This window comes from Clupea harengus, chromosome 15, assembly GCF_900700415.2.
Source record: "Clupea harengus chromosome 15, Ch_v2.0.2, whole genome shotgun sequence".
NCBI lineage: Eukaryota > Metazoa > Chordata > Actinopteri > Clupeiformes > Clupeidae > Clupea > Clupea harengus.
The window spans coordinates 7,201,335-7,342,176 of NC_045166.1; the positions used below are offsets into that span (position 1 = coordinate 7,201,335).

Here is a 140,842-nt window from a genome sequence, read left to right on the forward strand (position 1 = left end):
ACAAAATGGAGAGGTCTGGAATAACAGAGCCAGTGTTGCTCTTAAAAGTGTCTTTGTGTTTAAGAATTGAATTTAGTTTACTTTAGTAACATTTCCGGTGAGTCTTTCACTAAAATGTGGGGAATTGAAGAATGTATTTGCAAGGTAAATGAAACGGATGTGTTACAGCTAAGTATTTCTTGATTTTACCTTTTGTGCATTTCCTTTTAACTAGTTATAAAGGAAACTTAAAAGTCTCTCTCTCTCTCTCTCTCTCTCTCTCTCTCTCTCTCTCTCTCTCTCTCACCTCGTCCTTGAGGACTAGCGACCTCTTCCCATGCCTGGCTAAGAAGTGTAGCGGTGAGAGCATGGTGCCCAGGCTGCACAGCTCGGAGAACTTGAGCTGGTCGGTAAGCGTGGTGGCCGAGATCCCGGCCAGTGGGCCCAGGCTGGGGAGGGAGCCGGCCGTCAGCGAGGGGTCAGGGATCTGTCCTGGCATCATGTCAGGTCCGGCCACAGCCACTGCTGTACGTACGAGAGAGAGAGAGAGAGAGAGAGAGAGAGAGAGAGGGAGAAAGAGAGAGAGAGGGCACAAAAACAATATTTGTCCTGTTAGGCAAAGACAACGCAGAATGGAAAATCTGGAAGATCAGGCCTTTCATAATATTTCCTGAATAAAATGGCCACTACAAACTGACAGAAATGTTCGACTGATTAAGTTAACTTCAGTTGCTGGCCTGATTCTTCGGGATATCTCATGACTTAAAACTCCCTCTTAACTCCAGCATTTTACAGTGTTTTCATGGATTGATGGTCATGTCATGATCTTACAGGCTGAGAGAGTAAAATATTTTAGAATGTATAAATGTAGACCTCATAGGCTTGAGCACTTTCCTGGCCTGATGTTTAAGCGTGTCTCGTGACTTATGACTAGCCGTTTACTCCTGACCTATTCAATAGTTTCCAGTGTCCAGTCTCCACAATAGACAGAGACAGCCTTTCAACCACTCCCTGCTGTCACGTCCACCTAAGTGCCACACAGACTGCCAGACATAAAAGACAAAAAAGTCCATAAAAGTCAGACTCAGCAAGTGAGTGACTTTACTGACTGACTGATTGACTGATTGATTGATTGATGGGGATTTCCCCCACATTTCTAAGCCCTAGCAAGCCTGGCCGTGACGATTGGCCGGGATTAGTCGGGTTGGCTTTCGGTGATGAAACTCCACGGCTGTGCTCTCCCAGCCGAGCAGAAAAGCCAGCGCTAAAGCTCGGGGCTTCCAGACAAAGCCTCTGACAGAGGCCAGTCCTGTTTCAGAGAGAGAGAGAGAGAGAGAGAGAGAGAAACAGAGAAACAGAGAGAGAAAGAGAGAGAGTGAGAGAGGGACACAGAGAGAGAGAGAGAAACAGAGACAGGGAGAGGAAGAGAGACACAGAAAGAGAGAAAGAGAGAGACAGACAGACAGACAGAGAGAGGGACATACAGAAAGAGGTGCTTGCTTGCAGGCAGCAGTGGTAGGGTGGGAAGTGGAAAACGCCCGGTTGCCGTCACTTATGAAACACAGACACTCCAGTCGAGCTGGCGCAGTGCCAACACCAGCGGGGCCCACATGCACGTATGTATACATACTTCATCTGTCTTCAGCCAAATGGCTCCATTTCCTGCCCCATTCCTGAGGCCAATTAGAACCTTGAGGGGCAATGGAATTCACATTCAGCTTCTGCTATGAATACCCACCAAGAGGACAGGAGGCCCCACTATTAGCATAGGGTACAGGGAGAGCTGACCAATACTGCATTGTGAAGTGATGAGTGGTATTAATCGTGCAGCAGCATTCGCACACAAAACGGCAACCGTGCCCGGCAAAACATTTAAGAGTTCATTTAGCCGCTCCCCTTTACAGTTAATTTAGTCGCTCCCCTTATGCCTACACTTGAACAGTCATGTCTGTTCGTTCTTTCACCTTTTTCAGATAAAAATTATTTAACTGTTTCATAGTTTTAGAGCGTATGGTTTCACAACACACCGGTGTGTGTGCGTGTGCAAGTGAATAGTCTTCCATGCATGTTGTTAGTGGCCTATATGCATGGCTCAGGAGGGCAAAGCCCCTGGGGTATAGGCTCAGGCTCAGGCTCAGGCTCTCTCTCAGGCTCTCTCTCTCTCTCTCTCTCTATCTCTCTCTCAGGCTCAGGCTCTCCCTCTCTCTCTCTCTCTTTCTCTCTCAGGCTCAGGCTCTCTCTCTCTCTCAGGCTCTCTCTCTCTCTCTCAGGCTCTCTCTCTCAGGCTCAGGCTCTCTCTCTCAGGCTCTCTCGCTCTCTCTCTCTCTCTCAGGCTCTCTCTCTCAGGCTCAGGCTCTCTCTCTCAGGCTCTCTCGCTCTCTCTCTCAGGCTCAGGCTCTCTCTCTCAGGCTCAGGCTCTCTCGCTCTCTCTCAGGCTCTCTCTCTCAGGCTCAGGCTCTCTCTCTCAGGCTCTCTCTCTCAGGCTCAGGCTCTCTCGCTCTCTCTCTCAGGCTCTCTCTCTCAGGCTCAGGCTCTCTCTCTCAGGCTCTCTCTCTCAGGCGCTCTCTCTCTCAGGCTCAGGCTCTCTCGCTCTCTCTCTCAGGCTCTCTCGCTCTCTTTCTCAGGTTCTCTCTCTCTCTCTCTCAGGCTCTCTCTCTCTCTCTCAGGCTCTCTCTCTCTCTCAGGCTCTCTCTGTCAGGCTCTCTCTCAGGCTCAGGCTCTCTCTCTCTCTCAGGCTCAGGCTCTCTCTCTCTCTCAGGCTCAGGCTCAGGCTCTCTCTCTCAGGCCAGGGTGGATGAGCCTTCCTCCCCTGAGCGCAATTAGAGGAATGTTGTGAAAGAGAGGGAGCGGCGTCCAGTGAAGGAATCCAAATGCAGAGTCAGTTTTTTTTGTTCCCCCCTCACTCTCCGCCGTGGAGAACGTTCAGGGACAGACAGATGCACGTAGAACCAGCTCCATAAATCCAGAGGCCTGAGGGTGCTGACAGGGAACAACACGGGCCTGGCCAAGACACGCTCCTCCGCCATGTCCAAATCTGTTCAAGATCGCCTTGTAAGAGCAGCACCACCAAAAAAAGCCAAGGTTGTCTCCGAACTGCAATTTCTCAATTGTCCGAGACGTCGAACATCAACCCCTCAACCCCTCAACATTTCAGTTTAACTCCGAACAACAAAAGAAGAACCAGGGCATTCAGTGGCTCCTGCCATTTTAAGCTCAGAGCACACATGAACAAGGAACACAGAATGAGAGAGAGAGAGAAAGAGACACTATGTTCAAAGCTTTTTTCATTTCTCCCCTTTGAAGCCATTGGCACTGTTACATTCCTCCTCCTGCTCTCTGTAGGACCCAGCAAGTTGCTCTTGACCCAGTTCCTTTCACATTGTAACTATTCACTGACTGCAGTCACTCAGTCCCTCTCCACCAGACAAACACCAAGAGGATAACACTTGACACTGAGTGTGCATTAAAGGTCAACTTCCTCTGCCCCTATAAGTGATAAATAACAGATGCGGTGCATTGTCCAAAACATGGCACAGTACAACTACCACTACTGAGTGGCCTGTATAGCATGTTTACCACTACTGAGTGGCCTGTATAGCGTGTTTAGTTTGTCAGGTAAACCCCTCATATGCCGTGGCATTATGCTCAATTGGCAGGACAAAATGTTCAGGTCAAATCTGGCAAAATTCGATATAATTTTCAGGTGATTTTGGGCCTGATCTACTGAAAGACCCGCATGCAATTTACATAAGTGCTGAGCGGGACTATACAGATGTGTGAAGAATGTTCAGCCAAGATTTCTTCCTCAAGATTTTATATGAAAACCTCATGGTCGCCACCCTCTAGACATAATTCTCAAAACAGGAGCAACACAAAGCAAACTTTGGCAACTGGATACTTCAGATGCACAAACTAACAAACAGAGTTAACAAAAGCCTTTAAAATACTGTCTCTGCTAAAGCAATTAGCAACTAGATTATATAACCTGTTGAAGGACACTTTCACGATGTTTTGCCTTATTACTGCAATCCAACCTCTATGAAATCTTTCTGATGGTTCCGGGAACATTTTAAAATTTCCTTTTTATTGTTCCGGTCTACTGGTCTGTGGCTGTGCTCTGGTAAAAACTTCACAAACAACGAGAAAACACTGAGGAACAGAATACAACTCAAAGGTGAAAGCTTTTAAAACCTCAATGCAAAGTCATGACCACTATGTAATTTGTTTCATGCATTTATCTTGAATATAAATCTGAAGGATTTCATTTCATTTTTGTATATCACCCTTCAAACATTAGGCCTGTTTTAGACTAACATGATACACACATTGCATGATTAAGCTGAAAAAATAAATTGCTTTTGTTTTGGTTTTTGTACATTTTGTAGTTTCAATTCTGTGTCTTCTGGCATAACTAAATCCGGTTGAGAGTGCCAGTTCCTCATTAACCCAGTGAAGGACAGTAACACCTAAAATAAACCCCACGTTCCCGCTCTCGGCCTGTTGACGCACAGTCTCCCCAATAAATCCATTGCGGAATTTTGTCTGTGTGGAAACAATCCCACGTATGGATCAAGAGACTGGCACCAAAAACAAAGGCGACATAAATGCCAACATGCGCCCCAGTGCAAGGGAATGCTTTGGTCTACTATTGCAATGCCCCACTGTACATGTCCCCTTGCATTAATGCAAAACACTGATCTTGTAGGCTATCCTGTCTGCAACAATACATGCCCAACATAATAGGTGTTGCTTAAAGCCTGTCTATGTAATGTTCATTCCACGATATTCCACATGCAATAATTATAACAGGCTGTTCCTAAGGATAGGTCACCTGGCTCGTTATGAACATAACACTTCATGAGAGAATGTCCCTCAGTTAACAAGAAGGTTCCTCTAAAGTTGCTCATTCACACTTGGCTGTGTGTGAAATACTGGCCTTTATAACACTACAAGAAGGAATGTAGAATTTACTGCCATGTGTAATTACAAAAAAAAAAAAAATCACAACACTACGTGCAAAGCGTTAACTAGGCCTGTATCATGTCATGCATGGATCATGTGCAGCTAACTGAATTGTGAATTGTTAACTCGGATAAAGCGCCCCTTTCCTCTGCATCATGGCATCGACATCCTCGCCAAAAATCGGTCACGTTTAGTGTCCAAATGTCCAAATCAAGTGCAGAAATGCCACCTTGTTGCTTGCAACTCCCAGCTGTCGAACCTGAATAGTATCAATAGTTTCTATAATATAAAGGGTTGACATGCATTTTAAACCTATATCACGTAGGCCGTCTAGTGGCCTAGTCTCTCCAGAGCTTAATCAGCGCATTTGAGTTACATAACGAAGCGATTAACACATATAATACCAATATATTGAGGGGCTACATTGGAATCAATAAAACGGGAACAATATTCGACAAATATGTAACAGAATTACATGAGACGTACAGTAGCCAGGCCTTATTATAAATAGGAATACGATTCGCTCTAACTAAAATGAACTGTTGTGGTCCAAAAAATATTCCTCAGCTGTCTCAAACTTTATCGCTAAGTTAGGCTCATATGAGTAACTTCAGCATAAATGTCGGCTGAAATGTGATACATGCTGAAAAACTATCAAAATATCGACAATTAATGCCAGAAATATAAATCAATTGAACTACCTGAGTCTGGTCCGGAATCCGAAAGGACTGTTTGTTTGGGTCACCACTCGATCTAAGATGCCTGTTCGTTGCATCAGCCTGTTTAAATACGGGATCGGTATCAGGGAGGGCTCCGGAATGCGGAACTCTTATGTGCCAGACGTAAGCAAGGATGTATAAATACGAGACCAGCGCTGTATGAAAGAAGACCCGATTGCTCCACCCCTAGCAACCAGAAAACACAACACAGAGAGGAAATTTCTACCATGTTGGAGAAGCCAAGTGCGGTCCACCCACTTCGAGAGATCCCCGTTCCAAATAAACTCTTGTTTATGGTCATGTATTCATCTATGATTTCATCAGCGTCGTTTAAAATTTGACAACATAGTTATTACATGTTAGCTAAGAATAATCGATACGTTAAGTGCGTTAAGTACTGTGTTGTTGGCCTAGTTTACGGGGGGTGGGGGTGAAATTAGGATTTAACAGTTAAGAATGTCCTTTATTGGGCATTTTGGTTCCAGGCTGTTAATAAGTAGGTGTGCTTTTTATGGGTAAGTCAAAGGTTTATGTTTAACTGACCCGATTTATGGCATTAAAAACGTCAATGTCCTGTTGAATGTGACGAATAACACTGAATAGAGAGTAGTGTGTGCTGTCTATTTCCAGATGCACACTCATACACTGCTCGTTTTACATGGCCTGTTGTAGCGTGGAAAGAGGGTTGTGTGCTCCTAGAGTTACGAACGTGTGTTTATGTTTACCTTAATGTTCTACGCTGTGCTTAATGTTCCATTTCGAGTGTTCTAATGTTAACGATTTGATGCCCTGGTGTCGTGTCCTTGAGTATTGGCTCCTGTGTCACCCTTGCCTCGTAACCTGTCTGCTCTCACTTTTGTCATCAATTTCAAGCCTCAGTTCCTGATCGTCAATAGGCGGCAAAGAAGCAAAGAAAACCTTGACTCCTGCGTGCTCGTAACAGGACCTAATGTGTATGTGGGCGAGCGTGAGAATCATCTGTCAAAGAGTACCTCACCAATTCTCACTTCCCTACCCAGACCCTTCCCAGTGTAGAAATAGCCATTTCTAGCATTGGCTTGTGCCATTGAGTCTGTGCTGCTGCAAATCATTCGAGGGGAATATGTCTGCAAAGACGTCTTCCATGAACCTCACAAGAGTAGGAAATGCCATTAACATGTGTAGGCCTATATGCCTAAGTTTCTATTTCACGTCTTTCAGTTTTCCAGGTTTTGTTGGGTCTACTCTACTTCTCCTCTAAATGTATATCCCCCTCTAGTGGTAGAAATTCACACACAGGAAATAGATGCCAGGAGATGTACTGCAGTTCGGTGAGAATGTTTCTCCCAAAACCGTGCAAATAATTCACTCCTCAGAACATTGTATACGAATGTGATTATGAGCTCATAGGGTCCTGATCAAATCAACCTAATGTGCTGCTCATTCATGTAGTATAATTTTTGATTATGTTGAACATACAAAAGTGAAAAAGTGTCTCATGTATGTCAAATTATGCAAAGATTTCCTTGTTCCTGATTAAATGGATAATTTTCAAACAGGTCCATACGTAGGCTTTCTTTCCTTCTTTCGTGAAGACATTTACCATCAACGAAAACAATTACACTTTTGTTTCAGGGATGAGGGGGTGGTAACTTGGCAAAAGCAAAACAATTTTGCTTTTTACTCTACTATGACTTGGGCCTAGGCTGAATTTATGAGCACATGACTTGTACTTCAGAGGCCTACTAAATTATATTATATTTGCCCCTATGTTTGTGTTTGTAATCATAAAACATCTCAACAAAATTAAACCAATTTACACCCAAACCCTTACCTGGCATATTGGGTCTATTTTGGACTGTTTGTTGCACAATTTTCAATCACATTCAGACACGCATTTTCCACTGGCTGGATTAATGGCAAAACCCTCGAAACAGCTGTGGCATCAGTAGTTTCAAAAAGGGTTCAAAAATAACCCACTTCCCTGTGTGTAAAAGATTCTACCAATGTTCTTTTGTGTTATTTTTGTACACTTCCTATGAGGGTCTATGTCTCACTTGTCTTGTTCAATTTAAGCGACACGTTGTGGGAAGCTGGGAAAAGCAGAAGTGATGGGTACCCATTACTCAAGAGGATGTGTGTAAATAAATTCCTGTGTCAAACTAGGATAAAGGAAGACATGGGACATGCACCTGATTGGCCAAATTCCATATGAAACATTGATAGATTAACTAATTCTTGGTTGAAAATTACTCTGCCTCTGAATACAACAAACAAAATATTTTGTTAAAATGTCTTTATCTGATCAACAGGTAATCAATCCCTTGTCACTGTAAATCATGAAAACAAATGTAACAAAATGTGAACGCCTTCCTGGAGCAATTCATACCATACCTGACCCTAGACTTCCACAGAAAGCCTTTCTCCCTTGGATATCCCTCTTACCGGTAATCTCGCCTTAAACACACTATCCTCTCACTCCTCACCATACTCTGCAAACTTTCTCAGCTCCATGAGACATTTAGATAGCACATATAGCAGGTGGACTGGTCATGCTTGCTAATATTTGCTTTGTAAATACATACAGCTTTACTTTCAGGAGCATAGTGACTCGGAAATATCCTGTCATCTTCATGTTTCAATGTAGCACTAACAAAATCATTTTGGATTTGCATAAACGGTCAAATTAAAAATCTTTGTTAAGATAATGAGTAACTGGAACCACAGAGATCATTTAGAGGCTGAAGGCTTAACAGATAATAACAGAGGTCATGACCTCTACAGATAATAACCGAGGACATGACCTCTTTATACCCCATGTCATTATTTACAAGTCTTTTATAGCATCAGACATGCATTCTGTTGCTTTCAACCCCTAGTTAGCTTTTCAAATACATGACAACAAGCTGAAGGATTACAACACTTAGAAGTGCTAGACTTCAACTCTGCCACAAGGCTACCTTGCTGCGTTTCAGTCTAATTGCAGTACAATCCTGTAAAATAATTAATCGTTCCTCTGGTCTCTTTATTCTCATTTTATTAACAATAGAATGATGTGTTTTCACAACAAAATGTAATGTCAATCGGCAATCAGTGTTTATATAAACTGTTATTTTATGTTATTGAACTTCATCCCATACCACCTGAGATATTTTAGTGTTATATAATCACTATTAACTAATCACGGTGTCGCTGTATGATATACAACACAATTAGGTAAAGTCATGCGTAATATACAACAACTACTCCATGCAGACTTGCACAAGTAGGAATCAGTTACGCCAAGTCTGACTTCTGTGGTTCTGACTCAGACGATGTCTGTGAGCTAACCGCAGACATAAGGTGAGCGTTGAATTTGGCCCATTCATAACTTATTTTTGTCATTCAGTTTCCTTGTCCTTCTTCCTTTTAGGGTTGCTGCACATGTCAATCATGCATCACCAAAAGATCGCAGATGGGTGGAAAAATTATGCAGTGCACATCTGGTGTTTATTTTACACATACATACCAAGACAATATGGAAATATATGAGGACATGTATCAGAAATAAAACAAATGTGAGAGCAAAAGTCCTCTGGAGATCATTATAGACAAACACATTTCATAAAATTGCACATGGCTTGCAAGCATGGCACAGATTGTTGAAAAGAGAATAAATGTTCATTCATAGGCCTAACATTACCATGTTGTCCTAATATTAGAATACCGTTTCTTGATTATTAAGGGGACACCTCACTTGGAATAAACAAGTTACAGATTCCACTGTGCAGTCATGCAGAGCTGACACAGACACAAGCTGTCAGTTTTAGACATTCAAATAACCAAAAGCATCTCCAGTGGAATTTCCCTTTGTCTAGTACATCTTGATAAGTGGGTCGTGAATTATATATATAAAGGTAAGCAACATAATGGGTGTCACCTATCCAGGCACAAGAGACCCACAAATAGAGTATATATGACTACCAAACTGATGTAATAATACTATTCTACTAATATGTTATGTACATCATCGTTCTGGCATGATGCACAAGGTGCCTACAAATCAAATTAGGCTGAAACTAAAAAACAATACCATACAACAGGCTGTAATAGCAAATAGGATCACTGAAAATAATCACATTGTATTCATTCATAAAGGCAGCACAGTTTATTTATGTGATAAGCACAGAAAACAAAACTTCTATTTTGAATCAGGAAGTTTTCATGTAACGGCGTTCCTCGTCTGAGCAATCAAAGCAAATGCTGCAATGAGCGGTCAATGCTGCAGTTCAGATATGAAATAGGCTAGCAGCTAGGCTAAGCATTAGCAAAGCCTATAGCCTACTACTAGCTTACTACACCATTGTGATAAGCCATGCCACAGTAGACTCCTTCCATATCTCATTCAACTAAACGACTAAACATAAATAGTTCTAAAATGTAACAAACAATAGCTGCCGTCACTGCTCATTCATTACCACAGACAGACAAACAAGAACATTTAGTTTCGGCAAATGTTCAATGAACTGTTCATAGCCTATGCATGGGCTGCCTAGGTTACTTGGCAGCTTCATACACTTTTCTTTATGTTTTTCTATCGTCTGTTTCCCGTAAAGCATAGCCTATGTAGCCCAACCTAAACTAGGTCTTAATGATTTACGAAAAAACACATTACAATGCGTTGCTATAGACGCCTTACAAAAATCACCCTGATTAGATTCCGGGAAAAATACAGGCTCCGCTTTCTCAGCTCCGCCTGCCATATTTTTCCAGGAAAGTATTCCACCGTGAAATATGATACCATTTCTCCATAGAGACCAAACAGCAAATCACATTGAACTTCCAAATATGGACACGGAAGTGTGACGAAATCGCGTGCTATGCAAATACGTTGTGACGTCCTCTGTACGTCGGTGCGTGCGGGCAGTAACTGACTTGAGGCGCTTTGGCAAAGGTGCATGTGTCCAGGCACGATTCAAAATGTGTAGGATTTGCAGGTCCACTGACTAATTGCTTTTACCTCGTTAACATCAACATTGTCTTGACTGTTCATTTAGACGATTTTTAAAAATGTCAACGTCAAAACAGTACCACAGACAAAAATTAGTTCATTTAGAATTGGTTTATTGAAATGTGATGTCATAACTCATGTATTGATGGTTTGTGCAAGCTCATTGAATTACAACCTAATTTTTGCATAACTGGAAAACCCTTAAAGATGTAGAGGTAAAAAAATAAACTATGTTTTAAATTGTCACATGATAGGCCTAGGCCTTTTCAAGTCAATTATCATAATTTGACACACTGGCACATAATCAGGCCATACAGGACACAAAACAAAACACAGACAAAACAGTACCAAATCTCTATGTGTATTCTAAGTTGATGATGATACATCTCAATTTTCACTTAAGGATCCACAGACCCACACATGACAATAATTGATATATATAATATGCATTTCATGTAAACAGTAGGACTCAGAACAACACAGCGTGTCTGGAAGAGGTCATGTTAAGTGCAGGCACAGTCAAATATAACACTTTCAGAATAATTGACAAGGGGTTACACAACCCTACACATACAAACTGGTAAACAGCCACCCCCCCCCCCCCCTGTTTCCCTGGTCTACCTAAAACTTCTCTGCCGACACTTAAATTCTACAGAGCCAAAAGCGTTGGGGAGTTTAGAATATCTTTAACCATATCCGATCTGCCTTTTATTTGACTGCCACATTCACAGTCATCTGCCAAGCTGTCAAAATCCGGGTATTTGAACTCAAACCCATGAAGGCTACTGCCACAGGTGGGGCTGGAGATTACAATGGGGCTGTTGAGGATCTCCAGGTTGTCTGCCATGGACTTGTAGAGCGTCTCCCAGTCTGAGATGCCGAGGGAGTTGGTGAGGTCAATGTCGGGGACAGCAGGGGCCACATCATGGCCACTGCTCTCTGATTCCGAGTTAAGATCCTTCACAGACTCTTCCTGAACGCCAAGGAAGGCTTCAAACTCGGATGTGGCCCCCAGAGCACTGGAGCATAGCAGGATATTAGAGTTGCCCAAGATCGCAGTGGTCGACAAGATACCGTTGGGATGCATTTCCAGGTCCTGGAGGGAGGGAAGCACCTCAGGGGCCTTGCTGGGGTCAAGGGCGGAGGGCAGGTGCTGAGGCGAGCTCTGGGGCCTCTGCTGCATCTCTTCCTCATCCTTTGTAATTGTGCAGGTAGGCTGGTGGGCTGATAAAACAATCTCAAGCTCTTCTTTCTCTCTCATGAGATTATCTATCTCAGCTTGCAGAGTGGCTTTCTCCTCCTCAAGCTTGTCAGTTTCCTATGGCAAAAACAAAGGGTTAAAATATACATGTGTGTTGCGCTGGATTGGTAGGAGAAATATACATTGTCATAATATATGCTTACTGCTTGTAATGTGTCTGTAAGATCTCTTCTTCTGTTGCGACACTTGGCTGCAGCAATTTTATTTCTTTCTCTCCTGAGCCTCCTCTTCTCATCTTCTTCTGGGGACAACTGAATCATTGACAAGAAATAAAAAATAAAACGAAAAATGTAAATGAAAAATATCTCATCGGCAAAACTTTAAACATATGGCTGATCATTTCGAATAATGCATGAATTTGAAGGTGCGCACTTGAGCTTCTCGCTGTGACAGTCTGTCTTCCAAGATGAATGATGACATTAAAATGATCTAAAGAAAGTCACTAAATCAATGGACATGTGCATGTTAATGCAAACATACTTTATCTTTTTGTCTTTTTCTGCGGGATTTTTCGTTGCTGTCGCTTTCTGAGGAAGACGATTCGGAAAGGCACCGTGCTCTTCTGTGCCTTGTAGCGCCTGATGATGGGGAGACTGCTGTGTTGACGGTCGGTTGGACCATCCGCTGCATGTCCGCTGTGGACATCAACGACGTGACAGCTGGAACAAAAGAAGAACCTGGCACAGTTCTCCCTCTACCCGATTCCTGAAACCCACAAGAAAATATTTTTCAATTTCAAAACAGTTATGACGACTTCGAGGAAGGAATTCGATTTCACGTGTTGACTTCATGACGTGCATTGTGAGAATCCTCTGGTTGATTAATTAACTAACTTGATATGGTTCAAAGTAGACATGTCAATTTACCTTGAAGCTCACGTTTTTGGAGCAGCGAGGTATGGTTGCCAATAGCAGTCACATTTTCGTCATTCGTGCACTTTGAATGATTGCAAAGACTGTCATTCACTCCTACCTGCACATTTTGCATCGAGGACACCGATGCGCGGGAGACAGACTCAGCTGGAGACCGCTGGTGGTTGATCGCGAGAGTGTCTTCAGTGGAGGAGACAGAGGAGCAAGACGCGGAATCGCAGTCAACGTTCAAGTCGCACATCTCTGAAATCTGCAAGAATCTATCTATAAAAATCTGTTCGTGCGTCCTGACTGACTGACTAGATAAATTGTAGCCCTCTGTTGTATAATGTCACCTCGCGGCTTACACATCTGGAAACTGCAGTTTTGTTGTAGGGCTACTCGTTTTATAGTGAGCCTGAATTTTATGAATGAAGTATGTGTGGTGCGACTGTACCATTCAGGAAAGAGGGAGGTCCCTGGAAGCATAAATGTATGCTCTTTTTTTAAACAAGCACAATCTTATAGGTACCTCGAGTAACTAATCATAGTGCATCGCGTTTGCTGAAATAAATACCATCAAACAACACAAAAATATAATACAAATCCCTCACTCCCCCCACGAAATGCAAAATGATAGGCCCACGTGCAACAACATGAATGAACAGACCGACGTCATAAATATATTCTGTCTGCATTACGGTACATTCTTTCACATGTTGTAGCCCAATTCTAGAAAGACTAGAATTAATGTTAATAAATTGATTTTGATTAGGTCTATATAACATGACCATTAATCAGCTGAAACACTGAGTCTTTGGTAAAAAATAGAATTGCCTTCACATTACGCACATAAGCCTGAACAAAATTAAACCGTGGGAATAAAAAGTCATGTTTGTAGACCTTTTGCATTAGAATACACTAATGGAGTGTATTAACATCTTACTAACATGGCTGTTGCTACATTATTGGATCATTGCAATAACCCATGAAGGTAAAATAGGAGATTACATCTTCATGTGCATGTCAATATACGTAACATTTGTACATACGAACCTGCCTCTCACATTTTCTCTTGAGATGTTATTTTAAGGGTGATAATTATGACAAACAGCACAGCAGTCAGGTTGCTAGCCAAGCAGCCAATCGCTGTTATCCTGCTAGAACCATATATGGTATTTCCGGTTCTCACAGCCAAACTGCATTGCAGCCTATCACAGCATATTCTATTGTGGAATATAAACTACTGTAGTAGTGGCCATTCTATTTTAGGTCTATCTCATAAAGAATGCATCTGGTGACATGCGGAGACGCCTATACCATCACCAAAATAGGTTATTTTTACACAAATAATAACAACACAAATAATTCCATATAACACACACAAAATTGTATGTCTATTACATTAAAAGCCTACTTAAAGTAGGTCACACGTGACATAAATCATTTCACGATTTTTAGGGCCTCCTTGCTATAGGCTAGCCAACTATTCTCACAATGACAAGAGACCTCCTTGGTTGAAATCGCCAGGCTATTTATAGCTCACATGAGGTAATACGTCCATTCAGGCGAAGGCGTGAGAGCTGGCCTCTTCAAATGACGGTCAAGTAATTCCCGACAGCCGCGCCCCTGGTCATTTTCTGTTAGACCTCTAAGGGTCAGTTGCCTACTGGGCGGAACATTATAGCTCCGGGATTCCTAAATGTAATTTCAGTTCTTAAAAATATGGGTTCGGTACGACATAAACAGCTCTAAATTTGAAATGTCGACATTTAGCTATTTCTTGCGCATAGAATAGGCTGGCTATATCATCATTTGGAAACCCTAACTCACTCGTGTTTTCCAACTAATCGCATGCATCTTTAACAAATGTTGGAGGCATTGTTGTTGTATTGAGTATAAACGGTTATACTATACTATAAGCTCATATGCACCTGCTTATGTTTGTGTGAAGTGACATTATATCCATCCAGCGAGCAACAACAAAACAAACAGTTGCCTCGGAACAACCCGTGATAGTCTGTTACATTCGGTCTGTTTGCTCTCTGCCGCAACTTTGCTCTGTGCAGCACCATGTGCAGGACTGAACGTCACTGACGCGAAGGGGCGGGGCGTTACCAGGGCAACGCCACATGTCAAACAAAACATGAACTTGGGAAACACTGCAAAGAGAAAATGTGTCTCGGGAACGCTGATAAGACTATTTGACCGTGTTTTTGCGGACATTTTTGGTTGACAGATTAGAAAGTAAATCCAATTGAGGATTAATCGTTCTTAGTTTGAGAATGAGTAAAGTGTAGCTCACAAGAGAAAATAATCAAAAAAGGCCGAAAAAAACGTTCTTTCTTGGGGCTATGCTAGGCCTGTATTATTATAACAGGCTATAACTTCTATTTGAGCACAGATTAAAATGTTCATTAAAAAAAGAAAACAAATATTTCTTTGGTGCAGGCTATAGCCTAGGCTACTTGAAAAGTGGCCTAAATCGTCTTGGCTTAAATAGAAGTTGGACAATATCTCCAGCAAAAGGCACTATATCTGTTTAAAGCAAGATTGGGCTAGAACATGACTAGAAACACCCAATGGAAATCTACCTGACAACATATTCTGTCAATCTTCTAGTTGTAGACACACCCTCTGCCTCCAGGTAGACTAGACAAACGTTGGCAACAAAACAAAACAAAGACACTGTATGTTGCATAATCATAAGGGTCATACCTGCTCAGGTAGTTTTACCTATAGCACTTGTTTGTAGGTCAATACAATTATTTTTAAATTCTATAGCCTATGTAAAGTGGCAGTTAAAGTCAGCTATGTGTTCTTTGCTAATTAAAAGGTCAAGTATGTGTTCTTTGCTTATAAAATTTCCCTACTGAACGAATCATTTCATTGGTGGAAAATAAATGCAAAAAGTAAAGAATGAAAGGGGCTCTGTTAAATCTGAACAAATGCATTGTTTATGTCGTCCATTGAAGTTCACACAACTTCTGTATTGTGCTTACATAACGTCATGTTACTGTCCGCCAATTGTAGTTGCTGTTAGGGGCACAGTCGGCAGAGTGAATTTCCCGTAAGTCCCGCCCTTTCAGGATGCATTCCATATTAGGTAAATGACGTCTTGGGATACCCTGCCATGGAACATTCGGTTCTGCAGTCGTAGAAATCCCGATTGCAGATATTTAGGACAAAGTTTAAAGCTTATAAAAATTAAAGCCATTTTCTACCAATCCCACATATTGACACGTTACCACAGAATTGTTCTGCAGTATTGATTCTGTGTTTATAACCGTAGTTATGACAGTAAGCATAGTCCTTCCTCGAAATGAATCCCGCCCCTTCCTACGTCACCAGCTCAGAAACCATATATTGCCATCGAGGTCGGGAAGTTGACAGTACAAACTTTCAGCCACAGAAGCAGGAGGATCAGCAATACAGTAAAGGACTCTAAAGGGGCAGGGACACCGATCCTGCTACAGAAGAACATCGACAGCTCAATTCTTTAGTGAATCTACTTAATTCTACGAGACGAGCCCTTTCCTCGGATTATTACAATGATGTTCACCACTTTTAACACGGATTGCGATTCTTCCTCTCGCTGTAGCTCCGCTTCTCCAAGTAACGCCGATAACATTGGTTACTACCCGTCGCCTGCTGAATCACAGTCGAGCATCGGCTCACCACTAAGCCAATCTCAGGTATGGTTTCATTCATTTATTGATCCTTTATTTTTCAGGCACATTCTGTGCTGGAATCGACTGTTTATAGGGGTTTAGATACTGAAGAGTTTAGGTTATTCCAGTTATAATTGTAGTTTTCATGTCTTCAAGTTCCTTTGTGCAAGTTTATGCATCAGTAAATTAACTGTTAATATTTAGAGATGAAAATCAAAATGCACAATTCCTGAATGGGTTACTTACATTTAAGACACCACTTTTCCTTACAATTTAACATTGTCCATAAATTAGCCAACCCATTTTATTTTTTTTAGACATTTTAGAGTGAAATGGCTGGTGCTCAGTTTTCTCATGGGCTTGGTTCACTGATGATTTTTTTTATATCTTTACAGGACTTTACAGACCTCAGTGTCACCAGTGCTTCCTTCATCCCAACTGTCACTGCTATATCTTCATGTCCTGACTTGCGGTGGATGGTACAGCCAGTGGTGTCTTCAGTGGCCCCTTCCAATGGCCGGGTACATCCCTACTCCACTTCTGCCTACAATACAACAGGGATGCTGAAGACTGCAGGAGGACGAGGCTCTGGGAGAAGGAGCAAAGTTGAACAGGTAGATACATCAACCTGCATCAAATTCTCCCACAGCCCTAACAGAAAGACAGTCAGAGCTTTGTCTGATCTACTAAATGAAATGCAATTCTAAAATATTTCTTTTTTTCTTATCTTTAATAGCTTTCCCCTGAGGAGCAGCAAAAGAAAAATGTGCGTCGGGAACGCAATAAAATGGCTGCAGCAAAGTGTCGCAACAGAAGAAGAGAACTTACTGATACTCTGCAAGCTGTAAGTATTAAACTTTCAATTGATGAATTGAAACATAGGCTAATATATCATATTGCCATTTCAAACACAGACTCCATACAAATTAAATGATTGTATTTGCTCTCCTAACAGGAAACTGACCAGTTGGAGGATGAGAAATCCACTATTCAAGCAGACATTGCAAATCTGCTGAAAGAGAAGGAAAGACTGGAGTTTATCCTGGCAGCTCACAAGCCAATCTGCAAGATTCCCTCAGACCTGCCAGAGACCTTTCCCCAGTTTGCCGTTTCCTCCTCCCATTCCATGCTGCTTGAGCCAGTCGCCCAGCTTCAGAGCACCCTTGCTGGGTCTTCCAGCTCGACAGAGCACTCCATCACCACTACCTCTTCCGCTTCACTGTTCTCCAGCCCTAGTGTGGTCAGTGACATGATGACAGTCAAGATGGCTGACCTGGACTGTTCCTTGGAGGAATCGCTGGACCTGCTCGTCAAAACCGAGCTGGAGACCGTGCGCTCCGTCCCCGACATGGAGCTCTCCAGCTCCCTCTACACCCAAGACTGGGAGCCTCTCTACACTTCAGCCAACAGCGACCTGGAGCCTCTGTGCACGCCAGTAGTCACCTGCACCCCTGCCTGCACCACGTACACGTCTTCCTTCACGTTTACCTACCCTGAGAGTGAAGCGTTGCCCACCTGTGGACTGGCCCACCGCAGGGGTAGCAGCAGCAATGACCAGTCTTCAGACTCTCTCAGTTCCCCAACCCTGCTGGCCTTGTAATGGCCTTTTACCACATATAAATGTTTATACATTGTAATGCTGTTGATAGATCACAAGGCTATGGAGAAGACGAACAACAAAAAAACTTTATTAGATATATATTGTAGTTACCCTATTTGTCATCCTATCAGCCTCTTAATTATGTAGCAAGCTAAAGCATGGTTTAACCAGTTCTACATAAATATAGTTTGGTTAAATTTGTAGTTATGATATTTTATTGGTGCTAGATAATGGATTTGTTTAGGTGCTACTGACACGAGTTCAGAGCAATAGATAACAAGAGATTTCTTACATGTTGTTGTGTGAGTGAATTTGTTTCCACAAAAGTTTGTCTTACTATGGTCTGAATGGTCTCACTACATGAGTTTTCTGTGAAAACGTTGTGTTTAATTTATGAAACTTAAAGTTATTTTTGTACTTGATACTGAAAGCTGAATGGAGCGAACTTAAATCTTGTCTGCAGAGCTCGTGACAATAAATATTTAAAATTTAAAGTTGGGTGTCATATGTTTCCTTATGCAACAGGCTATTAATGTCGACTTTTCTACAATGAAATATATTTAAGGTGATGGGTAAGTATAGGTTTATATGAAAAGCCATATTTCAACACCCACAAGTTATACCTGCCAATTGTGGAATGATGGGCTAAGAAAATCCAGATCTTTGTCAAATTAACTGGATTCGCGGAGTTTTAGGTATGGCAAAACCCTTCCGTTTCCGCATTCGATACTGACGTCATCGCGTCATTGCGTTCTTTTCCTCATCTCCCCGCACCACGTCAACGGAATCACGTCAGTTTCCGTGTCCTTATATGGAATTTATGGTTGTTCTTTGAGTGTGGAAATTTCTAGAGCCTTTTCTTATAACCACCACATTAGATAATGAACGTTATAATTGAGGCATGACTGTTGCAATTATGCTACCTAAGTATTTTGCAGTTACGGAGAAGATAAGCACATGCCTTTAGATTGTCGGCTTTTTTAAATGTATAGATCACGTCTTGCATAAGCAATATGGAATAGCCAATAGATTATTAATGAGGTATTATTAAGACTATATTGGCTGTAGAACATAAGGACATCGTGATGTTAGGGAGAGTGCCGTCGTGTTCTGGTCGGATCGAATTTATTTATGACAGAACTCTTATGAAAGAAATAGCGAGGACCATTAGTATGAGCTCAAAAAAAAAAAAAAGATGAGTGATCATCAGAAAAATTGTCTTTTTTTTCTTCTGGTACCTCCGCGAGATATTTTCTAGCACAGTAGGCTAATTGGAATAGCCGACGTGACAGCTGATGCCCGCAGTGGGTTGCTATGATGGTAACACCTGAATGAAAATTAGATCTGATTTATGACGCTTCCAACTATGAGGTAACGTAGCCTATGTGTCCTAACGTGCAGTACATGAAATAGCCTACACAAATCATCTTCTTCTGATCGGTCATACACCATAGGCTTATTTGTTTTTTCTTGTATTTAGTTACTATCCACCTCAGTTACTGTCAGCACCTTAGCTGCGAGGGGGTTACTAATTTCCTAAAGAATGAAATAATTTATTTTTAAATCAAAAGAGAAAAGGAACAACATATGGTCTAAAAAAGCAGAGGACTTGCTCTGACAGCAACAGTAAAACCCAGATGAAATACAAAATATAATTTTTCTTTTTCTTTTTAATATTTCCTCGATCTGCCCACTCCCATGATATCAGACAGTGAGATGTCATATGAATTTTACATACAACTTTAGAACAGGGGCAAGCTGACGCCTAGTGTACCTGATTTGGACTCACTAAATCCTAATAATTTCTATTCCCTTCTCTTGTACAATAATGAACTAGGCCTATCGATCGGAAAGCCAAACAGGGATAAAGTAAATGACGTATTTTATTAATGGTGAGTGTTGAAAACAGTCATCTGTTTCATCACTACATCCTTTTATCACAAACTGCTCCCAAGTTCATCCTGTATACTGGCTTCACTGGAACTCTTACTTAATAGAGGAAGATATGTTAGGAGGTGTGGCTGGTGATGCAACAATAGTCAGCTGCAGACACACCCTTTGTGCATTACACTGATAGCCTCACGTGGTGGCCTGCTATCTCGGTTAAGGTGTTTATGGAGGAAATGATTTACCTTCTGAGGTACCTCCCTGAAAAACTGGTCTGCTCCAAAGAATTCCAAACTCACACTATATCATCTAGAAATATAGCTATCTAGCTATGGTTTCTATATAAGGTAATTAATGGGACCCATACTTTATTACCCTGAGTGGAAAATACATGGATAGGAACTTCAGCCAGTGCAATTGCACAATTTCCATCCAAAGTAACACAATGGGTAAGATTTCGTAATTTCTATTAAGTTACTAATAAAAACGCCAAAGCATGGCCTTCCACTGTCTTGCCCCTGATGTGAAATCACACAGCGCGTAATAACTCTCTATTAATACCCTTCGCCAGCCCTGGGGAGCGCATGCAGCAGCAGAAATAGCAGGTACCCACCGCTTCTTTTAACATCAGCATCAACAGTGGTAAAATTAGAACACGGTGACGCCAACCTACGTCGGTGCTCCAGCCCAGGGGAGGAAGCAGCCAGGCAGAGTATGCTTGAGAGGAGAGGGATGGGGGGAACGGCAGAGAAGGAGAGACAGAAGATTCTGCCTGGAAATAATCTTGAGTGCAGTGATGAGAGTGGGAACAGCTTGCTGCAATTCCATAAAAGCAAAAAAATGATTGTTCCTATTTTCAGATCACTTTACACTCATTCGGGTAGCCTCCAGCGTTTTTCTTTCAGAATGTAAAAAAACATGCACATTAGGGATACGGGAATGCTGCCAACAAAACCAGTATCTCTAGTTGAATATGATTATCAAGCGATGCTAGCTAATGTTAACGGGAGGTGAATAATGATCTGTAGGTGTGTGGAAGGTAAGGCTTTCACTGCAAGAGGTAAATAATGATCTGTAGTTGTGTGGAAGGTAAGGCTTTCACTGCAAGAGGTAAATAATGATCTGTAGGTGTGTGGAAGGTAAGGCTTTCACTGCAAGAGGTAAATAATGATCTGTAGGTGTGTGGAAGGTAAGGCTTTCACTGCAAGAGGTGAATAATGATCTGTAGGTGTGTGGAAGGTAAGGCTTTCACTGTAAGAGCTCTCATTCCACATACTGCCTTTACCAAGATGGATCTCCAGCGTAGTCCCCCGTCTCTGTGTTTTTACATCACCAGTGATTTTTTTGGTGATAGTTTTGTTACAATTGTGATAATACTAAAAAACATGTGTCTATGTATGAAAATTATTTCAGACTCGTTACATTTGGGCCACAAGTGGATTTGCTCCACTGATTTGAAAACTGGATATAGTTGGTTCTTATTATTGTTATTGTTTCTAAAAAGAAAAAAATACATAGCTTGGCATCTTATGGATGATTACTAAATTAATGTGTTCCCTAAAAATGCTACATTGAGGACTGATCTAGACTCCTCTGCCTTGTTTTGCACATCACGTTTTTACAGCTCAGTTTACAGAAGTCTTAATCACTGAAAGCGCCTTGTCAAAAAGCATTTTTAAATACCTAATAAAGACTAATGCTGTGCTTATTTATCTTTCATTTCAGTTGTCTTTCTTTCCTTCAAAACCCCATTCTGGATTCCTTCCTCCCACCACTTCACACACACAGGAGAAACGGGCATGTTTATTTTATTGACAGGTGACGTCCTTATTGATAATCCTTCTCAGACTGAATGTATGCCATTTGGATCAGCAAGAGAATGTCTCCCTGGGAACCTGAGAGCTCTGCAAATTATATCTTGGTAATCCCAATACTGCTGATAATAAAATGAGTATTTTTTTTATACAGTTTGATTTGAAGGTGAGCCTATTCTTCTACTGTGCAAATGATTAGGTTGTATTTAGGAAACATAGGATTTCAAAAAATAAAGTGTCAAACACTGAAGATCACAAGGTCATGCATTATATGGTTCTGCTGGGCCTTGATACTGTTGATTTTGTCAAAAGGTGTTCAGGCTATACATAATTTTTTTCTTTCTCTTTCTACCGGTTTAATCGTTTTTCCCTCGTTTCATTAAACTGTGATTGAGTAAATTGACTCGCGCATTCTGAGAGCTACAAACACCTAATCTATGTTATCATACTGCCATCTGATGGATCATTTTGGTATTGCCGTAAAATAAGCTTCCAACGTTACATAAATAAATGCCCCCGAAGTGAGTGAGAGGGCAAGACCCATATGGTTTTAAAATAGATAGGTAGACTAATTAAAATGAGTTATGTATAGGCGATCTTCTCTCAGATGAGAAGTCACTGCATCATTGTCTTGCCTAATTGTCCGGGGGTCACGATAGAAAAAAAAAACAGTTTTGAATACTATTTAAAAGTGAGGGAGAGATTACATTGGAAATCGTGCTAGCAATTAGCCAAGCATGCATGTTTCAAATATTCACCAAAAATCTACTTTTCATCTCACAGTCAACTTCTTTTCAGATTTGTGTACTAAACATTCTCAAGTGTCTTCATATGAACTTGTGATTGAATCAGAGTATCACTTTTTGAATGAAAAATGTGTAAAGCATTCTTTTAGCGTTAGCGATTAATGCAATTTGCTTTATATCAATCATTTTTGAAGATATGAAGTTGCCTTTGCACATGGGGACATGGGGACTGAAAGATTTGCTGAGATATGACTTAACTTCCTGTTTGGCGGCTTTTCTGCTGAATTTGAGTGGCTGTACCGGACAAACGGTTGTGAGGATCAAAATTATGTTGGATACATTTTGTGATGCTTGGTCTGATGATCATCTCTGGTGATTTTGAAGAAGATTTGACAAAAATTGTAGGAGTTGAGGCCTTTCAAAGGTTTTTGATAAAACCGGAAATAGCGGAAAATCTATATAACTGGAAATTGACGCCGTAGGGTCTGTTTAATTCGTCTTGATCCAAGGAATCCAATGGTACCTCATTTTTGAAAATCGGTCAAACGGTTCAAAAGTTGTGTGTGTTAACAAAAGTCCAACTTTGACCCGTTGGTGGCGCTAGAGTGGTCTAGTGGGAGACATGAAACTTGGTGTGAATAAAGAAGGGACTGTCCTTAATGAGTGTGCCTGACGGAGGAACCCTGAAAATAAACTTTAACAACAAATGAAAATACAATGCAAATAATATAATTTCATGATTCTCATCAGAGTCGATACTTTTCTCACCACTGACTACTCCGTGGGTTTCCACATATGCTTTCTCTCCATCACCTTCCAGTTGACACTCCATACAATAGGAGGCAGTATGGTCGAAGCAACATCCGGACCACGTTGGAGAAGAAGTGGAACGTTACGTAGCATTAGCCGATTAGCTCGCTAGTGTGAGAGAATTTCGGCTCTCTTCAGTAGCCCATCGCTTTCCGCCAGTCCTGAAATCCAGGAATTGCTGTGCATTCAGCAGCCATGAATCGGCTCGGTGCGCTGTTGATTTTACCAGTTTTACTGGAATCAGTGGTTTCAATTTCCTTTTTTCTACCGGTCAACACAAGGAAATGTTTACGGGAAGAGATCCACAAAGATGTGCTTGTGACGGGAGAGTATGAAATCAGTGAACAACAGAGCACAAAAACGAACCTGAAGGTGAGTGTTACGCTACGTTAGCTACCTTTAGCTGGACATGTCGGTATTTTAGCACAGATGAATATCAGAACATCTCTCGTGTTCTATTATAAAATGTGAACTATGTGAACGAAATCAATGCTATAAGAATGAGTGTTTTGTCACTGACAGGCCTACTTGAAACCACAACAGTAGCTATGTGGCTAGCTAGCTTGTGTTAACGTCACCAGAATACGATGAAGGCCTACGAACAAGCTAGATAGTTTACAAGCTAACGTCTCTGCAATACCCAGCTAGCTAGTGAGCTGACAGCTTACAGCGGCATCTTCCTGGTTTGTTGGGACTTCGCTAGGTTACTAGTTAGCTCAGGCTCGGTAATCTGCCGACTGTTCGAAGTTCACTTAGTGGTAAATATTGTTGGCGTTAGACATTGAAAAATGCCTGCGTTGCACCCATTCGGTTGCCAGATTATACGTGTCTGTAGTGTGGATCTTGGTAGCTTGCTAACCTTAGCGTGAAGGCCCAGCAAGCTGGCAACCATTTGTATGGTTCATTCAGGATGTTACACGTCAGTCTTATTTGTGCTAATAGCTGACTGGCGGTTATTTATTCCTCGTTTTGAACGAATTTGCCGTACCATGCCCAGATTGACATACGTGAAGAATATATTGATTGGCCAACATACCTGGATGAGGATGGCCTGGGGATGTTACATTTAAAATAAATAAACGAGGCATCAAAGTACACCTAAGTGGAAGTTACATACACCTGTCTGAAACAAATTAACCCTAAATACCCATGTTGCCACAGATCCTGCATACCTGACCGTGTTATTATTGATTATCATTCGAAATATCTTTGTTTATCGTTCGAAATGTTTGTTAACCTATAAAAACTTCTCCCCATTTCTTAGATCACCGATTCCTCAGCCCATATTCTTTATTCTAAAGAAGATGCCTCGAAGGGAAAGTTTGCCTTTACCACAGAGGATTATGACATGTTTGAAGTTTGTTTTGAAAGTAAATCTCCAATGGGTAAGTTTGTTGTTAAGTTGTTTGACTTCAGACATTTTGTAGGGTTGAAAAGTAATTTGTATGACTTTGAAGTGTCTGGAGCTATATTCTAGTGTTTGTCACAAATCCTCGCTCCTGGTGTGTTTTTGGAAAGTTTGCAAACCGTACTGATAAAGCACACTGTCACTCTTCAACATTTCTTCATTAAGCATGCTCTTTGTGTTGTATTATTAGGGACTGGAAGGGTCCCTGATCAGTTGGTCAACTTGGACATGAAGCATGGAGTGGAGGCAAAGAATTATGAGGAGGTTGGTGGCTGCCAGTAGTAAACAATGGTTATTTACGTTCTCTGTCTTAAATGTGTCTTTTAACGTTGGTACAATTGAATGTTGTGCACACACACACACATATAGTACATGTATTAAGAAATTGTATAGCCTGTACTAAATGTCTTTGAACTTCTAATGGGGTATACTATACATACTTTATATATGGGTACATGCTGTATGGAAGTGTTTCTCAATCTTACTGACCTGTAGAACTACATATGGAAGCTGCCTCTAGCTTTAGCCTGCTTTATAATGCCTTATAATGCCTGAACTCATCAGATAAGCTGGACAGCTAATAACAAACAGCTTACATATGGACAGTTCTGTTGAGTTCCCACGTGCAGTGTTGTGAAACACTGCAGAATTTGTGCAAGTGGTCTCAAGTGCATGCTTCTGCACTAACCATGCCTTCTCTGGGAAATGGACCATGTGGTAACCAAGGTTATCTTTTCCCTATCAGATTGCCAAAGTGGAGAAGCTGAAACCTTTGGAGGTGGAGCTGAGGCGACTGGAGGATCTGTCGGAGTCCATTGTCAATGATTTTGCATACATGAAGAAAAGAGAGGAAGAGATGAGGGACACCAATGGTAAGACCATAGAATGGTGCCAGTAGTGGCGCTAACTAAAATGAAACAATGTTATGTGGTAATATAGTTCTGTTTAGACTCCACAAGTAGACACAATTGATGTATGTAAGAAAATCAAAACTCCTTACTGAAATGTATAAAGCTAGTCGTTTCAGTAACGATGCATATGGCTTTTATCTGTTAGTATTTGTGAACTTTTGGCATTAGCCAATCTTACGGCTGCTCCTCACCACCTTCTATATGATTGTTTGTTTTAACCAGAATCCACCAACACCCGCGTCCTGTACTTCAGCATCTTCTCCATGTGCTGCCTGATTGGCCTGGCCACCTGGCAGGTGTTCTACCTGCGCCGCTTTTTCAAGGCCAAGAAGCTCATTGAGTAGAGTGAGACTGGTTTGCTCAGGGGGGTCCAATCATCCCTCCACACCACCACCCCCTATCCCCGGCCCCCAATCCCCTGTGCCTGCTGCACCCCCTCCTGGCTGGAGGGATGTTCCGGCAGTTGAGGGCTGGAGAGAGAGAGAGAGAGAGAGAGAGGGAGAATTCTAGTTCCAGGGGGGACACGAATGCACTATTGGTTGTTCTCCTATTGCGTATTTTGGCGGTCAATTTTTTTTTTTTTTTTTTTTTTTACTTTCTTTTTTTAAACTTTTTTTCTTTTCCTCCTTGCTACATTATTTTGTTGTAGTATGCCCTCAAACATATGTACACACTCATTTTTAAGCTATTGCTATGTCTTTGCTGTCTGTAAAAAGACACTTGGTGCATATTTGGTATAATTGATAAACTTGTTTTGTTTAGACAAGATGTTTTCATCAACCACTGAATGTTTTTGTCTGGCAGCGGGCTAAGGAACTCTTAGGTTTGGATTTGTTTTGATCACTGTAAATGATTTGGGGCTTATGTTGGGTTTCCCCAAGTTATGGAATTGACTTCTGACACAGCAACTTTTACCACAATCAAGTTTGTTTATAGTGAAATTATCCTTGACAAGATGGGTAGATGTTGGTTTTAAGACCCCCCCAATTCAGTACCATGCCACATATTTGTATGTATGGTCATTTTCTCTTTGATAACATGCAGACATCGAGAACATTACCTGTTCTAAAAGTTTACATACCAACATGTATAGGCAGTGAATATGTAAGTGTGAAAAATGGCTATATTTCCAGAGGATTTGTTTCCTTCCTAAAATCTGATGATAACTACACCCTGGCTAAAGTTGGGTTTGAAGACGCACCCATGATGATCTTGCCTGAAGTGTTTTGTTGAGACGTGGATAAACGATAAATGTTACACCGTGAAAACTCCTTTAGTTTTACTTTACAACTAATTCCAGCAATGAAATAGTACATGACAGCATGTTGGTATATGAACAGTTCCCCACAAATTTCTGAATTCTGTAATTATTTACATTTTGAATGTTGCAAATGGGTTTTTCATTCAATAAAAAATAAAATCTTATTTCCATTTCCGTCACCTAACATGTTTCATTTTGGTTGGTTGTGCTGGTTCTGAATCAGCAAACACACAAACCTGTTGTGAAATATGGCAATACTAATGATAATGAGAATAATGATTCTCAGGGAGAAGGCTTTTTTTGGCCACCTGTGCAAACATGATGCATGCCATAAATATGACGATAAATAAGATCTTATATCTTAAAACAGGATACTATTTTTAACAGTTCAGGATACTATTTTTTTTCCTCATGACACTTGAAATACAAAAACAACTCCACAATTCTGATTGTTTAACTGTAACCATTATGATTTTGTGTTATTGAAACGGATCATTATTTGCAATACGGATGCCCCTTGTGTTACCATTCCCCTCAGTTTAATCATTAACTCTTATTAACTTAATCCTGAATGAGTGTTACCGTTCCTCTCTGTTTAATTATTAACTCTTATTAACTTGATCTTATATGAGTGGTACCGTTCCTCTCTGTTTAATTATTAACTCCTTGATCCTGAATCAGTTCTGCTTAATGAGAACTGTACGAGTTGACAAACACCCCTGTTGTAGGCCCCTACCATCTGCCAACTAGGGAGGAATCTTTGCATAATATTATGAATACCTACACCATTTTGTCGATGCAACCTTTAATCCCTTAACGAGTCAATGTGTATTCTCACAATATATGCCCGTACTGTACTGTACTGTACTAGTTATAGGTCATCCTTGAAAGTACTGACTGCAGGCACTACTGAGGCAGCAAAAATCAAATAATCCTCACAACAACAAATGTCATCATGAGCTCTGAATTTGTAACATTTAAACTTAAAATGGATTGAGCTTGTTCCCTCTTAAACCATGCCTTGCATCAAAACGATACTGTAATGACAGAGAGCTACTTTGGCATGTTGTGTCAGAAACAATGTAAAGCATTCGAATACGCAGAACATATTCTGAGCAAAAGCTACATTATGACCATCCTAGGGTCTGCTGTAGGGAACTAAAAACGAAAACAAACTAATAATAAACTACCATATCACTCATATGTTCAAACCGAGGCATCACTGCAGAATTTCCACAGGAGGATGAGACTCGGGGGGGGGGGGGTAACTGAGAGGAGGAGGGCGTATCTGTTTGGCTGCCATCTTTCTTTAATGAGTGTTTGCACCTAATCAGTTGTAACAACAGAATGCCTCAACCTGAGAGAAATATGGTATCCTATAGTCATATTTCTGCATTCTAAAATGAAGAATTTCAGTTTTCTTCTCCATCTCTTGAAAATAAATCGTTTCACCTTGGGGGTCTATCACTGAGCAGGGTGCTGAGCAGTGTCTTTTGTTTTTTGTTTTACTTTTCGAACCGTTTTCACAGAAGACGAATTTTGATGTGAAGTTGCCAACTGTAGCTGCATCTGTTTTTTGCGTAGATTCTTTACAGTATCCTTTAGAATCTTGACTTTCAGTTGCAAACGTCTGGATTTTTGTTGAGCATGTTTCAGTTTTTTTTGTAAAATCGCGATTTTTTCATTGCTGTTGTGAAGTTTTCCAGTCAATTGTTTTGGGGAAGCCTTGATGTGGTACTGATGGTCATCCAATTGTACCTTTGTTGTAGGTGACGCTTGATTGTTTTCTGGAGAATTGTTTTCCAGTTGCTTAGGTTCTTGAACATCCTTCTTTTCACTGACTTTCAAACATGGTGGTTCCCTTGATTTTGTTGCCTAGATGGTTAAACAAAGACATTTTTAACATTCAAAAGCACTTCAAATTCATGCTGACATAATTCAAGAACAAGACTTACAATGTTATGGATAAATAATTATAAAATATAACAATGGTTATGACAAGCTGTACCAACTTTTAAATCAGAACAGAAGTACAGAACTACATAGTTTAGATGAAATAAAAATCATGATTTTGAATAATACTGTGAAGATTGCATATAATTTAACATTTTAATATAATATTTTCAGAATAATTACATTTTCACACTTTAAGAAGGGTTGCATGCTTTTATAAGGGATGTCAAATAAATAAATAAATAATTTAATGAGTCCATGCGGTTGCCTACATTGACCTTACGTCAACATTAACCTTAACCGACCGTCCCATCAGTCAGTTAACCACTCCAGCTCAGACTGAGAGAATCATGGCACACTCCAGCAAAAAGCAATTGGCAAAATTCATACAAATACAAATGCAGCAGGTAAATGGAAAATGTGGATAAAAAATACATGTAAAACATTTCATTTTGGTATACATATCTACTATATACTATATACTCTCTCTCTCTCTCTCTCTCTCTCTCCCCATATATATTTATATTTGTTATATATATTGTAAATTGAGAACTTACCTTTCTCAAATGTTTTGGAAGGTTTTTAAGTCGTGTTGGAATAGCTTCAGTACGTAGCCGGACAACCTGGCCAGTTCTATCGATATCACTTTCTATAAAATGGTCAGAGCAGACACGAGAATGTGAACTAGGCTTCCATTTTTGACGATGGAGATGAACAAGCCAGGATTTCCTTCTGTCTGGATCAATTGGGAAACTGTAAAATGACAAAGATGGATGTGACCCAATCATGTTTGTAGCCTATATTATCAAGAATCTAAATGGTTAAGTTCAGAAGAATAAATTGCTTGTGTGTTTCTTTGTCTTCTGGTATCGTACCTGTGCTAGTTGAACAGTGGGCAAGTTAATAAGTAGGCCTAAAACAACGTTTAATGTTGGCCTAATATAGTGGAGGCCAATTACAATGACCAACTTCACTTCTCTTTAAACAAATGTAAACAAAACAGGCTTAATTTCATTAAGAACCAAAAATATCTTCAATGGCAGACAGAATAAACACCAAACTGAAATCATCACTACTATATACATTCAGCTACGCCCATTAATTCCAAGAAGGCCATGCAGTCTGTTTGCATGTATGTGCGTGTAGGTAGGGGATGTATGCACACCTGTGGACACATATGTGTTCTAAACATATTTTTACCACTTCTTTAGCGATTTGATGGTAATGGTAATGGCCAAGTATTTAACAGATGCTTTCATCCAGAGTGACGTACAGTCATCCACTTACTTTATTTCTATACACTTACACTAGGCTACTTAATTATACCACGATGGATGTTATTGATGTGGGTCATGTTGATCGTTTGTTTTTACTGCCACTAGGTGTTATGGGATGGCATCATCTCCTTCCCTTTCATAAATTCAAAGATTTTACATGGCGGAGCAAGATCCTTCATGGTAATTCATATCATTAAGCCCAAGATCCTTCATGGTAACTCGTGTCATTAAGCCCAAGATCCTTCATGGTAACTCATGTCATTAAGCCCAAGATCCTTCATGGTAACTCGTGTCATTAAGCCCAAGATCCTTCATGGTAACTCGTGTCATTAAGCCCAAGATCCTTCATGGTAACTCGTGTCATTAAGCCTATTCGCCTGAACCTCAGCAGTGCTGCACCTTTTGGCCACGCCTACCTGCTCAGTGGTGGTCAAATGGCCAGGGGACCACCAGCTCTGCCCCCAATGGGCCTATAGCGGTCCTATAGTCATACATAGTGGGCCTATAGTGGCCCACTGGCCTTTTGCCATCTGAGCAGGGGTTGCCAAACTTTTCTTGGCAGTCCCCCCTTTTGACAATGAGAAAAAACCATTCAGAAGCATGGTGCAAAGATTAAGATCCTTATATAGCCTATTGTCTGTTTTTGATCAAATCTAAAATAAATGTCCATCAGCTGTTGCATAACTTTTCTTTAACATTGTTTTTAGATTCGAATAGTTACACATTTTCAATTTCATTTCATCAATCAGTTAAACATTTTCAAAAATTAGATCAGAGCTCTTGTTTAAAACAGATACAATCTGTCTGTATCGTTCCATTCTTTGGATCAGGTGCATGTCAGCTGTATTAATTATTAGGTTAATTATCCCTTCCAACATAGGCTATGGGCAAAATGGTAGTCCCTGACCATATTGTATAAGTACAAAGTAGGCTATAAAGTCATCACCAAATAGGTTTGTTACAGACTACGATGCTCTAAGAGCACTGCCTTAATTTGACCAGTAGTTAATTGTTTAGGGTTCTTGTTCCATTTTCCCGCTCAAACCGCGCCCCATTGCTGTAACTCCACGCAACCCCCTGGGGGGCCTGCCCCCCTCTTTGTAACCTTATTCACATTTCAAGAGTTGGAATACACTACTTAAAATTGTATTACTTTATTTTGAGTTGAAAATAGATACGTCTTCAATTTTTTACATTATTTATACACCAGATTGTGTTCTATATGGGAACTGATGAACAGTGCCCTCCACAATTATTGGCAACCTTAGTGAATAGGAGCAAAACAGGCTATGAAAAAATATGTCTTTGCCGTTTATCCTCTTGGTCTTTCACTCAAAATATTCACAAAAATCTTACCTTTTCATTGAAGTAAAATTATTGAAAGAAAAAAAAAACTGTTGACATTAAATACATATTTTTCCCCAAAACAGGTGTGCCACAATTATTGGGACCCCTTAATTTAATGTTTTGTGCAGCCTCCCTTTGCCAAGATAACAGCTCTGAGTCTTCTCCTATAATGCATGATGAGGTTGGTGAACACATGGCACGGGATCATTCCTACATACAGTATCTCTCCAGATCCTTCAGATTCTGAGGTCAATGTTTGTAGACTTGGCTTAAGCTCATCCCACAGATTTTCTATAGGGTTTAGGTCGGTGGACTGTGATGGCCATGGCAAAACCTTTATTCTGCGGTCGGTGAACCATTTTTGTGTTGATTTTGAGGTGTGCTTCGGATCCTTGTCCTGCTTGAAGGTCCAACCACGGCCCATTTTAAGCTTTCTGGAGGGGGCTGTTAGGTTTTCATTTAATATCTGCTGGTATTTGATGGTATTTCCAGGGCCTTTGGAAGAAAAACAGCCCCACAACATCAAAGATCCGCCACCATACTTCACAGTGGGTATGAGGTGATTTTCTGTATGGCTATCTTTCTGTCTACGCCAAACCCACCTTTGATGTTTGCTGCCAAAAAGCTTTATTTTGGTCTCATCTGACCATATAACTCGGTCCCATTGAAAGTCTGACTTACATTTGGCAAACGGTATGCGCTTTAGTTTGTTGTTGATTGACAGCAGAGGCTTTTTTCTGGCAACCCTCCAAAACAACTTGTGGTGATGTAGGTGGCGTCTGATGGTAGTTTTGGAGACTTTCTGACCCCAAGACTCAACTAACCTCTGCAATTCTCCAGCTGTGATCCTTGGAGATTCTTTTGCCAGTCAAACCATCCTTCTCACGGTGCATGGGGTCAATGTACACACACGTCCTCTTCCAGGCTGATTCTTAACATCTCCTGTCGCTTTGAACTTCTTAATTATTTCCATGAAAGTGGAAATGGGTATTTTCAACTATTTAGAGATTTTCTTGTGTCCATTTATTGATTTGTGCAGCTCAACAACTTTTCGTCGCACATCGTCACTATGTTCTTGGGTCTTTCCCATAGTGATGAATGACTAATGGAATTTGGCCTGTGTCACCTCATATTTGTTTCGCCAGTGGAACAGGAAGTCATGGTTGACCTCTTAAGAGTTCCTAATCAAACAGGTGAACTTAAAAATGTAAAACATGACTGGAAATATACTTCAGTTAGATTTTAATTATAAGATGTTTCTAGGGGTGCCAATAATTGTGGCACACATTTTTTGGGGAAAAATATTGATTTAATGCGAACAGTTTTTTTTTTCTTTCAATAATTTTACTTCAATGAAAAGGTAAGATTTTTGTGAATAGTTTGAGTGAAAGACCAAGAGGATAAACAGCAAAGATATATTTTTTCATAGCCTGTTTTGCTCATATTCACTAAGGGTGCCAATAATTGTGGAGGGCACTGTATGTGTCCATATTAGATTTTTGATTGTTAACAAGTTGGTAGATTTTACATTTTCATTTTGGAGCCATCTTTATTAAAGGTGGTTTCTGCCAGATTAAATCACATATGGTCTTGAAACTGCACAGATACCCAAAAAAGTTTGTTTTACAGAGGGAAGACAACTAATCATTGGATATTTTAACTTTTTTGAGCAGTGGATAAATACAATTTCACGGTAAAAAAAACCTCAAGATTCACCGCCCCTAATAACTTAGTAAATAATTCCCCTATGGCTCTAATATTTTGGATTTCTTCGTCACATTGAGTCATCTCCCACCAGCTTTCAGAAAAATATAGTGAGTATTTGCCCCCTCAAGTGGTAGTGACGACCCTATTTTGGGGCCCTTGGCTTGACATATGTCCCTCTATAAAAGAGCCAAAGAAAAGCCTGCTCATTGCTCCATTCACTACAATGTCTTGTTAACTAGTACTGATGGCAAAGACCTTTAACGGATAACGTTTTGGCCACAACTGTACAAAGTTGTCAACAATGGCTTACTCACGCATGAAATGTTCTTGGATGACATCTCTTTAAGGCCGACTCTTCGTCTTCGCTGCCTTCGCTATCACTTCTGCCGTCAAGCTGATCCTGCCTGCTTTTCTTTCGTTTGGTACAGCCATAGGCACAACACTGTGTGCCCCTTTTAATAGGCCTACTTACGTTACTCTGTTGCTGACTGCCCGACATGGGTCCTACCAATATGGCGTCTTGAAGCTTATTAATATCTAGCTTCAACTAAACAATCATTTCGAAGCCGTCTTTATTTTTACAATGAGCTTCAGTCTGATATCAAATTAATGTGTTATCATACACGTGCCTGTTTCACAGCGAAGAACATAACAAAGCAGGATGGATCGAAGAAGGAAGCGTATTGTTATGGTAACATTTTAGCGCCTCCCAGTGGCATTTTCCCACACACGTAATTTGTATTGACCCGGATAAGGTGAGAGTAGTTCCGGGGTAATATCGCTGTCAACGCTGGACCAATGTTTTGAGAGAGTTACACAAACAAGTAGTCTTGACATTAACTGACTTAAGAAACTATGCCCGGTGCTGACAAAGAAACAGACCTTTCGGAACGCGTAGAAGCCTTCCTAGCTGAGCTGAAACGTGGCGGAAGTGGGGCAGGACCACTCCGTGGTGCTGGAGAGACAGCCAGAGAAACCACAGCCCTGTTACGGAGGATCACAGCTCAGGCACGATGGAGCAGCGCTGGTCAGTGAAAATACCCATCAGTTGTTGGTGTCCTGAGATCAGATTGACTTCAAATAACATAGCGAACAGTTAGGAAGTTAACGTCATTTATTGAATTGCTAACTGATCAAATGTATTTAGAGTTCGGGTAAGTTGGAAATGACATGCGCCTGTTACATATGGGAGCATTAATGATGATAGCGATCATGACTTAGTTTAAGTACTTGAGGCCTATGAACTCACTCTAATGTGGTCCAATAAATTGCAGGGGATCTGATGGAGATCATACGCAAGGAGGGGAGACGGATGACCGCTGCTCAGCCATCCGAGACCACGGTGGGCAATATGGTACGCAGAGTGTTGAAGATCATTCGAGAAGAGTACGCCAGGTGGGTCATGGATGATTTCACTTCAGTGGGCTACATTTTGTTATTTTATTTTTTTAAAGGAAAGAACGTTATGCTTTCTAAACATATTATGTTGATGCCTTCAGGTTGCGAGGGAGTAGCGAAGAGACTGACCAGCAGGATTCTCTTCACAAACTTCTGACATCTGGAGGACTGAGCGATGATAACTTCAGAGAACACTACTCGTCACTTAAAGCTAACGTGATAGAGGCAATTAATGAGCTCCTCACAGAATTGGGTAATTCCTAAATTTGTAGCCTGAAGCTGCACTTGAACTTCAGAACAATCCATCTGTGAGTTATCAAAAGCCAAACTTCTATTCTGATGTTTTACAGAGGGAACCACAGACAATATTGCCATGCAAGCTTTGGAGCACATCCATTCTAATGAGGTCATCATGACTATCGGACGTTCGCGCACCGTAGAGGCCTTCTTGAAAGATGCAGCAAGAAAGCGTAAATTCCATGTCATTGTGGCTGAGTGTGCTCCCTTCTGTCAGGTATGTTTCTGCGGTCTGTTCCATCGTATGGACATTTCAGATTAGCTTATTGCAGTGTTTCCCCTAGGTTTACAGCTGGGGGGGGTACAAACACTTAAAGGAATCTTGGTGTTCATGTGTTTGAACGGGGCGCCCCCCTACTATAATGGTAGGGGAAACACTGTTATTGAAAGCAAATTCGATTTTTTTCCCGTTCCCTCCAGGGCCATGAGATGGCTACCAGCCTCTCGAAAGCTGACATTGAAACAACAGTCATTGCTGATGCTGCCATATTTGCTGTAATGTCTCGGGTTAATAAGGTTAGAAATACATTCAAACACTTCAACTGTTAATTAACAATTAAATGGATTTACACATGTGATCTTTCTCTCTCTCTTTCTATGTATATACAGTATATATATATGCTTACTTCATATATACATTTTTTCCAGTCAGCAATTATGATTAGTTTTGTTGCTGGTGGATTGGCAGTGTTTTTGATAGTAGGGTATGCCCTACCCTGCCCTGCTCTGCTCAGTTGTTTCTCTGTGTGGGCCCCAGGTCATCATTGGCACACATACTGTGCTGGCAAATGGAGGACTGCGAGCTGTTAATGGGACTCACACACTGGCATTGGCTGCCAAGCACCACTCGACTCCACTCATAGTGTGTGCTCCGATGTTCAAGCTATCGCCACAGGTAAACATTTTAATGTTCTAACTGTAATACGTACACAAATAGCAAGGTGGAGCATGAAGATGGATCATGAAGTTGACATGTTCTTGGCCCCATCCACATAATTCTTTCGTTCAAAAACAAAACAAAAAAAAACATGGGCTTCATGGTTCCACTGCTTGCACCTCCCAATGAACCTATGGATCTATACAATCCATCCTCATAATTCTTCTTTTCCTAAATTTCCCCCTGGATTAATAAAGTATCCATCTATCTATCTATCTATCTATCTATTTTCCCTTAACTGTTTTCATTTAAACGTTTTGTTTTGCTTATTTTAATGAATTATTCTGTAATAAAGGTATTATGCTATGGCTGAAGGTAAAAGTGCTATGATGCATGTACTCATCTGTTTGGCTGTTGTCACCGTCTCCCTCTTCAGTTCCCTAATGAGGAGGACACCTTCCACAAGTTTGTGTCACCACAGGAAGTGCTTCCTTTCACTGAAGGTAACAAACACAGTCATTTTCTGTATGTGTGTCTCTCAAACGAACACACTGTAAATAGCCCAAATTGCAATTCTAGGTTTTTGAGCTACATATTTCAATGCTGAAACTGAATTGGTAGTTGCATGACATGGCGTCAGATTCCCATGTGGCCCACGAGGCTTCAGAGACTCATGTTGGTCTTCCTTTCCAGGTGAGATTCTCTCCAAGGTGAACGTATACTGTCCTGTGTTTGACTACGTTCCCCCGGAGCTCATCACGCTCTTCATCTCCAACATCGGTGGAAACGCTCCCTCATACATTTACCGCTTAGTGAGTGAGCTGTACCACCCTGAGGACCATGAATTGTAAGACGTGTAAATAAAAAGTCAGCACATCTAACTGCAGCTTGTGTTTGTTTATTGAGATCTTGGCATATGGATGTCGATGGTATTTGCCCACTGAAAGATTACTGTGTTTAGGAGCTGTTCCGGATAATAGGCAGAAATGGCATGCATCTGCAGGTGCCTTTGAAATATCCTTTTGGGGTGGTAGCAAGACGAAATTCTATACTCCATGTCAGTACTACCGATCTACTAATGTGGACATTGGTAGAATGGGCAGTACAGTACGAGTAGATACTATACATTGTCATCAACATCAAATTAAATTCGTATTTAAGAAACTACATGGGGTAAATCAATGAAACCACATTAATGAAAGTAAACTGCCTCTTTACTCTCTAATCTAGCCTGAGTAAATCAGAAGCCTCAGCAAAACAGCTCACCAAATCACATTGCCAAACACCTTATATACGGAAGTCAACTTAAAAATAACTTTCTGTTGAAAGTGAGTTGTGAGATATTTTAGGATCCCGGGTATGCTTTGTACATTTCTTTTAGGGACTATAATGACATAGTAAAACATTTTTACAGTTTTGTTGAAATAACCTCACTAGCATACACTACTCTTTGGTTATCTTACACTAAATTTGTACATGAAGTTATTTAAAAAAGTATTTATATTATTTTAAACGCCTCGACTGTACAATAAACAATGTACCTGTAGGTGGGCTATGCGTCGACAAAACAGCGCCCTCACCTGATGATCTGTAGAATAGCAACACAATTATACCTGAAATTACAGGTAGCGGCCAGAAGGAGGTGCTCGACACAAACGTGAAGTAATAGATTTTGTTCACAATGTTGAGGTCAATGTTGAGGTCTTGTCATCATTTAGAACCAAAAACGCACACAAAATGTGTAAACATGTAAGGGTTTTGAACTTTATTCAATCAAATGTACAAGGGTTTTGAATATAAAAACATTGCACACTCAATTTAAAGGTCTAAAGGGGTTAGAAAGTGAACTAGCTCATTGCTAATTAAATTATTAAACAATGAGCATCAGTTAGGGGTTATGAATATAAAACCAGTTCACACTTAAATATACAATTTTAAGGTCTACAGGGGGTTGAGAAGTGAACTAACTCACTGAAAATGAAATGATTTGACAATGAGTAAAACACATTAGTAGATAGATAGAGATAGATTGTATAACATAGATTCTAGTAATTTTAAATGAAAAAGACTGAGTCCCGCTATATTACTCAGGCTGCACTGCAGCGTCTATTCACAGGCGCGATCCCACTACTGATCGGCACGGGGGCTTTGACCTGCTCCGTTTCCGACCTGGGCCGGTGCACCCCTCCTTAGACGACCTGGTGGTCCCGGGCTCCCCCAGGAGCACCATATCGATACCGAACTTAGTGCGGACACCCGATCGGCATAGTCCGATGCAGCTCAGAACTCCTGAGCTCAAACGATCCGCCAGCCTCAGCCTCCCAGTAGCTTGGATTACAGGCGCACGCCACTGCACCCGGCGATGATTCCTCCTGTTTTTAGTATACTTGAACCTAATGGTTGCGTAATGACGTTAGCTCTATTGTCCTTTAGAGGCGCTATATGCAACGACCAGTTTTAGTATGCAAAGCATAAACATAAAATTAATTATTTATATTTCGAAATGAATGCAAATTAATTCCTTCTAAAAAATAAGTTGTATCATGAGGAGTTTTCACAAATAGGCCTTTGGATAACTGCTAGAACCATACATTCTCAGGTACAACTGGGCTACAATTCCCACAATGCATTTCTCCAGTTGCCAATGTTCTTTGGTTCAGGGAGAGGAACAGTGATTGCAAGTCGTGTGGTGTGTTCAGTTGTTTGTACCGATAATTCATTCATTTTCTCTCAGGAGCAACTTTTGTGTTGGAATATACCTCAGCGAAAATGGAGATCGGGACAGAAATCAGCAAGAAAATACGGGTAATATGAATGTTAAGATTACCCACTCGAGTTGTCGCAGCGAGCTAGTTAACGTTAGCTGGCTAATGTTTAGCCAGAGCCCGTTTGGGCTAATGTTAACTTTGCTAGGAAGCTAGCTAATCGTATAGCGTTGGGTGGTTAGCTATAAGGCTAACAGTTGAATTTAAGCTAGTCATTTATGATAAACATGCATACTTGTTAATGCTAATTGTCTACCAAATGTCTTATTTGTATGAAGGCGATTGCTAAGAGTCATGTATTTCAGATAATAAATGCCAGTTAGGAGCAGAATGCTTTGAATGTTATGTCTCGGTCTCAAGTAAGCCAGAGACCAAACGTTCTACCACTGTCGCCAGCAAAACACCCTGCGTACTTAAAGTTACTTTATCTGGCATTGCTATAAAGTGAACTTCTGCCACCATAGCTACTCAAATGGTCATACTTTCGAGGTCTTAGATATTCCGTATATTGGCTAATGCATTCGCAGTTCAGTATATTTCTTGGGCCTTGAAACATTTTGGTGATAGCTGCCGCAACTGCTCACGGGCAACTTGGTAACTTGATACTCAGAGTCCCTGCCACTCTAACGCCTGACAAGTGACTGTTTAAAAAATAATGAATTGCTGAGGCAAAGGAGAGTGTTGTTTACTAAGAGTGTCAGCTGACGACAAGTTCATGTAATTTCCAGATACATGATACATTTGACATTACTATCAGGCTTCAGTACTCACAAGGTCTAAACACATTGTTTTCTTTTAGGCTGCTATCAAAGGAAAACTGCAGGAACTCGGTGCTTATGTTGGTAAGTAGCTAACGTGATTTATTCAGCTATTATTTAGAGCAGGGAATGGTTCTGAAGGCTGACCTTAGCAAGCCTTTTGGCTGCATGCCTCCTATCTCTCCTTGTCTCAAGCACATTGTTTATGACTGAAGTAATCATATGATTATAATGGCTTTGATGTGATAACCGAGGTGTGCTCCATTAATCAATAGATGTACTGATGTGTGAGAATCAGGGACACATACACTGCATCCAAAGGGTTATAAGCCCTCCAGAAGCAGAATGATGTCCCTTGGTCAAGTGTTCTACTGCATAACTTGCACTTTTAACAAACTTACTGACCTTTCCATTTCCTCTTTAGACGAAGAACTCCCTGATTACATAATGGTCATGGTGGCCAACAAGAAAAATGCACAGCAAATGGCAGATGACCTGTCCCTTTTCCTCGGAAACAACACAATCAAGTTCACAGTTTGGTATGTCTCCACGTGAACTGACAGAAGAGCATGTGACATTTGATGATATCCCTAAGATGTTTTATTGTAATTCCTGTTTTTTGCAGGTTACATGGTGTCTTGGAAAAACTTAGATCGGTTGCAGTTGGTAAGTTTTGAACTGAATCTCTTCCATGGTGTATTAAAATACCATGGCCTGTGGAAAGATTGAAATACAAATTCCCTTTTAATAGTGACAACATTGCTGAAAACATCTGAAGACATTGAGCAAAATTGACCATTTCCATTTTTACCCATACCGTCACACACTCGTGTGTTTTTAGAGCCGACATCCCTCAGGTCACAGATTGACTCAGACGCAAGTGTACCTGTCTCCAAAAGCCGCGAAGGGGAGAGGAGGGGGGAGGACTTTAGGGCCCTGACGGTGTCCAGCTCGCGCTCTGACAGGACAGAAGCTCGTGTCTCCAGCTCTGCCCATGACGGCCAAAGCAGGTATGTTCTCAATTGCCACCCACTGGCTCCGGTGTAGTGCACGAGCCATTACCGAAGTTCGTCAGCATTGAACCACATAAAGCCCCCAATCTTCTGAGCCTGATTGCTATGGCTGTTATTGCTACTGCAACACTACAGTTTCTTTCTTTCTTTCAATTCTTCCTCTATTCTCAGGAGAGGGTCTTCGGACAAGAATGCCTCGAGGCTGACTTCCGCTGTCAAGCCTTTGATGGAACTCCACTCCGCGGAAGCAGTCATCGACATCAAACCCGACCTGGACGACGACCTCATCACGGAGGACCACGCCGAGATGACCATGACTTCAGGCCGCCTGCGCGTCACCTCGGGGCGCTCCATGGCCGAGCTCCACAGGTCACGGGTGCCGCCTGGGGCTTCGTTCCGCAGTTCAGGCAGGACGGCAGGGGGGTCCAGGCCCTCAGACGAGCGTTTCTACTCAGCCTACGGCCGCAGCTCCAGGAGCAGGGGAGGAGAGGGCAGTGGTAGCAGCAGCAGCAAGGTGCGCACAGGCTTTTGGGAGTATTTGTTGCAGTCATATCAGGCCACAGCCCCAACAGCCAAAGCATTTCAATTATTTGAGTCGTGGTCTTACTTGATTCCTCTGTCTTTCTCCCTCCCTCTCTCTGTCTCTGTCTTTCTCCCTCCGTCTCTCTCTGTCTCTGTCTTTCTCCCTCCCTCTATCTCTATTTCTGTCTCTCTATCTCCCTCTGTGTCTGTCTCTCTGTCTCTCCTCTAGGACGAGCTGTCCCGAAAGCGGAAGGCCCCGTGGCGAGTTCAGTGGTGCGGGTTCAGAGAGGTACAGACGAAGGCCAGGACAGCGACGATGTGGATGAAGATGAGGAGGAGGAGTACGGCACAAGGAGCGGTATCTCCAGCAGAGTGTCCCTTCCATCCAAACCAGAGCGCAAGTATGTATTCCTGTCTGGTTCCTTGTTGCCTGCGTAAACAGATAATTTTGACGATCATGACGGTGGTGTAATGTAGAAATGCGTTATAGAACGGTTGTGTTTTGATATTTACTTGGGTTTTGTCGCCGCCATAGGCCCTCTCTTCCCCCAGCCAAGCAGGCCAACAAAAACCTGCTCATGAAGGCCATCTCAGAAGCACAGCAGTCTATTTCAAAGACGACCAGTTACACAACAAGGCCTACCACAGGTAAAAAAAAAAAACACTCACCGTGGCCACTTGCCTTAGATTTTGTGTTGTTATTCTTACTGCGGATGGGAGGCATTCTTTACATTCATTTGATCAGTGTAATGAAAACAGGGTAGCTCACAGTTAGTTGCAGACTCTTCTTGTTATAGAGATTGTACGTCAGTGTGTGGAACGAGCCTGTCGCCATCGTGGAAATGTGAGATGTTGGCCGTTGGTGGTAACTGCTCTCCCCCCCCCCCCCAGTTCCACAGAGACAGACGGTTCCAGTGGCCCCACGCACCCGTCCCACCACCGACGAGATGAAGAGTGCCATCCGATTCGTCCAGGAGCAGCTGCAAGGGCTCATCCCTCCAGAGGCTCAACAAGGTAAGCGCCAAACTGTGTACAAACTATATAAAAAAACACTCGACAAAAACAAGGTTTCTGTCGTATTTCATGTTGAAGAGGGTCATGTATATTATTTCCCACCCTGACCTTTAGTGTTTTTCTTGTGCTCTTAATCATTTCTGCTGCACGTTGCTTCAGTTTCTTCAGGTCAGTCCAGGTCACTGTCCTCTCGGCTCCAGCTCCAGGAAGTGGAGGAGGAAGAGGAGCTGCCCCAGCAACCAGACTATGGTGTGTTCACGACCTTTAACATTTAACTGTTTGTTCACCACCTTTAACCTTTGTCTTCATCGCCTTGAACTGTGTGTACATCACCTTTAACTGTGTGTACAGTACCTTTTAACATTTAACTGTTTGTTCATCACCTTTAACTGTGTGTGTTCATCGCCTTTAAGTGTTTTTCTCTCAACAAATCAAATAAAACGTTTTTTATACGGTGCATTTCATACCAAGAGGTAACAAATGCACCACAGTGCCCACCAACTACACTTAAGTCACACATACTTGGAACAAAGAGTCCTTGTTGCAGCTTTGATACAGAGGGCTTTTATTCAGGATGCTCCTGGTTCTGACATGTTAACTAGAACCCTGTCGTTTACCACAACATGGAGATGACTAGAAGTGAAAGAAAATGAGAGTGCCACCTAGCCAGCTGGAGCTATAGGAAACTACCAGCCAGCTGGAGCTATAGGAAACTACCAGCCAGCTGGAGCTATAGGAAACTACCAGCCAGCTGGAGCTATAGGAAACTACCAGCCAGCTGGTATCTTTTCATGCTTTTGTGCTCTCAAATCAAGAACCTTAAACACTTTTAGTGAGCAGAAAGCTGCTTTTAGTATGTCACTGAAGTGAGCCTTTCCCAACCATATAGTGGGGTGTATTGTAAGGGCTGGTAGTATTATAAGTGTATATGTACTACTACTACTACATTATATATATATATTTATAGTTATAGTGTTTTGAAAACATACATATCTGCCACTTGTGCTGAATGAATATAAATGAATATGTGTAAGTCTGAATTCGGTCTCTCCCTCTGTCATGTCCAGAGGCCCAGCTGTATGACATGGACAGACTGAAGCCCTTTGACACGCGCTCATTTATCGTGAAGAGGCCGGTGCTGGAGGAGACACCCTCGGTCAAGAGCAGGCTGGGCACAGCCGTCCAGCAACAGGAGGTCCCATCCACTCCCACCCCTACCCTCACCCTCACCCCCACCCCCACCCCAATCCCCATCTCCACCCTCACCCCCACCCCCATCCCCACCCTCACCACCACCCTCCGGATGGTCCAGCCCAGGTACAGCAGACTACAGATCCCCTTACTCTTCTAATGCACCCTCTTCATTGTTATCGTGCTCTTGTCTGTACTGGCGCTCACGCTACATGAAAGGAGTGTGGGTTCTTTGTTTGTTTATTTATTTATTTGTTTGTTTGTTTGTTCGTTCTTACGTTTGCATTTCACCTCCCTGCTATCCCACTTCTCCATCATTTTCAGCTAACGCTTTTTTGATCCGGCAAACGCTTTTATGACAGAGATAATTTGTCCTTGTTTGCTCTGCACTGTGTATCTGTTGTGATGGGGTGAGTTCCTCTTCCCTCCTGGTATTAATAAAGTATCTATCTATCTATCTATCTGGTAGGGATCGAACTGAGGCGGCCCCTGCGAGTCCGAAGTTCATCGTGACCCTGGATGGGGTACCCAGCCCACTGGCCCATCGGGGCGACCAGGACATGGAGGTGGATGACGACGGGACCAGAGTGGACCCGGCCGCCGAGCCACCCACCCCGGCGCTGAAGATCCGAGAACGGCTCGGTGCCCACCAGCGGCTGCAGAAGAACCTCAGCTACTCAGACGGTGGGTGTCAACGAGGGCACTGACCTCTGACCTGTGCCGGCAGTACAGTAGAGAGATTGCTTAGGCCAGCTGCATTGAGATCTTTATAGCTCTTAGTCGGGGTCAAATACTGCAACATACTGTGTTTGGTTGTATAACTGTGTCTGCCTTTGCTGGATCTGATGGATCTAGTCTGGGCAACAAATCCTGGGAGTGATCAGGTGGTGTCGAGAAGAGGTGGCTGTGGGTAGACTTATTGACGCTTAGTAACCACACCCCTATTTCCGAATGAACATGCTCTCGAAATGGAGACGTGTGATGCCTGAAAAGACAAAGCAGACTGTTGAACAGCTGGGACTGGGAGGGTATTCATTAATCCCTCATTATGACCTACAAATGATGAGGGGTGCTTTTGTCATTGATGGACGTCTAATAGCTGTTTTTCAATTAGACGAGGGCATTGATGTGTAATAGCTGTTCTTACATTAGATGAGGGCATGGATGTCTGATAGCTGTTCTTACATTAGATGAGGGCATGGATGCAGAGGACAGCGAGATGATGGAGCAGGAGCCCATCCCTGTGAAGCGACAGAAAGGTCTGGAACGCTGCAAGTTTTGGCCAGTCTGTAAAAGTGGAGATGTCTGTGTATACCACCACCCAACCACCCAGTGCAAGTAAGTATTGAGGGATTTTCTTTTAATAGAAAACTCGTATAGTATTGTGTCATGGAATGTTTTAAGATCATATAGGCATACATTTAACATGGCCAAATTCTTACCTATGTTTTACGTTCTTGATTATTTGTTCCCAAATGCATCACAACCTCTTGTGATTCTTTCCTGTGCTGTGCCATCTCTCCCTCCCTTCCAGAACCTTCCCCAACTGTAAGTTTGGTGACAAGTGCCTGTTCGTCCACCCCAACTGTAAGTTCGATGCCAAGTGTAAGAAACCTGACTGCCCGTTCACGCACGTCAGTCGGCGAGGAGCACCCCACCCACCTCGACCAGGTGAGCACCCGCCCTCCCTTTTGGCTGCCACTGTCCGTAGAGTTCCTTTTGAAAGGGTTGTTATCCGACGTGTGTGTCACAGAATGACCTCTTCACATTGGGTTAGTTAGTAAGCAAACTCCTGTGTTCTTTTGCCAGTGGCAGCAGCTGCAGCACAGCCCGCCACCGTCTGCCGCTTCTTCCCAGACTGCAAGAAGATGGACTGTTCGTTTTATCATCCAAAAGTGAGTGTGCCCCCGGTGGCGTCTCTCCTGTCTTCTCCTGTTTTAAAGGACTGGGCCTTGGACTCAGGGTTGTCCCAAACAGCTTTTCTATAGAGTATGAGTCAGTATCTTTACTAATGATAACACATCATTCAGGATGTCTGTTTATTTACTGTTAGCCTTTGCTGTTTCTGATGCTTTGGATTTCGTTTACCCAATATTGTTGAGATCCTTTTTTGAATTTGTAAGTTTGAGAATTGTGTGTGTGTGTGCTTGTAGCCCTGCAAGTTTGCTGGCCAGTGCAAACGCTCAGGATGCAGCTTCTATCACCCCTCCACCTCCGTGCCCCCGCGTCACGCTTTAAAGTGGACGAAGGCTCAGACCAGGTACTTACTTCCCCACAGACACACTGATGCAGAGCCTGATGCATGTGGGACGTCAATGAACTGAAATTGGTGGAGACTTCTTATCCTGTGGTGGATCTCTTTGGCTTGTGAATATTAGTCTTACCAACAGCATACACAAAGAGCTGAAGAATGTTTTCCCCTCCGTCATAGCAGAGAAGTGCACGATATGATGGACTATGAGCCGACAAACATGACTTAGGCAGTTATAAAACTGTTTTATTGAAACGTGTTATCGTATCAGACTTAAGGTCACGTAGACCCAAATGTTCTGAACACACAAGAGAGTTGCAAAGCAAGTGAGATTACACAGACCAAACTAGGCCGTGGGTTGGTTTGGGGAGTAGGCCAAGCAGCCCAGTGTACTTTTCAACAGATAACAGTAAATGTGTCTGTAGATAGCGGTGTTGGGGAAGCATTACTATTGCGTCAGGCAGAAAACACACACAAAGAGAGAAACACTGACTGATCATAGCTTGGTATGTTTTAAATTATTTTAGCCTGTAGGTGCAAATCATCAAAAATGTGAAATTGTGAACTTCCTGTAAGGCGGACTCGTGATAGATGTGGATGTAGACTAGGGTACAACAGAATTAGTACTCTGACTAGAATTAGTACTTTGTGCTTACTTCAAAGGGCTCTTAGCTTACTGAAGCCTGATAGTTACTTCATTTTAAGTGCCTTTGGATAAAAGCATCAGCCAAATTAATACACGTAAATGTGTTATTGCACTTTAAGTTACTGACTTGATCACAGCTAATGACTTTCTCTCCCCCCCCCCCCCCCCCCCCCCCGTCTCCCTTTCTGTCTAGTTAAAGAAGAATCAGACACCTGCCGAAGACAATGTTGCCATGACAACACGTTTGGATTTGTTAGTTTCAATAGATTGTTCAGTAATTTTAGTTGTTTTGAATTTGTCTCGTCCTGATTTTTGTTTGACCAGATTTTTAAAAAAAATATTCAAATGAGCAATTTTTGTTTTCTAAAGCTCTGCACATTTTTTTTCTCGAAATGTTGTCCGTGCAGTAAAGCGATCTATAGTACATTCTCAGTGTGTGCATTCTTCATTTTCATTCCCCAGATTGATCTTTCCAGTTGATCACCTTACATGGAAGAATAGTTCCACAAATATGGGTATTTAAAAAAGGTACATGCAGCAATGCTCATTCAGAGTAACTCTTCCGGTATTTGGGAGAGTCCCTATAGTAATGCACTTCTTTTGGGAAATGCATTAAAGACAGTCAGCGAAAATTGTGCAAGTAAGCCATTTTGAATCAACAGCCAAAAAGAAGTGCAGCACTATACAGACTAAACCTTGAAGTTTCCCAGAGCCAGTTATATAGAAGGTAAAGTTGAGTGTTGAGTTGTTCAACAAGCATCAGATTCAAACTAAAGCAAGGTAAACACAGACTCTTGTGTTGAGGAAATGTCTAATTGTACGCAACTCAACTTTCCCCTGTAGATTACTGCCTCTGGGAAACTTCAGGGTTTATTTCAGAACTCCTTAAAATGTCACTCTTGTCATTGCATTCCCCACAGTGACCATGAACTTTTGCCTGAGATTGAAGTGTCACTTTCAGTTCCTCTTTTCCAACTCTGTTTTTATTTTGTATCAGTTCATTCTCATTTGACTTCAACATACAAAAGCTGCTGAGACAAAGTAAGCCAAAAGAGAGGCTTGTCTGTTTGCAACTTTGTTGTTTCCCTTCTGACTTTCATAGCACGAGCCGAATTTGAAGTTATTTTTGTTACTTTGATTCAGATGGCAAGATAAGATAGCTGTAAGGTGGATAGAGCATGTGATCAAGGGTAAAGGTGAAGTAGCACCACAAAGATTTACTGTTCAACGGGAGAAGGGGGTTCAAAAAGGCTGGATCGATGTAAAAAGGCAAAATCATAGCGCATCATATTTCCATAACCGTAAGACGCGCTTGATGACAACGTTCTATGATTACAGACATACACTAAGGTGGTCCAGCGGTTTTCTATCTAAAATGCTGAGCTGCCCCTAAAGTTTCAGAGAGTGGTTCACTTTTACACCACTGTAAATACAAATCGCAATTTGAGACCCCGTAATGGGCAGTGGTAGATTTGTATTTGTTGACAAGCTGAAGAATATGGAAGCGGCATAACATCAGATAACAAAGAAGCGACTCACAAGGTAGAGTAATATTACAAGATTTTACACAAGTATGACTGCATAGTTTTATTTCTTGTGACATTGGAGATGAACGCTAACATAATCAAATGTTGCAGCAGACTAATTTCTTCAACTCTTAAAGCTGCTGTTTCAATAAGAGGCAGACGACCGAGTGCGAAGAACTGAAGTTTATTAAAATCTTAGACTTCCAGCCAATTTGAGTAATGGTCCATGCAGCATCTCTTCCAAAAATCAGTGCACTTACTTTTTATACTACAATTTCTCATTGTATTAACATTATGCTTTTCTAATAAAAAAATAAACACATATCAAAGTTAAGCCAATCAAAATATTCTGCTCATTTGTTGCTGGAAAACATCTCAAGGCAATGGCAGTGGTGTATAAAGTACCCAAAAGCCATACTTAAAGATAGTAAAGATACCTTACTGTAAAATGACAAGTAAAAGTAACCTTTTAGAATACTACTTGAGTAAAAGTCTTAAAGTATCTGATCTTTACTGTACTTAAGTATCAAAAGTAATTTTCTGATATTAAATGTACTTAAGTATTGAAAGTAAAAGTACAAGTAAATGCTGTTAATAAAAAAGCAAAGGGTCAGAATTTTGAGAATTATGAAGTTTATTCCGACTAGAATGAGCATACTTATAAACTGGGCCTTATTTGAACACAATAGGCAATACTAAAGCAGCACCGAAAGTAACAACCCAGTCATTACTTGAAACTGACATTTTTTTTGTTCATCTTCAAACAAAACGTCCCAAAAAGCCATTATGAATTTTTTTGAATTTTATTCTTTGTAACATTTTGTGAATGGGCTCCTGAGTATCCCAAGGTATGCATAGGGCACAACCTTAGAGCAATAACCTGGCGATCTGATACAAAGCCATAGCATTACATCAGGATCATCAGTTTTACAAGCAAGTTATCGGTACAGTGACTGTGAAATACTTTCAGCAACATGCACACACATTCCTTGAACAATCACGTTACCAGCAGCTATTTTGCTTCACACTGCTACGTTACTGTACTGTACTTTATATTGTCACCATCCTAGCTAGCTAGCTAGCTAGATACCTCGCCAGAGATGGAATAAAGAATAAGAATAAATAATCTTTGTAGGTTATTAGCTAGCTTGAAATGTTATATACAGATCTTACCCAGTGGTGAAAGAACATGACTAGTCTACAAGGTTGTGCTGGTAGCATGAAGAGGTCGTGGGGTTTATCATTTATTGATTGAGACCTGTATGCTTTTGCTTCGATTATTGTATACATCCTTCCACTGCATATTGCAGTCCATTTTGCCTTGATCTAGAGGATATCGCGGAGATATTACTCCAAAAAGAATCATTGACACTGACAGACAGTATAGTGCATGAACGAGTTCAAAAGACGTAGCAACAGTAACTAAGAGTATGGGGCTGTGCGCTAGGACGACTGATTCGCCAAACCTGCTTGCAGTCGTTGTTCTACCAAAGTCCCCGACGTTGGTCTCGTCACTCCCATGATTTTTTTTTTTTCTAAAGATGATTTGATTTTGTAACGAGTAACGAAGGTTTCATGGGAAATGTATCGGAGTAAAAGTATCAGTTTTCGTTGCAAAATGTAGCAAAGTAAACAGAAATATAAGTAGTAAAGTAAAGTACAGATATATAAAAAAAAAAACTACTTAAGTACAGTAACGAAGTATTTCTACTTCGTTACTATACAACACTGGGCAATGGTGACTGTGTGCACGTGTGTGTGTCCATGTCTGTGCGTCTGAAACCCTATTTACAACTCTTTGGAAGGTTTCACCTGTCCTTGACTGGCCGCATCCTCTATGCAGAGACCCCTTTCATGAATACTTTGCTGTCTTTGTCCTGTGTGGCCTTGTGTGCGTCTGAGACCCTGTTTACCACTCTTCGGAAGGGTTCACCAGTCCTTGACTATCCGCATCCCCTATGCCAAGACCCCTCTATGAATGATCAACTGTCTTTGTCAGCCTGCACCTGCAGATACGGACTGCACATAGGTGAGGTCAGGCAGAGAGGGCCTGAGTCGTCCCTGCACATAGGCCCTCTCTGCCTGACCTCACCTGACACTCATTTTCAGCAAAGTTGCTCCATGTTCACCACATAACTGTATAACAACCAGTATATTTTTCCAACAAAAGAATTTAGATCACGGAGCTCAATCAGCAGGTCAGTAAACACACACACACACACACGCACTCCATGCATCATATTTCATGACAGTAAACACACGTACTGCTCACAACACACACACACACACATACACACATCCAGCTTGGGATAGTAAAAGGTGGGGTAGGGGGAGGCTGGGTTCTTTGTGGTGGGATGTATTTGCATATAGCGCTAGTGCAGAGATGGCAGATTTATTTATTTACATAGAGCTGCAGAGTGACCTCCGCTCACAGTTCAGAACAAATTAAATGAGCTGTTGTACAATTTCTAATGAACACTAAAATAAAGAAAAATTAAGTTTGAAATAAAAATGACTATGGCTATGTTGCACAGCATGAAATGCCACTTTGGGTGATTGACAGGTGTCTGAGTTGACGAACACGAACCCTGTGGCCTTGTAGCGCAGAACTTGCGTCTGTTTGGAGTTTTATTACAGAAAATAAACAACAGACAGACAAATTGCTGTGTGTCTTTAATTCTGTCTACTTCTATCATGGAAGAAGCACTTTGATGACAGTCTGTACTCTTTTGTGTGGATTGAGTGGACCTATATGTAAGATCAGTAATTTCTTATTTGAAATCGAGACTAGATCATCTTAGGTCTGTCAATGGATGAACAGCCTTAGTCTGAATAGAGCTTAGTAGGTAACCCACTGAAATAAGTGTGTTCATAAAACACTGACTGATCACTTAAGAATTTTGTTATGGCCCGTTCACATGATTTTTCCAACAATAGCGTAGCCTATAACTGAATACATAAATAAATGAATAAAATGGTTAAAAGGTTAGAGATGATGTGCAGTTTGAGGATGCAAGGAAGTTGAGTAATAACAACTAGTAAAATACAATTTACTCTTAAATGAAATGATAAATTACACTGGTCATACTGATGATTGCTTTTCATCTTTTAATGTTTTCAAATAAATTATGTTGGTGTTGCCAATATATGTCTTAACAAAACCAAAAATGGCTGAAGCCTAATTTCCATTTTAAGTTCCTGGAGGTTTAGGGTTCTGATAGCCTATCGGATTTCAGTTGGCTTATGCTCATGTTTCAACTTGAGTGTAGCTTAATGGAACTAGTCTAGCAAATTCCAATCAATTGATCTTGAATGAGTTGCTGACTGGGATGATAGGGTTACTAGGAAAATATTGCGTAAGCTGCCAGAACAATGATTATAATGACAAGCAAAACAAGCAGACAAAGGACCAGCACCTTGTGTAAACGCAAAGAATTTACGGCACTTGACACATTGTATGTAGGATAAAATGTGTCATATCCGCTAAGGAAATCTGCTGCCCTTCCCTTGGAGTCTTCATTTCTTCTGCAAAAAAGTAATCCTTGATCTTCATTGAAAAGCAGGTCTACCGTCTTTCCTCTCCCTTCAACATACTTCTGGGTGTCGGGTACTATGTCGTCCCGGTTGAATGTGTGGTGAAACACCATAAGAAGTGCAGGCTTTGAGGCTTAAAAGTATAAAAGACATTATGAGCATGAAACACAACACAAACCAGTCAATTATGCTACTATAAAATGTATGTGTCCATTAGCTGAATCTGAAAGAAAAGAGGGCACATGAAGGATTTGTAGAGCATTCTACAGCATTTTCATTTGTTAACAGGATGATGGACCTACTTGGAATCACATGCAGTGCAGCCTCAACATCAGTTCCAGCTCGAGAGACGATTGTACAGAGGGCCACGATGACATCACATTCCTGTACATCACTGACTTCGGTCACACGAAGTCGTTTTTGGAGATCGGTCTTGATCTCGCCAAGGTACCTCCCAGCATATCCAATGGAAGTGAAAAATACCTTAACCATCTTAGTAGACAAGAGAACGCATAGAAATTACAGTCAGACATGGCTGAAATAGGCTTATAGGCATTCAGGCCTACTAGAAGCTAATTCAAGAATATCCATTGGTGACTATTAACTTCATGTAGACCCACAATTAAACCTGAACAGATGGCCTAACCCTTTGACAGACGAGAATCAGTGTAGGCCTCTCCAGGTGATATACGCCTAATGCGTGATTCTGGTGTGATTGTTGTTCATTCATCTTTGCGGTTTTCTGCTTAGAAACTACATTGAGCAAATGCACTAACACTTATCAGTCACCCACATTTAGGTGGAGATGATGATTTAGACTAGATGTAGACTATATCCCTGTGCAACACTCTGGGCTCCTGCCATTGACACCCTCAGTTAGGCTATGTTGAGGCAAGGCTCAAGACAGCCGCTTACAGATGTATAAAGGGGAGAGCTGGGACAAAAGTAACGTGGGACGAAAGTAGAGGCCACAGCCCACTGGCGGCAACGTTCTGCGGCGAGTTATGGGATGCACCTGATGTCCTGACACATCCATTGACGGTGTTAACTCTTAAAAAGGCGAAAACACAAGTTATTTAGCGATGTTTAAAGCAGAACAATGGCAGAAACAGCGTTTCACAGCAATTCAAATGTACAGTGTTTGAATACACGTACCTAAGTGCTAGGAATGCAATGATATACGGTATATTGTCGAACCGTTCGGTACGCTCCCTATGGTTCAATATGCTCATGTGAACTGTATTATGGTATGCCTTTCAATTGCCTATCATTTTCAAAACTTGCTTACTGGGCTGCTGACTACATGCACGTTATACATTGAAGGAGTTGCAAATCAGAATTAAGGACCAGAGTTAATAATGATTGACAATAATCAATAATCCAATGAATCTTTTATGAATTTGTAGACTTAGGTTAAAATGTAAGGGTTTCTGGTTGAATGTCCAGCTATATGGGATGCCCTAGAGAGGTGCAAGGCCATAGGTGTCTTCCCCACCTCTCCTCTCAGGTCATATCAAAGTGTCTTTGTATTCCTTCTACCCCCACCCCCATGAATACAGGCCTCTAAGACATTTGGTCACAACTGGATCTCTTAATCAACAACTTCCCCTGTGAACCAACATTGTGAAGTTTCCCATCTCAGTGGACGCAGGCTGATACATATTCATGTGGAGTCGGGCTATTGGGTGACACCCCTTTATGCTATGAAGAATACTTAAACTTCAATGTCTAATCAGAGACCTAGGTGAATCTTTTGAGTGAAACCTCCTTCTCTCCCTTGATGAGCATCATTGCAAGAATAAAGCCTGTTTCCTGATTGATCATTCTCTGACTGAGTCTCCACCAATCTTTTGGTACTAAAAAGAATACCAACAACATTCAGATCCACAGAACATCTTTGGAGCTTGTTAGAATTTCCCTCAGAGTGCAGACCTCCGCCAAGGAAAAATGGCACATTTCGCAACGTTGGCGAAAATTAAACTAAATTGGTAGAGCCGAATATGAATATGAACATATCTCACCTGTACTTGCCTCTCTGCACTGGCTCCCTGTCAAAAGTAGAATTGATTTCAAAGTACTCCTTCTAACATACAAAGCCCTAAACAGCTTAGCTCAAAATTACCTCAAAGAATTAGTTGTCCCCTACTGCTCACCAAAACCACTTTGTTCCCAGAGTGCAGGTCTCCTTGTAATTCCTAGAATATCATAAAGCACAATAGAGCGTTCTCTTATCGAGCCCCCCTCCTGTGGAATAAACGTCCTGCCTCCATCCAAGAAGCAGACACCGTTTCCATCTTCAAATCGATACTAAACATATTCCTCTTAAGTGCATCCCATAGTCATGAATAATGCATCAAAAACCTGTCACTAGTCGCAACGTTCTTCTGTCATTCAAACATTTCTTCTTGTTAGCCATGTTGTTGTGTTTAGCAGGAGTGGGGGCTACAGACAGTGCATGCTGTACTGTGAAGGAGGGCCTTTACGGATCCTGGGTGCAGCATGCTACTACTACTAATAGCATCCTACTTGAAGAAACCCTCAACCTGCACCTACCCACTCCCACCAGACTGTCATGCACTTATTCTACCCCATGTGCTAGCTTTACCTGCAATGTAAATCATTGACACCACCAACATAGTTTGCTGTTCCATTACTCTACTTACCCTTGTAATAGTAACCTATGAGCACACTGTATACCCACTAAGCTGTTCTACAATACTAGAGCTCATTTTTCTCTCTGCCTCCTCCCTCTCTTTTCTGTAGGTGTCCCTAAGTGACTTCCACCTTTTCCTGCATTCATATGCTAGTTAAAAGACAATAGAAAACACACATATTCAATATAAACACCTCATAAATAGCTTGCTAAATGTCCTAAAGGGCATAGCTGTATCTGCAACCGTACATATTTAAGTCTGATGACATTCATAATTTCTCCAGGTATGCAAAGTCTGTGTAAGCTCTTAGCCATGTATGATGTGGTGCTAAACAATTATTGGTTAGACATGCCATTTAGGGGGAGACTAAGTGTAGTTGTAACACTTTTTCTCGTGCCTTGTAGCAAGAATAGGCTAAAGTGACTGCTTTAATTTTATCATATCATATATATATATATACAGTGGGGAAAATAAGTATTTGACCCCCTGCCGATTTCGCAAGTTTGGCCACATGCAAAGAAATGCGTGATCTGTCTATTTTAACAGTGAGAAACAGAATATAAAAAAAAACATCCAGAAAACTGCATTTTATAACAGTTATGAATTTATTTGCATTTGTTGCGGCAAATAAGTATTTGAACCCCTACCAAACAGCAAGAATTCTGGCTCCCACAGACCAGTTATGTGCCCACGAGGCGCACAGATTAGTCCTCATTAGGCCTAACAAGGTACACCTGATCTCAACTGGTGACGTGTATAAAAGAAACCTGTCCAAAGAATCATACTACACACCTTCAACCTCACCACCATGGGCAAGACCAAAGAGTTGTCCAAGGATGTCAGAGATAAGATTGTAGACCTGCACAAGGCTGGAATGGGCTACAAAACCATCGGCAAGCAGCTGGGTGAGAAGCAGACAACTGTTGGTGCAATTATTAGCAAATGGAAGCAACACCAAACAACTGTCAATCGCCCTCGGTCTGGGGCTCCATGCAAGATCTCGCCTCGTGCAGTATCGGTGATCATCTGAAATGTGCGGGATAACCCCAGAACTACACAGGGTAGCTTGTGAATGATTTCAAGGCAGCTGGGACCCCAGTCACCAAGAAAACCATTGGCAACACACTACGCCGTAATGGTTTAAAGTCCTGCAGCGCTCGCAAGGTCCCCCCGCTCAAGGAAGCACATGTACAGGGCCGTCTGAAGTGTGCCAATGAACACTTGAATGATTCTAAGGAGGATTGGGAGACAGGATGTGGTCAGATGAGACCAAAATCAAGCTCTTTGGCATCAACTCGACTTGCCGCGTTTGGAGGGGGAAGAATGCCATCCCCACCGTCAAGCATGGAGGTGGAAACATTATGCTTTGGGGCTGTTTCTCTGCCAAGGGTACAGGACGACTCCACCGCATCGAGGGGACTATATGGGGCCATGTACCGTGGAAAAATTGGGCTTGAACCTCATTCCCTCATTCCCTCCCATTGAAAACGCAACCTTAAGGATTTGGAGAGGATCTGCAAAGAGGAGTGGACCAAAATCCCTCCTGAGATGTGTGTAAACCTGGTGACCAACAAGAACAGTCTGACGTCTGTGCTTGCCAACAAGGGTTTCTCCACCAAGTACTAAGTCATGTTTTGCTAGGGGTTCAAATACTTATTTGCCGTAACAAATGCAAATCAATTCACACCTGTTATAAAATGCATGTTTTTGTTGATATTCTGTCTCTCACTGTTAAAATAGACCTACCATTACAATTATAGATCACACATTTCTTTGCAAGTGGGCAAACTTGCCAAATCGGCAGGGGTTTAAATACTTATTTTCCCCACTGTATACAGTATATATATCACATATACCTCACATTTAATTAGATATAATTAACTCACTCAATCACATCCTTACTTTTCCACTGATTTTCATCTAAATGCTGTGAATGCCTATGTTAGAACTGCCCCGTGTCGGGGTCAGCTGTATCAGCGGACAATTGTAAGATGTCAGTGGTGAAGTAAAATGTAGCCAAACAGCCATACATTCTGGCACATACATTACTCTAACCAAAATCATACACATACATACATACACATACACCCGTGGGTCAAAACATAACCTTCATCTAGCTGCTAAACTCCTGTTATGTGTTATGTGCTTACCTGTTATGTGCTTTTATCATAGAGTTATAGCCGATAAACCATGTTTGAGATTCTATGCAAATTATTAAAGAATTGTTTTCATGTAAAGTTTCAACTTCATGTTTATTCCGTAGACCACTTAGTGCTATTGACAATCCCAGACGTTGTACCATGTTTGTTTACACGTATACTACCTAGGCTATCATGGCAAATCTCTACGGAGGGACAAAAATAACCTGTTACTATTTCCCCCAACGATGAACACCCAGATATTCTAAATAAATGCATAGATATCAATGTGTTATACTGTGATTCGTGGAAGTGAGAAATGGAAAAGCAGTGTTAGTATGTTTATATTTAGTGTTAGTAAATATCTTTGAGCACAACAAGCTGGTCCATGACACCTACTCATGACACCCAAATAACATCCCATACTTGAATGTTAACCCAAAACCCAAATGGCAGTCCTACCTTTTACGACTTAATGAACACAGATTAGCTCTTATTCCTTCGATCGTTTTCTTACGTGAAACAAGAGTGATGTATGCCTGACCAAATTCTGCAACACAACTGTTACTTTCGGTTTTGTTTTGTTCTCAACCACTTATGACGAAGCCTGAATATTTTGTGCAAGTGAGATAACAGTTCCAGTGCCATAGCTCGCCTGGTACGCTTGGTGGTGCACTATGCTGGTGGGTAGGGCGCAAGACGTTAAGACATCTCTGGGTCCACTTATAGCAATCAGAAAATGACAAAGTTTGATGCCCTCAGATGGTACCGATCAACCCGGATCAAACCCCTCCAGTTTTTAGCAATTCCGCAATTTGCTAACTCAAGGCAAAACCAGCAATTTACCGCATTCTTTCGCGACGCTATTTTCTTTTTCACCGCATACATTGTGCATACAATTGCAGAAAATAACCCTTAATATATTTTCTTTTACCCCTCGGTTTCTTCTGGCTTCCAGATGGCGCAACACGGTTATGCACAGTCTGTCTCAACCACTGTCACTGCTTAATGCCCGACTCATTTGGTGTCAGGTGTGTAAGGGATTGACGTAGCTGGAACGGTTATCTCATTAAAAGTTAAATTAACTACTTACACATCATTATGCCGTATTCTGTTGTGAAATTGTAAATAACGTTCGAACGTGATATTAACCTTGAGTCCATGAGCCGGTTTGCTATATGAGACATGAGTATCTGCCAATGTCTCAAACCAAAATAAAACTAGATTAAACTGAACAAGGGGGACATGGTTGCTTCCATGAAATCGAGCTCTCAAGTAGCGACTTAACTGGAGCTATGGCCAGGTGAAACAAAAATTGAGTTTTTTTTTTACAACAAACACTCAAGGCGGGTTTGGTGTAAAAAGAATGATGAATGATATTGAAAAGAACATGGTCCCCATTGTGAAGTATTGTAGAGGGTCTGTGATGTTGTGGTGCTGTTCTTTTTCCTCCAAAGGCTCTGGGAACCTCATTAGGATACATGGCATCATGAAATACAAGGAGATTTAAATAGAAATCTGGCTGCCTCTGCCAAGAAACTAAAACTGGATCATCGTTGGATCTTCCAGCAGGACAATGATCAAAAAACATATATCCAGATCAACACAAAAATGGTTTACTGAACACAAAATGAAGCTTCTGCCATGGTCATCTCAGTCCCCTGGCCTAAATCCCACAGAAAACATGTAGAAAGAGCTAGAGAGAAGAGTGCACAAGAATGGACCCAAGAGGAATCGTCTTAAACGTCCTGCTACTCAGTGCTGTTTTCCTGGCAAAGGGAGGTTGTGTTTATTAAATGCAGGGGTGCCAATAATTGTGGTATATGTGGTTTTGTTAAAAATAATTATTTCTATGTCAGAATAAAAATTGGGTGCTAAAAATTGGGGAGGGGACTATAAGGTATACCGCTGCATTCAACTGTTTGCGTCCAAGCCATTCTTCTTAGATAGATAGATAGATGGATACTTTATTAATCCCGAGGGAAATTTAGGTCATTGCACGGCAATGTCATCTTAAAATAAAAGCCTGTTCCTGAATTCATCCATAGGCCTATTGAAGGGTAACTTAATAGAAGTTTGAATAGTCATATTTTCTATTCAGTTTTGTTTAAACAATGGTACAGCATTACTCATGATTATCGCTCTAAATATTAACAAGAACTTGTGATTTTGGATTAGAGTTCAACGGTTCAAACAAGGCATTCAATTTTATTTCAACTTGATTTCAATAACATTCTAGTTTGTATCATTAAAGAAAAACTGATGGAAGAGAGGTTTTATATTGATGGTGAGGTGATTCCCTCTATTGTAGAAAAACCTGTGAAGAGTTTAGGAAAATGGTACAATTCCGCATTGAATGAGGTTGCAGAACTTAGAGAATTCATTGCAGTTTGGACTTTTGCCAGGTGTCCTTTGGTGGCCTTTATCTATGTATGAAGTTGCTATTTCAGAGATGGAGAAATCTGAGTCATGAATAACTCAGTTAGGAAATGGCTTGGGGTGCCATGTTGTCCAAGTACAGTAGCTTTGTATGGAAAAGGAATTTTGGAGTGACCAATGAATGAAGAGTTCAAAAGACCAGCCTGGAGATGACTTTGTCACAGTCTAAGGATCCAGCAGTCAAGAACACTGCTCCAGCGGTGAAAACAGAGCAGAAGTAGAATCTACGAGAAGCGGTCCAGCATGCACAAGGCGCATTACAGCATATAATTTGGCAGGTGCAGACAGATAGAGCAGGGTTTGGGCTTGGTGACAGTTGGAAAGCATGGGGTAAGGCTAGACAGAAGCTGCGAGTTGTGTTTGGGTGTTGGCTCATTAAAACATAATGTACGATTTGTATTTATGACAGTGGTGTAAAAGTGAACTACACTCCGCAACTTTAAGGGGAGCTCAAAAGCAAAAAATACCAATTTTCTCATAATGGGGCTTTAACTCTTTGCTGGTTAATGACAGGGACAATGGGATTTTGTTTGTTCAAGAGGAGCAGGAAAGTTGACACCAATCTACAATCACTTCTGTATTAGAAGCACGTAATAAAGGTGAAAAGGAATAGCATTATCCATTGGGGTGAGATGCAAGATGGGTCCCCACAGGTCAATTGTATGTGCTGCTGGAGTTTGAATAGATAGAGAGATTTTAGGCAACAGTTGCTAAGCTATTTAGCGAGAAGGCTACCAATTTTGCTTACTTTTCCATGAGCTTGAACATGCTGAGGAACCTTTAGTTCTTCTGCAAATCAGGTTTACTCTACAAGGTAGGCCAAGGCTCCAAGATTACAAAACATTGGAAAAAGAATCAACTCGTGGATGGTCTGTCAGGTATGGAATGCTATTGGCAAGATCAGAAGCTCTTATATACACACATACACCTCATTTATAGGCTATTGTACAATGCACCAGTAGAGCAAGCAACAGAAATGTCTGGATTGGTATGTTTCAGAGGCTCAGCTTATAATCATCATCATCATCATCATTGTTTATTCAGGGAGAATTGACTGAGCACAGGGCTCTTTTGCAGCAATGCCCTGATTAAGGCTACATAATACATACAACAATAAATAAACAAACCATAACAAAACAAAACAGACAATATAAATAAACAGAACACATTAAACAACTCAGAAATTAGGTATGAAAAAAAGAATGAAATCAGAGAATCATTTAAAACAACAGCATTGAGGCACATCCTTAGCATCTAAAAGGCTCCTAAATTGGTTGACAGACAAATACTTGGTAAGTTTCAACTCAACTTGAACAGTGTTCCATTTATGGGAAGCAAATAACTTAAAAGCTATTTTACCTATATTAGTTTTTGTAAGGGGGATTTCAAGGGAGATGAGGCTCTGTGACCGTGTGTTATGACAGATGGATTTAAATTTTAAAAGTGACATGAGATAATTAGGCAGTTTTCCCACTAAGGCTTTATAAACAAATAAAATACAGTGTTTTTCCCTCCTGTCTGCTAGAGGGGACCAACCAACATTCTTGTATAAGTTACAGTGGTGGGTCCTGAAAGTGTCTCCTGTAACAAAGCGAATAGCACTATGGTAAACAGAGTCCAGGAGTTTTAAGGTAGAGGGTGCAGCATACATGTAAACAATGTCACCATAGTCAAGAACTGACAAAATTGTTGATTGCACTATTTCCATTCGGTTTTCAAAAGTAAAACAAGATCTTATTCTATAAAGAGCGCCCAGTTTAATTTGAACCTTCTTAGCTAGGTCAAGAACATGTGATTTAAATGACAGCCTATCATCTAGCCAGATACCTAGGTATTTATAGCAAGGAACTTGCTCAATATTAGTCCCAGAACGGGTGCATATCCTATGGGTGGGGGGGACATTATTTCTACCATTGGAGAAAATCATGAATTTAGTCTTAGATTCATTCAGCATCAATTTAAGGGACTTTAGGGAATCCTGTACACAATCAAAAGCATGTTGAAAGTTTGAAACTACTTGATCTATAGAGAGCGCTGACGCATACAACATTTTATCATCGGCACAAAAATGGACTTTGCAATGTTCTAGATGGTCACAGATATTATTAATGTAAAGTGAGAACAATACCGGGCCTAAAATAGAGCCCTGAGGGACACCAGAATTAATTACTAGGGCCTCAGGATGTAAGGCCTGCAACATCTATACATTGTGTTCTACCTGTGAAGTCGTTTTTTAACCATCTGAGGGAGACATTATCAAATCCCAGGGAGTCCAGTTTGCCAAAAAGGATCTCATGGTTTACTGTATCAAAAGCTTTCGACAGGTCAATAAATAAAGCGGCACCACATTGTTTCTTGTCTACAGCAGAGGCTATGACATTTACCACAAGGGTTGTTGCAGTAATGGTACTGTGGCCAGCAACCTGATTGAAAGGGGCATAAAATTGAGTTTAAAGATAGAAAAGAGCTAATTTGCTCATTTACAAAGGATTCCATTTTGGCTAGGCATGGGAGCTTAGAGATCGGCCTATAAATGTTCATATAATTTGGGTCTCCACCTTTATGAAGGGGCACCACTAATGCAGATTTCCAGATGCTAGGAATGTAGCCAGAAAAAAGTGATAGATTAAAAATGTGGGTCAAGGGTCTGGCTATAATGGGGGCAGCAAGCTTCAAGAGACGTGGGTCTAACTGGTCTGCACCCACTGAGCTCTTCATACATTTAGAATTACGAAGAGCAGTGAGGACTTCATAATGAGCCTCTGCACAAATTGGCCAACTGGGGGTTACTAGATTAGGACACAAGGCAAACTATATCCATCGCCCTCTCATCATCTATTCAGTAATCGGCGCTATTGCGATAGAGATTGCATGGATTTGCAGTACCTTGAGCGTTCAAAAATACACTTTCAGTTCGGTTATGACGTCATCTGTGCAAGGAAGTAGACGTGGCATAAAGACGTCGGTAGGCTGCCTGTCACCAGCGGTGATCATACATTCTTTACAGACATTGACAACAGTGGAGAGGAAAGGGAAACAGAATAAGCCCATCCCAGAGACTGTAATTTCTGTAAATCGTTATACTGTTGATCCCCAAGCAATGGCTTCGGCAAATAACGGTTCGGTCGGCAAATGGGAAGTGGTGAAGAAAGGTAAGAAACCGAACAGTACGGGAGAGAAGAAACCTGACAAGAAAACTGGAGGAAGAAAAGCACTTAGCGAATCCAACCTACCTAGGATTGATCCATCTGGTAAGTGACATATCTAAAGAACTACCATCTAGCGTTGCTCGGTCTTGTCGTTAAAAAATGCCACATTAGTCACTTTTTTTGCCAGATAAATAGACCTTCCTTTGGGTAGCAGGAATGATGTGACTGCTAGGGAAAGAAAAAGCTAACGTTAGCTGAGCAGAGAACATATGCATGTCCAAAGTCACTAGCAGGAAGGGGAACTAACCGCTAGCTATCAATCCAAATAAATTGGTTCATGCACTTCCACAAAATAATAGGAGCTTTAATTTTAGACATGGTAAACATTGGATCTGCAAATTACTTGGCTGATCTTGGATAAGAGTAACTAATAACGTGAATAATGACAACCGGCTAATTTGACCAATTGAACGTTGCTAGGTAGCGAGCATAGCTAGCTTTCTAATAGCCAATGCCTTAGGATCTAACTCGGCGTGTTTGTTATTTCACATGCCAGTCAGTTACCAATCTGATGGTAACTCGCTAGCATTTGCATCTAACAACTTCAACAGCACTACGTCAGTGGGGACGTCGCGCGTTTGAATAATACGTTTTCTGGCCCATACAGGGTGAAATGCCGGTAGGATTAATGTAGGGCTAAGGTTAGCGTTGGCTAGTTGGCGAGCTAATAGCCTGCTTGACGATATCTACATTAGCCAGCTAGCTAACTAGCTAGTTTGGTTTAACAGTTCAGAATGTTGTGAACAAGTTCGTCCTCTTGGACATGGTGAGCCTTTATGGCGAATGTCTGCGCTCTTCCATTTATCAGTTCAAATCTACGGTCAACTCTTGTCAGTGCGCTAACATTGCCAATGTTAAAAGCTAGTGAGACGTCATCAGTACTATCTAGCAAGCGCAGCGTTGGTTGACAAGCTCCATGTCTAGAATCCATTGAGACTTTTTTTTAAGAGAGAAATGTCAGTCACATATCCATGGAATAGGTTGAGTGTGTTCATCTTTAAAAATATAATAATAAACAGATACCTGGTAGCATTTTACAATGGCTATCAACTTGGCCCTTAAAGTGAAGTTGGATTGTACAGCCCACTCTGTACTCGGCCAGGTAGGTAACTTGCGCGCGGGTTAAATTGGATGTCGTCTTTAGATAAGTATCATGAATGTATTATACCTATGAAGCCACTGGTTAACCCTCAACGTCAGGCCAGCCACTAATTTAGTTGAGAAATGTGTTTGTCATTGTCTACGTTTAGTCATGCAGAATCTATGCCATGCTCCTACATAGGTAGTGTTCAGCACTGCCATGTCAACGTCACAACAATGGAACTTGGCATGAACCATCACTTAAAAGGCGATGCTGGCTATCGTGGCATGTGTTACGTTTGGTGTTATAACATGCGGTGGTTGTTTTTGCTCTTGCCCGAAAACCCTGAGGGTCTCTAGAAGATCATAAGACTAAACACGCTTTTAAAGCAGCGTGCCTTGGTATAAAGACATTCATTCTCCTCGTAGGCGTCCGTTTGTCCCGCATTCTCCGCTGGGGTAAGGAATCCAGCGCTGCCCATTGGAGAGGCCACGGTGTCGGGACAAGGGTCGGATGACCGACTTTCACCGGCCCAACTATCACCACACGTTCTTATCGGTGCAGAGGATAGCGATCAGGTTCGCGAGTGCAGAATGCAGGCATCGCGATGTCATATTGGGTTTAAAGAAGATTTGCACCAATCTCAACAGAGCCTGATTTGATTCGATTTTGTCTGTTAAATATAGCGTCCCCACGAATAACTAGTATGTTTGTAATCTATATGTGTGTGCTTTTTTTGTGGGTGGTAACGAGACCAGCTGTCACCAGTTGGTCAAGGGTTCTCTTGGTTTTTAAGGTATGGAACAGTTCAGTTGAGCCTGTGCAGTGTTTCAAAGTATTGACAAAGGACAGTACACTCTACTTTGAAGTTGTTGGTGTTTTTGTAGGCTTTTGTTTTTAGCAACCGCATGTGAAGCTGATCACATGTAAATTCCAAATCCACCAGTGAACCTGTGGACATGGTTCATTATGAGGGCTGCCTCATAATCTCTGCTGAAAAACCCACTTTCAAAAACCTTCATGGTGCTTGTTTGAATGTTAGCTCTTGTGTGGTGTGATTTGCATGTGGTTGTTTGATCAAGCACGGTAATCTCCCTGACACCACACACAGTGCTATCTATTCAGATATCCAGATAATCAATGTTTTTCAGCTTTTTTTTTTGGAATCATCTCACAGATGCTCACCATTTCCTAAGAAATTGCTAAATGTCAAAGGGGAGTTGCAGGACTAGAGCAGTTACTCTGCTTGCGAAATGCTCAAACTGTCTAGACCTCCTCTCCCTCTTTCTGTCTGTCTGCCTGTCTTTCTCTTTCACAAACGCACAAATGGAGTGTTCTTGGACAGATTCTCAACTGCTTTCTTCCCCTGCAGCGCCTATAAAGATGGCAGAGACCATCTATGAAGGCTTTGAGAAAATGGCGAAGAAACAGAACAAGGAACAGGTGCCACCGGCGCCGGAGCCTCAGCAGAAGAAGCCTAAGGAAAGCAAGCCAGCCAAGAAGTCCCTCATTAACGACTCCCCCAAACCCAACCGCTATCGCAATCTGGAGGAAGCCATAAGAGGCGTGAGTACAAGCCCTACGTACACAGACAGACAGACAGACAGACAGACAGACAGACACACACACACACACACACACACACACACACACACACAGACACACACACACACACACAGACACACACACACACACACACACACACACACACAGACACACACTGATGGAGATAATTTCCAAGCACTGTTAATGATATAAGAATATATGAATCAATTGCCTTGTATTAATATATTCCTTGTATGAATCATGAGCTTATGAAAGCAGGAACATGGCTTTTCTGTGTGCGTGTGTAACTTAGATTATTAGGTGCCACTTAGTCTGCATATGTACAAGAGCATGTTTAGACCAGAGGTGATAAGAAGGGTCGAACTGTGCTTCTTCCGACCTTGTGCAAAACTTCCATCCTTGCCTCGAACGTCAGAAATCCACCACGTGGTTACTCAACTTCTGTCTATATAAACCTTGTGCGATGTGTTTATCATTGCTTCACTTTCAGCCTTGTGCTGGGAGTGAGCCCGATTGCAATTGTTGTTTGTCTAATAAATATACTTATATGCAGCTCCGGAGTCCTGAGGTAACTAGGGTGAATTTGGCACGGTGGCTCAGTTGCTTGCACTGCTTGCACTGCAGCCTCACAGCAAGAAGGTCATGGGTTCGATTCCCGCATGGGGTGCTGTTGGCTCTGGGGGGCAGTTGGCCTTCAGTGCTCAGGTGGGCTATCTCCCGGGCCTTTCTGTGTGGAGTTTGCATGTTCTCCCCGTGTTCACATGGGGTTTCCTCCACTAAAAACCCCAACAGAAAAAACATGCAAATGAACAGAACACTCTTCGTCGGTCCCTGACCAAGACAGACGGTTCATCTCACCTGGTCCCCGGGCGCTTAAAAAAAAAAAAAAAAAAGCTGCCCACTGCTCCTGGGGTCCTGGAGGAAGGACAGTCCGGGATGGGATAAATGCAGAAGCTAAATTCACAAACGACCTCAGGCCTGCGTGTGTGTGTGTGTGTGTGTCCTGTGTCGCCTCCATGTATTCACGTGTGTTGCAGTGTGCGGTGTGTCGCTTGTGCGATTAAAGTCTGACAATTATATAATTATTATTTTCACCTATCACACACACAGACGCACAGACACCAGAAGTGTCTGAAGGAGGCCATGTAAAATTGGTGAACACAAACAAGCACTTCTTAGTAAGGTCATTCAGCACTGGATAAGATCTCTCTCTCTTAATTCTCTTTCTCTCTTTCCCTCTTTCTTTTTCTCTCTCTCACCCAGTTGGATGTGAGGGAGTTGAAGCAGCAGCTGGAGAAGAGTCAGACTCTGTTCCCAGAGAACCCCTCGGTGTGGGTGAAGGACCTGGCCGGGTATCTGAACTCCAAGCTGACCGCCCCAGACAATGACCCCACTCTCAGCACATATGCACACGGTGAGTGGTTCAGTTACAATGGTTGATGGTGTGTGCACGCGTCTGATTTGTAGTCTATTGACACTTGTGTCTCTTCTGTCCCTGGTAGATTACCCATATTGCTTAGCAGGGAAGGAACTGCGTGCCATAATCAAGAATGTGCTGGTCAAAGGCAGCGAGACTTTGCAGGACTTTTTTGACCACTGCCTTTTCACCATGCTGAGGGAGCAGGACAAGCAAACAGGTAAACACACACACACACACACACACACACACACACACACACACACACACACACACACACACACACACACACACACATGCAGGCTTCCTACTGAGTTTGCTTGTGCAGTGTGTGAATCATTTCAGTATATCTGTGTGTCGTTGTGCCCTCTGTGCATGTGTACTTGTGCAACTCCAATAACTGTGTCTCCACTGCCAGGTGAATCTCTCCATGGCTACAGAATTTGCATTCAGGCCATATTGCAGGACAAGCCCAAAATAGCCACCCTCAACCTGGCAGATGTGAGTATCATTGTGTGTGTGTGTTTGTGTGTGTGTTTGTGTGTGTGTGTGTGTGTGTGTGTGTGTGTGTGTGTGTGTGTGTGTGTGTGTGTGTGTGTGTGTGTGTGTGTGTGTGTGTGTGTGTGTGTGTGTGTGTGTGTGTGTGTGTGTGTGTGTCTAGTTGAACCTACTGTAATATTCAGATATCATTCATATTGTGTAAGTGGTGGTGGCAGACATTGGTGCAGTGTGTGACCCTGTGTGTGTGTGTGACCTCTGCGTGTGTGTGTGTGTGTGTGTGTGTGTGACCTCTCCGCAGCACCTGGAGCTGCTGCGCTCGCACCAGAACCGCCCAGTCAAGTGCCTGACCATCATGTGGGCCCTCGGCCAGGCCGGCTTCTATGACCTCAGCCATGGACTCCAAGGTGAGACAGAGACAGAGACAGAGACAGAGACAGAGACAGAGACAGAGACAGAGACAGAGACGGCGTGGGAGCAAATTAAGGACTGTGGGTAAAGGGGTTAGTGGGGAGAGGAGGAGCTTGGGGTTTTAAAAGTCAATAAGCAAGAAAAGGAACTCAAAAAGTGGACTGGAAGGAACAGATGTTTCTGCATATTCCCTTCTCAGGATAGACCAGTAGCAATAGATAAAGGCCATTCTTCCCCTGCCCTCCCTTATGGTCTCTGCTCATTGGTCACTCCTCTTCTAAGCGTTTGACATTGGGAAAGAGTTTGGCCGGAGCTGTGTGTGAAAGTTTACTCCTCTTGCTCAACACACACACACACACACACACACACACACACACACACACACACACACACACACACTGACCCTGAGCTACATTGTGAATCTGTGGGTGTCTCTTGTGTGTTCCAGTTTGGCTGGGCATCATGTTGCCAGTACTGGGGATGAAGTCCTTGTCCTCATACGCCATTGCCTATCTGGAGCGCCTCCTCATGTGAGTGTGTCCCTGTGCGTGCATGTCTCAACAGTCCTTAGAGTTTGAAGGTCGCTGGAAGAAAAGGGTGTGATTCTAATGCTGTTTCCAGGCATTGAGATCTTAGAGGCCAAAGTATTGAGCATTTGGAAAATGACACATCTGACTGTTTCTGTCAATGTACAGTTGTTTTAGTAAACTTCTGTTGTAATTAAAGTGTGGGATAAAACATTGATACAGTGTAGTGTTGTAGTGAGACAGTGGCACCATGAATTACAATATTTATTCATTTATATTGATTTTTTAATTATTTTGGTACGTACATCTACATTGCCTCTGAAGACCTCATTTATCATGCATCACAGCGGAAATTGGAAAGGAAGGAAGGAAGTCAGTCAGCAACAAATTTACAGCACCAAGATGGCTGCACAGACTTCCAGTGTACGAAACATAATATATGGGAGAAATAAATCACAATGCATCATCGAATCGTAATACTTGCCATTTCTTAAATTGCAAGTAATTGCAATATCGTATCATTGCCCAAGTATCGTGATTGTATCGTATCCTCTGTGTCAATCCCCACCCCTAGTAGTAATATAGTAGTGAGAATGTAGTCACAAATTATGGAGATGTTTTGGAACCGTGGTGGTAGAAAATGTGCTGGCACCCTGTTAACAGTGCTATAGATCCTCATTGCCATAGTGTTGCCACAGTCTAGATAAGTTTCACAATAAAAATAGGTCTGTCAACATACATGCAGCACTGACGGTAACAGGTGCATCTGTGTGTATGTCCAGGCTCCATTCCAACCTCACGAAAGGCTTTGGGATCATGGGACCCAAAGAACTGTTCCCCCTGCTGGACTTTGCCTACATGCCCAAAAATGCACTGCCAACCAGGTAACTATTTCTGTCCTTTTCCTTTTTTGTCGCTATAACTGTTTCTGTGGAAGCTTCTGCTGTTCTTAACAGCCATTTTCTAACTCCAAATCGTGTGTGCAGTCTTCAGGAGCAGCTGAAGCGGCTGTACCCACGGCTCAAGGTCCTGGCGTTCGGAGCGAAGCCCGAGTCTACTTTACACACATACTTCCCTTCCTTCCTGTCCAGAGCCACGCCAAACTGCCCTGAACCCATGAAGAGAGAGGTATAGTCTTGGCACTTTGTCTCTCTTTCACTTACTCACATCCAGTCCTATGCTCATATCTTCCATTGACCTGACTGTTTAACATGAATGGCTGTCATTGTTGGTCACCTGGATGTAGAGAAGATGTCTCTACCACAATGAATTATTTGAAAATGGTCAAATATTTATATAACATTCAAATTGACAATGACAACATAAGGTTAAGAGGACCTCTATATTGTGATCATGGGAGAACCATATGAAGTTAAGTTAGTTATACTCATTCACTATGCCTCCAGTAAACAGAAGAAACCCCATCACATTATGGGTACTTTTAAACTATTAGTTCAACGTGGACAGATTGGATGGGGGATGTGATATTTAAGAAATTTGCGCGAATCCCAGGTATGCCTACTTGTGTTGACATTTAACATTAGGCGTTCTAATTGCGTCATTGGTATGCTGTAGCCTAGTGTTAACGCAGCCGTTGGACAGGAGTTATTTAGTAGGTAACGAATATGTTTTGCGGTCTGTTAAAAAAAGAAAAAAAGAAAAGTTAATTACAATTGTACCTCACTAAAAATAGAATAGTCTTCCAAGATCGTTGGTATACAGTGACACAGCCAGCAGCTACACCAGCATGCAGTCTTGAAGCTGCTAATCCGTTAGCTAGCTATCGATAGCTAGCATATGATAACAGTTATTTTAGCATTGTAAATGATATCGAACGTAATGTTACAGTCTGCTATAACCTGTTTTACTGTCTATGGCTGCGTTATAAGAGTGTCGTTAATGATGTGCTTAACTTTTGAGCGCGCTTTATTTATCTGAAATACCACAAATTCAGATGATAAATGGAATCGGCATACATAAGTCCTCTGTAATGGTCTTAATGTAAGGTGACCAGATTTCTGAGACAAAATCCGGGGACATTTTCAGTTCAGACACGTAAACACCTCCAAAACAATAATGTTTGTATCTTTGTAAACGAAAAACGTGGACTGTCCCCGGAAACCGGGGACGTCTGGTCACCCTATCTTAATGAGTATGATGTGAAATGAATGCCCACTATGAAATTAACATGGCTTCTAACGTTTTTGCTTATGTGGTTATCACATTGGTAAGGGTAAAGATTTATTTAGTCAACACATAAACAATTTCTGAGTAGTAATGGAAGAAAAAGACAGGAAATGTGCTTAGTGTGTTTAATATTGAAAACTTGGTAATGGAAGCATAATCTTTTAGTGGTTATGGTATAATGTACCTCTTGTGCTTGACAGCTGCTGAACAGTCTTACAGAGTGCTTGTCTGTGGATGCGCACAGTTTGGGAGTTTGGAGGCAACTGTACACCAAATATCTTTGTCAGTCGAGGTGAGTCTCAGTGTCATACAATCTTACCGCCCCATCGCTCATTTTTAAGTATTTTGACCATAAACTGTCTGGCCTTGTTTTCAGCTTGCTGTTGAGTCATTTGCTGAAGTGCTGGAACACATTGCCGCTAAAGGTACCCAAATTACTCAGAGTATCGTCACAGTACACTGTACACATGATGATGGTTTGTTAATTCTAAAAACCTATATGTTTTGGGTGTTTTTAGTTACGGAAAAGCCTTCAGGAAACCATTCAGTCCTTTAGAGTGACTAACGAACAGCTCGGTGACGGTGAGGATGTCCAGGAATGCAATATGATGTGCAATGTAAGACACACACACACAATCCCACACACTTGCCAAATCCTGGACAATGTGAGATGATGGACTGCTAACTCTTTCCTTCCTGGTTCCTGTTACCCCCTCCAGAGGATACAGATGAAGATGCGGGGACAGGGGTTCCCCTGGTCACGGCTGCTTATGGCAATGTTAGTATTTGCCGTCGGGTTCATCGCACATGATGTCCGATCGCATGGGTCGTTCTCCGCCTCCACCACAGCCCACTACCTGGAGAGTTCAGGCATCACAGATGCATCCCTTCAGGCCTGGGGCAAAGTCACAACTTACAGCCAGCAGGGCTTCAGGTCAGAACACACACACACACACACACACACACACACACAGAAAGACAGACAACACTCAGGTCTAAATACAAGAATGTCAGTGTAAACCAACATCCAAATAAAAAAAATGAATGCAACTCATTAGAATACTTGCAACTTTTCCAATTACTTCAGTGAAACCTCTTTGATTGCTGTTTGTCTGATTCTAGTTGGCTGGAGGAAAACACACCATATTATTACTCCCTGGCTGTGGAGAAAGTGGGGCCAGTGGTCGAGGACGGTTGGGAAAAGACAAAGATGGCAACAGCCTTCATCGCCACACACACCTCCGAGCTTGTGGAATGGATTAAAGAAAATACTCCCTTGTTTATTGAATGGGTGAGTGCATGTACACATATATCATATCATATCTTATCATATATCCCCCCCCTTCCTATCTCCTCCCGGCGGACCTCAAGCAGATGGGTCCCCCCTTATGTGCCGTGGTTCTGCTTCAGGTTCCTTCCTGGAGTTTTTCCTTGCCCCTGTTGCCATTGTGCTTGCTCTAAGGGGGTCCAGGCACTGGGCTCTGTAAAGCGCCTTGAGAATTGTATTGTTTTGGCGCTATATAAATACAAATTTGATTTAATTGAATATCAGCACGAGTAGGCTAGGCTGAAATATACCTGTCAGATCAGTTGAGTTTTCTGTGGCAAGGTTTTAGACTGCATCTACCCATCAAAACTGACCCAGTAATGTGGTACAGTTACTCAAACTGTACAGTGCAGCTTCTGTTTAATGTAGGTTGGCCATCTTGGGATAACTCTCCTCATATATATTAAAGTTAGTAATCTGTGATTTAAGGTCTGTATGAGAAATTGTTTAAATGTAATTCAAATTACAAGGTTATTGTTAAACCTATGGAAGATGTTTTACCTCCTTAGAGTAATTTTATTAATGGAAAGGCACTTATTAGTTTTCAGATATTCATTTACTTTTCTCCTAATGTAAAGGAGGATGGATGAATGAATGATAGATATTTAGTTTGCATTGTAAACGGCTGGGCCGTGCAGTTGTACAGCCATGTGCCAGATTCTTGCTTCTCCTTTAGCTGCATTACAACAGAATACATGTTTGTCGGCACACTGAAGCCCTAGTCTGATAGATGTAGACCACTTGGTGGAGTGTTTTACTGACTCCTTGCATAGGCTCAATGGATGTATCCTTTAGTGGTTTATGCTCTCTATAAGGACAGGGTCTATAAGGATTAACAAACAAGAACAAACATGGAGGCTTCCCTGCCTGCCTGCTGTGATAAAACTAGAGACTCCTAACTATCTTGAACCTTAGGCAAAAGCAAAGTCTCTATATTGGCAGCTTGGACCATGCCATTTGCATCACAGAAATGTAATTTCCTACTCTGTAGAGACGACAGGATGGTCTCTGACTTGTGCGATGCCACCTGGATTGGTTGGAGGACTTTAATGAAAAACAGGCATACACATAATACAACAATGGGATGTAAATTTAATGTTAATGTGCTGTGTTAAACCTTTATGGCCCGTGGTAATTTAGCTGTATCTTAACATGCATATATATATTTGATGTGTTTGTGTGGTCAGCTGAACACCAACACACCGGAGAGTGTGCTTCAGTTCCTGGAGTATATGAAGGAGCTGCTGCTGTTCCTGCATGAGAACTACATTCTCCCAGCGATGGACTACATCTTACAGGGCCTCCAGCACGCCTGGCAGGCTTTCCAGGACTCCTGCAAGTTAGTATCCGAAACAAAAACATCTTCACAGTACAACTTGTCTCTCCAAAGCAGACAACTATAACAAGAGCTGCTTACTGATATCAGTACTAGTTACTAATGAGGCATTGGAGTAGCCCTGTTCTTTGCATTTTTTTAAAGATTAACTATGAGAAGTGCATGTGATCAATTCTGTCTGGCCCTTTGGAAGTATTAACAGATTTATTTGATAATCTCCTTTTCCGTATTACACAAAATAAGTCCTGTGAATGCCAATGCCCACTGGATGGTTTATTCTATATTCCATTCATAAGTGGGATGGATGAATGAATGATTTGTATGATGCTTTTTTACTGATCATGTGCTTTTTGCTGTTTTGCAGTGGGGAGGTATCGCTCTTATGCATCCAGAATCACATGGTGTCTTTCACCAACTCCACCTGGATTTACCTGCAGGACACGACAGCCTCCATCAGAGACTGGGCTCAGGAGTTACTGTCCCGAGCGTGATACCCAAAAACACATACTCAGTCGCAATTTACGTAAAAATTACACACAGATATATATATATATACACACACACACAAACACACCCTCCCCCTTACAGAGACTACCTTTGCTTCTGTTGGCCTCTCCAATCAGGGTGCACAGAAACACACACACACACCTTTTAGACACAAAGCTTATGGAAGAGGAAGCAGAGTCCCCTCCTCCACCTTATTTCCTGGATTCTTTCACCTTCTTTTGATTCTTTTTCCTTTTCAACAAAATTGCATGATTTTTTATCAGATTGTTTTTCTACTGGTGGGAGAAATGTCCCTTTTTTTGTCTTTTTATAAGCGTTCTTCAGGTGTGCAAAACAGTATTTATTTCCAGCGAGAGTTTGCCAAAAGGCAGCAGACAGCCCTGGACAAGCCGAGCTCTTAGAGCAGAGGACTCATGAAGACCCACAGCGATCACACAAAAAAAACGTGAATAAAGATGTACGATTTAAATCTAGACGAGTTCAGTGAAACACTTTGATTCTGCCATATTTGACTACTCATAGGTAGTTGGTGACTGTGTGGATGTTTTGTCTGTAGGTTTGTGTGTTTGTGTGTATGTCTGCAGCATTAGAGAGTTGAACCAACTGCTTTGCTCTCTCTGAAAGCTGCTGCCTCCGAATTAACTTGTGTTTGTGTGAAGCCTGCTGATGGCGTGACTGAACACTGGACTTCAGTGGACTGCTGCTGCTGCTCCCTGTTGCAGATTTTACTTGAAGGTCGATTCCTTTCAGTAAATGGATGAATGAATGAGCGATTACTGCGCCCACTCCCATACACTTATATAGGACCCCCCCCCCCCCTTTCTAAATGTCCCGTATTAGCTTTTCATCTCCTTGAGGGATGATGTCTAAATCCTTGGATGGCCTAAAGAATGAAGAAATGCTGTGAATGCAGGGAAGGAAAATTGTATGACAATGAATGCATTTGTTACTCTTAAAGTGATCTATGAATAAAGATTTAAGCCTGGCTTGCTGTGTGTGTGTGTGTGACAGTAAATCGTAACAGCTCATGCCTTCCTAGGTACTCGCCCCCAAGTCACTAATGTGTAAAGCCTAGAACTTCAAGATTTTTTGCGATCAAAATTACAGGAACGGGCTTTTATTTTGAAATGCCATCTCAGACACAACATTATGCCTTAAGTTTATTATGTTCAACGGAAGGCAGAATCACATAATGTGTAAGTATTTCATTTAACTGAGATAACAAGTAGACATCCATCTAAGAACGTCGAGCGAATATAACTTAATACCCAGCTAACTTAACCGCGGTCGTCAACCCTTCACACACCTGACACTAAACGAGTGGGACATTACGCAGTCGCAGTAGTTGAGACCGACAGACTGCACAACCTCATGCCACTTTAACACCAAGGCTTATTTTTTGCAATTGTATGCGCCATCTGTGCGGTGAATAAGAAAACATGCAGAGTCGCGCTAAAGTGCACCGCCCTGGTGAACAGGTTTGAAAATGCGTTCATGCAACACCGGAAACCACGTTTGTTTTCCCCAATGTAAATAAGACCGTGTGAAAACAAGCCCTAGCGGAACTCCAGATAGAGAAACTGTTTCAGGGTAAGACCAGCTTCCTGTCGTTAATAGCTTGTCATGCTACCATATGGAGAAAATGGAGCAGCGACTAGCAGAGTTCCGTGCCCGTAAAAAAGCTGAAGCTACAAACAACAGATACAAACAAAACGAACAAACGCCAACTGTGTCATCGGAGAAACAAGCCGTATCCGAGTCGACCACAAACGAAAAGACTGAGGAGAAGCAGTTGCCCCCAACGGTGAACACATCCAGTGTCCCTGCCACGACAGCAGGGCATTCTCGTGTAAGTCCAGAAGACAACTTCCTTTGGTGATTAGTGCTTCCCATGTTATTGATGAATCACGGAGTCACCGTCCCATTATGATTATGCAGTTCAAACATGTTCAGTGTCAATTTGCTTTCAAACCACTTTCACTAACACATACAACATTTCCCGGTTAACGCAATCTATCTGTTCTGCAGCTGGACCTCGACTGGTGGATGGAAAGCGCTCTCGGACGGTGGTTAGGTGTTGAACGTTTAGCTATTACCAACCTCACTGTCCTCAAGGTGCTGTTATGGTTGGTACTCCTTGGACTTTTCTCAGAACTTGACTTCGGACTGCCCTTTTTCCTGATTTCTCTTTTCTACTGGCTTTACGAGGGTTTGCGAGCCCCCACGGAGCGCAGACAGGGAGAACTCAGCGCCTACTCGGTGTTTAACCCGGACTGTCAGCCCCTCCTTGGTGCTCTGACTGCAGAGCAGTTGGAAGGTGAGATGGGCTACAGACCATTGGCCAACAGATGAAGTTACAGCCCATGCACAGAGAAGAGACTGCTTTCTGCAGCTTTAACTTGACAGGGCAAAACAGAAATGGGCTCCGCACACTAATAAGCATTTTTGTATCTCAAGTCTCTTTGGATAATGTTTGGATAGGCAATTGCAAACAACCTTTCCTTAAAGTTGTCTGTATCGCACTTTAAAAAAAAAAATTATAATAATTGGAGATCTGGTCCAATATGGATCAAGTATTTTTGGTATGAAATGCTGTATTTTGTTTTGTATAAAATGCTGTAATCACACTCTTGAGGCAAATGCAGCTGTATGCCTTCTGCAGCTGTGGCTGATTTAGTGGCCCTAATGTAAGGCTAACTCAGTTGGAATATGCCAGTGTTCTGCTTGATCTAATATTGCCTCTACTTACCTTAAAGTGTAGGGCTAGTGTGCAATTCTACATTTCTTTTTAATATTGGGTCAGCAAATGAAGGGCTGTCTGTTGTGATACGACCTCTTCGATATATGTGCATTTGTGACACAACTGCTACTAATTAAAATCCGGCTGTCAAACTGCTGTGTGCATCCTGTGTAACGGGGAAGAGTAACAGTAAACCCAATGAAACATTAATTAAGAAGAGAGAACCGCATCTCCCCTTTATTCCAAAGGATTTTAATAACATAACATGGCGCGTGTCAGGACTCCAAGTAGAGCCCTGTGCTGTGGCTGTGTGTTTATTTGATGTCACAGAGCAGAGCCACTCCTCGGAGCATCCAGTGCTCTGGTATCTGAGTGGTGCGCATGACGATGCCGGTGATGTAGGTGAGGTCGGTGCGGCGGGGCTTCTTGTAGATGGGGCAGATGTAGAGCTTGGGATCCTTGGGGGCGGTGGAGTTGATGGCAAACATGTGCACCACAGGCAGGGCCGTGAAGAGCACTTTGGGGGTGGCCTCGATCAGACGGCAGTTTCTGCGGTCCCAACCGGCACCATCAAGGAACAGGCCATACACGTAGACACCCTCCTGTGGTGAAGAGACCAAGAGGGAATTGGAGCATTGAGTACGTGCCACACAAGACACCACCACTTTTTTGGTAAGGGGTGAGATGGTAAGCTCTAGAGGGAGAATGTGTATAGGACATCTAGGAGATGATCTAAATAGATTGGCTGATGTGTGTTGGTGTGGGTAAGGGCTGTGGGTACGTACGGGAGGTGCAGAGGTGATCTCTTCCTTGATCTGCTTCAGCACCTCATTATGCAGAGTGACTGTGTCCAACGCCCAGCCTTTGTGAGCACGGGTCACTTCCTGTCTCATGGCAGTCAGGAAACCTGTGGAGACAGACAGCAGTTAGTACCCACTGGGGAAGAGGACAAAACATGTGAGGCCTCTAATACACTCAGCATTTATGACATGAGGATGAGCTGTTTTGTGAAACCCAGCTTAAAATGCCATTATCATTGTGTTTAATGGCGTACCCTGGGGATTGAAGAAACCGGTCATCCAGAAGGTCTTGGGTCGACCCTCAAACACCCAGCTTTGGAACTGGATGTTCTTCTCTATCAGCTCAGTGAACCAGAAGCCTAGTGTGGATGATTCCCAGGACAGCTTCTTCCACAGGTTGGGCACACGGGCGTCGTACATGTTGTCCAGAGCATCTCTCAGGTTCTACGAGACAAACAGGAACAGCAGCAGATCACAACACAACAGATCTAACTACAGCCCTGATATCCTTCCCCAGTTAGGACCAAAAGATGCACACAAACATGCAGAAGGGTTATGAAGATGGGCTCAGTTGACACTCCCAAGGCTGTGAATATGACAATAGGAGAGATGGAGCAGTCCCTTTTAATTTTTAAGGTTCAACAACTTTGATCTCCTTTTGCCGTGTCAAAACACCTGCAATGGCCTTGATTTTATAGGACTCCCCCAATCTCTTCAGCATCAGGAAAGGCTGTTTAACACTCCTGAAGTTAAGCATGAATATGGCGTTGTCTGCTGTTGTAGTGCGAGTGGTTGCCATTTTAGGAGCTCTGACCTCACTCATGATGATGGTTCCATCGATGGCCAGTTTGAGGTCACTTAGACTGGTTCGCACCACGGCGATGATCCTGTTCATGCGGTCCACCTCTTGTTTTAGGAAGATGTTCATGGAGCTCAGCGCGCCCATCTTCAATAGCCGTGCTTTCACCTGCACAGAAACAGAGTTTCATTATTGGGTTTCACATGAAATCCACTTAAAGCAGCATTATAAAGTTCTGGTCTAAAACTAGCAAAGTAACTACCTAAAAAGCATGCAAGAACCTTGCCCAGCCCAGTTGGCACTGATAAAAGCTTGCTAACATGGTAATTGGCCTCCTTTGGCGATAATGTCTTGCTGTGAAGGCTTTTCTTTCATTTTTGCATAGCCTAGACAGCTAGCGGGAATGATGATTGAAGATCATACCAAAAGTAGTTTCTTATAACACACCTCAAAAATTGTTACATAGTGTTGCTTTAAGACAGACTACTTCCTCTCAGTCCCAGGTAAGCAGGTATGCAACGGGGATAATCTAATCAGCTATGATCTGCTGAAGCGTGAAATAAATACATTTAACTTATTTTATCAGTGGGTCTCCAATAGTTTTATTTCCAGGGAGCAAACATACTAATACTACTATTGCAACTGTCCTGTACGTCACTTAAATAAAAACAACCGCTAAGTGAATAAATAGTGTAAATGGATTTTGTTTTCTCTTGACCGTGAGCCAGTGTTTTAAAACTTGCATGCACATGTGCAGTTAACACGCACAAGTACGTGTGGACAGTCTGCGCGGAATATGCTGGTGAAGAAATTTGCATAGTGCGCACCGTGTGTGGACCTAAACGTAGCCACATATACGGGAGTATACTTTGGACTTTGCCAGCAGCTTTAACATCCAAACGTACAGCCTGTGAGGGCTACAAACAGCTAGTCTGGCATATTGCACATCATTACAATACACATATGGCTGTGCCCACCTCATGAGGCACATAGTTGGGAGGCAGCTTCTCCAGCATGTCCGATGCCAGCCGGTAGACAATGGACTCTCTGGTCTCACCAGCACCTCCACCGCTCTCCTTGGGCTGGATGTTGGTGATGGTGTACAGCACTTCTGCAGATGTGTTAGTCTGGTAGCTGGAAATCATCACAGTTATGAGGTGTCATAACATTACAGAGAATTTGACTTTGTATTTGGTGTGAGTTGTGTGATGTATTTCAGGGGACCAATTATTCTTCACATGTTCACTGCAAAAATGACATAATCCCTAAAAAGAGTAGTTAGGGTTATGCTTAATGATGGCTAATGTTGTTTCTGTAAGGTCCGCTGAGAGGAGGGCCTTACGTGATGTCAGCGTTTGGGTGCAGACCAAAGACCTGGGGTGTGTCCGCGGATGGCAGGGTCTGGATGTACTCCATGTACTGTTCCAGTGTCTTACACACCGGGATCTTATAACCCGTGTAGTAGCAGAAGGATGGTTCAAACATCTTATCGTGGAACCACACCTGTCAAAGCAAACGGAGCGTTAAGACAGCTATGGGTCATGTTATACATACATAACCAAAGTTTATTTGTAAAAAAAAAAAAAACAGCACAGTACCCTTGTAAAGCAGTTGAGGAGCCTTTTGTCATAGTCGTCGGTGACTCTGCCTCCATACTGCACTTCTCCCAGCATGTAGCGGACAGTTACCCATGATACGCCCTGCAGAGTGAGGGCATAGGTCAGATAGTGTTGTTGGAGCCCCTCCAGTCTCACTACAACAGAGAGGAATATGCTTCAAACTCACCTTCTTGGGGGTGCATTCATCCAGGTGGTTCTGCACAAACTGGACACTGGCTGTGAAGTCAGCCGAGTTAAACTCGTAAGGAATGTTCCAGCCCAGAGGCCCAAACTTACGCCGCTCCTATATGTTAGTCAGGGAACATGAGGCAATTCAGTATCTAACTAATCTAAGTACGCCAAACTTACATAAAGTATAATATATGGATATACTGTGTGGGGCAGAGTGCCTCACCTGGACTACAGTGTGCATGAAGGCCACACCATACAGCAGGGGCTTCCACATGGGCAGGTTGCTGACATCCAGCTGGTCTTGAGTGATGCCTGCAAATGTGCGCTTCAGGCCAGCACGGACACCCTGCGGTGGGTCGTTGGTGAACTTGATGGAGGACTGAGAGACAGTGAGATGTCAGAGGACCATACATGGATAGGAGACCATATACAGGAGCTAAAATATACCAAAATACAGTCCAGCAAAACTACCCATGTATGTATCTTCGAAGTGCTGAAAACATCAATAGAAAAAAAAGAAATCATTTCAAATCCATTTGTAGTAGTACCTGCAGCAGAGTGATGGAGAAGCGATCGTGGGGCTCAGTAGTGATCCATATGCGGAATGTGGCGTGCATGGTCTCTACTGTGGTCACTGTCTCCAGCAACTCTTCCATAAACTCAAGCCCCAGATGGCAATTCTGCAGCAACACCCAACCTCCCTGCTCACACACACACACACACACACACACACACACACACACACACACACACACACACACACACACACACACACACACACACAAATGTTAATCGTCATGTGATGGATACAGTTCTGTGCAATTTGAGAGTGTGTGTGTGTAGAGTCCATCACCTGTGCTATGGATGTCTGTATAAGCCTTCTAGCATGCACCTCCTGTCCCTGTCCCATTGATATGGCCCTGCATTCTATACATACAAACAAATAGGTCTGAATTAACTGATCTACGCTGTCTATGGACAATTAAAAGTTCCCAGGTTAGGGTTTGTCCCCTAACTATAAATACCTGGAATAGACAATGTGGGCCTATGGCCGTCAGCTTACCCAGATGTAGTTTCTTAGCCAATGCCTCAATCTGATTGGTGGGGTCAGAGCCCATAGACAGGAAGCAGACAAGAGGGGTGCGAGTGTCACTCTCCTCCCAGGTGGCCTCCAGGCTGAGAATGACGGGATCTGCAAAGCGCAAGCCCATGGAATCACCCACGTACCTCCTGGCCTGGGAGAGGGTGCGATCTGGACACCAGGACCTAAGAAGTAGATGTCACTTCAAAATAAGCCAATGCCAGCTTTTAATTCAAGATCTTCAGACGGAATAAAATACTAAAAAATTCCTTTGCTGAATGAGTATTCTACCAACAGCTGACTTTAACATAATGGGCTATATCTAGTATTATATGGGCTATGTTCAGCCATATAATATTAGAAGATGGAAGTGTTTTCATCCCGCAAAAGATGTTTATCTTAAGTCTGATTAGATCTGCAAAACATGACAAGACTTCTCTACTGGCTGAATCCCAGTACAAAAAATACTAAAGGTATTATTAGTACTAAAAGTATCTCATCTTTTGTGTTGTCTATAAGTTTCGGTCACCTGATCAGCAGCAGCCTGTGGAAGACATCCAAGGAGTCATGGTATCCATCAGGAATCGCCCCTTCCTCCGGGTAATCCAGGTCAAACCACATCTTCCAGCCCTTCTCATTCCGTGACACCTGCCAGGTGCACCAACACGGCACCAATTGATCATAATCTACAGAAGGTCTTAACCTGACAGAATGAACAAACCCTGGCATACACCTATATCAACAGTTTACCACACTGCTATTAGCTAACATTTAACCAAGCTCTCTAAGATGCAAATCAATCAAATGCTAGAATGCTAAGCAAGCTGTGCTGGTGTTTGTGGGTCAGACCTGGTTCATGATCTCAGTGAACTGAGGCAGCTTGCTGAGCTCCACCAGATTCAGCCAAGTCATGTCTTGGATCCAACGGAATGGCTTGGCTGGACAGGCTTTCAGGTCCAAGGCAGCTCCACCTATTACACACACACACACACACACACACACACAGATACCCTTGAATCCTATCACTTGTTTCTACTGGAATATGCCAGCTGTAAGTCTCTCCCATGCATGTACCTTTGATGAGGGTCTGGAACTCATTGTGCTGGATGCGGCCTCTCTGTAGATCTATCTTGAGCGCTAGCAACAGAGTAAAGATGAACTTGTGGTTCTCATACAGCCCGCGCACCTGGTAGCGGAACACCTCGAAGGTCAGGTACTCAATGATGTTTGAGATTCGTTTCTGAGTCAGAAGAGACTTCTCTGACCTGCAGTCCAAAAGCAGCAATTAAGTCTGATTAAATAATTTCACCTTTGTAAATGTCTACATGACCTAATCAGAAAAGAAAACATAAATGAATAGAATAGAATGTAACACAATAGAATAGATATAACCAGGTAAACAAGGCAAACAAGTCATGAACGAAGGACTGAATGTGAAGCTTGCCTGGCTATGGAGAGATCAACGATCTTGAGGAACTGCGCTAGGGAGGTCTGGTACATGACGTTGACCATGCTCATCTCTGTGATGAGGAAGTAGAGGATGCTGCCACGAGAGGCGGCAGGCCGGTACTCTTCCTGTGCTGTGATGATCTTCACCTCTGTCTCCGCGGCGATGTGTAGCTTCTCGTTCACTTCTCCTGCTGTCTGCTTGGTGACCCTCAAGATGCCAATCATGGACTCATCATCCACCAGAGAACCTTAACATACACACAACGAGAACCTTAACAAACACACAACGAGAACCTTAACATACACACAACGAGAACCTTAACATACACACAACGAGATTACATCACATAAAATTAGGGCTGTCAATAGATTAAAAAAAATTAACTAATTAATCTCACATTTTGAAATTCATTAATCTAGATTAATCGCGATTAAAAGTTTGTTTGTCTGTTTTTTTTTTTTACTTCCAATGAAAAATATCTCAATTTCCATACATTGTCAATCAAATGAGCTGTGACACCCAGGTAATTGTCATTGATGACTGATGTCCAGTGGTCACCAGTAAGGGTGACGGTGGCAGCTTGCTCGAGGAGCTGAATTTTTCGTGCTCTCTCGCCGTCATAAAAGGAATGTATACGAGACACAATGGTGCCCCTCGACGGTAAATCGTAAGAGTTGTCTCCTGAAGCAATTCGAATCACCTCAGTCAGCCCAACGTCCTTAACTATGTTGATGGTCCGACAGTCACCGGCAACCCAAACTGCTAAAGCGTTGGTAACATTATCACGGACTGGTCTAGTTATTTTACTAGAGAAGTCGTAGAGTGTGGGTTGGCGACCATCTAACCTGGCACTGCTTTCTGTCGGGTGCTTTGCTTTAAGGTGATAACTTAAAGACGAGCTGCTTCTGTGATAGCTAAATTCAATTTGACAAATGCTACATACAACTTTAGTTTTGTCGATTGTTCCGTAATTTTGCCTATTAAACAGAAACTTTCCGCCCAACAATCCCTCAGCTCTCTCCATCTTCAACTACCGCAGTGGTTCTCAAACTTTTTCTGTCATTCCCCACTTTGTACAAGGGGGGCTTTTGGTAGGCCAAGCCCCCTACTTAATTTGCCCGAGGGGACACATGTTCAAGTCTGGCCTGATGTAATTTCCCAATCCTCTCCCCACCTCTTCTCCGCATCGCTTCCTGTCATAACTTCATAACTATCCAAATAAAGGCATTAAAAAAAAAAAAAAAAAAAAAAGTTTTTTTTTAAGTTGCGTTAATTGCGTTACAATATTTTATCGCGTTAATCGCGGCCGCATTAATCGCATAGATTAACGCGTTAACGCTGACAGCCCTACATAAAATACAAGCAAGAGATGCCAAAAATGAATGCAAACACAATTAGAGCTATGTAGCAACTTCAGAAAACTCCCAGAAGCACAACTTCAGAAAACTTGCAGACCTGAAACAGCACAAATCCAGTGAAACATATCACATATCATATGGATAAGGAACGAAAAAAAGGACCTTTGTAAGAGCACAGAGTAGAACAGAGGGTAATTACCTTTTGTGCTACTAAGTTTGTACAACAGGTTATCCTCTAGTTCCTTCATCTTTCTCTTGTTGGCTGTTACATCTTTCATGAGTTTTAGCCTCTCTGCCTCCAGTTCCTAATTAGTCATACACAGCACACACATGAGACTATCATACACTCGAACACACATAGAACACACCATACTACACATGAGACTATCATATACTCAAACACACACAGACACATGACACTATCCTACACTCAAACACACACCATACTACACATGAGACTATCATATACTCAAACACACACAGACACATGACACTATCCTACACTCAAACACACACAGACACACCATACTACACATGAGACTATCATATACTCAAACACACACAGACACACCATACTACACATGAACATGCTGTGCCCTTACTGCTAAAGGGCGTAGAGAAAAAGAATATTACAAAGCCCCTTGGGGATCTTACGTATTTCTCAGCCAGGACGACACGACCCAGCAGCTGGTTCTCCAAGCCCTTCATGGTGACAGTGAAGTCAATGATGGAGGTCTTGGCACTGATCTCAGGAGTGTAGGCTGGGTTGGGCAGCTTGGTGGTGATGTAGAGCCTGAAGCCACTCAAGACGTCTGTCTCCTTGTCTCCCACTTTAACCTGGAGGAACAAGGAGCTTAGTCACACAACTGGACAAAACACACAAACACACACAACATCATCTAAGCATTAGCTGCAAAAGTGTTCAGAGCGTGGGCATTGAACTAGAGGCATGAGGTGGAGCAATGGTATTTAAGTGCTAGACGTAAGAGAGAGGAGAGGTTTCTGTGTCACCTTCAAAGTGGAACCAGACTTGATGAAGTTCTTCTCCAGGACATTGTCCAGTGCAGGGTCCAGCTCCTCACGCACATCTTCAATGAGCAGTGGCCTGCCCAGGGACAAGCTGTCCTCCAGATGGGTACGGAAGAACCTGTGGTTCAGGGACGTCACCTGAGGAGCAGAGCCAACAATAAAGAAATCAATAACATTTTGTGTGAGTTGGGTGCCCAACATTATTGATTCACATTCGTTACGTGAACTATCAATGAATATTGATTAGTTACGTGACAATGAATTTGACATCAAAGATTTTGGTTAAAGAAGGCCTAAAGCACAGTACCTGCAGGTCATTGGCTTTCTCCTTCTGTTTGATCCAAGCCTTGCCTTGAGTCTGGGGGTCAATGAGCAAGGGGAATCTGGCTGCTTTTGTGACAATGATGCCATTCTGGACAGACAGGTCATCTCCTGGAAGCCCCTGCAGGTTCCACTCACTGATCTGAAGAAAACAAAAAATAGGAAACTCTATGAGGCTCTCTCTGGCCTCTTCAGGGACACGACCTTCTGTCAGGCTGAGGAGGGTGTGTATGAATGAGGATATAAGCTCGTACTGTGGGCTGGTCCACCAGCATTGAGATCAGGTTGAGGTTCTCAGTGAAGGGAATCTTCCTTCTACAGAGCTCAGACTTCCAGATGTCCTTCAGCAGCATGTCACGGAAGCTCTGGTTGAAGGGTCCGCAGTAGGACAGGAAGCCTGTGAGCTGTAGAACATCTCCTACCAGCCTACACAGACAGAGAAAGGCAATTACTTTGTACAGGGAATGAGTCTCAGAGCATTGCCCCATTAATGCTGACCTTTAAGATGTAAAAAGGGCCCTATGTCCTCAGTACCCCTGGGCCAGTGAGAGAGAGAGAGAGAGACCTACCTGTTGATCTGTGATTTAAACTCTTTGCTCTGCTCTGTCCAGCGGACCCTCTCTCCACTCAGCCCATCAATCAGGGCGGAGGCTGCCTGCATCTTATTCCTGCATGAGGCTGCATCATCCAGCAGGTCCTGCAAGCCATCGACAGCTCTTTTACTCAGCTCTGACTCATCTTTCCTTCTAAAACAACTCCTACACATATCCCTCCTCATTGCATTCATACTCCAGTGGTACCTTTACCCTCAGAATTTAAGTCCTCCCACTCTGGGACCTTACTATTGTCACTGAAACAAGAATGTTTCCTATGGTATGATGACACTTGGCTCTACGGCTATTGAATTGTATATCGGAGTAGTAGAATTCTACTAAGTGAGAAGATCTCGCTTAGAAGAAAGCAAAGAGGCATAACGCCTACCTGCTTCTCCTTCATCGAAGCATCAAATTTGGCCTGGACATGGTCCAGCTCAGCCTGTTTCTCATCCAGCTGGGCCTGGGCTCCCATCAACTCTGCATTGGCGATTGTGAACTTGCCCTCCTGGATCACCAGATTAGCCTGAACACACAGAAAGACACACACATTCATCAGTGTCAGTTTTCATCAGTGCCAGCTCTCCACATGTTGTGCACCCAAGACCACGATCATGAAAGAAAAAGTCCTTGCTGTTGCTCGAGTTTACCTTAAGGGGCAGGACCTCCTTGTTAATGCCAAAGAAGGTGGCCATGGCCTTCGTCCAGGCCAGGAGACCTGCCACGTTACCGCAGACCTTCTTGGCATTCTCTAGGGTGTAATCTTCCATGACAAAGTAGGGCTCCAGCAGCTCCACCATCTCCTCATTGATGGTGTCTTTAGGGAACTGCTGGAGGGAGCCCATGAAGCCACTGGCACTCATGAGCTGTCAAAGAAGAGACAAGCTTAGATTGGAGGTCCTTATGTACAATCTTTCAATGTATGCTGCAAAATTCTCATAATGTTAAGGAAATTGGTACATAATTGGCTTTTGATTACTTGGTTTAGTGTAAAAGTGTCTTGAGTCCAAGGCATTAAATTACATTATGAACCAAATCAGAGTCTGGGGAAATGAAACAGGCCTAGGCTATCTCTGATCTGGTCTGTGGAGGTGATACCTTCAAAGCCTCACTCCAAGAGGGCTTATGGCATGGCCTCTCAGGGTCCATGGTGATAGTGTCCAACCTCTTCCGGAAAAGCAGCAGACAGCAGTCCATGATGCGCATAATGAGGTGAGGAGGCTTGGCCAGCTTCCTCACGGTGGCAATATCTGAAGCTTTAATGGTCTGCACAAGACCAACAGAAGATCAGTAAGTCAGTATTTCAGTTTGTCTCGTACATGTGATTTTTGTTTAAATTAACCATATATTACGTAGCTATTTGAGTAGCCTAATATATTTGTATGCCACTGCTGAGATATTATTACATAGAAAATGTGAGATAATGCAAACTCAGGCCTACATTCAGGGCAGCTTCAGCCTCTTCCAGGGCAGGCTTAGCAGCCTTCAGTTTGACCTCTGCAAATGCTTTCTCCTTCTCAATCCCCTCCACAATCTTCAGGGCTCTGTCCTTCACCACCTGCACCGCATTCTTCACCACAGAGGCTGCCTCCGCACTAACTGTCACCTCTGCCAACACCTATTAGCAGCACACATTTGCAGCGTTGCTCTCAGTAATAACACATACAGGTGTATGAGCTAGTAGGAAGTACTGCATTAATATTGTGGGGCCTGAGCCAGGAGAACTGCCCAGGGGTCAAAGAGCCCCTTACCTTGTCTGCTCTGACAGAAGCCACAGCTAGCTCCTTCTCCTTCACCACCAGGTCTTTAGATAGCTGTGCCACTGATTCACTGGCCTCCACCAGTTTGGAGAGACCTGCCATGCAAACACATTGGCTGAAATTGCTTGCAAAAATCTCAACAATCAGGTTTATGAGGTTTCTAGCGCAGGTTTAATACAGATGTGTTCGGTTGGTGTACAGGGGCTGGGTTCTTACCAACATTCATGCGTTCAGCCAGAGTGTTGATGAACGAGTGCTTTTCTGCATAGAGTGTCTTATACCCATTAATGAAGGACAGGTAGGATTTAGGCGTAACATGTGTCCTTCGTCGGAATCTGGGAAGAAAATTCGTTAACAGAAGGGATTAATACTCACATGTCCAAACAGTGGTTTTACTTCCCCTCCTTATATTTCTGTTTATCTGGCTAACTTTGTCCATGCATTTTAATTACCTTTCTTATTAAAAGCTCTCCACTGATATTACTATTGTTGGGAAGTGACAGTGACAAATTTGGAAATACCTCTCAAAGTAGCTGTCGCAGGTGACGGACACCTTGTCGTGGTAAATGCCCATTGTCTTCACCACGGCTGCCTTGACCTCAGGGGAGCACACCATGGGGGACTCCGCCATAAAGTATTGGGACACAGCCACCAGGGCCTCGCTGGGCCAGGGTGTGAACCAGTCCATCGTGCAGCCCGAGATCAGCCCCGGGAACTTCAGCGAGCGCGTTCGGAACTTCTCACCCACCTGGAACCATGCCATGTAAAAGTATCTTAGTTCCCCAAAGCTCTTCTAGGATATGTTAGCACATTTCTTAGTGTCACATGAGACTAGCATGGAGTTAAAAAGGTGAGATAGATATAACAATGAAAAGGGACGTGAGAAATAGCGAACATGTACAGCTACAGGAGGAATCGGAGGAGAGTGTTAAATGGCGGGGGGGTGGGTTGTAAGACAGACCGGGGAGAAGCACAGGACCACATGGAGGTTCTTCCTGACTCTGGAGATGAAGTAGTCATAGAGGTTGTCAAAGGTGGGTGGCTGTTTTGGCAACTCCTTCTTCATCACAGAGATGAGGTTCTGCGTGATCTCATCCAATTCATCACGGGCAAACAGATTAGACACCTGTGGTACGTAATACATAACCTCACTTTGTAGAGGGAGCAAAAACTTGGGTTGCTGCAAATGAAACGTTCTTCAAACAATGATATGCTAGCAAACTCGGAGCTGACCTCTCCAGACGAGAGGACATTGTTGATATACTCCAGGAAAGCCTCGTCTTTGATTTCACTGTCAGTGAAGACGAAGGTGATGCCTTTCCCCTCAGCGCCTGCTGTTCTGTACAGCACCTTCAGGTCATCCATCAAATTGGTGGAATTGTAGGTTCTAGTAGAACGAGACGAAAAACGAAATGATACCTCTACTAAGACAGAAATGTTATTTATACTTTATACTTTGTACTAGTTACAAGTTACAAGTTACAAGTCTTTTATTTGTCAGATGGACAAAAGGACACAGGGTCAGACTGGGCACTGAAATTCTTACGACAAGGCGCCGCCCAAAAACCTACCATAACATAACATCACATAATATAACATAACAAACCATGACGTACACTCTGTACAAGTACTATGAACATAATTTACACATAATAAACATATAATAACCTAAATAACCTTACTAAATATTAGGGCTGTCAATCGATACAAATTTTTTTACTAATTAATCGCACATTTTGAAATTAATTAATCATGATTAAAAGTTTGTTTTTCTTCTTAAGACTAAATCTTATAAATTAACGAGTAATCACTTCAGACAGCGTGTATTTTAGACAATGTTGTTTAATTGTATTTTTTTTTTTAAACACAATGGTGCCCCTTGAAAGGTAAATCGTAATAATTTTCCCCTGAAGCAATTCGAATCACCTCAATCAGCCCACTGTCCTCAACTATGTTGATGGGCCGACAGTCACCGGCAACCCAAATGGTAACCTTTTCACGGACTTGTCTAGTTATTTTCCTAGAGAAGTCGTGGAGTGTGGGTTGGCGATCATCTAACCTGGGACTGCTTTCTGTCGGGTGCTTTGCATTAAGGTGATAACTTAAAGACGAGCTGCTTCTGTGATAGCTAAATGTAGCTTGACAAATGCTACATACAACTTTAGTTTTGTCGATTGTTCTGTCATTTTGGCTCTTAAACAGAGACTTTCCGCCCAACAATCCCTCAGCTCTCTCCATCGTCAACTACCTCAGTGGTTCTCAAACTTTTTCTGTCATTCCCCACTTTGAACAAGGGGGGCTTTTCACCTGTCCCTCATCGCTCCTATAAAATGGTAGGCCAAGCTTAAAATGGTCAATTATTGAAATAACCTCAAGTAATAACAAATAGCATCTTATTAAGGTCAGCAAATGTATATTGCTTGGAGTGATTTAATGTTTCATGTTGTAGTGTATTGTTGCTATGGACACGCACACATGGACGGATTATGAAACCATTGGTCAGGACGTGTAACAAAATATACCGCTTCCAACCACAAATAAGAGATACATTTAAGCCACTTCTGATATTAACAAATACAAAGTCTAAAAACAATTGACAGCCAGCCAAGTTAATAACAGCGACTTCACGCAGAGGCTCTGGTTTAGGGTCCCCCTGAGCTCAGGGGCCCTTGGGCCTGGGCCCGTTCAGCCCGTTCGGTAATCCATCCCTGCACGCACACAGAATTGTATTTCTTTCTGTTGACGGACTTTTACTTTGACAACTGTGACAGTTAGTAACGCACATGTCTAGGAAGCCTCTATTAAATTATGCTTTCCCTCGCACGCTCAAAAACATGACCTTGACTAAGTTATTTAGCTGTCTCACACTGTGATAAATATGTTTAAGTGACCTATGTTTAAATTCTATGAACTGTGTTAGTTTGTTGTAACGTAAAATTTAATTATTATTCATTTATATACGTTACGTTCTAATATGTGACCGTTAGCACACCATTCATTCATAACTCAGTTGGTGGCAGACGTTAGCCAGCTGTGTTGTAATCTGTTGTTGCTCTGATTCTTGGTGTAATGAATCTAATAGTAACTCGCTGTGTTTCGTTAAGATACCTTCTAAGTATTTTCCGTTTCTTGTGTATTATTGTTTCACTCATAAGTTTTCAACTGACATCCATAAAGGAGCAAGGCGAGTTAACCGTAGCCTACACAGCCCTAACTAAACTTTTTGTTTTTTAAAGTTGTGCCAACTGCGTTAAAATATTTAATCGCGTTAATCGTGGCCGCATTAATCACATAGATTAACGCGTTAATGCTGACAGCCCTACTAAATATACAAGATAAATATACAATACGGTGTGCTAAACATATAACAACCTATACATATAATACTAAATATACATATAACAGCCTATACATATAATACTAACATATATACATATAACATATAATACACATATAATAAACTATGCTAACCTATTGACCTATACTAACCCACATACAACCCAGTGAGGGAGTTACAGGTAGTGCAATTTATTACTGCTAGTGCAAACAGTAGGTTGGAAGTGACAGTATATGTAAGTGTAGTGCTATGAAAGTAATATGAAAGTGACAGTGACAGTGCATGTCAAATGACGAGTGCAAAAGTGGCGGTGGTGTATCAATGTCCATTTAGCAGCCTGATGCCTGATGTACTAATATATGTTATACATGTTTCTGTATTTCACAAACATTTCTACCCCATCAAACTTTACACTTTTACTTGATACAATGTTTATGCTTCTTGCAAGGTAACTTGACATTATGCCAGATAAAGAGTTGCTCTCCAAACCTGGTTAGTGTGATCTGGAATATTCGGTAGCCTGCGATGAACGAGGCCAGGCGAGTGAGACTCTGCTTCCCTGAGCCTCCTACTCCAACCAGGAGAGCACTGCCACAATCAGTCCGAATGATCCGAGAGATCTGGGCACCAACACATACACTTATAACAACGAGTTTTCTCTTTATTTTCAAGTTTTCCATTTTGTGTGTGTGTGTGTGTGTGTGTGTGTATGTGTGTGTGAAGTAAGGTAAATATCAAAGGCCAAAGAGATGAGAGGTGAGCTGAAGTGAGACAGGCATGATGATTAATGGCATGATTAATAGATAAAATAGAGAATGGTAGGACTGAAAGAGAAATAGAGACACTGAGAGTGAAGGAACCTTGATGAGGTGAGTCATTGCATCTGTGAAGAACACCAGGTCAAGGCTGGTGCCTCGGACAGCCTCATTATACAGACCCTGGAAGACCTGGAGCTTCTCAGACAGAAACTCAAAACTGGGAATCTAAAAACAAAAACGTACACATTAATCTATAGCTGATATTTACATTTTCAATGAGCAATGAATATTATAGTCCCTGTTGGTGGAATGGAGGGCTTATTCTGTGTTGTTAACTGTGAACATACCAGCTCATAAACTTTGGGTGCATCTAGAGAGGCGTCTTCCGCCTCTTCACCCGTGGGCTCTGGAGCCTCTCGCAGGAAGTCCACAAAGTAAGGATCGGGGTGGATCTGTGGGACCAGGTCGGCATCCACATGCTCCTGGATCCCGCGTGTTATGGCCTTATCAAACCACACCTTGTCCTCATGGCACACGAACCTGCAGGCCAGTGGAACACAGCATGGATAGAGGATATTGCAGAAAAGTTCATTTCAATCAGCCATGCATTTGAGCAATTAAGTGGATACAATGCAGCTTTTGTCCACAAGAGTGCAGCATTAAGCCGAAGGTCTTCACAAGTTGTACATTTTGCTTTGGTGGTTTCGTTTGTTGATGCCCATAGTTAGTTGTAAAACTTTAAGCGACAGTTCAAGCAAAAGAGTAGCAGAAATAATTTTTTTGTTACTCAAATGTACACTATGTAGCTCTAAAAGTATTGGAGAAAATGACTTGGCACATCTGTCATGGCCAGGCAGGGAATGACAGCAAGACACTATAGTTAAAATTGGTGCTAACATGCGAATATACACAAAGCTTTGTTTACTTGTATAGTTGTATAGTAGTTCCAGTTACAAAGTAGTATGTTACTGGAACTGATTCAACATTTATTACTGTCTCTGTTATTAAGAATTGCTCAAGAAAGAATGGCTTAACAAGGTCTGAAGGGTGGATGTACACCCTAGCTCTGGCTCACCTGTCTGCAATCACCCTTGTGCATTCACACTTAAAGAGAGCCAGTAACGTGGTGATGTCGTTACACTCCCCTGCCTTGACGTTGAGCATGCCCTGCCAGATCCGAGACAAGTCACGCAGGTTGAAGAAGTAGTGGAACTTTGATGGAGTGGGCAACATTTTCACCTGCAGGTCAAAATGCCAGGAGGTTACAGGGGAACCAGTTTTACAGTATGAACAGGAACCGAACCAACCTTGCCATGACACTATCAAGTGGAGAAATTCTTTCTTGTTACCTTAGTCCATTGCCAGACAATCCTAGCGGCAGACACCAGAGAGCTGATCATATCTGTGATCTCTGGCTTGAAATCTCTGCATTCATGGAAGTATCCACAACCCATAATTCCTGAGGACACACAGAGCGGGAAATACAATACAATTATTGTAATTTTTAAATACATTTCTGTATTTTGAAATGACAAGACTGGTGGGGTTTAACATAGTCAGCATAGTCCTTTGCTGACTCCATAACATACTGCCATTATAGGTTATTAATAAGGGGCTGTTGAATGGTAATGCTGTGCTATGGTGTTACACAGTGGTTTTATGAACTACAAGCACATACCAAAGACCTTGTCAATAGAGCTGTTGGAAGGGAGTGTGCAGTTGAAGACGCTGAACTGTCTCTTCAGTCGCTGGGGGATGTCATTGCGACCACCCCCAGGGTGGATCATGGCAGCCATGATCTGCACGTCCACAATGGTGGTGAAGTCTCCAGGTTTGTCCAGGCTGTACATACCCGTCATCTCCATCAGTTGACGCACAATCTCATTGGTGATCTTAAAGACAATGCCATTAGTACGTTAGTCACAGTCCCAAGAATGTACACATTTCCATCCAATAAAACTGTGTCTGAAGATGGAGAGCTGATATAATTCAGCACACTGGGGAGAAAGTCGACTGAATCATAAAAAGTAATGTGGTAGTGACAGAAGTGTCTAGTAGTAACAGAAGTAATGTGGTAGTGACAGAAGTGTCTAGTAGTGACAGAAGTGTCTAGTAGTGACAGAAGTGTCTAGTAGTAACAGAAGTAATGTGGTAGTGACAGAAGTGTCTAGTAGTAACAGAAGTAATGTGGTAGTGACAGAAGTGTCTAGTAGTGACAGAAGTAATGTGGTAGTAATCAGGGGCAACCAAATTAAATTGACAACCAAACAATTAGGACTTCCTAGACAAAATGTATCCATTCAACAGGTTTCTACAAAGGGAGGGCGATCCTACATCCAAGAATTGGAACGAAAGAAAATTGTGGTCGTGAAGTGGCTAACGCGGTCTGTATTTCTATATACCACTGTCACTTTTCATAGGTTTCAGTGTGTTTCACAGTTCGCTTCTTGCACTAACACTGAATAATTTTTTATGTGATGACTTATTTTGCTTTTGTAAGCCATTACTTTCAAGATCAGTCAATAAATATTGTTGGTTTTGACATATGTTGCCCCCTTCTTTATGTTGCTACTGGTCATATCATGTGTCCTGTTAAGCTATGTTACATCATACAACATTTGAGACATGTGGATAATGAAGAAGTGGGATCATTTAATGTGGAGCCACATCATGTTTGCTTATGAAGGCTCCTGGATGCAACTTTCTTCCATAGCTTTCCACCTGTAACTTGCTACTCTAGCTATGTTGCAAGAGGGGAAAGTTTACTGTTGTGTGCTGCCAATAGTGGACAAAAAGGTATTGCTGTATCAGCTAGCTTAATGTACCTACTGAATGGGTCGCCTTAATAATTAAAAAAAAATTGCCCCCCCTGAGAATTTTTTCAGGAGCCGCCACTGGTAGTAATAGAACTGATAGTATAGTAATGAGTAATGAGTAATGAGTATAGTAATGATAAGAACAAGTATTATGATTTGCATGGTCAGTGGAAGGGATATGAGTGTGGTTTTTGACACCTGATCGCCCCACTCATTGACAACCGGCATGTTGATGTCGTCCACAAAGACAGTCATCCGTCGCCCCCCAGGAGGGCCGTAGGTGCTGCCCATGCGCTTTTCAATGTAGCCCTCCACGGTGCGCTGCAACCCAGTGAAGAAGACAGTCACACTCAGACTCTCTCACACACACACACACACACACACACACACACACACACACACACACACACACACACACACACACTGACCAGCCCTGCCTACCTGGAACATCGCGGGTTCAGTGGCAGAGGAGAAGTTCATGGACTTGAACAGGTCAGTTTCTGGGTCATATCTCTTTGTGTAACCTTTTATCATGACAGTCTTGGCAGTTCCTTGCTCACCAATGAGCAGAACAGCCTGTATGGGAAAGTCCAAATCGCAACAGTTAATCTGTCCCAATCATTCTTGCATAAAATCATTCTTCATTTTTAGAATGTGCTTATAAAGCCTGCCTACTTTGTGCTGCTTTGCAATTGTTTCGACCAGGAAGTTGGTCCTTGTGTTGTCCACATTGGGCACGAGGATGGATGAGTAATCAGGGATGTAGTCAGTCGGGTAGATATACTCCACCACATATTCGCTCCAGTGGTCCCACTCACCTGGAATACAAGAATTCATCTCAAAACTTCACCTCACACAACACAAATCCCACATATTAAAGGCACTGTCTGCTATTCTGAGGAGCAATTTGCAAAATATGACATAAAAGTGTATCGAATCAGAAACACGGACTGCACCTTTACGGCTACATCTAACACAAGTCATTGTACCAGTGCTAAATGGCTGACGTGACCAAGGACGCTCTCACCGTTCTGGTTAACCATGTATTCAAAAATGGTCTCTCCGGGCCTGGTGGGGGGCAGGTCGACCTTGCTGCTGTGCTCCCTGAGGAAGGTCTCCAGGCTGTTGCGGCCTTCCAGCTCCAGCAGCGCCCCCAGGCTCCACATCACACAGAAGACAAAGAGCCGGCTTAGGTGAATGCTGCTCACCACGACACCAGACTCTTTGGTGGGGATCAGGCCCTCCATCAGGTTCAGTGACTATTCAGACACATGCATACACAAATACACACACACACAGGCAAGCGCACATGTTTATGTCCATATAAAAAAGCACAGCAAACACACATAAATATGACTACTATAATAGGTACTAATGTCAGACAGAAATATTCACGTAAGTATACCTGTATGATGTAGTTGCACTCTAAGAGGTCCATTTTCGGTTTGAGGCTTTGATACACAAAGAGGTATGTATCCTCAAACACCTTGTCATATAAACTGATCAGGTTGTCAGCTTCTTGGGCACTGCGCTTGTAAGCCCATCCCTGTTATGGAAAAATCAGTAAAACTGCATTGATAAAACAGTACGGTGCATGAGTAAATTAATAATGTATGAAACCTATTTCATATCTGAGAGTCAAATGGAGCACAGTGACTTCTCACACCAAATTGTTTGAGTCATTATAAAATGATTTTCTAGTTCCAAACCTGCTAAGGCATGAACAGGTCTGGCTGCAGTGAGTACCTGTAGGATGGGCCTCCAGCTGAGGGCAGATGAGCTCATGAACACCATACCCACTCTGGACACAGTGGCCGGGGAGGCGTTGTCCATGTTGTGCACCTCAAACACCAGCTTGCAGCAGGGGGACATGACGATACGGTCACCGTTGGCCAGGGTTAGTGTCTTGTTGTCATCCAGGACAGAGTTCAAGTTCTCAATCCAGATGGCATCCACAGGGCCATCCAGAACAATCCAAATGTTCTCACCTAAATCCAGGAGTAGAAAATAATACCTTAGGATCTTGAGAACTGTAGATTGATACTGCACCAGGCAGACTTCTTTGCTAAATTAAGTTTATGTATAACACTGCATCGATGTCATGCACTGAAATGCATTTTTATCACTATGGAAAAATTACTTTTTATGGCTTACATATACAGTACGTATACAGCAATCATACATTCCACATTACCATTGTGCTGTGGTTTTTGTTTTTCACTTTCATGTTTTTTCACCACCTGGGTAAGCAGTTGATGACTTACTTATTATAATCATTTACTGATGAACACGTACCCTTCTTAGCTTTCAGAGTCTTCCTCCACAGCGTGGAGAAGATACCATCAGTCCAGTCGTTGGTTGCGGCGTCCAGTCGGCCAAACATCTGGGGGGCCGTGATGGCTTTGGGGTTCATCCTCATCTCTCTGTGGGGGGTGCCACAGTCACTCAGGGCGCGCATCAGGATGTTGATGACCGTGGTCTTGCCCGCCCCGCTGGGGCCCAGGGTCATGAGACCGTGACGCACTCGGGATGCTTCGTATAACTGAACACCAAAGACAAAACAAATCAGAGAAAGCATGTCTGAATCATGTTACGATACCAACAGCTGTTTGACCGCTGTCACCTTGAAAGAGTACTTCGACCTTGTCCTTCAAAAGAAACATTCACCAGCCAGCATAAGCTCAGCATATTGGCTCAGTACGACATAGAATGAGATTTATTTTTAGCAGTTGAGTGTTACTGATGCTTGACAATTTATTAATGAGAGATATGAGGGGTACCTGCACTAATTTGAGGTTCCAGGGCGGGTGATTGATGATGCCGGCCAGCTGCACCTGGTGCTCCACGGCGGCCTGCAGGTCTGCATAGGTACTGCTGTCCAGCTGGATGCCCGGGAACAAGTCGCTGATCAAGCTGAGGAAGAGTGGCTCATCCTCATCCACCTGCACACAGATATCAAATGGAACTCACATAACTGCTGAACGACACAACAGCCCATTAGTGTAATCCTGTGAGTGACATGAATGACTCAATCATTCCATTCCGTTTGATTCACATGTATTGTGTATGTATGTATGTATGTATATGTAAGATGTGAGTCAATTGACAGAGAACATTGTTCTTTTATTTGTATTCATAAGGAATAGGACGGTTTGGAAGGCTTGGAATATGATTTCCAGTTTCCTAATCACTGCTTTACTCAGGTGACTCCATTAATATAAATTCCTTAGAAAACTATGTTAGACTTTCATTGGCAATCAAATGCATGTGCCCCCAAGTATACTATAACTGATGTAATCCTGAGTTGTGATGTCAAGGTGCAGTGGATGTGTGTTAGGTGTCTTGGCCTGGTCCACACCAGTTTAGAAAGGTTCATGTCCCGTAGCACTCTCATGACGATGCTGGATTCTGTCTCTGAGGGACGGGCTCGTTTCATGGCTCCCAGTGTCCTCAACACTGACAAGATGTTCCTCAAACCAAAGTCATAATGGACCTAAGGCCACAATCAAACCAGCACTATCAGTAAGGGTCAGAAAAACGGTGAAGTTCTGAAACAACAGACATATCAGAGTATATTCTGATGATAAGGTGAGATACTGACCTGCTTGGTGAGCTGCTCCTCACAAAGCTTGTAGAGCACAAAAAACTTTTGGGCCAAGACGACATTCTCTATAAACCCACAACTGGCCAACTTCACCCTCATAATAATCTGAGTGAAAGAAATGGAGAGGATTACAGATTTACTTTACTTACTCTTTCCAGCAAAAACAGCCACTTCAAAGCCTGCTAATATATGCCTGTAATAAAACATGGATGAATACGATTATATTGCTTTAAATGTACAGTTGTCAATGATCTTTATAAGTGCCACTGATCATTCATACCTGCAGAAGAGGAGCCAAAAGCCTAATCCTACACGAAAATGTGATAAGTGCTGTCCTGTATCTGAATTACTTGTAAATTAACTATATTCCGTGGTCTAGCATCATACACCTATTTCTTCACCTGTCTGTCTGGGACCATCATGGACACAGTCCTGAATTGCACCTTCAAATTCTCCGGAAGTTCTTGACGACCTGCATAGCCAGGGTTCTAAAGATCAAACACAACTAGGTAAATTGATTGTCTACTTTTGGCATGGGTGTAGAAAACACAAATCCTCTATGACTCGCTCACCATGGTAATGAAGAGACCAAACTCTGGATTTAGTTCCACGACGTCTCCGTCAGTGAAAATGAACTGAACTTTACGCTCTTTGCGTGAAACTAGGACAATGTAGATCTGCTGAGCTGCTACTGACAGCACAGGCAGGTCAATTCTGTTGAACTCATCAAAGCACCCCCAGGATCCAGACTGTGCCAGCCCTATGGAAACACCCCACTATCAGCCACAAAGTCTTCACAAGGTGAGAGGGGTCAATCAGGGCAGGTGTTACTTGGAGTTCAATATGAGCTTTAATGAATTATTAAATAACAAACCTTTATAGATCCTGCCAAGGCCTCTGAAGTCCATTTGGTCAGAGCAGTTGAAGACCACCACATACTTCCCCAGGCAGCGGCCCATATCTTTGGTGGTCTCAGTCTTTCCTGTTCCTGCGGGTCCAGCTGGGGCTCCACCCATACTCATGCCCAGGGCCTGAGCCAGTGTGATGTAACACCTTCAGACAAACCAAAGCACTCATTACCACGTAAAGCCACAAAAAGGACACAGTGAGAGAAACCATGACCTTGATCTCAGTGATGATCCTACCTGTCAGTCAGAGGGGTGATGACCAGACGGTCTGTGCAGCCCAAGTACTCATTTTGATAAACGAAGTCCACGTCTGTGATGGACACTAGGACATGGTCCACATCGTCTTTGAAGTAAAACCTGCTCTGTTTCAGCCACTCAAAATCACCCACTGACTTGACGTGCATTTTCACCTAAGGAGAGAAGAACAGGCATTAGAGCCCTCCACTCCCACACTCCTATGAGATTCACTGAGCAAAGACACTCAAGCAACACAGCTAACTCACCAGATCGTCAAAGATGTCTCTTTGGTGCACATGAATTGTCACCAGGGTCTCAAATTTAATTCTGTCAAACTTGGTTAGATCATGAGTGGTCTGTGAAATGAGTGTGTTGAGCAGGTCCAGGAACTTCTGGTTGGTCAGCGGCATGACTTTCTTGTCATCTTTGGCATTGCGCAGCGCCTCCTCTGAGTCTCGGGTCCAAAGCATCTGAATCCCTAGGAGTCCCACCTGAGGAAACAGCAAACATCAATCCAACTCTGAATCCTGACCTATTTCACATGGTTCACTCCATCATGCTCGAGGCCACGTCTCCTATATGACCATCTTTGAACATTAATGCTAGGTTGTTTTATCCTTAATTTTTCTGATTCTATGGTATTATCATTTTACCTGCCCCCATAGCCACAATACCGACAAATCACATTGAATACTGCATGCTAAAATTGCCCTTGTTCCGTACTCACCTGAGCTTGGAACTGATTGAGGAAGGTGAGAAGCTGGAAGCCGGGGTCGTTGATCTGAAGGTCTGCCGCTTTTATGACAGAATGCAGAGAGGACTGCTGTTGCATCAGTAGTTCACCTAACCACAGCTCTACAGGCCCACGGGCCATCACTGGGATGTCCAGCTAACAAATACACACACACACACACACACAACTCAAACATGTGTAACCACATACTTTAGGGAAATCTAGATATACACAAACCTACTAGCTCATATATAGCCACTATCCAGTGAAAATATCCATTTTGAGTTTGTTTTTCTCATAAATCAGCTTTACTATAACTTACAGGCACTTTCTCTCCTTCCTGTGAGATGACAGCCATAATCCTGTCATACTCCTTGACATGGAACTCGACGTCATTGACATTGTCAAACATTCCTAGGAGATGAGGCTACAAGGAGAGCAGCAGTGTGTTGGGACCAAGAAATAACTCATTTTATGTAAATGTATATGTCACAATAACATGATGACCAATACAATATCAGCTTTGACTGTGTGAGATGCACTATACAAAGGAAAACCTTACCTGGATAGTGTGGGAATCGCTGGCCTGTCCCAAGATTTCCAGAAGGGAAGGATCAGACACAAAGAAGAACCGTGGAAATTGCAGACGTTTTTTCTCAAGGTAACTGTGACATGAAAGAAATCAATCTCTAGATTACTGGTACCGTTCAGAAGGTTGCCGCTACCGGCGGTGTCCAGCTGTGCACCCCCGTTGTGCCGGCCATGTACGATACTTGGGGACACAGAGAGGTCCCCCAATCCTGTGTTCCCAGAGTTCCGTGGGCTGTGCTTGTGCGTAATGTGAGGTTTGAAGTGTTTGCTAAATTAAGGCACTTTAATGAAATAGCCCAAATAAAATACCTGTACACTATCAGTGAGCTACGTCTAGCTAAGTGAGGAATGTGGGTAGCGAGAAGTGTGAATATGTAAAACAGAGGGGTGTGAAGAGTGAGAGTATGTTTGGGTAAAACTCTGGTAATCTGTAGTAGGGTAAACTGTGGGTAAGGTTTGAGTAATGAAAAGGCTAGTCCTGTACCCTGTCAGAGACTTCTGGCACAGCTCGAGCTGCTCCTGCAGGTGAGGCAGAAGCTGGGCCATGGTCTCGTCTCCCACACAGCACTGCACCACATTGGGGATGTCGTGAGCACGCTGCATGATCTTAATCCAGGATTTATCAATGTTCTGGAAACGCTTGGCTTCCTACAGAATACACAAAAAATTACGATTCATTGTGTATACATTTTACAAACATAACATTCTATAACATTTTACAAAAAAGAAATACTACAATGAGCAGTGAGTTAGCAAGCTACTACACTGATGAGTACTAAATTGTCCATATCATAAATGGGTTGCGTGAACCATTGTGAACAGACCTGTGGCAACTGTTTGGCAATATCTCCGCCCACAAACACAGCTTCCAGATATACCCACAGGTTCTGAACAGTGAGCCACTGTTCAATGATGTCTGAAGAGGTGGACAGATTAAAAACCCAGATCTGGATGTTTTTCTTGAAAGGAGCATTGTATCTGTGTTAAAAAAGCAAGCATCCCAGTCAGTACTACCCATATGGAAAAAGGCGCAAAACAAATGCATGTAGATAGGTGTAATCAAGTGTCTTCCACCTGATGTATTTTAAGGTTCTAATTACCTGTTGCTGAGGAGGGACCCTAGCAACATGAGACTGTCCTCCATGATGGTGACAATCTCAGCAGTTTCCACCCCCCGGAGCATGAGCTCTCCACGGCCTTTAAAGGTCATGAAGCTGAAGGACTGGCTGGACCAGATGTCGATCACCTGCGCCAGCTTGGCCTCGATATCTTTCTCTTTGACGGCTGAGATGCATATGTCCTGAGGAACAAAACAACCAAAGGCAACTTGTGTAACGAAAATGAAAATGCTATGTGCCTTTAAAACTTTTATTATACAAGTCTGATAAAAGAAAAAGACCAGGCGTTAATCCTAACTCTTCTTACAAACGCATTGTTTTTAGAGAATAGAAGTCAGTCAGTCAGTAAGCCAAAGATGGCTTATGGTTGGGCATGTATTATTCAGACATGGTACAACACAACAATTCTATGAAGAGACCATAGCAAGTTGAGCAATACTCACCTCAATATCCTCTTTGTATTTAAGCAATGGTGCCTCCATGATGTTCTGCAAAGAGAAGGTATCCAGCTCTACATCAAACTTATGTCCTGTCAGGTTGGTGATGCGATCCCAGTGCCTCAGCTTCATGGCCTTGTTCGCCATCATCTCCAGTAAGGGACATGACTCACTGAAGTCATCAATGCGTTTCTTAAGGTCCTTGAAAGCCTGCCAATCCTTCAGGCCTTTCGGCAGTTTGCGGCATCTGCACAGATATTCCACAGCTCAGCTCTAAGGCCAACAAACTATGGAGTACATCCAAAATTTTAAGATGTACTACCTGTTCTGGAATTCCAAGAGCTCAGCATTGATCTTCTCAATGTCCACCTCGGTCCAGAGAATGTCATAATAGCCATTGATCTTGCCCATAACTGAATCATACAGACCATACAGTTTCTGAAGAAGGCCCAGTTCTTTGCTAAAAGAGAAATACATAATCACGTTGCTATAAACTGTAAACTCAATCTACTTGAGTGAAGCCCTCACAAAAGTGTTAACATACCGAATCTTCTGTAGAGCCTCATAGTCTGTAACAGGCAGACCAAACAGCTGCTCTCCTGAGGAATAGGTGATGAACTTTCTCCAGAGATCATCAAAGCTGGACTGTCATACACATCCACACATACCACAAGAGAAAGTCCATTTCAGATTCTAAATAGTCTCAAATGTAACCTAATATGTGTATTGTAACCTAATATGTGTATTGTTTATTGTTTATTGTGTATGTTTATTGTTTGCACCATTGTACCACAAAAAATTCCTCGTAGGTGAAAACCTACTTGGCAGTAAAAACCTTTCTGATTCTGATTCTGATGTGATTGATCACTTTCTTTTGACTTTTTTAAAGACGATTTCCATACCTCCATGTTTGTGTAACATATTTAGTCCAGTTCTGCACTGTTCATTTGTCTGGTTTAATGTAAATGTCTCTGCAAGACGTCTATATAAATTCACAATCACATCAATGACCAAGATATACTTGTGTCTGTGCTTTTTACCTGGCTAATCTGTAGCCTAGTACTTGCTTCCTGTGGAGCGATTCCTGCCACCATGGGGCCTTCCTTAAGTGTTTCAAGGATACAAAAGTGTAAAAGTCAGTTACATTCAAATTAGGGTTTGAAAAAATTATAGTGTGTAATGAGTGATTAGAAAATAAGAGTGTATAGAAAAATTTATGGAAACCATATTACCGTGTCGTATTGGTCAGCAAATGCCACAACATCGTGTTTAAATATGGTAACCGATGATAGGAGGTTCTCTTTGAACTTCGGCTGCACACACACTAATTCATCCTGTACTGATCTCTGTGGGTAGACATCATTTTAATTGAGTTCACTTTCATAACAGTCACAACATGAGAGCACAACAGGGAGGACTCTTATAGAACACTTTGGGTGAGACCCTGTAACCACTGACCGCTTTGGACTGCAGTCGGACGAAGGAGTATCTGAGTGTGTCCACCCCCTCTGCCTCTTCCTTGGTTACAGGCACCTCAAAGCGGGACAGTATGCCATACGCTTCCTGCATGGGAAGATGGGATGAGAGAATATGTCATGACTGAGTTTAATTTCAATCAAAGTAAAAAAACAAGTGGCCCTGATCTTACTTCGATGGGTCCCAGAGTCATGTCAATCTGGATCTCTGAGTCACGAATGGTGGTTAGGGCCTCCATGGCAAAGCGCACATCCTCTAAGTCAGCAATAGGCCGGGAGAGCTTCTTCATATGCTCACTGGTGAAGCCTATGATGTCAAACATCTGCTTCTTGTACTTCTCATTCAGGTACTTGCATAGCAGTTTCTTCCAAGCCTTTGCCTCAACCATCAGGGACATTTTGAGGGGTGCTAGAAAAAGATGTGTTAGCATAGCTCAGTTCTAGAGTTAATGTAATGATCACTAACACAAGTATGAAATATATTCATTTGGAGCACAATAGCATACCAGTGGATAACTCAATGGATCCTAAGATGATAACTGGCTTGATGTCCTCTATTTCTTGCTCAAATGACACATAGTGCAAGATCTCAGACTTGATTTGACCTAGATAAGGGTTGCTGTTCATGAATTCCTATTAAAAACAAACAAGCAAACAAACACAAACTATAGATGAATTTCTGCAAGAAAATGCTAAGTGTGATTGCTCAACAGCAGCATAAGATCGCTAACACTTGCCCAGCAAATGACAGAATATACAGGCCTAACACTGATGTAGAGTAAATGCTACATATGGGTGTACAAGTATCGATATTTATAACAGGACAGGGGTATACATTATCATAATAATGACAGGGGTATACATTATCATAATAATACGTTTTATTATAGCAGCGTTCATCAGGGTCCAAGCAGTTTGTGCAAACTACCTTAAGTAGCGAAAGGTATTATTATTTGAATGCTTCAACAGGTGAAAGAGTCAGATCATCAAATCAAACTTTATTTATATGGTGCATTTCATACCACGAGGTTACACAATGCGCCCTCACAGAAGGAAAGGGGTTTGTACCTTGTGTTAGATTTAGGCGTTTTCATAACTTCACATAATATTACCACATCTCAACAAACCCCTGCAAGTTAGTTTGCATAGCACCAGGCCACAGCCATCAAGCTTGGCGCCCGACCTTTTGTCTATGTTGATGCCTGCTGCATGCTCGTGTTGTGTCGCGGTGACCGTGGCTATTGGCTGAATAAAACACATTCTTTCGCTAAGCCGTCTTCTACAAGTCTGTTATTCCTGAATAAACTAACTTGAACCAAGCGTGGGCCTTCGACGATTTCGCCGGAGAACAGCGCAATCTTTCACTTGACAGCATGTCTGACATATATTCAGGAGCATTACTATGGAGTGATTTATAGACAAGTAAAATAATCTTGAAATCTATTCTGAAACTAACAAGTAACTAGTGCAGTGATTTTAGGACTGGTGTGATGTGCGCCCTCCGTCTTGTTTTAGTGAGGCCTGTGCTGCTGCATTCTGTATTATTTGTAATTGACTAATGGCTTTTTTTTGGTAGACCAGACACAGTAGTCTAGCAATCACACTAATTAGAGATTTTTGAGATGACATGCTCTACTGGTGACAAATATGTGTGAGTACACAGAGTACACACCTTAACCTTTACATCCCTGTCCTCGGCCCAGACCACCTTGAAAGGGTGGAACTGCTTGAGCACATCACTAGTCTGCTTCCTCAGTGAGTTGACTGCAGAGGTAAGCAATACCACAAGCTTGCAGATGTCCTTGTGTTCAGCCACACTCTGGTAGAAGTTCATAACCCTGAAGTCTGCAAGAGTTCCAAAAAGAAAGGTAAATTCTCTGTGTTTTAGAATGGCTTATCTTGTCTCCGCTACAAAACCAGTCAATGTAAGAACTGGACATGTCAAATCAACTAGTGCTTAATCCAACACATTTTCAGTTTACTCAAAAGCACTGCCATGTGCATAAGTAACCTAAGACAGACAAAATGTACCTATTTGTCATCAACCCAAGTATTAGGAGAATACAATCACAAATGCACACTGTACATAAGGTGTTATATAACTGAAACTCTTACTGGCGGTGATCTCTCCATGATGGTACAGTCGCCAGCGCGCCACACCTCGGCTCACCTCCATCAGCAGATGCACAAGCCGGTTAATGGCCTGCTGGATGTCATCAAGGCTGGGTACCATCACCTGTGGCACAGGCGGAGAATGGGACACTCACACAAAGTCGACTTGTTACAACTGAGTGATGGAACACCTCATATTTATCATGAAAATGATCAAATACAAAAGAAACAGGCCATGCCCTGTTTTGTTTTACAATGTGCTTCTGTTTGTTTTTTACACCCTGTGCCCACCCTTCACCTGTTCCTCATTGTGTCTGTATCAATTCGTTGTTTCAGTAAAGCTTTTAGAGTTAGCTCTAACCTCCTGCCTCCTGTGCATTTGGGTCTCTCTCGTAAACCGTGACACTTACCACATTGGGAATTGAGAGATGGACTTCTGACTTGATGAAAGTAACCAGCTCGTCTGACTTGAACTCACTGGGCGTGCTGAAGCGGTTCTTTCTTGCGGATAAGCTGATGAGATGAGTAGCAAATTGTGCAAAATGAGCAGCAAACCTCCGCCACCACCCCCCTACCACACTCTAGTTTGCTCAATATTTTCAGTGCACAGAATCACAAACTCACGTGGCAACAAAGATTCTCCTCTTGAGCGTGTCCAGAGACAAGTGTGTGGCTTTGACTAAAGCGTCCTGTAGCTTTGTGCTGAAGAAGGCATACATCTCCTGACATTCCTATAGAGAAGACAAGGAAGTTACACATTAAGACAGAGGTACTGTCAGGCAGACTATTACTTCGTCACTGCTATCCATGACCTGAAAAGATATGGTAAAACTGCAGTAATAATCTTTTAGTTATTCTGAAAGCACTACAAAATAACTGGAATAACTACATTGTGTAATTATGTATTTACATACATTTCAACAAGATAATTCCCTTGTTCCTTAAATGTTCCCAAGATTGTCACCTTTTCAAACTCATCTTCTTTCTCCCCTTCATGGCCCTCTGCACCATATTCATCATTTGAAGCATCACTGTCCATTGAAAATGCAACCCTGCCTTTGGCTTGACTTTTTACTATGAAGCAGAAATGAAGGATGTTTTCAAACTAAATATACTGTGGGATTGTAATCAGTATATTAACCAGTGAATACATTTATGTAAACACATTATTAAATTAACTTCAGCCGTATTGTTTTTTTGACAGCTAACAACTTCGGGTTTACTAGAACACAAATGAACAGCTAAATGTGTATTTTCTGGTCCTGTACCTTCATCTGAAGGAGTATGTGTCTTTGTGTCTTTAGACACATAAATGGTGTTGAAGATGTCAATGAGTTCCCTCACAGCCTCTTCTACATGTTTGCTCTTATGGTCCAAAGTGTCTGCCCACTGTTTGCATTGATTCTGAGTTCAAACAGACACAATGGTTATATAATACACTCAATAACTTCAAGTAGGTCTTTCAAGTTACTTTGGTAGTCCAGACAGAAAGACAAAGACACCAGAAAATGTCACAGCACATTCATTGTTAAACTGATACGATCTATTTATGCAGCAGCGAAAGATCTTGTAATCTAAGGATCCTCCGGCTGTTATAGGGGGTATGAGAGAAAGTAAACACCTCATTGACTGAAATGAGATCTTGCAGTGAAGACGGTCCGTCATCAGGCAGGTTTATAAGTGCGGTCTCCGAAATGTCCTGGAGCACAGCATCGATCTGCATCTCACAGATATCCTTCACCTTTTAGGAGAAAGGTGGTAATTAACAGGTACTCTTACGGCTGGGATTCTTATTGGTTCTTATAATACAAAAGCATTCCAATGATGTACCTTCTTTAGAAGATGGCTCAGCTCTGATATTGCTGTATCAATATTGTTGAAGAATTTTTCCAAGATAAGAGACGACCAATTGAGCAGCACTAAGCCATGACGGAGCACTGAATCCACCTGAACAGGTAAAATATACCAATACACAAGCACTTAATATTACCCTTATACCTCAAGCTCCACTTACAAAATGTATGTGTTTATGAAGCAGTACACTGAAAACATAGAATGGTTTACAATTTTTATCTTGGAAGTCATCAAATTATAGAAGACTGGGGGAATCTTCTTTAGGAGCTCCTCATAATCGCTCAGGAAAGTCTGGAAAGAGCAGCATTCATCAAATAATAGTAATAACACATTACACATTGACCATTTTATCACTATTTAATACATCATAATATCTCTGTGCTGAAATACATTTGAAAAGACAGCAGATACAGGCCTGCTTCAGTACCTCAAGGCGAAGTCGACTGGCTTCCATGGACTTCTCATTCTTCACCAGACGCAGTGCCTGCTCAGGAACTTCTAGCCCCATCTTCAACATGCACTTTGTCTCGCGAACAATCTCAGATATTTTGGGGTCAAAGTTCACCAGCAGCTTTCCGGAAGAAGGATGTAATACTAGCAATGTAGCTTGAAGGGCTACACATAAAACATAACATGCAACTATTATAATACCTATGTAAACCAACAATATAACTGTGTAATATAACAAAATCTTTAATTGATATAACATAGCATAGGGGTAAAGGGAGAAATTGATTCAGTTACAAATTGGGATTCTTGAATCATCAAACTGACTAAAAATCAATTCACTAAAATCAGTGTGCAGATGAAAGAATCGGAATACACATTGAATCAGCAACTAAATATTGTTGTAATAATGAATTGTGAGTTTGCAATTTACACCTCTAATATTCCATGAGAAAAAGTACTTTGGAAAATGATTGGTGACACTTGCCATACTGTAACTGGGAAACATCCCTCATCCAGGACCTGTGGTAGACAATCTCAAACTCCACAAGTACTGCAGCGGTCCTGTTGTACATCTTAACCACATCCATACCCTCCGGAGTGGACAAGATGGCAGAGTTTTGCTGGAGAAAACAAAATAAATGTTGCTTTTCCAGGACTATTTCAAAGTCAGATATAAACCAATATGAGAAGATGTGTGGAAAGGTCACCTCTATGTACTGAATGGGTTCTTGTATCCTCCTGAACAACTGCTTGACCCAGAGGATTTTTCCAGCAATGGGAGGCATGTTCCTGGCCACTGGAGGGTCCTCCCTGTGGACTTGATACAGCTGAAGGACATACATGAGTGAAGTGAATAACTTCATACTAAATAAATCGCATGCCACTGGAATTGACAGGGTTTACATTAACGTTGGTAAATAAAAACAAATGAAAAAATAAGATGAGAGACCTTTCTGACAGACTCCAGTTCTGAGACATAGTGCTGAAGAATAAGTCCAACTGTATTTGAGATTTCTGCTTGCAGACAGGACATGTTCAGTTTCTGAAACCTAAAAAACAAAACACAAAGATGCTTCACTGTATTTCTTTAAAAAAGGTGACAACTCTTTAGTGTACACTTGCTAAGGGCCATGTTACCTTTGCAAAAGACGCAAAGCCTGTTGAGATGACAGAATCTTTGAGAAGCAGGAGTTCATGAAAACCTGTAGCTGGATCTGGAAGGTGACCGATATAAAATCAAGAACTGACAAACATTTTCTTACCAAGAGTTCATCAATAACAAAGACAGAGGACTGTCTCTGTGACTCTGTATACCTCAAGGTTTTTGATGTGCAACATGAACTCAGCAAAGTCAACTTCAAAATCAGCTTTTCGGGGGGCCAGGAAGTCGTATTGCTTCTTCTTTATGGTAAAATATATATTTTGAAACTTTCCAGCAATTGTGTCAATTCCTTCAATGGTTGATGTGCTGAGCACAGAAAATGTTCTTATGGCAGTTATCATCTGTGTTATCTGTGAGGAAAACAAGTCCGTCACAAAGTTTAAAGCAAAGATGAGGAGAGCCAATGATAGGATGCCTAGTAAAGAAAGTGTATAGGATGTGGTCACCTTTTCCAGTCGTTTGCAAAATCCTTCAAACTTTCCAAAAATATACATCTCTGAGACCTCAAAAGGCTTTTCACCAGGCCTTTCAAGTGTTTGTTTCTTTGTCTTATGGAAGCAGGATTGATACTCCCGGAATAAGTGAATACAATCCTAATGCAACATACAAAATGCAACATTCATTAGCTATGCCATCATTTTATAAGATTATTTGGCTTGACATGTGTATGGGCAAGTTATCAAGGAACTTGTGCAATTGTAGGATGTTACTGAATGTAGTCCAGGATACCTCTATCTTTTTTATGATATCTTCAGTGTCCTGGTCCCAAATCCGACTACAGCCATTGTCTGTGATGTAGGCTCTACAAGCTGTTACCATTTGATTTGTAACCTGAAAAAAAGGATAATCAAAATTTACTTAAATTTAACTTCAATTTACACTCAAACAAACGACAAACATATTGCAAAAGAAAGACAGCTAAAGGAAAAGTAATTACTTTGATAAAGAGAGAGGTCATTCTCTTTGAAGTGTTATAATAACGTGACACGCTGTGAATCATTCTGATGGCATTGATAAGGTTCTGAATGCTTTTAGCCATGGTAACCTGTAAAAACATACACTTAACTTTAGTTGCATGCTGAACAGGGCATAGCAAAACAACAATAAATAAAGACACACAACACTTACAGGATCATTGTTGTAGAGAGGTTGGCAGACTTTCTCCAGAGTATACAGGAATCTAACATTGTCTTTGGCTTCATTGGCACAGTCTGTTATACTGGCATCTAATTCTTTCCACAACTACAAGAAAGAGAGGACACTTCAGATTATTGGTAACACATGAAATTTAAATTTGAAATAAATCATGAATAAATGATCTACCTTCAGTGTCTTAGAACGACTGATATTGAGCACATTGAGGATGGCTTTGCACTCTGGGCTCTTGATGTGCTCAATAATGGAGTTGAACTTCGCAGACATCCTCTTCCAGTGCTCCAGCTCAGTGAGAGGTCCAGAGGCATCAGCCTCTTTCCTCATTTGATCACTCTCTGTGAGTACCTACATATGCAAAAGAGTTGGGTAGGTATTCTGATTGGCATTGTGATAATGACTTGCAAAGTTCTCCACTTAGTGTGTGTTCATTTGAATGATAATAAAGGGGCTGATTCATCTCAAGTGACATACCTGTTCAATCTGCTTATACCACATCGTCAAAACTTCCTCCAGGTGATGCACCGTATCCACATCTGCAGCTGCTGCTTTTGTGCCCTCAAAGGAAAGTAGCTTTGAAAAATCAATGTCTGTGGCTTCCTTCAGATGAACAGCCCCCTCAATGCTCACCTGGATACCTAAAAGTGCATTCAGAAGAACGTTTATTGGTGGAACCTTATGGTACACTGACATTTTTTTAGCACAATCTCACCATTAGCCTTGTTTTGAAAACAGAATGCAGAATTTGCTCACCATCCAAGAAGCTGACATAACGTGACATGGTGTCTTTAAAGTTCTGCTTATCCGTATCTCCATGTTTGGATGCATTTAGAGCTCCCCAGTTATCTGTTGCACTAACAGAAGGCATCAGGACTTTGGACAGCAGGTTTCTGGTTCCCTTCAGAAGACCCTCTCGAGCATCAAGCATGGAAAAGTATATTTCCTATGGATATAAGGAAATATGTCACTGAAAAGATTTGGAAATTATATTAATTTAACGTATGATTCTGTCTTTGATCATCACCCTGCCCACAATGCAGATCTATAACATCTATTTGAACTTTAATAATCCTCACCTCATGTATGTTTTTTGGATTAATGACAGCATCAACTTTAGTGCGGACAAAAAACAGACAAAGTCCTGTAAGGCAAGTGTCTGACAAATTGGCTAAGATCAGTCGCATAATTTTGGATCCTTTTGCAGTTCCAGGAAATGTACGCCCACATTCTGAAACAAACAAAACATTTAATAATATATCAACTTCATGTTTCCATAAAATGTTAATAAATTACCAAAGCCAACAGTTTACCTATTCCAGGAACTTCTGCTTCCTGGTACACAAATGCAATTGTCTTGCTCCCTCCTTTGGCAAAGAAATGATCAAATGGCTTCAACTAAAGATAGATGAAGATCAGGGTAGTTATGTTCATTTTATACAGTAAGGCTACATCATATTACAATTATTGTTTTGATAAATATCACAACATGAACTCACAGATCGACTGTCAAGAATAAAATCTTCAACCACTGAAATTTCAATGGAGAGCCTGTCTGCCAGGATTTCAAACATGTACTTGTGAGCTGGAGTAAATTTGCTTTTGCGCACTTCTCGTTCATCCTTGTACCTTGCCTAAAAAATAAAGTTGTATGTTTATGTATGGCAGTGCAACCGATCCTAATAATGTTAACAGTGTAGGTTACAGGTGAGATAAACAAGGCCACACACAGCCAAATACACAAGGTCAATCATCATTATCACTTCAAGTAGCATGTAAGCGCTCAGAAGCCTATGACGTTTAAAAAGAAACAGAAAAGTGCTTAGATGTTTTGAATGTCTTGAAAGTGTAATAATAACTCTTTGCTTCTGTTACTGTATCATAATGACTTAATAATTGTTGCTTTCCAAAGACAGATCCATGGGTCAAATGTGTCACCTGTTTCTCCTTCATAGTCTCCTGCACAGTCTGGACATTGCTCCCTGACCGACGGAAAAGACTGGCCCGCCTGCGGTCAGGGGGCTCAGGCACCGGAAACGAGTTGAGTTCACTCATCTTCAGGCCTAGGGTAGATGGGGTGAGGTCAGCTACCTAGGCTAATGTGAAGTCGCCAACAGTTAACATTAACATTATATGAAGCACTGTTGTAATATGCACGAAAAGGTAACCGTTGAAAGGTTGCCCATTTAGCCCTAACTAGCCTTAACTATCCATTAGCCATTCGTTAATTGCATTGTTTTATCCTAAGTAGCTAAAGCTAATTTATCCTTACTAGCACAGGTAATGTCAAAGGTAATGTCAGTAGCTACATTTCTAGTATGTCGTTAGCAAACAAGGTATATATACACAAGTTAATGTTAGCTCCAATCACACGTAGTTAGCCAAGTGACACTGCAGAACCAAGAAAAATGCAACTGAATATGTCAGCGACTAACACATTGTCGATAGTGATTAACATATCAGATAACGTTAGCTAGTTATCCTAGCAAGGTAATCTTGCTAGTCAGACTAATTTGTCTATTGTTGACACTTTCGCAATTTACCTTCAGTATTTAGAGATGAAAGCTGGTGAGTGACTTGTATGTCGACCTATTTGCGTCATTTGATGGGTAAGTTATTATCTAGGCTACCAACTACGAATTAAGATATGTAGGAAACCTTCTGAATGCCTTAGCTAAAATAACGATGTTAGAATTTTTGACAGTTTGATTCTTCGTCCGTTAATTTGGGTGACAGATTTGAACTCTTAGCGCGAGGGATGTGTGTGACTTTCATAGCATTGACATTTTTTTTTTCCGACAGCGATTTTAGGTTTCAGTGTCCATTGAGGCAAATGTGCTTATGCCTTCCGCGTACACCATTTCAGTTTTGTAATATTCTACCATGCCTGTAAGGTGATGCTTTTACACAAAAATACCAAGTCAAGTCTCATGATCCGACTTGATTGATTTTCAACATGACATTGAATCTCACGAAATATAACGTATTTTCACTCCCAATAATAATAATAATAAAACTTTATTTATATAGCACCTTTCATGCAAAAGAATGCAGCTCAAAGTGCTTTACAGCAAATACATAATATGCACAAAGAAATTACATGCACATAAAAATAGACATCAAAGAAACATAACTCAGATATAGTGCAAAAAAATATATATTATAATTATAGAGATATATTTAATCTAACCCCTTAATATCACCAGTAGATATTTAAATTAAATTAAATTAAAATAATTTATATATATATATATATATATATAGTGCGAAGTGGTAGCTAGTTAAAGGCTAATGTGAAGAGGTACGTTTTTAGTTTTCTTTTAAAGATGTTAAGCGAGCTGGCTTCCCTGATGTCTATAGGCAGTATGTTCCATAGCACTGGGGCGTAATTGACAAATGCTGCGTCCCCGATTTTCTTACGGCTTTTGCTGGGAACCTCCAATAAACCAGCATTCGATGATCGCAGTGTTCTTGAGGGCAAGTATTTGACTAGGGAGTTTGCAATGTAACTTGGTCCTAGCCCATTAAGGGCTTTGTATATTAGGAGAAGGACCTTAAAGTCAATTCTAAAAGTTACTGGAAGCCAGTGCAGAGCAGCTAAAACTGGACTAATGTGCTCTCTCCTCTTGGTTCTGGTTAATAGCCGAGCTGCAGAGTTTTGAATGAGCTGAAGTCTCTCAGTTGTTTTTTTGGGGAGGCCAGTAAGGATTGCATTACAATAATCAAGACGGCTTGAAATAAAGGCATGAATCAGTTTTTCAGCATCTTTCAGCAATAGCTAAAAGATAATAATAAGACTCCTGTGCAGAGCGAGTGAGTGACACACTGTGTCTGTGTATCAGTTTAGGCTACTCCACCATGTTTCAACATTCAGCATCACAGCATTTTGGTTGATAAATAACCAAAAATGTGATCATTAGTGGGTAAGCAGTAGAACTTGTATATTGGGATTTTATTTTATTTTAGATTTATTGTCAATGTTATGTTTGATATATACGTTAATGCCTTTTTTTTTAGGTTGTATAGCCTTTTTCACTCTGGCAGGGGGACTGCCAATGGAAACTAGCCTTTTGGCTATAATTGGGTGCATTTACATGTTCATGAATGTACACTGTCCCTCTTGATCAAATAAACAAATTGATTGATTGATTGATTGACAGAACAAGTTGTTATCTCGAGGTGCACCAGACCTGTTTAGGAAATGCCTCGCAAATATAACAATATGCTAGGATGTTACATTAGGCTGATGTAAGGAACAGCCTGTTCCCCAAAAAACTTTATTATACGGTTCTTCAGAATGTTCCAAAAAGTTCCGTTGATTTGAATGGGCCACCCCAACGTTCGCAGGTCTGATATTTCTTGATATTCACCGCTGCGAAAAGATTTTGACCTCTGTCATTGGCAACCGGTTTTGTGCTTCTAATTCACATCTTTCATATCATTCCGCAAGTAGTCTGGTAATTTAATGTAAAAGACTCATTGTAATTTAAAGTAGGCAAGTAACACCTGAAACTTAAACGTTATATTTGCTTGAAGAACTATTTTTTCTTAGCGGAAATCACGAAACGGCAACAAAATCATTAAAAAGTAGTATTTTGGACAGGGGCGGCTCGTCCATAAGGGCGATTGGGGCGACGCACTGCCTAGGAAAAAAAAAAAAAAACCTCCTGATGTATTAACGCAATATCCTTGTAAGTTGCGTAAATGACATGTACATTTAAATGTAATAATTTTTTTTCTGTCGGATTCTACCACTAGACCGTGTGATCTGCCTCTGTATGTCATTGTCGAATCAGGTAACAGTCGTTCAGTCAGCCTAAAGTCGTGCTTCAAATGGCCCCGCCCCTTCTGGGGCGATTTGGGGCGAAATGAAAATCGCCCCAGACCTCTCCCATTGACTCCCATGTTAAATCCATTTTTTTTTCACAAAACAGAGCTCTCAATGCATTCTCTATGGCTTCCGGGAGGGCTCGCCCCTCCATGTCGTGTCATAAGTAGTGGACGTAAAAGCCTATACAAACGTCATACAGCTTCGACGGAGGCATATTCTGTCAAGATGGCTGCCCTGTCCAGTAACTCGATTCGCTCTTTGACAGAAACTCCTTTTTAGTCGGCGTACTAATGAAGATAAATTGACAACAAAACAATTAGGACTTCCTAGACCAAATGTATCCATTCAACAAGTTTCTACAAAGGGAGGGAAATCCTACATCCAAGATTTGGAACGAAAGAAAAACGCGGTCTGTATTTCATATACCACTGTCACTTTTCATAGGTTTCACAGTGTGTTTCACAGTTCGCTTCTTGCACTAACACTGAATAATTTTTTATGTGATGACTTATTTTGCTTTTGTGAGCCAATACTTTCAAGATCAGTCAATAAATATTGTTGGTTTTGACTTATGTTACCCCTTCTTTATGATGTTACTGGACATATCAGGTGTCCTGTTAAGCTATGTTACATCATACAACATTTGAGACACGTGGATAATGAAAAAGTGGGATAATTTAATGTGGAGCCACATCATGTTTGCTTATGAAGGCTCCTGGATGCAACTTTCTTCCATAGCTTTCCACCTGTAACTTGCTACTCTAGCTATGTAGCAAGAGGGGACGTATTACTGTTGTGTGCTGCCAATAGTGGACAAAAAGGTATTGCTGTATGAGTTAATCAGCTAACTTAATGTACCTACTGAATGGGTCGCCTTAATCATTATCAAAAAAATTGCCCCCCCCTGAGAATTTTTTTAGGAGCCGCCACTGATTTTGGAGGAATGTCTTCTATCCTTTTGGCAAGTAACCGTATAATAAGCAGGATAATGTATTGTCCAGCGGTCATTATCCAAAAAGAATTCTCTTCAGTACGAAACAAGCGCGTCGGGGTCCTGTTCATTTATTTTTGGATAATGACCGCCGGACAATATCCCTTACTTACAGTCCAGCACCAAATTCGATTAACTTCGAAATTTGGCTTTGGCATGTAGACCTAATAACCACCTTTACACCACAGCCTCTCAGTCAGCTTCCAACCCACGGGAAGAAGCAAAAATACCACAACCCTCAATGCCAACTGAAAAAGAGCGCAAGCACACCCATCTGGAATGGATCAATATCTGAATATGCTTGAACTACCGGTATGAATATTTGATTTTGGTGAGAGAACTGCTGAAATGCTAGAGGTAAGCGCATATTGGTAATTATAAAAACTATTGTCTCATTGTATTAAAGTTCTTCTCATGGCATTGATTAAACCCCTCTGTTCCTCAAAATTACATATTTGGACGTTTTTTTTTTTTCATGAAAAAAATCTCTTCATGTGGCTCGGATGTAACTACACTGTTGCCTGATCCTAATGTCTTTAAAGTGGCTGAAGCTTATAAAGACTTTTCAGTGGACATTGCACTGCGCAACTGGTTAACTCAGCATTTGGGAAAGTTCAGGAAGGCCGTGTTCACACTTGATTTATTTTTTTAGAAAAAAAGCGCTGCCTTCAGCGCCTTTTGAGTGCTTCAGCGCGAGAATTCTGTAACCTTAACAACAAGAATCATACATTCTAGTGATACATTACTATCCGTTGGTTATCAACTACTATTGTTAGCTAGCTACTATGGCCAATAAAATGCAATTACTTGCTTTATCTTTGGCGTTTGAGGAGGAGGAGGGTGTTTGTGAACAGCCAAGGCGCTGTTTATGGGTGCATGAAATGCGTGAATAATTGCTGTGTCTTATCAAAGCTAAACTCTCCTGAGCAAGCTAGAGTGCTAATAGCTAGCGAGCTGTTTAGCCCTTTACTAAGGGCTTTAGCTACAACTCCTTATCCCATATTGGCACTCTTGCTTGCTCAGGAGAGTTTAGCTTTGATAAGACACAGCAATTATTCACGATTGTATCAATTAAAACACCACTAAAATACTAAAACTAAAATCGCTGTTTGAATTACTTAGCTATCTACATGTCCTGTGATCACATACATATTGTTTTTGTCTCCAAATGCCATATCTTGGTGTCGTTCACCCATCCTGCACCTGCATATTGAAAGGCATCTGTACTCTTGAAATCTCCGGTTTATGGGGATGGATTATGTGCAAGATAAATGTAAATGTCGGGAAAAGAAAGTTGGGGGCGATGCTTTGCAAAAACACAGAGAAATTGCTAATCACTAACGGCTAGTAGCATGCTAACATTAGATGGGTGGCTCAGACACCTCGCAAATCCTCTTAGACGTATTTTTGAGTTACAATAATGGGTTTTTTATATTTTACAGTGTCTATTTCTCGGTAACTTTCTAAAAATGTAAGCAAAAAAAAGTAAATTAAAAACGTTTAGGTACAAATACGATGATCTACAGCAGAGGTCTTCAACCGGGGGTTCGCGACCCCCAGGGGGTCCACAGAGGTACTGCCAAATTATTTCATCTGAAGCATTTTTTCCCTCTTCCGAAAAATGTAAAACGTCCAAAAGACTACATAAACATAAACAGAACGTAAAAATTGCTTACCGCAACATACCGGTATGCACTTTTAGCTACATGCTATCTGGTGCCAAAAGACGTTACCTGCCATAACCACACAATTTGAAATAATTGATCGTTTTGTAATTTCTCGGAAAAAAAGCTCCTTGTCAGACACCACTGATGGCGGTTCAGATGATCTACCTTCAGAGGATGCCAACACCGCTTCCATGAACAGCCAAAGGCGCAAACGGGAGAAGACACGTAAATATTCAGAGAATTATCTGAAGTTTGCCTTCACCTACAAAGAGACCGATGGTGAAGAATTAGCAGTCTGCGTGGTTTGCTCTTCCGTGCTATCAAACGAAACTATGAAACCATTAAAGCTGCAACAACACTCAAAGACAACCCAGCTCAAGAAATAAGAAAAAAAAACATTTAATATTTCCTGTTTAAAATCTTTTGAGGGCCAGCAGACCTTGATGAGACAATCAGCCAAAGTGTGCGAGCTAGCTTTAAAAGCCTCTTATCAAGTTGCATTACATGTCACTCAGACCAAACAGCCATACATAATTCCGGAAAGTTTAATATTACCAACAGCTAGTGATATGTGCAAAACAATGTTTGGGAAGGATGAGTACGTAAAAAAACTGAAAAGCATCCCAATGCGGGCACTACTAGTCGCAAAACTCCCGAAGGTAGATTATTTTGCACTACAATTAGATGAATCCACTGATGTGTCAAACGACGCTCAGCTTTTAGCTTTTTTTGTGATTTGTCGACCAAAATGAGATGCAGGAGGAATTTCTATTCTGTAAGCAGCTGCCTGGAGGTAAAAAAAAGTTCAGAGATTTACAAAGTGATCGACAATTTTTTCCGTGAACATGATATACCCTGGCCAAAATGTGTCGCGATGTGCACAGACGGTGCAAGAGCCATGTATGACGCACTGCATGCTTCATAGGGAGAATGTTGTTGCCAAAGACATGAATGATGAATTCTCAAACGTCAGATCTCTCACTAGGTATGAAATATTTCATCCATACTTAAGCTTCTCAAGCTACTCAATTCTTTGTTCCTCCCTAATTGAATACAGAGTGATGGCTAACTGTAAAGGAGAAAAAATGTCAATAATAAACAGAATAAATTGAAACGAGTTGTGTGACACAGATGATTTGTAATTATGTTCAAACATGTGTAGGGGAGTGTGTGTGTGTGACTGACACTTAGTTCCAAATAAATTATATGAATACCAGGCCCAAATTTGGGGCGGCGGAGCTGGGGGTCCCTGCTCAGTGTTTCTCTCAGCCAAGGGGTCCTTTGGCTGAAAAAGGTTGAAGACCCCTGATCTACAGAGTTTGGTCCGCCATTTTTTTTAACTAAGGTAGTAGGTTACTAGGGAAGGTACACGCGTACCTACTCTCCTTGTCCTGATTGGTCAGCTGTCAGAAAGGCGCTTGACGTCACCCAGCGCTTCTGAAAAGTTGAGAAAATTGAACTCAAAAAAGCGTCGGTTTTTTTTTAAAGTTTTTAAAAGGCGTCCGCCTTTTTCCTTTTCTCCATAGGGTTGCATGTAAAAAAGGCGCTAGCAGTTGGGAAAAAAGTCAAGTGTGAACACGGCCAAACGTAGTAACCATGGACAGGCGCTATTTGAGCCTTATTTGGATCTCTGAGCCAGAGTTACTAGAGATCCTGGTAAATCCGGGGTGGGGCATCTGCCTTGCTGGACTACAAACACTTCCTCAGAGGTCTATTTGACTTAAATTACATATAGTTAACGGGTAGGGCTTTAGGACCTAGGTGTGCTCCGCAAGGCGGAGTATTCTAAAATGTTTGGTCTGAGTGGTTACATGAGCTGAATCCCTGTGCAATCTGCAGTTTGGCCATACCGAAGACGTACTGTTCCAGGTATCCTAAATATCTTTTGTTTTTGTTCTTACTAATATGTCTTAAGATTTAGGAAGTCAGACCGTGTTTGTAATTACAAATTAGGATCCTGCTTCTCATAGATTTAGCTAGACTGCCGAACTGACCTTAGCTGGCTAGCCAGTAATGTCAACCAAATGATCAAATAACGTCAACGTTAAGTTAGTTCAGTATCTTTGACAGTTGGTCACAACTCATCAGTTTAATGTTAGCTGTTACGTTCACATTGCATGTTTCAAAAGCATGGAAACAGTTAAAACGTTTGCGTTCATTTTAAAACTGTTATATAACCATTTACCTTAACAATAGAAAGATATATTCCGTAGTAACGATATTGACCTGGGAGTCAAAGCAATAAACCATTAACGTTAGGGTGTGTAGAGCTTAACTTAACTAAGATTTAACATCACTACTGTAAAAAAAAAAAAAAATACTTTATGTATTAAAGTCATCTCTGTTGGGGGCGATACTGATAGTAAACAGGAACTATGCTAACGTTAGTTAAGTTAGATTACTGTATCTCGAAACTTTGCTAATTGTACATACGTTTGACATTTGTACATCATAAGTGGGTTTCACGTCAGTGTCAATCAAGGAAAGTCCTTATGAGTGATGCAGTAGGCCCAGTTAAGTTACATTTTATTGTTACTTTGTTACCAGCGTTTCGCCTAAGGATGTGAGCTACGTCCGTGCCTACCATATTTTTGTTGGTTTTAATGAATGAAAGGTTGTCTTGAGAGTATGTGGGCGTGTTAATAATGACCTGTTGAGAGGTGTAAAGTCAAAGTGAAATGATCTGGCACTCATACAAAAGGTTGTGCAACAAGTAAAATGTAATGGTGACTAAGCATAATCTGGAAACCTTCCCTATGGCTATGTATCGCACTCATGTGTTTGTTTAGCCATGGCTACCAATCCATTACTTCTCATGCGACTGATGGCTTCGGCCTACGCAGTGGCGGAGAAGTCCGGAGCCATCGCAAGGAGGGTGATGCAGAGCGGAGACCTGGGCATAGTTGAAAAGGTAGAAAAAAATGCATAGATATGGCATTAATTATGTTTATTTCATTATTAAACTATATACATTTAATTGTTAAACTTCTAGCCACGTTTAACTGAAAGGACATTCAATTAGTGACGCTTTCTCATGTGCAGACAGGTGCCAACGACTTGCAGACTGCAGCTGATAGACTCGTCCAAAAGAGCATCTGCGCTTCACTGTCCCGCAGCTTCCCAAAGCTCACCATCATTGGAGAAGAGGTATCAGCCTTGTCTTGCTGTCCTTACTTTATAACTTCAAAAATATATTCAATTGACCAGTCAGGTGTGGCCAGGTGTGTGATGCTGCTGTTTACCTACCTGCAGGACCTGCCGGCAGAGACAGTAGAGGAGGACCTGATAGAGACCAAACAAGCTGAGGAGGTCCTGCTGAAGCCATGCCCTCCGGAGTACAGCAGCCTGAAAGAAGAGGAGGTGAGGAAGAGGGATTTTACTCTTGGAGATTGTTTGACTTATGTTAGACCAGTGGTTCCCAAACTAGGGGGGGTTGGGCGCAGGTGACCTTGCTAAGGGGGCGTTCCAAGTAAATGCAGATCGGGGTTGGAGGGTTTGACGAGGGAATACGTTTGACCTCCCATGCCTGTAGAAGTCATATCACTTAATTATTGTATTTCATATATTCCCACCAGGTATAAAAGTTAATGTTTGATCATCAGTAAACTTCAGAGTAACAAGCAATTTGCACACAACTGATTGCACATACAGCTTCTTGGCCAGCTGGTGCACAGGAGATCTCAATGTTGTAAATAATGTTGAAGTTTTGTGATGATACAGAGGGTTGCAGTTAGGTGATAATTATAAGCATAGAGTAGCGGTAAGAGTTTATACTCCTTGCCAAATGTGTTGCACAGACAAATGGCACATTGTTCCCTGCGCCAATCCTATCATTTTAAACGCAGTGGTGCAATTGCTGAGATTTAATTTTTTTAATGACAATGATGACTGATAGCTTAGACATACTGATCACATTGATTTACAGCACATTGGGGCTAGACACTACATGAATAAAGGCCTACTAGGTCTAGCGATGCCCCTGGTTCCCATGACTGACACAGTAGCAGCTGCAGAGTACGATTGGAAGATGTGTGAGGGATTCCAGTGTGCGTGAAGCGCATGGGTGCACTTCCTGAAGGGGAGGGCAGTGTGTGAGTGTGCAGTCACTACGGTTGAGTATGCGCTCTGGCTGCCATAACACAGAGCCTGGCTCTTTGGCATCGTGGTCAGTGTGCAGGTTTGTTACTCTGTAGAACCAGGTTCAAGGCTCTCTCCCTTTGCTACAATTATCCACAAATCCGATGTGGCTTTGGTTGTTTTGTCTGATCATTGTTGTAATTTGTGTATCTCCTTGTCCAAATCTTAGCTTGTCGTGTGGGTTGATCCACTGGATGGCACCAAGGAATACACAGAAGGTAAGCTATCCTGTCTTCTGTTGGGGCTAGCAACGATTTATCATTCTCATGCAGCATGCATTCTAATTTCCATTAAAATCTCTAATTGGCTGATTCTCAGTCCTGCTTACAACAGCTGATTTATCACACTAGCTCTGTAGTTTCTTGATTTACTTTCTGGACTATTCGTCTAGCAATCTCTGCTGTGTTCATTAAATGACATGCACCCACTGACCTATATAACATTTATAGATCAGTCTGTGCACCATGGAGACCTTGGGACTGATGAAAAGTGGGGCTTTAAGACGGGCATTAAAGCGGTAGTTCATTGTTGGTGGTGATGGTTGCCTATGTCTTACTTCCACCATTTTGCCTTAACCCCCTCTGTGTGTAACCATTTGCTTTCTTGCTGTCTCCCTGTCTTCTGCTCTCCGTCTCTCATCTGCTTTATTTCTTCTTTCCTTATTTTCTTCCTTGTTCCTCCTGTGCTGTTTTTGCTGTAGCTGCGAGTTTACTGTACAGCATCCCTCACAGACAGAAGGTCCACTCAGGCGCCGAGCTTCAGCTGTTGGCCACCGCACTCCGTAGGCTCAGCATGGAAGGGTTGGGGAGTGGAGTGGGGGGGGGGGGGGGGGGTCACAGGGATGAGTCAGGTGCAGAGAGATTGGAAAGTGGACACATTTACTTGAGGGAAGTCACTGTCTTTGAATCAGCTAGTGCTGCTTATGTGATGAGGCATGTTGCTAGGCTTCTACAACCTATATCTGAGTGTGGTGCTTTTGGGACGCAGGGATACTAATCTTAATATTGGTGCACTGTCTTGTGTGACTGGATTGTTTTGGTGTTTCAATTCAGGGCTCCTTGACCATGTGACAGTGTTGATTGGAATTTCTTATGGTGGCAGAGCCATAGCAGGAGTCATCAACCAGCCCTTCTACAACTACCAGGTATGAGATTTCATTTCCCATCAACCAACAGGCAACTTGAACATGAATGTACTAGTGTTGGGCGGTATCACTGTATTACAGTATACCGGGTATTTAGAAATCATTTAGTAAGGAATGATTTTCATTACCGTAAAAAATACAGACGCTCCTATTTCTATTAAACTAATGCGGAGATGCTGTACTGAGTGATGTACTGAGTGATGTACTGAGTGATGTACTGAGTGATGTACTGAGTGAGGTATTGAGGCGATGTATTGTACTGCACAGCACGCACCACCAGAGGGCAGTCTACTGGTGGGAAAGATGGTGACTGCGGGTGCTCTGTGTTGAAATAAACAAAGGGTGATGTTTTTAACTCTTCAACAAGTTGTCTCTGCGTTCCCTAGCGCTTAACTGACCCGGTTTACTCTCAGATGATTCTGGCGTTTACAGTGCATTATGGCTGACGCGGTTTCACTCAAATTAGGTCATTTCTGCTCTACAGCCAGACCTGTCTAAGTAGGCTAACTGTACATTAGCATTGTAGGCTAAACAATTTCATACGTGGTACAGTTACTAATACCACCAGCAGCTCAGTTTTTATGGGGTTTTTTTATATACCCAAATACGGAAGATAAGATGGTATGAAAAAGTAGATACCGGCCAAGCCTAGAATGTACCATTCAGTTTAAGCATAGATGACTAAACAGATGAGTTATTTAGTCTCATAAGAATAAAAAACACTCTTGTTGTAATAAGACCCTGAATGGCTCATTTATACCACCAATACATGATATATATGTAGGTCTTTTTTTCTATAAAGTAGACTAAATGTAGACTTTTCTTAAAACAGACTGACCAAAATAAAATGAACAGGTGAGAACATATAGGTTTTGACTTCACATTATATCCTTTTTAAAAATACTGAATATAATTTAAGCAATTGCATTTTATGCATAATATGGTTAACAACCCACCACAGTGTTCTTGGGAAAATATACATAAATGTTTTTGCTGAAGTGTAAGGAGCAAGCTCAGGTTGTAAACAAGAGAGCATAGAAAATCTCCTTTACAGTTCAACCAAGTGATTTAGTATACTGATGAAAAGCTATGTAATCATAACCCTGTGTGATTTATAAGCTGCCATCAAACACATAAAATGTTTTTATATCGATATACATCTCATCTGGAAATACCTTTAAGAAGTCGATATACCGTCCAGCCCTCCTTCATAGGACCTTGGTTGTTTGCAATGATCTGAAATCTGTTATTAGTTGGGTGAACTCACCTCTGTGCTGTCCCCTTAGCTGGGCTCAGGGGCAGTCTTGGGCAGGACCATGTGGGGGGTCCTGGGCCTGGGAGCTTTTGGCTTCCAGCTACAGGAAGTACCGGACAACCAGCGCATCGTCACTACCACGCGTTCCCACAGCAACAAGTTGGTGACGGACTGTGTTCAGGCCATGGAGCCGCACAAAGTCATCAAAGTAGGAGGGGCAGGAAACAAGGTGGGCGGGGCCAATATTTCAGTTTCTAATCTTCCATCTCCTTCCAGCGACTTTCCATTCAGTCTGCTTATTCTAAGGAAGCTGCTCATGGTTCAGAACGAAGATAAGCACTTACATGTGTGCTTTGTGTTTCCCAATAGATTGTCCAGCTAGTGGAGGGGAAGGCCTCTGCCTACGTGTTTGCCAGCCTAGGCACTAAAAAGTGGGATACCTGTGGACCTGAAGCCATCCTGCATGCAGTGGGTGGTAAGGATCTGTCCTGGTTTCAACATACTTCATTCATACACATGACGATACCAACAGTAACCACGAGTGTGCAGTTAGTAATGTTAAAAAGGCATCTTTGAATGTGATGTCATTACTGAGAGCCATTGATTATATGGATTTCTTGTGTACAGTTATCACAAACAGAAACTCCCTCAAGTGATAAATAGTTAGAAAAAAACCTTTTTCTTCAAAAGTTGCGCTTCTTTGAGGAATGAATTACAAGTTTTGCATAATATAGTTATATATAGTAATATATATCTGCTAACAATGGTGTTTTGTATGTGTGGAGATGATTCGGCATGACCATTGACACATCTGTCCCTTCCCCAGGCAAACTAACTGACATGCATGGAAATGCATACTGCTACGATGCTAATGTCAAACACATGAACTCAGCTGGTGTACTGGCCACTCTGCGGAATCACGACTACTACCTCAGTAGAGTGCCACAGTCTGTAAAACAGGCACTGTCTTAAGATGAAAGCATTCTGGGACATGTAGTTTTAAACTCTTATCATGTGCCTTCTTGGTTAGGAATAAAGCTACTACCACCTTAAATGTAATAAAACGCTACCTTCTGTCAGATCTTGATATATGCTGCACCTTGATATCAACAGTGATTCTACAGTACATGAAACATCTGGTGCAATTGTTGCCAAGTGATAATGTTGCTACTAATGATGTTCCATGAATTCCACCCATGTTTGTCATGGCTCGTGTTTTGTATGTCATTAAAGGACCAAATTTATATTCCATTTATAAATTCTGGAGTCTCACACTTATTTTGACACGGCAGAATATTAGCATCTCTCCCCCTCCCCCCCCAGAAAAGTGAGAATGATCCCTAACCACAAAAGACTCCAGACTGAGTTGACAGCACAGTTCCATTTATTCCACTCAAAGAGTCTGAAACAAACTGGTACAAATTTCAAAACTGACTTTTTTTTTCTTCATTTTTTAATTTAAAACACTTTTACATTTTCTCACCCGGAAGTGTTAGGTTTAATAGAATAAAACAAGGCATACGGCAAAATCTAAAATTAAAGCCTGAAAAAAGACCTTACGAGACGGACGATGCTTCCTTGTCACTGGCACAAATGTGCGTGGAGACTGAAGGATTGATAGTGGAGACTAAGGCTGAAGAGGACATGATGACCAACACATCTGACCAGGAATCAGTTTTACCCATTTCATGTCTACCTCAGACCCACTGACGAGGACCGAATGCTTCAACACCTGACCATAACAATTTGGGCCTAGTGCAGTATTTGCTCTGTCAGCATTTTAAAAGGCCTATTCCACAATATGAATACTCTGGTCTCTGTATGTTATTGGACGTGAGATCTGAGGAAGTATTATCTGAATTGAAGTCTGATAAACCGATGACTCAACTCAATTGCTGTTCCTCATTAACGTCCTCACCAAATATTTTAGTTCCTCTCTAAGTGCCTGAAGAGACACATAGGAGTCAGGACGTGGAAGGCCTGTCCTGCCTGAATACCAAGAGCCGTTCAGGCAACCACGAGCACATCCCCCCATCTGAACTCACATACTTTAACAAGTGGGAAGCTCTCTGCACAACTCATTTTAAAACGAAAAAAAGAAAACAATCTACCTCCCACAATTTCTACGTTCACTTTCAAGAATCGTTCACATCCTTGGTGGTGGTGACAACGCAACACCACTGTCAGTTCATTTAGGTACACTATGTGATGTAAGAAGAACAACACTGTGCTCCTAATGTGTACGCTGCTATGATTCTCATGGTATGGTCGCGTGTCATCTTCAGCCTTGGCCTCCAAAGTGCATTCACCCTGGCAAGGCAGGCACAGGAGCAGACCCTGAGGTCTACAACTTCCTCAGGCAGGGGAGAGGAGTGGAGCTGACCCTGAGGTCTAACAACCTCCTCAGGCATGGGAGTGGAGCGGAGCAGGGGGCTTGTGGTGAGCTGCAGAGGGGCCTACTGTCTGACCTTTGTACTAGTCCTCGCCCTACCACAGGCTCCTCCCTGGAGTCTCCTGCCAGTGTGAATGCACAGGCTTAAATCAAAACGACACATCTACAATGAGTGACAACTACATTCTTTTTTCGTTTGTTTGTTTTGTTTATTTCTTAGTTTTGTTAATCTGTTTAGGGTGAATGTATGGTTCTTATGAGTGGTTTGGTTTATATGTACACTTGGTTCTTTTTCGTCGTCTCAGGAGCTGAATGGTAACACATCTCCAGAGGAGAGATAACATTCTTGAGTCTGGGGGCAGGAGGGGGGTGGTGTGGGGTACCTTAAGGGCCAGGGCTTTAAGAGCCTGCGCCAACTAGAAAGAGAACAAACATGGAGCTAATAGAGATGTACCCACTGGCTGAGGTGAGGGGGGTGGGGGGGTTCTTGCCCCCTTCCGAATAGGGGGAAGGGGGGATATCTGTTTGGAAGGAACTGCCATTTTAAATACAGTCAAGGACTCTGAACCATCCTCACCAAGGCCCCTACCCCCTCCCTCTTATCCTGGCACACTCACACACACACACACACACACACACGCACGCGCACGCGCACACACACATCGTCTTTCAACTCTTTCTTTAATTGAAGGCAGGAAAGTATCCTTTCCACAAGCACACACACAAACACAGTCGTCCCCATGTGCCCAAACACTGAGCACTCGCACACGCGCACACTTGAACTATTTAGTCTGATATTGCTGCACCTTGTAACAGTGGAGGGCAGAGCACTACACATCTCATGGCAAAGACCACAGTCACTTTCTATGGATCCCTTCAAAATGACCAACAAACAAGCAAAGGAACAGGAACATTAGTCACAGCAAATTCTCGCTTTTATATGTACATAAGAAAGTGGTGAGGATTGTGTATGAGAGAGAGTGTGTGTGTGTGTGTGTAGGGGGCTGTATGCACTCCCTTCAGCGAGAGAGAAGGAGAGAGAGAAAGGAGGGGTAGGTGCAGTGGGGCTGTGCTGCCCCTGGGGTGGGGTGGTGGGGGTCCTGGGGGGTGCTGGTGGACGGCCCAGGTGCTCACCTCTTCTTGGGGGCCTGAGCCGTGCGTGGGGGGGTGACTGGCCGACCTGAGTTCACGCCCCCATACTGATACTTAGCTTTCTTCTCCGAAGGCTTCAAAATCTGAGAAAGAGACAGGGAGGGAGAGGAAGAGAGAGAAAAGGGGATGAAATAGTGAGAGGAAGAGAAAAATACCAGGAAAGAGAGACAGATATACATTCTAAGAGCACGGTAAGAAAACCTGCTTGTTCACTGCCTGTCTGCTTGTTTATGTGTATGCAGAATATCTGTCTGCATGCGTGCGTGTGTGTGTGAGATACCTGGAAAGAGCACATGAGAGACTCATCCACACTCATCATTCCTCCGGCGTTGTCAAACTCCCCGCAGTAGTTGGGAGCTGAGAACAGCGTCACCAGCTGTCGCTTGGCAAAGAACTCATATCCATCCTCCACAACCTGATACAAACAAACACAAACACTGCCCGTTAATCTCAACCGTGCGCTATCACCACTCCTCCTCAAGCCCACTAATCACAGTTACAGCCTGAGCGAGGATCTTTAACTCAACCTCAGCAGCACCACATACCTTCATAATTAAGTGATACAGGGTTATTTACAAACAAATTATTTACTATCACTTATTCATATGAATCATCTCTTATTTATGTTACATATGCTGTATAATAAGGAAATGCACGGAGAGATGCCAGAATCAGCATCGAGAGGAATACCACACAAAAAAAGATGATCCTTCAGACGTAGCCATTTTTCTTTTTCCCTTGCATTTGTTCAGACACAGCATACCTGGTGTGCTCTGCAGATAAGGTCCAGATCGTGGCGGTTGAGGAACTTGCTGACCACGTCAGCCCCGAAGGTGAAGGAGACGCCGCGGTCGTTCTCACCCCAACCCTGCACGTCCTTATCCGGGTCTGACCACAGCAAGTCACAGAGCAACCCTGACAATGCACACACCATGTTATAGTAAAACAACTAGGGCTGTGAAATGATTACAATTTTTAATCAGATTAAATCACAGGTTTCTGTGGATTAATCATGATTAATCACATATTACCGATTTTCTCTGTATATTTTTGTGAGAACAAAAAGATTTATGACAAAAGACGGATATAGACATTTAACATGTTTTCTTTTTTTATTCATAAAAAAAAACAATGGTGCTGCAACTCAGCAGTTCTTTAGCAGTTATCTTTGCTATTCCATATGGAATATTAATATAATCTTCATCCTAAACAGAATTTGGGCTTCTTAGCCATTGTATGGTTGAATAAAATATTTTTCTTTTCTTTTTAAATCAAACAGAAATGATTTGGGCTTCTTAGCCATTGTTTTTATAGGATGTTTGAAAATGTTTCTCTTTTTTGTCAAACAACCATTAACCACACCAGTTTACACCAGTTTTACAGTAGTCTAGCCGCGGCTATCATATTACGTGCACTGTCTATCCCTATAGTGGTCGTTTTGTCTTCAATTGCCCAGTTGCTTGCAACAGTTTGGAACTGTTGTGCGCACATGCCTCTGCAAAGTGGCGCTCTTCTGTGTTCATGCACGTTGTGTAAACGACTTTAACTTCCATTCGTCGGTGATTAGATGTGCAGTTACACCCAGGTAGTTATCGTTACTCACAGAAGTCCAGTGATCCCCTGTCAGCGCCTGATGTTTCGTAGCAGCCAAGTCATTTTCCTTTTTTTCCCACTTCATCTTCATTCAGCTCGTGGATTTTTGTTATTATTGTGCGTCTTTGCAGTGCTTTGATGCTCGAGTCCCCCGTTGCCACTCTCAAAACTTCGGTGAACCCCTCGTCCTCAACAATATTAATCGGTCTACAGCTTTTTGCAATCCATTCGGCAACTGTGCTAGTCAAATTGTCACAGGCAGACTTAATGAGGGGCCTACGTTGTTCAGTGAGCGTGGTTTGGCGCATTCCACTCCTCGCCGACCAACGCATGCATCGCGTTGAGGTAGTACTTAAGGCTGGTATTGCTACGGTGAAACGATAACGTCTTCCCGCAGAGTGTGCATTTCACTTTTTATTTTTATTGAATGTTCCATCCTTGTTTTTTTTAAACACGAACTTCCTATTACAGCGGCGACTAATGCAGAATTGTGGGTATATTGGAAGCTCATTTTGCGCATGCGTTAAATGCGTTAAAAAAAATGAACTAATTAATCCTGTAATTTAATCATAACGCGTTATTTTTCACAGCTCTAAAAACAACAAAACATAATATTCACATGCATCCTCAGCACTGCCTGGGCATTCAAACCCTCAAACAAACAGGGGGAGAAGTATGAGAAAAGATAAAAACAGATAGTGGGATGGCTTTCAGGCCGGTGTGTGTGTGCACAGTGGAGTACCTGTCTGGTGTGTGTGTGCACAGTGGAGTACCTGTGTCTGGTGTGTGTGCGTGAGTGTGCGTGTGCGTGCACAGTGGAGTACCTGTGTCTGGTGTGTGTGTGTGTGTGTGTGTGTGTGTGTGTGTGTGTGTGTGTGCGCACAGTGGGGTACCTGTGTCTGGCACATCTGTAGGCCTCATGATGCGACGAATCTGCTCCATGGACTGCAGGTCAGGAGAGAGACCTGGGGAAAGTGAGACAGCAGGATGAGACACACAGAGAGACAGGCAAACAGACAGACAACTAGACACAGCCAGATTACACATCGAACAGGTAAATGGGCAGACAGGCACACAGGCACACAGGACTGACGAGACAGACAGGCAGATGGCATGGCAGACAGCCAGCCAGACAGACACACACCTCCATGACAGCAGAAGATCTTCTCATCGATAATGGCAGCTATGGGCAGGCAGTTGAAGCAGTCTGTGAAGGTCTTCCACAGTTTGATATTGAACCTGCGCTTGCCTGCAGGTTAAGATTTGGGACAAAGCAAGAACACGTGTTAATGTCTACAGAAGTATTCTCTTCTTCGTGTGTGTGTGTGTGTGTGTGTGTGTGTGTGTGTGTGTGGGTGATGCACGTCCAGTCTTACAAAATTATGTTGGTTTGCTGTAACCCAACTGACTCAAATTGGGTGCAAGCTTATTATTTTTTCACGCTGTCTGATCTGCCGACTATGACTTTCTGTTGAGACCGAACAGGGAGAGAGTACGAGTGTGACTGCCAAACACGTGGATTTACAATTGCAGAATCAACAGACACATTGTGTGTGTGTGTGTTCGTATGTGCAAAAGAGAGAGAGAGAGAGAGAGAGAGAGACAGAGAGAGAGAGAGAGAGAGAGAGAGGTTTGGGTGTGCACTCACACTCATCGTAGAAGCCGTAGATGCGGTTGATGGAGGCACACTCGTGGTTGCCGCGCAGCAGGAAGAAGTTCTCGGGGTATTTGATCTTGTAGGCCAGCAGCAGGCAGATGGTCTCCAGGGACTGCTTGCCCCGGTCCACGTAGTCGCCCAGGAACAGGTAGTTAGCCTCAGGGGGGAAGCCCCCATACTCAAAGAGCCGCAGCAGGTCTGTGTACTGCCCATGGATGTCCCCTGCAAAGACAGAAAACAGAATTAGATACAGACAGAGCAAGAGGGAGAGAGAGAGAGAGAGAGAGAGAGAAACGGGGGGAGAGGGGGGTGTATATACACACACACACACACACACATATATATTTGGTACGATCAAAAATAAATAAGCCAAGATGATAAATAGAAGAGAGAAAGAGGGAGGGGGGTGATGTCTGATTGCTGTCCTTGCTGCTCTGATGAGGGTCTTGTTCTGCAGACTCTCTTGGGTGCGAGGAGGCCATTTATATCCCAGCGTTCCACTTTTTGCCCTACACACCAGCTCTGCCCAGTCCCAGACACGCTCTTCCCCCCCCCCCTCTTCCTCTTCTGCCGCCTCGTCGTCCTCCTCCTCCTCCTCTCTCCCATCCCCTCCATCACCATTAACCTGCAGGTGCTTTGGACTGGACAGCAAATCCTCACCTTTCAGGCTCACTTCGACTGGAGGTGATTTCATCATCCTGAGGCTGCCAACACTGGACTACCATTCCCTTAGTAGAAACACTAGCCCACTAAAAGAGGAGATGTGTTCTGATCGCTCCTCTCTGGTGTGCTGCTCCGGCCTCCTGCTCCCGCCCACAGAAGCAGAGCGCTGCAGCTTTTAAACCAACAACCAGCTGTTTCAAGGGCAGGCTCTGCAGCCAGGCACCCACACACGCACGCATGCACACACAGAAACACACACACGTACATACACATACAACCACACACACACACACACACACACAAGACACACATTCCCACATACACAACGCACACTGGGCTGCTGTGGAACACCAGGCCTCTGCCGTTTTTGTTTATGGAGCTGCACTGATGTGGAGACAGCACTGCATATAAGCACCTCAATGCCTCTGGTAAATGACAGCACTGCATATAAGCACCTCAATGCCTCTGGTAAATGACAGCACTTCATAAATGCCTCTGGTAAATGCCAATTTGGTTTTATGGGACCTGCTGATGACAAAGTACATCATTGCAGTTTTACACTTGGTAATTTTAATTGGCAATAAAGCTGACAGGGAAGGCAAGACGTCAGGCTCATGGACAAAGACGGGGGGGGTGGGGGGAATAGACTACCGGTGTTGGGACGATAATAAAATTGCTTGTTCAGGACATGATGTTTGGGAGGATAATCGTTAAGATAATTATGCCCCATAATGGTAATAGAGCTCATAAAATAGAATTTACACAGACGTCCCCCCAGTCTCCGTGAGAGTGGGGTCAGGTTGGGGCCACAGTGAGTTTTTAGGAGTGCCAAGGCTTCTGCCAACTGGCAAGCAGCTGCGCTGCCAGGACGACAACCTGCATGTGTAACACTGTCTGATCCATCAACCTGCATGTGTAACACTGTCTGATCCATCAACCTGCATGTGTAACACTGTCTGATCCATCAACCTGCATGTGTAACACTGTCTGATCCATCAACCTGCATGTGTAACACTGTCTGATCCATCAACCTGCATGTGTAACACTGTCTGATCCATCAACCGGCATGTGGTGCCACTGCCAAACATCACACAAGGAAGGTGAATACATACTGCTGTTTGTTGATTGGTCATGTGTATGTAGGAGGCGATGGTGTCTATGAAACAGTGTGTGTGTGTTTAAATATATGTGTTTATATGCATGATGATCTTTATGTGGTGATATGAATGGTGGCATAACAAGTGTATGGTGGTGTTTTGATGTGTATGAGGTGTGTATGTGTGTGACAGGTGTGTGTGACAAGTGTAGGTGTGTGTGTGTGTGTGTGTGTGTGTGTGTGGTGGTGTCTGTATGTATGTATGTATGTGTGTCTGCACACTCACCACATATCTTGAGCGGTGCCTCAAGCTCCAGCAGAATTGGCTGGCTCAGGAAGATCTCGCGGGACTTGATGCAGAGCCCACGTACCTCCGCCTCCGTCATCTGCACAATCTTCCCCGGCCTGCATCCTCGCACTGAGAGAGAGCGAGAGAGAGAGAGGTGTTATTCCTGCCCACCATATTCTCCTTTCACTCTGAGCTGTAAGCCTTGGCAACCCTCTGCTGTGGAAACTAATTTCGGGTGTGTGTGTTTGTTTGTGTGAAAGAGACGGAGAGAGAGTGATGAGAGGAGAGAGAGAGAGAGAGAGACAGAGAGAAAGAGAGAGAGAAGTGAGAGCTCCACTCAAACAGATGGCTTGGCCCTGGTTTGGGCCTTCAGATGACACAACACTCATCTGCACCATCAAACACCCCAGTGTCTCTCTTACACTCACGTGCACACACGCGCACACACACTATACATATTCACACAGAGTGACCTTTCAGCTCTGCAAAACAAAAACAAGGACAATATTTCCCCCAGAAAAGCATGGAGAAGACACAAAATGAAAACACCCAGACCCAGTCCTAGCCAGACAGTCCTGAAGGGAGCCGCCTGATATACAGGAAAACTCCTTACAGAACAGGGATTGTGAGTGGGGCTATACAGCCACATGTATGTTAGTGTGTGTGTGTGTGTGTGTGTGTGTGTGTGTGTGTGTGTGTGTGTGAGAGAGAGAGAGAGTGTGAGTGTGTGTGTTATCAGAGTGTGTGCACACGTAAGTCTTGTAAGATATGTTCATATGATACATTCTGTCAAAGAAGGCCTCTGCATGCTGTATCTAGGCCCATGCAGGAGTGCCACTGTGTACAATGTGGTGTCTCCGCTTGCACTTCCTGCTTAACCTCGTGTGTGTTGTGCCAATGCACAAAAATGCGCACACAGCAAGGGCACTAGGCAACTTGTACACTAACACAGATCTCTGAGGTTGAACTAGAGAGGTTGAACTCTAGCCTGAATCCCAGCCTGTGCCTGCTGGGAGTGGTGCAATTCCTCTGCTCTGGCTCTGGCTCTCCGTCTCCCTCTTTCACCCACTCTCCCTCTCTCCCCCACCATCAGGTTAAAGTGGACTGGACAGGATCAGCTCCAGGACCCAGCCCGCTCCTCTCAGTCCTGTGGGCCACTGCCGTAGAGGCTGCCTCCTTCAAGTGGGCCTTTTAGGGGAGTGATGGGCCAGCTGAACACAGTTAGCCTACATTCCAAAATGAGGAGCGATTACGTGCGTCACATGGAAAAGACAGATCGGTGTGTCACCTGAATCGCTGAACCCTCTCAACACATCTCCAATCAGGCCAGCCACATCAAAAGCAGGCCGGTGGCCCTATTCGGCACGCCACGCAGAATTGAGAGCATTGAACTGGGTCTGGGTTTGTCTTAACACAAAAGTACAAACACAAACACACACTCACACACACTCACATGTGTGGTGGGGGTTGACTATATATATGACACCAGTGTCTAGGGTCACTAATTGGCTTGGATCCGTTGAACTGTAAACCCTAGCCTACGGTGACGAAAGGAGGTGTGTCTTCAAAACTCCTTTCGCTGTGAGTCAGACTTCCATTAACATTTAACCTCTATAGAGGATAAATACAAGAATGTAAAAAATAAGATCCACCATAGCACAATTTTCTTCTGAATATCATAATCCGTGGCATAGATAAGGTATTTTGGCACAAAAAAAAAATACCATTTTGATGGTAAGGGTATAAATCAATGGCCAATTCACCCTGAAAAATGATGCAAATTCTTATAAAGCCTACCTGCCCAGACAACCCCACACCTGCTCAGCGCAATAAACATGTTTTTCAGCATATTACCAACTAGGGCTACAGGTTAACAGTGAGTTCATTTCACAGTTCTCTTTCCCCACTAAGAGGAAGGGTCTCATTGCACCTGTGTGAATCCCCACCTGTGTCTGTAAAAAGGCCAACGGCTGCTTCTGTTTACACAGACCCTCTGTGTGGAGCTTAATGGATGAACACAGATGACCTTTGGCAGGGCATAACTCACAAGGACATTTTCATCCACGCCAGCTAAAAGCAGCAGTGTGCATGATGTACCAAACTAGGCCTGCCAATGCCCAGGATGTCAATTCCCAGTGCTGTACCTTTTAAATAGCCACCAGCATTGACACACACACACACACACACACACACACACACACACACACCTATGAGGCTCCTAAAATAAAAAGTGAAGAGCTGTGCTCCTGCCAGGACTGACCGTCTCCCTGCACAACATGCGTACATCTCACACACAAAAGGTCAAAACATTAACCTGTCCAAGGACACTATTCCTTGCACACATTCATGCAAACTCATATTCTCATGCTTGCAATTTCATGCCAAGAATACACAGTGTAAAACAAACAGGAGGGTATGAGGAGGGGGCGCAAGAACAAGAGCAAGCTAGTAGCAGGTGGCTGCCACTGCTGGGCATATGTTTTGTTCCAAGTGGGACAGAGAGTCATGTCTCCCAATTACACTCTCTCCCTCCCATACACAGAGTCCCCTACATTGCTGTGAACTCCAACTCCTCGTTATTCTTTTACCGAAACACACATTTTTAATGCAGATACAAAATAGAAGGGAACGCAGCATGGTCACAGACGTACAAGTGTTTCGAAGGCAATCACTCGTTCAGATCCTTTCTCTGTGCTACATGACGACATGGAATTATGGAGAAGAGTATCACGACTGTAAGGAGAGAGTTGTCATTGTGAAGCTAACACAATGTGAGCTTACAGTGTTTCTAAACAAGAGGAATATTTGGAACTACCGACAAGATTTAGACGACACCTTTACCAACAGAATGCTGCCATAACCCTTGTGATTGGCAATGTTATTTACCGAAATGTTAGTGATCATTCACAGAATAACGATGTGAAGCAATGGGCAGAACTGGTGGCAGGCAAGGCCGCCTCCCTCACAATGTACATTGTCCGGCTAGTCGCGGGTAGAAACCATAGCTGCAACCTGCAGCACACATCTCTACAAATGGTAATGTGGGGGTGTGTTCGCAGGCTCCCGCTATTGCTCCTGACCCGACCTGAAGCTGCTAGCAAATGTTATTTCTTGATATTGAAAAACAAACGTTAATTCAAGCAGGTTCTTAATACAGACCTAAGGCCAGAATCAAACTCATATTCAAAAGGATATCCATTTAATCTAAGGCAGGCTAGGTTTCAGAGTCGACTGCCTGATTGCAGTCCAAAACATCTGACAAAAACCAGGCAGGGAGAACGACAACGTTAGCTAGCTAGCGATAGCTAACTAGCCTGACTGCTGGGTAACCAAGAGCGCCTACTAAAACGAACAAGCTAACGTTAGCTAGATTAGATTATTTTAACGTTTCTAAATAGTCTGTTTGTCGAAACCAGCTCCTCGAAATACGGTTACTGTTTTGCTGCAAGCACGTAATAAAACGTTTTATTTTCTACATTTGGGCAAAACAAAATATCGTAAAGCTACCGAGCTAGTTAGCCAACCACAGGCTAACAAACTGCACTTTGGCCACATCTAAGGTTAGCTAACAAGTCTGACAAGCAAGTTACTTGATGTCCGAATACGTCGAATGTCTGAAAATGTCATTTCATTGTCACACAGTCTATAGCAGAGTTTCAGTCGAGACAAAAATGGAAAACGTTGCTAAAACAAGGTACATTACCTTCCAAGAGTCGGGAGATGATGCTGTCAACGTTAAGCTCACCCTCCGCCATCTTCTGAGAAGAACTGTAAAGAATGGCGATTCTCGTGCTCACAGCCAGAGGGCGACAGTTAAACAGAGGACAAACGCTCAGTAAATATCCTGCCAAGTGCGTATATGTGTTATTTGTGAAATTTCACTAGAAGGTAGGCTATGGGCTACGTACTTACGTTATTTGTGTAGAATTGCAAAAACAGCTTATCACATCAGCCTGTCAACATAGTTATTCAACGGGGCAATTATAGCTTATGAAAAATTAACAAACAGGCATCATGTTTCCCTTTCAAAGGATTTAGTTAAGAGCTCATGTTTCCTTGAGTTTTTCAATGAATTGTTCAAGGGAGTCTTCTCTCATTTAAATTACGACAGTCCGAATCCATTGTTTCAAAGCCTAACCTAGCCTGCAAGTGGTTTCATGTGACACATTTGGTAAGAGAAGAAAGACAGAACTCAGAATTACCTATTTTATTGCTTAGCCACCAGGGCTTAAACACAAATGATTTACAGACACTTCACCTGAAGTCCCATACAAAAGATTAGACATTTCCTCTGGCCTGTATAGGCTTACATGGTCATCATGTGAAATAACTCAATTGGATTGATGTGATATAATTCATTAGTCTGTATAGGTCCAGGTGTGGGTGGCTGAAGGATGATATTGAGTTCCAGTCCCAACGATACAACAAAGCCGATGGTGACTCCACTGAGTTGAATTAGACTATTATTGTTGTTGAATCAATGAATTACAATTTTTTTTTAAAGGGGGTGTTCTTCAATACATTTAATAAATGTACTATGATACTCTGATAACGATTAAGACCAGGACCTTCACAAACAACTTTTATGTACAATGTTGAATGAACCTAGCTGTGTTTTATACTAAATTCTTGTATTATGTTTCCCACTGCGATGGGCTGATAGTTGTGTGGTACAGTGACACTGTATATTTTGTGAATTGTTGAGAAAAGTGGATGGGTTTGATGTGTCACATAGTTGACATACATATAAGCATAAATCTAACCTATTTGCTACAACTTCCCTGGGTCTGCTTATCAAGAGCACATGGTTTCTGCTGGAACAGTTCGATTGTTGGAGTGAACAACCCCCGTTACAACCCTGTCTCTTTCTTGTCTGTGTCCTTTCCTTCTGTCTTCATGCTCTTCAGCATCCGTCTTTGTTGCCGCGAGAACACCATCCAGGTGAGTCCCCAGCCAATCAGAAGGCCTGTTATGGCCAGGACCACTGGTACCCACACAGGCACAGAGGCTGGGCATGAGGGCACTGGAGGGGCAGAGGTTGTTTCGCGCGGGGTGGATGTGGGGCCTGGGGTTGTGACTGGGACAGGGCTGGGTTGACTGTTGTGGTGGGTGAAGATGAACGGCTGAGCCTGGTGAAGAGCAGCAGGTAAGAATTTTGGTTCTCCACTACAAACACAATAAAGTCTGAAGGCCTGTTCAGAGGGGAATCTCTTCACTGGGTCCCCTCTGTCCAAGAGTAACATCAATCCATGAGTTTTAATTTTTATCTCTGATTTAGGGCTACAGCAAAGCTTTGAAGAGAGGCTGGAACACTGAATCCAATAAAATCATTTTGTCTCACATATTTTTACCTTCATGTGAACCTTTAGTAGACACTAGATCTCTCTTACCTCTGAGGGACAGTGAATCTTTGTGCGGTCATATGTGAAGTTGGTGTAGAAATGCTTCCTGCCAACTGGTTCCAGCTGTGACACATTTGTACACTCATCATCTATATGAATTGAAATCGATCCACAGCACACAGTGAGCATACAGTGGCTTATGTGTGTTCTGCTGTCTTTGCCTGCTCACCATGTTGTTCCAGAGCGCGGTGGCCATTTCAGAGTGAGTCTTCTCACTGAGGTGAACGCAGTCCAGGGAGAAGTAACTCAGGTCAGGCTGCCCAACCTGTATTGGCATAGGAGAGTAAGTGTATATTTTCGTGCCTCTCGTTGAATATATGGTTATGTCTTTGTGTGTGTTGTGGTGTTAAGGTATAATACCCACCCCGACCAAAGGGACCATGGGATGTAGTAAAAAGGGCTGGAGGACCAAAGCGAAATCCTCCCGTTCATCGTAGCGCCCCCCAGACACCAACTGCTCCAATGCAGCCTGGACAGGAAGAAACAGAGAGAAGAAGGAAAGAGAAGAGAAGAAACAGGTCAAAAAATTGATCATGCATCAATGATCACCAGACAAGCAGACAAACAGACAAGCTAACCATACAGGTGAGCTACTGTGGGCTTCTGGAAGCTTCTGAAATAGCTGCTGTGTGACTGATGAGTGATAACTAATATTTATGTAACTAAAGTGATGCTGGTACGACACAGATGCCAAAGTGACATGGGGTCAGATCCAGTAATGTATCAATGCAATGTTATATTTGTGGGAGTGAGTTGGCCTTGAGTACGCCTTCTCCCTGGCCTGGACCTGGTCATTCCTACCTGGTACTCCACATTGACCCTCTTCAGCTCCATCAGCTCAGGGGAGTTCTCATCAGGAACAATCACACACGGACATGTTTCCCTGCACACACACACGTACACACACACACACACACACACACACACAGACACACACACACACACACACACACACACACACACACATACATACATACACATAAACAAAAAGACAAAGAGCAGTAGCTATTAGAGGAGATTCGATAAAAATAGAGAAGTGGGCTGTAAACTGACAGGGACAATCTGTGACTCTCACTATTAGTTTCTCAGGTCTTAGTTAGCAGCTAAGTGGCTTGCTACTATAAGAGGCTGTAAATGTGTGCTCAGTGAACACCATCCAAAAGGTCCTGGGAAATGAAGCAGATAAATAGGATGTTGCTAATTAGTTGGTTTGGATAGTTTCAGTACATTAACCCCATATTACCACTCTTAAAACTGTTACCAAATATGACACAAACATTCAGATGCAAACTTGGGCATGACTGATGATGGACTATAAAACATACAAATGATTGTTAAGGTATTTATATTTATATATATTTTTATATAAGGATGCCAAGGTTTTTGTCCTTCCTCAATGGTGTTGGCTTCAAGGTGCAATAACTGCTTCCCTAAACCGTCTCCTAATAGTGTATTCTGTGAGTGTTAATGCTTGGGGTTATTGTGCTACACAGCTGAATGGGCACTTCTGTTCCTAGTCCCTTTCAGAACGAAGTGACTCCTATGTATCTATACTTTACCTTGGAAGGAAGCTACAGGTCAGGGTCCCTTTGTTGATTTTCTTCAATAAATCAATTTGTGGAACTTCAAGGATGTTTACCAACACCCGTGGCACCTAAAGCCAGAACATGAGAGTACACGTGAGTGTGCGTGTGTGTGTGTGTGTGTGTTTGTGTGTGTGTGTGTGTGTTTGAGAGGGATAGGGAATTACAGAGATGAAAAGGCAATCAGTTCCTTAAATAAATCAACAACCACTGCCTCGTTACACTCATTCACGTCTGTTATTTCCTCTGACAGTCATCATGCTCTTACCTCACCATACAGCAGGTCCAGGCTGTCAATAAGATGTTCAGTGAAGTTCTTTGATGACAGGTTATTCTGTGCAAAGAGAGTACAGTATCGTCATTTAAAAAAATGTGCAGTAAGGTCTCAATTATGTATGTGAATGTATTTGCATGCAAATGTGATTGTCTGTTTGTCTGTTTGTGTGTGTGTGTGTGTGTGTGTGTGTGTGTGTGTGTGTGTGTGTGTGTGTGTGTGTGTGTGTGTGTGTGTGTGTGTGTGTGTGTGTGTGTGAAAGAGAGAGGAAAAGATCAAGTGAAGAGAAAGGTCTCACTTGGTCTTTGCAGTAGTGACACAAATCACCGACTCCAACAAACAGTGTCACCAGCTTCCAGTCCTCTGCATAGTTGACTTTCTATGAGGAAAGGATCAGATATTCACATTAAAATCAGAGTCATTTGATGTACTGGTCCTTTGTTTTAAGGGCCAATGTTTTGTTTCCTCTATTCTGTATTTTCAAGAATATCAAGGGAACATACATTGTTAGTTTTCATGGCTTGGATAAGAGACCTTATCTGTGCTGGGATTTCACTGTTCGGGAAAAGAGAATGAGTAGTCAGGAAGCAAACAAACAAACAAACAAAAACAGAAACAAATAAATAGATCTGGTTTCAACACACACACACAACTCACGAGGCCTGTGCTCCCGAGACGGCCATGTTGAACCCTTTTTGAAATGACCCTTGACCCTTTGAGAAGCCTTGGATGGAGGGGTTAAAGTTCTTTAGAATATCTAAAAGAGACAGAAGAATGCAGAAATGAGAGGAGAAGTGCATCCATGGGCTTGCAGGTTGTATTATGCAGGCTGAGTTAGAGACACATACTGTACATAAGGGTTAGCATCACACTCTGCAGGGTACTACCTCTAACGTCTTGAATGATAATGTATTGTTATGGAGGTCGCATTCACTCACTTGGCAGAGTAGTGATGGTCTTTAAGTCGTTGTCACCCCCAATACTGAGAAAAGACACAAATAATTAGTAAATTAATTAATGAATGAAATAAATAATAATAAATAATTAGCTGACTCTACAACTACGAACTGTTTGTATGCTCTTAATCATCTGTAGGAGTTTTCATGTAGAGCGCATTGGTGAGCATGAGTGTGTATATTTGTGTGCATGTGTGGTTGGTTGTGTGTGTGTGTGTGTGTGGTTGTGCTTGTGTGTTTGTGTGTGTGTGTTTTTGTGTGTGTGCGTGTGTGTCTGTGTGCGGGTTTGTGTGTGTGTGCGTGTATGTGTTTGTGTGTATAATAATGTGTGTTTCTCCACGCTCACCTCCATGACACCCCCCTATACTCTTTTTTTAGGTCATTGTAGGTTTTGGCCTTTGCTGCACGTCCAGCCTGTAATAAACATTACCGCACTTTTAAAACACAGCATCCCAGAACTGCACTTTTAAAACACAGCATCCCAGAACTGCACTTTTAAAACACAGCATCCCGGACAGGAGCCCTGAAAGCATCAGCCTAAACAGAGAGCATCAGTATTCAGAGAGAGAGACTGATTGAAAGGGGGGGTGATACAAGATGAAAGGGATGGGTGTCTGAGCCACCGCTAATGGACCATTAATGCTTGATAAAGAATGGTCAGATTACAGATCCTGTATATTTGTGTGCAAACTCATGTGTGCTCACACACACACACACACACACACACTCACCGTAATAGAGTCCCCCAGTGCAGCCACCACTTTGATATCAGCAGGCCTGAGTTTGTGTGCTAGAGGTGAGAGATGAGCAGATATGCACATCATTCATACTTATACTAAGAGCTGCCCCACTCTCCTTATGCTATGTTGATATCTTATTCATATAAGATGCAAGGATAATGCTGTGTTCAACCTTACTTTATGGCACAGATAAAAGGATAATGCTGTGTTCAACCTTACTTTATGGCACAGATAAAAGGGTAATGCTGTGTTCAACCTTACTTTATGGCACAGATAAAAGGGTAATGCTGTGTTCAACCTTACTTTATGGCACAGATAAAAGGATAATGCTGTGTT

General features: G+C 42.3%; 12 protein-coding genes and 2 long non-coding RNA genes across 17 annotated transcripts in view; 7 read left to right on the forward strand and 7 right to left on the reverse strand.

Moving 5' to 3' along the window:
* Positions 1-5,865, reverse strand: part of jdp2b (Jun dimerization protein 2b) — an 8,668-nt gene extending 2,803 nt beyond the window's left edge. Inside the window, exons 1-2 of one of the 2 annotated variants that reach the window (XM_031581765.2) lie at positions 5,643-5,865; positions 287-501 (exon numbers count right to left, since the gene is read on the reverse strand). In XM_031581765.2, coding sequence (XP_031437625.1) covers positions 287-481 — 195 coding nt within the window. In that variant the 5' untranslated portion in view covers positions 482-501; positions 5,643-5,865. Of the gene's footprint in view, positions 1-286; positions 505-5,642 lie in introns of both variants that reach the window. The other variant, XM_031581764.2, reaches the window with a different exon arrangement.
* Positions 5,866-11,228: 5,363 nt separating this feature from the next.
* On the reverse strand, positions 11,229-13,154 carry si:ch211-153j24.3 (proto-oncogene c-Fos). Its single transcript, XM_031582190.2, has 4 exons — positions 12,863-13,154; positions 12,371-12,595; positions 12,034-12,141; positions 11,229-11,947 (listed from the first exon to the last, which is right to left on the reverse strand). Exons 1-4 carry the CDS (start codon positions 13,001-13,003, stop codon positions 11,279-11,281), a joined length of 1,143 nt encoding a protein of 380 aa, XP_031438050.1. The 5' UTR covers positions 13,004-13,154; the 3' UTR covers positions 11,229-11,278.
* A 2,967-nt stretch (positions 13,155-16,121) lies between these two features.
* Positions 16,122-18,506, forward strand: fosab (v-fos FBJ murine osteosarcoma viral oncogene homolog Ab). Its single transcript, XM_012815742.2, has 4 exons — positions 16,122-16,436; positions 16,808-17,026; positions 17,149-17,256; positions 17,368-18,506. The coding sequence occupies exons 1-4, from the start codon at positions 16,293-16,295 to the stop codon at positions 18,010-18,012; spliced, it is 1,116 nt and encodes a 371-aa protein (XP_012671196.1). The 5' UTR covers positions 16,122-16,292; the 3' UTR covers positions 18,013-18,506.
* Positions 18,507-23,355: 4,849 nt separating this feature from the next.
* On the forward strand, positions 23,356-27,019 carry tmed10 (transmembrane p24 trafficking protein 10). Its single transcript, XM_012815762.3, has 5 exons — positions 23,356-23,641; positions 24,534-24,654; positions 24,868-24,941; positions 25,423-25,549; positions 25,811-27,019. The coding sequence occupies exons 1-5, from the start codon at positions 23,465-23,467 to the stop codon at positions 25,930-25,932; spliced, it is 621 nt and encodes a 206-aa protein (XP_012671216.1). The 5' UTR covers positions 23,356-23,464; the 3' UTR covers positions 25,933-27,019.
* A 1,649-nt stretch (positions 27,020-28,668) lies between these two features.
* LOC105889779 lies at positions 28,669-33,835 on the reverse strand. Its single transcript, XR_004165287.2, has 3 exons — positions 33,448-33,835; positions 29,360-29,555; positions 28,669-28,724 (listed from the first exon to the last, which is right to left on the reverse strand). It is a non-coding gene; the product is annotated as an uncharacterized LOC105889779 (long non-coding RNA).
* A 36-nt stretch (positions 33,836-33,871) lies between these two features.
* eif2b2 (eukaryotic translation initiation factor 2B, subunit 2 beta) lies at positions 33,872-36,586 on the forward strand. Its single transcript, XM_012815723.3, has 8 exons — positions 33,872-34,160; positions 34,408-34,528; positions 34,633-34,784; positions 34,882-35,045; positions 35,249-35,344; positions 35,586-35,723; positions 36,142-36,208; positions 36,399-36,586. The coding sequence occupies exons 1-8, from the start codon at positions 33,989-33,991 to the stop codon at positions 36,554-36,556; spliced, it is 1,068 nt and encodes a 355-aa protein (XP_012671177.1). The 5' UTR covers positions 33,872-33,988; the 3' UTR covers positions 36,557-36,586.
* Positions 36,587-38,328: 1,742 nt separating this feature from the next.
* On the forward strand, positions 38,329-46,291 carry zc3h14 (zinc finger CCCH-type containing 14). The gene is given in 18 exon segments (XM_042709973.1): positions 38,329-38,510; positions 39,270-39,312; positions 39,653-39,767; positions 39,854-39,894; positions 40,070-40,238; positions 40,413-40,755; positions 40,993-41,014; positions 41,017-41,164; positions 41,299-41,411; positions 41,655-41,777; positions 41,937-42,026; positions 42,845-43,094; positions 43,438-43,652; positions 44,159-44,306; positions 44,503-44,639; positions 44,778-44,863; positions 45,122-45,228; positions 46,059-46,291. Coding segments are annotated over 18 exon segments (2,190 nt in total). The 5' UTR covers positions 38,329-38,474; the 3' UTR covers positions 46,063-46,291.
* A 4,191-nt stretch (positions 46,292-50,482) lies between these two features.
* Positions 50,483-56,328, reverse strand: LOC116223835. Its single transcript, XR_004165291.2, has 3 exons — positions 56,180-56,328; positions 51,228-51,417; positions 50,483-51,058 (listed from the first exon to the last, which is right to left on the reverse strand). It is a non-coding gene; the product is annotated as an uncharacterized LOC116223835 (long non-coding RNA).
* A 4,746-nt stretch (positions 56,329-61,074) lies between these two features.
* Positions 61,075-73,208, forward strand: tmem214 (transmembrane protein 214). Of its 2 annotated transcripts, none has more exons than XM_012815757.3 (16): positions 61,075-61,407; positions 63,819-64,012; positions 65,276-65,426; positions 65,515-65,649; positions 65,848-65,930; positions 66,229-66,334; positions 66,787-66,868; positions 67,648-67,749; positions 67,852-67,993; positions 69,253-69,344; positions 69,429-69,477; positions 69,571-69,669; positions 69,772-69,986; positions 70,175-70,343; positions 71,567-71,718; positions 72,080-73,208. In XM_012815757.3, exons 1-16 carry the CDS (start codon positions 61,077-61,079, stop codon positions 72,204-72,206), a joined length of 2,229 nt encoding a protein of 742 aa, XP_012671211.2. In that variant the 5' UTR covers positions 61,075-61,076; the 3' UTR covers positions 72,207-73,208. The 2 variants fall into 2 exon arrangements, with proteins under 2 accessions (XP_012671211.2, XP_031436948.1); XM_031581088.2 differs by lacking the exon at positions 61,075-61,407 and adding an exon at positions 61,445-62,467.
* A 386-nt stretch (positions 73,209-73,594) lies between these two features.
* Positions 73,595-75,114, forward strand: saysd1 (SAYSVFN motif domain containing 1). Its single transcript, XM_012815729.3, has 2 exons — positions 73,595-74,071; positions 74,251-75,114. The coding sequence occupies exons 1-2, from the start codon at positions 73,856-73,858 to the stop codon at positions 74,572-74,574; spliced, it is 540 nt and encodes a 179-aa protein (XP_012671183.1). The 5' UTR covers positions 73,595-73,855; the 3' UTR covers positions 74,575-75,114.
* Positions 75,115-75,276: 162 nt separating this feature from the next.
* On the reverse strand, positions 75,277-110,800 carry LOC105889780 (dynein axonemal heavy chain 8). Its single transcript, XM_012815707.2, is given in 92 exon segments — positions 75,277-75,564; positions 75,748-75,869; positions 76,017-76,206; positions 76,577-76,729; positions 77,539-77,695; positions 77,904-78,064; positions 78,160-78,261; positions 78,347-78,463; positions 78,575-78,730; positions 78,900-79,052; positions 79,205-79,278; positions 79,415-79,617; positions 79,962-80,080; positions 80,282-80,403; positions 80,507-80,697; positions 80,877-81,129; positions 82,440-82,545; positions 82,895-83,077; positions 83,252-83,407; positions 83,577-83,732; positions 83,845-84,016; positions 84,160-84,287; positions 84,572-84,709; positions 84,834-85,049; positions 85,282-85,449; positions 85,625-85,801; positions 85,935-86,038; positions 86,160-86,278; positions 86,465-86,691; positions 86,905-87,069; positions 87,177-87,330; positions 89,770-89,900; positions 90,141-90,263; positions 90,386-90,578; positions 91,114-91,277; positions 91,388-91,497; positions 91,717-91,930; positions 93,053-93,175; positions 93,296-93,430; positions 93,530-93,672; positions 93,882-94,113; positions 94,260-94,400; positions 94,601-94,842; positions 95,150-95,396; positions 95,635-95,796; positions 96,213-96,347; positions 96,456-96,563; positions 96,860-96,946; positions 97,031-97,218; positions 97,333-97,511; positions 97,604-97,776; positions 97,870-98,094; positions 98,331-98,492; positions 98,659-98,763; positions 98,899-99,001; positions 99,412-99,575; positions 99,752-99,905; positions 100,028-100,227; positions 100,489-100,729; positions 100,805-100,942; positions 101,027-101,127; positions 101,523-101,585; positions 101,715-101,828; positions 101,941-102,045; positions 102,131-102,366; positions 102,464-102,590; positions 103,630-103,907; positions 104,073-104,193; positions 104,480-104,582; positions 104,694-104,800; positions 105,034-105,143; positions 105,338-105,473; positions 105,691-105,810; positions 105,900-106,016; positions 106,134-106,214; positions 106,351-106,538; positions 106,858-106,993; positions 107,081-107,200; positions 107,323-107,422; positions 107,511-107,587; positions 107,688-107,885; positions 107,982-108,128; positions 108,265-108,366; positions 108,473-108,580; positions 108,664-108,777; positions 108,859-109,035; positions 109,162-109,325; positions 109,441-109,630; positions 109,764-109,915; positions 109,998-110,082; positions 110,184-110,318; positions 110,623-110,800. Coding segments are annotated over 92 exon segments (13,881 nt in total). The 5' UTR covers positions 110,740-110,800.
* Positions 110,801-117,896: 7,096 nt separating this feature from the next.
* Positions 117,897-123,968, forward strand: bpnt1 (bisphosphate nucleotidase 1). Of its 2 annotated transcripts, XM_031581066.2 has the most exons (10): positions 117,897-118,042; positions 118,963-119,084; positions 119,216-119,320; positions 119,426-119,533; positions 120,480-120,528; positions 121,011-121,091; positions 121,363-121,454; positions 122,741-122,938; positions 123,079-123,184; positions 123,536-123,968. In XM_031581066.2, exons 2-10 carry the CDS (start codon positions 118,965-118,967, stop codon positions 123,679-123,681), a joined length of 1,005 nt encoding a protein of 334 aa, XP_031436926.1. In that variant the 5' UTR covers positions 117,897-118,042; positions 118,963-118,964; the 3' UTR covers positions 123,682-123,968. The 2 variants fall into 2 exon arrangements, with proteins under 2 accessions (XP_031436926.1, XP_012671179.1); XM_012815725.3 differs by lacking the exon at positions 121,011-121,091 and having other exon boundaries at positions 117,901-118,042.
* A 107-nt stretch (positions 123,969-124,075) lies between these two features.
* LOC105889818 (serine/threonine-protein phosphatase PP1-beta catalytic subunit-like) lies at positions 124,076-135,394 on the reverse strand. The gene is made up of 8 exons (XM_031581067.2): positions 135,255-135,394; positions 131,549-131,680; positions 129,495-129,725; positions 128,991-129,095; positions 128,740-128,811; positions 127,017-127,168; positions 126,534-126,668; positions 124,076-126,336 (listed from the first exon to the last, which is right to left on the reverse strand). Exons 1-8 carry the CDS (start codon positions 135,304-135,306, stop codon positions 126,232-126,234), a joined length of 984 nt encoding a protein of 327 aa, XP_031436927.1. The 5' UTR covers positions 135,307-135,394; the 3' UTR covers positions 124,076-126,231.
* Positions 135,395-136,401: 1,007 nt separating this feature from the next.
* Positions 136,402-140,842, reverse strand: part of LOC116223878 (phospholipase B1, membrane-associated-like) — a 20,842-nt gene continuing 16,401 nt past the window's right edge. Inside the window, exons 31-43 of the mRNA XM_031582144.2 lie at positions 140,498-140,556; positions 140,113-140,180; positions 139,749-139,792; positions 139,468-139,567; positions 139,314-139,365; positions 139,109-139,189; positions 138,805-138,870; positions 138,513-138,607; positions 137,755-137,836; positions 137,318-137,422; positions 137,123-137,218; positions 136,942-137,016; positions 136,402-136,680 (exon numbers count right to left, since the gene is read on the reverse strand). Coding sequence (XP_031438004.1) covers positions 136,402-136,680; positions 136,942-137,016; positions 137,123-137,218; positions 137,318-137,422; positions 137,755-137,836; positions 138,513-138,607; positions 138,805-138,870; positions 139,109-139,189; positions 139,314-139,365; positions 139,468-139,567; positions 139,749-139,792; positions 140,113-140,180; positions 140,498-140,556 — 1,202 coding nt within the window. The remainder of the gene's footprint in view (positions 136,681-136,941; positions 137,017-137,122; positions 137,219-137,317; positions 137,423-137,754; positions 137,837-138,512; positions 138,608-138,804; positions 138,871-139,108; positions 139,190-139,313; positions 139,366-139,467; positions 139,568-139,748; positions 139,793-140,112; positions 140,181-140,497; positions 140,557-140,842) is intronic.

What these genes read in the sequence shown, in the direction of transcription:
- tmem214 (XM_012815757.3), top strand. Translation starts at nt 61,077, where the DNA reads ATGACGTCATCTGTGCAAGGAAGTAGACGTGGCATAAAGACGTCGGTA. An exon ending in TGGAGGAAGCCATAAGAGGC is followed by an intron (nt 64,013 to 65,275) that starts GTGAGTACAAGC and finishes TCTCTCACCCAG; the next exon opens with TTGGATGTGAGGGAGTTGAA. An exon ending in AATGCAATATGATGTGCAAT is followed by an intron (nt 69,670 to 69,771) that starts GTAAGACACACA and finishes TACCCCCTCCAG; the next exon opens with AGGATACAGATGAAGATGCG.
- si:ch211-153j24.3 (XM_031582190.2), bottom strand. Translation starts at nt 13,003, where the DNA reads ATGTGCGACTTGAACGTTGACTGCGATTCCGCGTCTTGCTCCTCTGTC. An exon ending in CCTCGATGCAAAATGTGCAG is followed by an intron (nt 12,596 to 12,862) that starts GTAGGAGTGAAT and finishes TGTGGGTTTCAG; the next exon opens with GAATCGGGTAGAGGGAGAAC. An exon ending in TTACAGACACATTACAAGCA is followed by an intron (nt 11,948 to 12,033) that starts GTAAGCATATAT and finishes TTTTTGCCATAG; the next exon opens with GAAACTGACAAGCTTGAGGA.
- bpnt1 (XM_031581066.2), top strand. Translation starts at nt 118,965, where the DNA reads ATGGCTACCAATCCATTACTTCTCATGCGACTGATGGCTTCGGCCTAC. An exon ending in TCACCATCATTGGAGAAGAG is followed by an intron (nt 119,321 to 119,425) that starts GTATCAGCCTTG and finishes ACCTACCTGCAG; the next exon opens with GACCTGCCGGCAGAGACAGT. An exon ending in CACCAAGGAATACACAGAAG is followed by an intron (nt 120,529 to 121,010) that starts GTAAGCTATCCT and finishes TTTTTGCTGTAG; the next exon opens with CTGCGAGTTTACTGTACAGC.
- tmed10 (XM_012815762.3), top strand. Translation starts at nt 23,465, where the DNA reads ATGAATCGGCTCGGTGCGCTGTTGATTTTACCAGTTTTACTGGAATCA. An exon ending in AGGCAAAGAATTATGAGGAG is followed by an intron (nt 24,942 to 25,422) that starts GTTGGTGGCTGC and finishes TTTCCCTATCAG; the next exon opens with ATTGCCAAAGTGGAGAAGCT. An exon ending in AGAGATGAGGGACACCAATG is followed by an intron (nt 25,550 to 25,810) that starts GTAAGACCATAG and finishes TGTTTTAACCAG; the next exon opens with AATCCACCAACACCCGCGTC.
- eif2b2 (XM_012815723.3), top strand. Translation starts at nt 33,989, where the DNA reads ATGCCCGGTGCTGACAAAGAAACAGACCTTTCGGAACGCGTAGAAGCC. An exon ending in AGTGTGCTCCCTTCTGTCAG is followed by an intron (nt 35,046 to 35,248) that starts GTATGTTTCTGC and finishes CGTTCCCTCCAG; the next exon opens with GGCCATGAGATGGCTACCAG. An exon ending in TAATGTCTCGGGTTAATAAG is followed by an intron (nt 35,345 to 35,585) that starts GTTAGAAATACA and finishes TGTGGGCCCCAG; the next exon opens with GTCATCATTGGCACACATAC.
- fosab (XM_012815742.2), top strand. Translation starts at nt 16,293, where the DNA reads ATGATGTTCACCACTTTTAACACGGATTGCGATTCTTCCTCTCGCTGT. An exon ending in GAAGGAGCAAAGTTGAACAG is followed by an intron (nt 17,027 to 17,148) that starts GTAGATACATCA and finishes TATCTTTAATAG; the next exon opens with CTTTCCCCTGAGGAGCAGCA. An exon ending in TTACTGATACTCTGCAAGCT is followed by an intron (nt 17,257 to 17,367) that starts GTAAGTATTAAA and finishes CTCTCCTAACAG; the next exon opens with GAAACTGACCAGTTGGAGGA.
- saysd1 (XM_012815729.3), top strand. Translation starts at nt 73,856, where the DNA reads ATGGAGAAAATGGAGCAGCGACTAGCAGAGTTCCGTGCCCGTAAAAAA. An exon ending in CGACAGCAGGGCATTCTCGT is followed by an intron (nt 74,072 to 74,250) that starts GTAAGTCCAGAA and finishes TCTGTTCTGCAG; the next exon opens with CTGGACCTCGACTGGTGGAT.
- LOC105889818 (XM_031581067.2), bottom strand. Translation starts at nt 135,306, where the DNA reads ATGGCGGAGGGTGAGCTTAACGTTGACAGCATCATCTCCCGACTCTTG. An exon ending in GATCTTCTGCTGTCATGGAG is followed by an intron (nt 128,812 to 128,990) that starts GTGTGTGTCTGT and finishes CACTTTCCCCAG; the next exon opens with GTCTCTCTCCTGACCTGCAG. An exon ending in CTCTCATGTGCTCTTTCCAG is followed by an intron (nt 126,337 to 126,533) that starts GTATCTCACACA and finishes TCTCTTTCTCAG; the next exon opens with ATTTTGAAGCCTTCGGAGAA.